The sequence below is a fragment of the Melospiza georgiana genome, chromosome 8, assembly GCF_028018845.1.
Source record: "Melospiza georgiana isolate bMelGeo1 chromosome 8, bMelGeo1.pri, whole genome shotgun sequence".
NCBI lineage: Eukaryota > Metazoa > Chordata > Aves > Passeriformes > Passerellidae > Melospiza > Melospiza georgiana.
In genome coordinates, this window is record NC_080437.1 from 20,966,157 (window position 1) to 21,086,279 (window position 120,123).

The window sequence follows — 120,123 nt, forward strand, 5'->3', positions numbered from 1 at the left end:
ACCGGCCTGTAAGCAGGCTGCGGGTCTGGGAGCCTTTGTGCTCCCTTCAGCTGGCAGCCTGTGTGGGGCGCCCGCCCCGTTAGCGGGGAGCGCCCCGGAACTGGAGAGAAGGAGCCTCCAGAGGCCTTGGGGACCAGAGCCGCCCTGTAAGCGGTGGCCAGTGCTCTGGAGTCCCGGGCACTTTTTAGTCCGGGCAGCGGCTTGAGCCCCCTGTAAGCAGGGGTGCAGCCTCTTGGCCGCTGCCTTGCGTGCCCGGCTTCATTTGCCCAGAGGGCCCGGCTCCCAGCACGGCGTGGGACTGCGCCGGACGTCGCGACGGTGAGTCAAGCTGAAGTTGGAGGTTTTTGGGCAGCTGCGGGGCTGCGTGGGTGGTGGCATGAGGATCTGGCTGTGGGGCTGTTGGGTGGCGGTTCCCTTTGGCAGCGGGAGCTCCTCAGGCCTCATTGTGTCCTCGTCGACGTTTGCAGAAGCCGTGGGACGGCGAGGCAAGAGCGAGCCGCAGGAGCGGCCCCTTCGGGCTCAAGAGTGGAACGGCGAGGCAAGAGCGAGCTTCAGCATCGGTGGCTTCGAGCCCAGGAGTGGAGCCGCAAGGTAAGAGCAGCAGCTTGGAGCTGATGTGTGAGGCTTTTGGGCAGCCAAAAGGATCTGTGGGTGGCTGGTTGGGGATGTCCCTGTGGGGCTGTTGGGTGGCGGTTCCCCGCAGGCACAGGGTCTGGAGCTTCTCAGGCCTGAGTGTTTCGTCGTGCGTTGGCAGAAGCCGTGGGACGACGAGGCCAGAGCGGCAGGGTCTTCGAGCTCAAGAGTGGAACGGCGAGGCAAGAGCAAGCTTGGAGCTGAAGAGGGACACGAGGGGCCCTCTGGGCAAAGGGCTTTTCCAGGCCAGGGCACCTTCAGGGTGCCGCGGCTGTCTTTGCGCTGGGCGACCTCCCTGTGTGCAGGGCTGGTCTTTGCTGTGGTTGGGCCTTTTGCCCTTGTGCTCCTTTGGCTGCCCGGAGAGAGGGGCAACCCTGTAAAGGAGGGTGAGAGCCCCTGTCTCCGCACCGCAGGGGGGAAACGGAGCTCTCCCGGCCCCCAGCCCAGCTACCCTGTAAGCAGGGCAGGGCTTTTCCCCAGCCCCGGCAGCTTTCTGCCTGCGGCTGACCCCTGGCCAGCGTGACCCCCTGTACTTAAACAGCACTTAAGACTTTTCCATTAGGTAGAAACACATATTCAACAGAGAAACATATCATTATTGATTGAATTTGCTGTGATGCTTTTTACATCTTCAAAAATTTTTTACTTATTTCTTGGAGAACACGGAACACGAAGTGCTCCTCTGAGGTTAGTGGGATATTTCCATTATTGACCCCTCCTCTCAAAATATCTGGAACATATGTTCATAGTTGTTTGTAAAGGATTCTCTTCAAAATCCAAAAGTGTCTTAAAAATACATCAGTACTACTTTACATAAAGCCACACATCTCTGGAAATCTAGCTGCAGAGTGAACCATCACAGTAGTACAAAGCCAAATAGCTTTAAATACAAAATGCTGAATTTCCAAAAGCTGCTCGCAGTAGCCTCTCTGTTTTATGCACTATTAAGCTGGTGTGCAACAGGCTGTCACTGAACATTTGTTCCACATTCTGCTGAATGAAGAATGAATGCAAGGCAGCTGAGGTACCTTCCCTGCAGAGAGCAAAGATGAACAAATCGGAAGCTGCTGCAGGGGTGGAAAAGGAGAGGTGTGGGCTACCAGCAGTGATTCCTATTCAGAGATTGTGAGAGAAGGAAGATGCTGCAGTTTACCAAAATTGCTGGAGCTATTATATAAGCCATTAAAACAAAAACGGGAAAAAAAACCCACAACCAAAAAAAAGCCCTGAAAAACACAATGCAAAAAAAACCCCAAACCACCAACCCTCGAAAAACAACTCTAAGCTATATGGCATTTTACAGCTAAATGAAAAAAAAGTCCTTATTTGGTGCCTCACAACTGGAAAATCTTTGGCAGTGGATAAATGTTCTCAGCAGACAAATCTGTAACAACTACTAGGAGTTACTACTGGCTCAAGTCTGGCTAAGCATTATGAACACGTGAACTGCATTACCTAATTCTGAAGCTGAGTAATTTAACTTTAATAATTTAACCTTTAATCTAGGGCTTGCATAAAATCTATTGGGTAAAGGAATGTGACCTCTTGCTAACAATTCCTCACCCTTCACACCCTTAGGAACCCTGTGGTAAAAGTTCTTGGGAAAAGATGGGTGAAATTTTCTGAAAAGAAAGATGGCATTAAAGTAGGCATGCTGTCAGCAGGATTAAACTTGGGCTGATGAACTGTGTCTAGAATCTGTTCTGAAGACAGAAGTTTTCTATCTATCAGGCAGGTTTAGCACAGCTAATGCCAGTGTAAGTGGCTCCTGTCCCACCAGCGTGCTTCTTCCTCCAGCTCAGTGAGTGAGGCACATCTGATAATGCACAGGGACACTCCAGCTCCACTTGGCCCTCTTCAGTGGCTTTGCTGTCCAGCCAACCTCCTGAGTCCAAGTGATGATAAACAGAAGTCAGCACTTGTTTTTTATAAAGGAGAAGGTGTATTTTGCATTGAAAGTCTCCCAGGTTCTCCCAGCCCCTCTTGTGGCGGGGCTGGGGCCACACTGGAGGGGTCTGTGTATCACCGAGTGGCTCGTCCTTGCTGAGAGAAGAGAGACTCCATCTGATGGCTTAGGAACTCTTGTTCCAAATGAAATAAGTAACAGGGGCCTTGGGCTAGCCTTACTCAGGTTTCTGAGGCTTAAGGGACATTGAAACACTGAAGATTATCACTGCCAGGGTGAGCTGTCGTTTAGACAGATAATATTTCACTATTTGTTTCACTGTCTCACAAATACTGTGACTCATTTTTGAACCTGGTACTTGACAACTGAAAGAATTAATCTCCAACAGAAACTAAAATTTACCTGCATCACACAGGATTTTCATTTAGAATGCCCAGCTAGTTATATCTGGTCTTTTAAGACCCAAAGTTCAAAGTCCTGCCGTCACAGCAAAATTAAATATAATCAGCTCTATCTGTCAAAGCGTGTCTTAAAATATTTGTAAAACTATGTGAAAGTGAAAATCGTTCACTATTTAATAGAAACACTCAAATATCCATGTTTTGACATTTATTTTTAAAAAGATGGGTTTTATTGTTTTTATTTTTGCATTTGCATAGATGGAGTTGATAAAACTTTTATTGTGTGTCAGTTACTAAAGTAGGTCTGACCAGCTTATTTTATGTGGTGGAACAGGATTATTAAAATTATTTCATTCCAAGTAGGAAATAAATTCCATCAGGAACCAGACACTTCTCTTAGACCTAATGTGTGAGGACTTTTAAAATAAGTTTCAAGGGTATTTACTAACTTCTCTTTGATTTTAAGAAAATACCTAGATGTAACATAGTGTTTTAAAGAAGGAATGCCTTTTGTGAATTATGATTTATACTTGACTGGTGCCACTGGTGCCCTTCCTTCTTGCCTTTCCTAAATGCATCCTTGAATCACAGCATCACAACAGTGATATGAGATTGTAAATGAGGACATCATCCCAGGTAGACAAAATCCATCCATATTTGTGTGATTCACCAGCTGGTTGTGCATCCATGTTTTTATTTGCTCTTCCACTATAATATCTATATCTAAGCAATTGTGGGATCTTGTCTTCCCCTTTGGTTGGCCTACACAAGTCTCTAATGCATTTACTTAGTACATTTAAAATTAGTGACTTCTATCAGTAGCTAAGGATATGTGGGGCTGAGCAGGTTGTAGCTGAGAAAATATAAGCTGAACACTGAGGTAGGAAGGACAAAATTGCAGTGGTTTCAGCCATCCAGCCTGGTAAGCCTTTAACATCATTGGCATATTTCAGTCACCTGATCCTGTGGGCAATGAGATGGGGAAAAGTGGCATTGCCTCTTTACTTCCCCTGCAGATTGTGTGAATGAAAACCCCAATGGGGGTGCAAAAGCCTGACACTGCCATGGTCCCTGCAGTTAACCCTCTGGTGTGCAGAGCAGCTTACACAGACACCTGAGTGAAACCTCTTTCTGTGGCTTTTATTTTTCCAGTCTGTTTCCTCATGTTCTGCTGTTCTTCCTCATTTCATCTCTTCAACTATAAATCAGTCTTTATCAAATATGCTATATGCCAGTAAAGAAGTAACACCTTAAATTCAAAATTCAAATTAACTCTATAGCAGTGCATATGGATCCTGAATTTGGCAAGAATTTAGATGAGATATTGAAAGTTTCATTACATAAAATTTGGGGGCGTAAATTTTTTTTTAGTATCACCAATTCATCGTGTAGATTTTTCCTATTTACATCTTTAGCTGTGTGAAAACAGATTAAATGTTAAGCTTAGATGTCCACTTGCTTCTACTTATTTGTCACTAAGGATGTCTGTAAATTTGGTTGCTTAAAGCTCTTCCTCACAACCTTGACTTTCAACTATATCCACCACTATGTTTACCATCAGCTTACCGAAAACATAGTTTGGACTTTTAACCAGTGTTATAGGAAACTAATTAGTATTAAGTTTCTGAAGTCCAGATCTAACTGGAGTTCAGCTGGGTTTTGGAAGGAAGGATGATCCGGAGTCCTACAGTTTGTCCATCTTGTGGCTTCCCTTCCCAAATGATGCTCAGCTTACTGACAAGTCCCAGCTGGATTTTAAGAGAGATACTTGGAGCTCCTGGAAGAGTACAGTGTAATGTACAGTGAGGCATTAAACCTGCCTGTTCTATCTGTGGGTGCTGGGTATTTTTGATCAGGATCAGGGGTGGTAGATGCTTCAAAGCAAATCCTCATGTGTGCAGATTTGGGTAAAACACATCTTCCACATGGGGTGGTTTTAGGGCTGTATTAGGACCTCCAAATACACATATCTGTCCACACACTTGGTACAAAGCCATGTGTCACAAGCTTCCATTTGTACCCTAGAAGGTGAATTGTTTGTGTTTTGGTCTTTGTTTACTACCAGCCCTTCTGGGACATAAGCAAATGGATTTCTGCTTTCTGTTTCATCCTTCTTTGTGTTCAGCACAAGGGTTTGTCCCACTAGAGTTCTACTGCCTGAAGAATTGGAACATCATGCAGGATCATTGTGTTATCATCTGTTATTCTCCCTGGCCTTAGTCATGGCTGCACATACCTAAGATAAAATCCAGAGTCAGTGTGTTTTCCTCTAAGATTTGGACACCATAAAAATTGAGGAGAGAGGGGATTTTCAGTGATTTGCTCATTAACAAATGGGCAACCTGAAGAGAGGGAGGAGCCAGAAAGGAATAATCAGGCCCTGTGACCAGAATCAGTGGGAGCACGGTTGGCACATGGACAGACACAGGAAGGGGTCACAGGCAGTATTGGCATACCTATGCATAAAATTAGCACTATGAAAAATCAAATTATAAAAGCACTATATTTCTTCTGCATGGATTTGCAGCTATAGACTTTTGATGTTTTATTAAAAAATTCTCACATTGTTAGAGAATTTTCATGCATTGGATAAACAAAAATATCTTGGTAACTGTTCTGATTAGAAGTATAAAGAACAGTCTGTCAAATTCTCTGTTCTTATCCCTTGGTTCAAAATCTTTTCTGTTTGCCAAGAAAATATACTACTACACAAACATCTGATAAGTAAATCATTCACTGGCTCAATTTCAAAATAAATATCTATGTATATGTATTGCCTGATGATAATTTAAGGTCTCAATAGCCATTCAGACTGCTCACGTGTGCTTTTACAGTAGTTTTACAAATAATCCAGCATTAAAAACTGCTAGATCACTGCTGTCTGCAAGGAAGTTTATAAGGAGGATTACTGTGTTCTCAGGGATGGTACCATCAGGTACAGGCAGAGGGGATAAAAAATGTATAAAACATGTTAATGCTATGGGGCAGGAAAATACCCTGAATTTATACTGTGCATTTTATGATGTGCTAAAAATAGAATTTTTGTAAATACATGTATGCTGTGTCATCCTAAGTATTTGGTAGTGGACAGGCTGATCTTTGAAGACTAGAAAAGATCCCTCTTACATAGGAACACTTCAATCCATCAGTGCTCTATTGTGTCTTCCTTGAATTTTAAAGAAATTCAAGGAAGATCTCTGAACTGTGGAATGGATTTGCCACACAAATCTTTCTCTTCCCTCTTCTCTGTGTACTGTTGCATCCCATTGTAAAGATAAATATCCAGTATCCATAGCTCTATTATCTACATCCAGACCTCAGCCACGTTGCCCCAAATGTATAAACCCCTTAAAAATTTTGTTTTCAACAACTAGAGACTAGACTGAAAAGAAATACTATGTAAGAGGTAAGAGGAACTTTTTTTTCCTTTCCGCCTTTTGAAAATCTTTACTTGTACGTTCTAGTTGACATGCAAATAAAAACCTAGAAAAAAACTTTAAAACACCTTTAAGTACAAAAGTGTTCAGGTGGCCCAGCAAGGACTATGATAAAGTACCAGATGAAACCCTTGTCACCTAAAGGACTCTGAATTCTAATTTAGAAATTGGTGTAATACAAGAACTCGACAGGTTTATAATTTTTTCTATTTGTTCAAGTTGCCAGCAAGAACTACTGCAGGTGTTTTAGTTGAAACACTAGAAACTTGTAAAACCCCTGATTTCTAGGGATCTTTAAAAAAAGAGGTGTCATTCTACTTTCTTTCACTTAAAAAGTGGCTCAAATCAACATTAACAAAAGGAAATAGATTCAGTTCAGGAAATATTTTCCTTTAGGATGACCTAAAAATGCTTACATGGCAGGGTATACATAGAATCTAAATTTAGATATCTAGGTTCACCTCTTCCTCATGAGCAGCTACTTTTCTCAATTGCCTAGTGAGCTGTTTTGCACACCACAGGCAGGGGCAGTTCAGAAGACTAGTCATGTCCTCATCTATAAACAAAGAGCAAAAGTCTCCCTGGAGACTTTGCTATTCCATCCTGCTTTCCTGCATTCATTCCATTTGGCAGTGTAAAAGTGATTGTCTAGTGTGTTCTCTGGGCTGTGAAAAGACACCATTCAGTAATGATGCTCTCAATTCCTTGGTAAGGGATTGTTTCCTCACTGGCAGGAGGGAGACTTTCTCAGAAAGAGCTGCTGTGATTACTGAGCCCAGGTATCAGCCTTGTCCTGCCATTCCTCTCAAATGGTGTTAATGGTTAGTCTGTTAAAATGGACTTGCAATTCTCTATGAGCAGAACTCCCCAATGTGAAATAGAGCTCATTGCTATGAGACCACCTCTCTGTGCCCTTCTCCATTTTGGAGGAAAACTCCCCATAGTCATTGACAGATATTTTAGCCTGCCTGTGAAATGATATCTTGTAATGGTTTCTTATGTAGTGTAATTATACCCTAGTTCATATTCCATAAAAGGATGAAAATCAAACTGGGAAACACCTTTCTCTGATATAATCAAAATGCTTCACAATAATACTGCAATATAGAGTGTGGTTGAGTTAAAAAGTAGTGAAATGGAAGGAAGTAGAGAAATTTTCTGGAATAGCACAAGTGGAGATGAGGTATGACCTACCTTAAAGCATCGGAGCAGATCTGTGGAAACTCCTGATGCCTTTGCAGGACTAGAGAATTCCCTGCTGAGGGTCTAACCGTGATGTTGCTGTAGCTGTGCTCCAACACAGAAGTTATTTTTCTTTTACGTGCATATTTATAATGCACCAATAAAGGATTAAATGTGCTGTTTACCCAAGGAGCTCAACAGCCTCTGTCATGAGGAGAAAGTAAACTCTTAAATTTTCTTGTGGTAGGCTCTACACCAAATTTGTAAATTGGTAAATTTACTGGAATAGCTTTGTAAAACTATTGCAGCTGACAGTAGATATTTGACAATTCTTACTCCTGCTGGAGCTGAAGCCAGGCTGAGCAGGTGTTTTACAGCTCTTCCCCTCTGCAACTGAAAGAAAACTTCCAGTCCAAAGGCAAGAGAGCACTCTCTTCTGCTTTGTAATTCATATGTCAGGGTGTTTCAGTATTTATAGAACAGAAATAAAACAATGCTCAAGTTGAAAATACCTACCAAAAAGCAGAATTCAGAATTTAGTCTCACTGTTGGTATGAGATACTCTGTAATTATAGCAATACTAAGCTGTGCTCAGTAAAACCCAAGAGCGCCTTTTGCTTACCAGTAAACAATTGATAACCTTGCTTGGAGACCAAGTTAATTAGTAACACAAACAGAATGAAAAATCATAGTGTAAAATAGTGTTTAAAATAGCATCATGATTCTAAATAAGGAGTTAGGAGGGATTTTTCGAATCAAACTTCCTCTTTTCAAATGGAAGTAGTTTTAGAGTGCCCTAGTACTCTGCTAAAGTAGTCAAATTCTGGATGAAAGGGAGAGAGGAATTTATCACTGACTGGCAAGAAGTAATAAGAAAGCTGCATAATTTATGCTAGATATTTTAAAGCCATAATTTTCAATTTCTATGTAATCTTTGGAAAAGGAAAAATGTACCTTGGCAATATTTCTGAGAAGGTAGGGAGGGCACCCACTGAGACTTATTAGGTCAGAAATCAAGAGCCAGGGATCCTAAAGATCCCTGATATACCAAAAGGTTGTGGCTTGCCCTTCACTGGAAATTTTGTGAGCTTATTTGACAGGCAAAATCTACTAATGAATTGAAAGTTAACCCACAACCTACATGTGGCAACTGCTGAAAACCAATTAAACAAATATAATTTTGCTTATTTTTAGTTTTAGAAAATATTTCTCAACCACATATTTTACACTTGGGTACAATTTTCATGCCAGTTCTCCAAAGATGCATTAGCAGAAGAGGAATTCCAGATGTGGCTGTTGCTCTAATCACAATTAACTGACAGCTTATGAAAGCCATCATCTTAAGGGAACATGCACATTTTACAAAGCTTGGGATCAAGGAGGAAGCCCCAGGGAGCAGTTTAAGGCTTCTCACTCTACTAGAAATAAAATCAGCAGAGGAAGTGAAAGAAAGGTAATTAGAGAACTGAGTCTTGAACCAGGCAAACCATTTTCTCCTGTATGCAAAATCTACCATGAAACTGCAAAATCTGTTTACACTAAAAATTCAGTATTGTGTAAGATATAAAATAAAAAGAGAATCTATAGTTCAGGTTTTGCTACATACAAAATGAATAGTGCCAACTCTTGTGCTTCAATTATTAGTCTGTTGCTATTTGGTGTCAAGAAAACAAGTGAGAAGTTGATAAACTTTCATCTAAAGTTACAGTTACATATTTATGTACTTATATTTAAATAGATGGCCCTCTTGGCTGTGAAGAAACCCTTGAAAAGGGAAATCTGTATCTATAATTTAGGTAGACTCAGAGCATTTGGTGAGAGTACTGTCAGTACTGAAGTATGTTTTGCATTGGGGGCTTTATGTGCCTTCTTGCTCTCTTAGTAAACAAAGTTAATCTGCTCTGAGCTCTGTCCTGCCATGTCTAGACCATCACTGGTAGCTGCATTTCCACCTGGTAATAATACCTTGAATTATTTTATCTTCTGGTATGTTTTTTTCTGTGACTTTAGTGTCAGCATCAGTTGTTCCAGTAAAATCAATGAGTGCTCAAGTACTTTGATGTGCGGGAAGGAATTTGTGCTCTGACCTTTCTTTTCAGATAAAGAACTACTGTCTCTCTCTAAAACTGTTCTTTCATGATTCAGAATTTCTCTTCTTTTTCAATTTTTTGTTTGTTGTTTTTTTGGGGGTTTTTTTGGGTTTTTTTTAGAAATAAAAACTTATAATTGAACCACCCAAAACAAAACCCTAAAAAAGTCCCCAAAACTTTTAATGATAGGACCCAGGTCTCAGTTTTCAGTGAGCTTGATATGATTGTCTGAAGTATAGGCAGTCTAGTTTATTTTCAGTGAAGATTCTTTTAATCTCTAAAAATACTCTACATTGTGTGACACCCATTGACTATAAACTCTATGGAGTTAAATACATTGCTCTGATAAAACCAATCTGGCTTATTATCAAAAATACAATTATAATCAACAGCTGACATGACAGTCAAGATCGACACTAGTCTGATCAGGAAAGTCTCAGAATATATACTTACTGACAGGGTTCACTACTGTCTAAATGAATGTGGTAACGTGACCTGATTCAGATGATGTTAAAGCATCTTTAATTCAGATCTCTTAATAATTTGTCCCAGGAAGCGACTAAAAGGGAGAAGTTCTAAATAACCAGGCACAAGAGAACTCTTCTCTAGATTTTTTTTTTTTTTTTAATGCAATACTGCTTGGAAAGCATCATGGATATATTAAAATTAGTCTTTCGAAACTGCACTCCTACTTTTCATCTAAGAATGAAAGTTGAAGTCAGGAAAGCTGCTAACTTGCAGGTTTAGCTCTAACTTGCAGGTTTAGCGCTAAGTTAGTAGCAGCAGCCCTGACTGCTGGCTGACCACTCTAGTGCTTGCAAGGAAATGGTTCTAGCCAGGGCCCTTATCCCAAACTTTGTGCAAGAGGCAACACAGAACAGGTTACAGGGACTATTGATTCTGTTCTCAGGATGAGGAAGTTGAAAACTTTGCCATCAAATGCCTGGAAAACTTGATTGAGAAGCTTACTCATCTGAAAATGAGTCAGGGAAGTTCCCGTGGTGTGTACTGAGATGCATAGTGGGGATTCCTATTGCAAAGAGCTCTCATGGCTTATATTTTCCTATTACATTTATTGTCATTTGCTGACTGTGGGATGGGAGTAAAAGGAGCATTAAGGAGCTGCTTATTTATAGATAAGGAGTATATGAGTAATGTCGTACAATTGTGTTATGTTCTGATTATTTCCTTGGTTTAAAACTGTTTATTTCAATGGAATTTACCAAGGATATGACTCGTGCCCACCCCAGCAGAAATAAATCACGGAGAAAATACCCATTGCTGGGTGGCCTTTTGCCTACACCGAGGGAAGAGCGCGGTGTTTCTGAGCAGCGCTGCCCACACACAGCAGCTCTCGCTGCCTGCGGCTCTTCGCTCCGCACCGACGCGCGGACACCGCGTACTGCCCAAACTTTGAAGTTTTCGGGATGGAATGCGCTAAGAGCGGGCGAAGGAGAAGGGTCTGACTGTAGATGTGCTCTTGCTTGTCCCCGGCCCCGGGATGGGGCCGCACTTGTCCGGGTAAGAGGCAGAAAAGGACAGCGGCCGCTGGCGCTACTCGGCGGGGGCCCGTCCCTGGGGCGGAGGGAGCACATCCAGCTCCCCGCTCGGGAAACGCAGCCACGGGAACACAGAGCGGCAGCCCCTCCTCCCGGGGCGCTACCGCTGACAGGGGCGGTGGCGCGGGGTCGCCAGAGACAGCCCCCGGTTACATAACCAGCGCCTCCGGGGGCGGCTCCGCCGGTCCCGCCCCCGCCCCGCCGAGGACAACGCGAAGCGCCCCGGCCGCGCTCCCGCTGGCACCGGCCGGGCAGCGGCTCCGCGCCGGCCCCTCCGCCTCAGCGGGCACGCGCAGGACGCATGCGCGTCCCGGGCCCGCCGGCGCGCCGGGCATGCGCGGGGGCGGCGGCCGGGTAGCGTCCGAGGGCGGGCGGGCGGCGGGAGCCGGCGGAGCCCGCGGGGCACCGGCGGCCCCGAGCCCCGCAGCCCGGCGGGGGCTCCACCGGCGGGCGAGCGGCGCCGGGGGCCCCCGGGGCGGCAGCGCCCGAGCCGGGCTGTGCCCCAGTTTGTGTCCAATCAGAGAGTGCAGCGCCTGCACCGGGCGGGCGGCAATGCGTAAACAAGCCCCGGGAACTCCTCCGCCCCCCGCGCTCCCCTCCGCGCCGCTCCCCGCGCCGCCCCGCAGCCGCCCCCGCCCGCTGACAAGTCCGGCGAGGCGCGTTCCCGCCGCTCCGCCGCCCTCCCCTCCCCCGCCCGCCCGCCCGCCCAGCCGGCGCCGCCCGCGCTGCCACACGCACCCACTCCCGCACACGCCCGCGGGTGCCCGTGGCCTCTACAGGGGAAGGTAAGGGGGCCGCCGGGCAGGCGGCGGCGAGGTGCGGATGCGTGCGGGGGGGATCATGTGTCATAACAAGTTGTTGAACGTGACATTGCTCTTGAACTGCGGCGGACGCCGGGCCGCCGCCGAGTAACTTTCTCCTCCAATTCGGCGCTGAGGAGGGAGCCGGCGGCGGCCGGGCAGGGCGGCGGGGCTGGAGCCGGCGGGGCTGGGAGCGCTCGGCAGGGGCTGATGCCGCTCGCGGTGCTGGCGGCTTCCTGGGGAGACGGCGCGCGGCGCGGCGGGGGACGAGCGAGGGCTCCGCGTCTGGCGCCTGCTGCGGGAGCCGCTGCCGCCCCGGCGAGGATTTTTCTAGCAAGGCGCCGGGGCGGGCGGTGAGCGAGGAGCGGGTGCCGGTCCGAGCATCTCCTCTCGCGGGTAGCTATCCCCGCTGATGCTCCGTGGCGGTTTGGCTCGCTTCCGGCGTGATTAGCTCGGCTTATTATGTAAGATGTCACCGGAGGAGGAGAGGCACAAGCCGTCGGTGTGGCGGAGGGGGGAACGCACCGGTCCGCCGCGCCTTGCCCGCTCCAGGTACCGGAGCAGAGCGAGCAGCCCCAGCCCGAAGGGGACGGGAGCTCCCCTCCGCTCGCAGTCCGCCGCTGGAATACGGCTGCTCGCTTTACACGTGGGTTGGGTGTGTTCCCCAAACCTTGCCTTTGAGCAGAAACGTAACCTGTCCTGCTTCGTCTCCCATGTTTAATTGCCTCTATTCTCTCTCAAAGAAAAAAATAAACATGCGAGCATAAAAAAAGTTTAAGAACTTGATTTTTGCTTCCTTTATGTGCATATTTAGTAGATTAATATGATCTGGAGACGATTGAATGAATCATCAGTTCCCTGAAATAAAAGCAAGTGAATCATCTCGCATACACAACTGAGGGAGCATGGTTGGTACCGTAGATAGTGAAAGGTTGGTGTCAGTTTCTGACGCTCGATGGGATGTCAGAAGTACAGACAATGCTCAATAACCCAGCAGTTTCCTGCGGCTGGTTTGTGAACTGTGAAAGTTTTGCACCATTCAAGTGCAGTTTTTCTGGCTCAGTGGTTAAATGGTAACCTTTTTCTGTTAGCAACTTGTTATCCATCATTTTAGCCAATAGTTAAAAGGGGGGTGTAAATGGTAAGAAGTAAGTTACAAAGTGTATTAATTTAAAATAAAATTTAAACAATAATACCTAAAAGTAGCATCACACTATGTCTGTACCCTGAAGCCAGAGACAGATCCCAGATGCTTTTAATCTGGGTTTTGTTTTCCTTAGGTTTTTTTTTAAGCAAAAATAATCTCTGTTGAAGTAAAAAAACACATAAATATGTATTTTTAAAAGCTAAGCCAGTTGATTTAATAAACATGTTGGAGTTGTACCTAGATAGACTTCTGTTCCTGGTCCTCTTGCCTGTTGGTGTTTAAAATGGGATAGAGTCTGGATCCTATATATAGTTGTCCTTTCAACTGCAGCTTGCTTCCGAAGTGGATTTTTCATCCTCTAGTTTTGGGACACATTCTTCTCTTCTTGTACAGAGGCAGAACTATGAATTTTACAAGATTAATTTTTCTTTTTTACTCAGCATACCTGCCACTGTGAAGAAGCAAAGTCACTGTTTCTGGTGGGGAGGTAGTGCTTCACACATCCAACCACCTGGATTTACAGTATAACTGTGTGAAAGTCTTTGTATGTCCTGCTAGTGAACGATTCTGTTTCCTGTGGCATCAGGTGTCCCTTATCACACTGCCTGTGTTTTGTACCTCCTGCCATTCTCCACGTGGGAACAGAAAGGATTGCTCTGGTGTTTGTCACTGCTGGGGCAAAAGGACATGTTATCATTTTTGTTTGTCTAGAACTATGCACTGGCACCTCATAGTATTAATTAGAGGATTAGAGCAGTAAAGTGTGGGAAAATTGTATTACTTCAGGGTTCGTTGTGTGGATTTTAATATCTCCCTATCAGAAATTCCAAAGTGTTAACCAAGTTAAGACTGCACATGACAGTGAAAGCAGTGTAATAGCGAATCTCTTAGGTATGCTGGGTGGTCAAGTTAACAAACAGGAAAAATACTGCTTTAGTTGTGCATTTCATTCAATGATCGAATAGCATTCATCTTTATTTATTCAATTTTCCTTAAAAAGAAGATAAAAACATACAATGTGTGGGGCATTCTTTGTGCCCAGACCTCAGCTGAAAGCAGTAAAGGAGATAATACTGAAAGTGGACTTAACACTCTGCTCAGCTGGTTTTCCTTGCTCTATGGACACTCTAGGATTTAAAGTGGAAATGAAAAACTCTAGGTTTCACCTGTAAGCCTGCATAATATGCAAAATAAAGTGAGATAAAATGTATTGGTTTAAAGTTGCTCCTGTGCAACTCCATTTTTAGGACTGATAAGCAAGTTACTGTGGGATGCACAGAAGGGAAAAGTGGAGGGCAGTGCAGATAAAAGTGAAGTGTCTGAACTTTGTATCTTGATTTTTGCCAAGTTGGCGATACATAGGAATTGTTCTTATCATGACCTTTTGAAAGAGTGGTGCCAACAGCATCTTTATATGTTCTTCCTGCTATCTGAATTAGAACATCCCAGTGAGAAAAAAAAAAAAAAAAAAAAAAAAACAACCAAAATTATTAGTTCCTTTTTGCAGTTTTGGCTGTAAAGACCCTTTTTAAACAAGTACAATAGTCCCAGGCAAAGTTTTGATCATTTTCCGTAGAAGGACATACTGCTGGTGTTGAAAAGGGGAATCCTTTCTTCAACTATTGAACACTTTGCACCAAGTACGCCTTAGCTTGGGGTTGTTTAACAAATCCTCAGTTAGAAAACATTTGTTGCAGTTGTCTGGGAAAAAGTTTTATTTCTATTATTAGACTAAATATTTGAAAGATGAAGAAAACGAAGTTGATTCTGTATCAGTGTTGTAGCTATCTCTTTTGAGTGATGGTGGGTAGTGCATTTCTTACAATGAAGCATATTTTCCTGATTATTGTGGTTTTATCTTTAAACTTTTCCAATAGATGTAGTGCCATGAAAAGTAACAGCTTGACAGTCTCAAAGCCTGAAGCCTGTAATAAGCAGGGCAGGTGTAGCACTGGCAGCCAGCTCCATCAGGCTGTGACAAATCAGTGTCTGTGTCAATGTGTGTCCATGGGAAATAGAAGTGTTGCTGTCCTTATCAGGATTCCTGCTTATAAACCAGAAATTGCTCATTGTCAAGTGTGGGCCACTTCTGGAATGAAAGTGTTACTTGAGCACTATGCTCTCAATAGCTGTCACTATTAGTTCTTACTTGTGAAACAAGTAATTTTGACTGCTTACCTAAAACTGAAACCATTTATTCAATTATTAATAGTGAAATTCATGCATATGTCAGTAGCTTTCCTAACAGCTAACCAAACTCTTGATTTACTGCTGTGCATTGGTCAATTTTTTCCTGTAATAGACTAATTTTGTTTGCCATTGGTTTATGTATGTTTTGAGATTTGAAAGGAATTAAGAAAGTAGCCTGCTGATTTGCCATAATATTCCTGTTTTCATGAAAGATCTCACCAGGAAAAGACAAATAAACTTACTTTCTCAGAAGAGGTCAAAGATGAGAATAACAGTTACTGGGAGGATCTTCACTTCCTTGAGATGCTGTTGTGTCAGTGACTGGTGCATCACAGAGAACTTCAAGTTGCTGCAGTCTGTAGTGGTTCAAGATTTGCCTTCCCACACCGAGTCTTCACTGGCACTTGAGTCGGTGCTCATTGTTTTAGAGAGGCACATGTGGAGATGGAGCAGAGTGCTGGACAACAGGTATCCACCCTGCAAACAGGGGATGCCTTTCCTGGCTCCTTTGCTCAGCTTCAGCGTAGGTTCTTCCACAAGAAGAAGAATGTTTTTATGTTCCACAGCAATTCTTATCAGAAAGAACCTTTCCCACACACAGCATACCAGTGGAGATGTAGCAAGAATAGCAGTGAGACCTAAATGGTGAGCAGTGATATTTTCCTGATTCATGGCTGTGATTCTCATTACATGCATGATATTGATGGCAGTGTTACAGAATTACTGTCTGTCAGCTGAAGCTGTGAGTACAATCTGATAGCAGCAGGGAGAGCCCCAGTTTGTAATTGTGTAAAATCGCTCACATCTGATTTGTTATTCCCATCTTTCAAACTCCACCCTACACACTTGTTTTGCTCACCTGTTGTTGCAGCTTAGTTTTTGAAATACAAGCTCTTGGGGAACCCCTTGTAATTCAGTCTGACTTTTTGCATTGTGTTACATCTATTAAAGTCTTTGTGTACAAACAAAATACCCCTAAGTAAGGGAATCCACATTTTAAGTATTCTCTAGATAGATTTCAGTGCTGGTTACCACTAATCAGATCAGACAGAGTGAGAAATTCTCTCTGCCACAAAAAAAAGTAGTAGATCTTGAGATAAAAGTCTTGAATGATTCTTAGAGAAGTGTCACCACTGATTAAAGCAAATGTAATTATATTTATTTCCTTCCTTAAGAAGAAGAATGGAATATGTAAGAAACCAGACTCTTGATTAATTTCGTAGTGAAAACACAGTTCTTTCAGATGAAAGATCATCTCTTAAATAGCCAATATGTGTATTGAATGAAGTTAATGATGTTTCTTTCTTTCATAGTTTTATAAAATTGTTGTTTACTTTTTTTAAGAATCATCAGTACTAGCGGCAGAGACAAAAGATCCTTTATATGATATAAATGATATTTTGAGTAAGTATTCTTGATTGATTCTGGCTGTAGAATTTCCCTGCATACAAAGTGATTTTTAAGAGCTGCTTAATCAAACCAATATTTTTCAGCTTTCCATCTTAACTCCTTTGATATATCATAGATAAAGTAAATTTTAATGCTTTCATCCCAAATACATATTTACTAAAAGTACAAGTGGGGGTTTTTTTTTGTGTGGATAGTGATCAGAGAATGCAAATAGATTTACTTGTAATTATGTACTCAGTGACAGTTGGTGCCTTACACAGGCTAGTGTTTAAAATCTACTATTGATGTGTAACTCTTATGTATTTATTGCTGAAAACTTAAAATGGAAATTTACATGGGATTAATCTCCAATTCAAAATTGCCATTAATTGCAGAGAAGCTCTTTCAGTTTATTTATTGTGAAGCTGGGTGAAACCAGTTAGACTTGTAACAGAGGAGCTTTACTTCAACATCTGGCTTCTCCAGGTGTAGAAGCTTTAGGTACATCCACTAGTACAATAGGGAAAAGCACAAAAACTGTTGGGCATACAAACTCTTCTTTAGGTTTTGAGCAAAAGCAGCAAGCAATGAACCAGGGCTGCAGTTCCAGAAGACATCTATAGCCACTGCTCAGAACAAGGGAAGTGCTGCTGCTATGGCTTATGCTCTCTGAGCCCTGGCATTCATTAAACCCCCAAATTAGACTTAACTAAACCACCAAGAAACTAGGGAGAAGTTTTCTGCTGCTTTAGAATATTAAATGGACTTAGAGATGGATCAACAAGCTCCAGAGTGGTGCTTCCCTTCTTTCTGGTACAGCTGGTTAGTTAGATCAGCTCTGCTGTTCATCTAACCATAGGTTTAGGCCAAATTTGGAACAGTTGCTGTAAGTTTGTTTCAGTTATGGTAATGAAATAGCTCATTGGATGAAAAGTGTGGTTATCACCTATATAAAAATGGAGACATTAGTATGGTTAGAAATTCTGAGGTAGTGCTCTGTCCTGGGCAGAAAGAAAACGGATCATTCCTACCCAGAACACTGAAGCCTTAGCTGGAGTGTCACCACTCACTAAAGACAGTATCTCCAGTTAAGTCTTTTTTTTGATATCCAGAAGATCTGTGAACCCTCATTTCCACATTTGACTTGGTGACCAGGACTAAGAAGTGGGGGTTTCATTCTGGCCCTGGAAGTCTTTGCTAATATGTGTGTAACATTGAGAGAGTAGCATAAATAGAACAGCATACATGAAGAAAACAGTTCTCTAATATTTACTGAGGGTGATCTCTTGTCTTCCTTTCTTGGATGCTTGCTAGGCTGCTGCACTGGCAGTGTGTTTGGGTCACATGGACAAGAGCTGCTGGAGCAAGTTTGGTGTTCTGTGGTTCTGGACTATGAGATACAAACTCTGCATCTGACTTCTTTCTTGGTAGAGGAGAACCCTCCCAACTCCTCCCATCCAGCTGTTTTACACCTAGATTTCTCAAGCGTGTCTGATAAATAAAGAACATTTGCAAACATCTGCCAAACATTGGACTTTTGGATTTATAGCTTCCATCTATTGGAGTGGGTGGGTAATATGAAAGAACACTAACAGGTAATATACTGATTGAAATTTCTTACAAGGGATGGTAGCTACTTACCATGTAATTTTTACTGGATGTTTTCAATGGAAGTGTCTCGACTCTCATGAATCAAAGGAGGAATCCATAAAAATACAAATAGTTTGACACATTATCTTTAGTTGATGGAAACTGCTGTAACTCTAGCTTCAGTTTATCCACTTGACTTTATGCCAGTACTGAATATGCCTGTAGACAAAGTAACCACAAGTACTGCTTGTGCTTACTTTAGTTAAGTTACCATAGACCTTGCCTCAAATTGCTTATAAATTTGTCAGTTATTAAATAATTCCAAGAACAAGATTAGGGAGTAGTTGTCATTTTGCCGAGTGTAAAAACGGTTTTGGTAACCTTTTCATTAAGCCAGGACCTCAAATTTTATTTCATTATTGCCCTTGTATTATAAATGTATTTTTTCCTCTTCTTGTGAAAATAGAAGTGTTTGATCTAAGTATAAGCCTTTGAAAAAAATAATCTATGTTTATAAAAGTTCTTAGGTGAGGTTGGTGGGAGTTTGCCCATGACATTTTCCAAAGACAGTATCTGCAGCCAAGTCCTTGAGTAGAACTTTCCTGTTCTTTGTTCCTCCTTGAACAGCAGAGAGAACAAGCAAAGAACCTCTCTTCACTTCAGTGCTTTCTGGCTTGCTATTGATTCTGTTTATTCACAAAGGTGAAGTCTGTTTGACAGGTGCAGAAGTCAAACTGCTGGCAGCTTAGACTGCATGGAGCCATAGTAACTCAGCAGGAGAATTCCTGTATTTTAGGAATGATTAAGTATGAAAATTAAACTGTTCTAATATAGCTGAAGGGCCAAAATATTAGGACATTTCTTATTTTAGTTTGTTGGTGTGATTGTAATTTATCCATTGTAGTGCTTCTCACTTCTGTTCTTAAAAGGCTTTCTCCCCAGCATCCCCTTATCACCTGCAGGCAAATGTAGAATGGGCGCAAGAGGAATGTTGCAGGACGACACAGGATAGTCAGCTCAGGGAAGCGAATACTGCCTTGGAGGACTAGTATCTGCCTGTCTTGGGTACTAAATTACTATTTTTTGCCAGGTAGGTAATATAGGTCAGGGGTTCACAGATGGCTTTTCATTTTTAACAGATGTGAGACACATGCAGCCAAATTTGCCCTTGTTTTGACATCACCAGTGCAATCAAAATGGTGTGAAACAGAGCTATTTACTCAGTCCTGAGTGTCCTGATAAGTTGAACCTTTAAACATCAGGTGTATGGAAATAAAGAGTACTTGAAACAGTTTGGACTTAGACTTCTCTGTCTCCCTTTTCTGTATCTGTAAATTATGGCTTACAGAGTTGTCTTGTTGAATAGATTGTGGAGAATATTCTTTTATTGCTATTTGGGGAGCACTACTGAAATACTGGAGGAATGAGTGAGTACAACTGTGTGTGATCTCAATCACCTAGGAGTACAATGCTAAAAAAGGGTGTAACTGTCTCTTATGCCATTTTTTTTTTTGGTAGTAAATATAATATTAGAACCAATGCTGCAGTTCACATATGTGCAAAGGTGCAGATTTTTTTCTCTGCAATTCTTTTGAAGTCTGTAATTTTTACTGAAGTTATAATGATCTTAGCAGGGCCCATTTAGGTACGGAATTCTGTTGAGTTTGGCCTCATGGATATATATATGAGATTGGATTTGTCTAAAGGTTGAGTATTTAAACAAAGTAATATAATGGACAAATTGAGATCAAGGAGAGACATTAGTCGTTCAGATATATTTTTCCATAACATGCTTGGGTGTGCTGCTTGGAAGTACAAAGGTGCTATTTTATTTCTTAAAGGAATTATTCATTGAGGTGCATCTGTGTAATTTTTAAACGTATGTAAGCTCCTGCTGCCCAAGCTTGAAGAAACTGAGAAGGTATCTGCTTATGTTTAGTGCAATATAAAGACAGAATGTATTAGCTGTGGCTCAGTGCCATGGTAACACCATTAGGTTTTACCCTGAGCAGAACCTGACTAGAATCTGGTTTCTAGACAGCTTCCAACACAGACATCTTGCTACTAGTAGAACCATCTTGCAACTTTTCTTGTCTTTAAAACAAAGAAGATTCATCAAAGATACTTTATTAAAGAAAGTGGTTTTTTAGGAAGCTGTGGTAGTGATCCTGTGGATAAGTTCTGAATGGAATTTGCATGAAGAAAGGCAGAGTTTAGGGAAGAACTAGTGTAAGTTTAGGACAATAGAAAGAAGCCCACAATACTTGAACCTGGGCAATGCAGAGCCTTCTCTTATGCATCAGTGGGTGTGATGTTATTGATTGTGCTTATTGGAGTAGGTGAAATTTATATTGTTCACAGCAATAAACCCTCACATTCCTCGAAAGTTGCAACTGACACTTAAGTGTTGATTCCTGTACTATAAGAAAAGCATAAACATTGCTGAGCATCCTGCTTTGAGTGAAGCCTCAGAAGTTTTTTTTGCAGGAGCTCTTTGTAGGTTAGAGTAGATCTGACAGCTCAGTGTGGTGTTGCTGTAAGAGTGGTAGAACATTGGCATTAATGATTGTGATCATTCATTCAGATACTGGACAGTGGTGTTGCATAAAGTGTTACTTTGCATCTCACAAGATAATTGAACTGCTAAACTACAATTTGCATCTCACAAGATAATTAAACTGCTAAACTAAATCACAAACTGCTAAACTACAATGACTGCTAAACTACAAAAACCACCTTTTTTTCTAAGTATTTTGTGGGCTGCACAGGTTTTAAATAGTGATGAGAAAAACTGATGTTCCATTGTTGTTCATTTTATCATGGTACCATGAGCAACGAACCCTTGGAAGTCACCAGCTCTGCAAGCCTCAGTCTCTGGCCCTACACCAAATACAAGGAAAGCAGTGATTCCATTTAAGTTAAACAGGGCATGGAAATCCAACTGCTGACTGTGCAGTTGCTGCTCTTGTCCTATGTACCAAAATTAATCAGTGTAACATGACCAGGAACTCCAGAACTTTTTTGAGTGATACTAACACAGGAAAAAACCTTTTAAAATAATCTCTTTCACAACTTGTGCTTTTATTTGCTCAGAACATGCATAGGTGCAGGAGGAGATGTTTAGGCTGTATTCCCTCTCTAGAGGAAAGGCAGGAGATCAGTACCTTCATAGTTAGCATGTCCCTGCAGGAGTGGACTGCATTGCAATTACTTGCACCAGACATTACTGGACTTATTAAGCGTCTTCTTCAGAGTTGTATTCCTGTAAGCAAACAGGTGCTAAACACTTTCATTTGAGGGGAGGAAAGGGGAGTGGGGGCTGGAGTTGCTGTCTCTGTAAGCATATGCATACATTATTTGTTTTTTGGGTCTCATGCCTGTGCTTTTCTCTGCAACACTTCTGAGTTAGCAAGGCTTCCTGTTCAGAGGTGTGTTTTTTCATTGTCTTTTTTTCTTTTCTTTGCATGTTACTTCTTGTTTCACAAACACAAGGAAGAAGTAGAAGATAAATTTTGGAATAAGAAGAAACCAGTGTATGCTGAAAAGAAATCACAGAAGGATTGTTGAGAAGAATCTAGAGTTCAAGTTCTGGTATGAAATTCTAAATATTTTCCTTGGAATTCAGGTCACTGTCTGCTCTGCAAGACAAACCTAGCTTAGCATAGATTATAGCATGTAAAATAGTTCATTGAGCTAGCAAAGATCACTTTTTAATAGAAAAGCTATGGATAAGTGTGTTCTGACTAGCATAGCTCCTACTCTGTTGTACATGGTATCTACTAAGATATGTTTCATCCTTTAACCAAATGAAGTATCTTATATGTAAGAAAACTTTTTTTATATGGAAACTAGCCAAAAAGTCAGGTCAACTTTCTAGTGCTAGATTTTTTGCCACTATTGAAAATGTTTTGAGTATGATTTTTTTTCTTCCTTAAGATGTAGAAAGGAAAACCATTTTTAAATACTACTTGAGATGCATTCTTCAGTCTCCACAATATAAAACAAAAGACAGTTCATTTTTTAAAACTGAAAATGTTGAAATATTGCACACATTTAAAGAAAGCTGTATCATTATTCACCTAGAAAATACCTTGGTCTATTTCTGCCTCTGTTTTCACTGAAGGCACTAGCAAGCATTCCCGCTAATTTAAGGGCCCACAATTTTAATCTGTTATATTAATTGCAGAAGTGCTAAATTTTAATCTGTGAATTTGCACAAAGCAAGAAAAAGGGTTTTTCATTTAAAATCAGATGGTTAAAACACAATACATTTTATTAAATTTAGAAAACCTTAATTGCTCTTTTTTTTCACCTTCACTAAAATGACATAATTTTTTTACTTTTAATTACTTCCAGAATTGTGCTGTGTAAAGACTCATCAGACTAAAAGTTTACTGAGTGGAATCAGTCACCTAATCCCAGAGAAATGGCTTGATTATTTTTAATCTTATGTAGATGAGCTTTCTGGTACAATTTCAAAGCCTTTGAAATTGCAAGACAGAAGACTGGAAGGTGTCTGTGTATGTTTTCCAGGCCTATGTCCTAGGTGTACTTTCATAAAAACACCTGTTCAGTGTCCAATGCACTGCAATTCAAGCCATGATCTCACTGTTTCTAAGTGCCAACTTCAGCTGGTGTAAAGTGCTACTACCAGAAGTTTGTTAGTTCTGTTTTCAGTGCAGCCAGAAAATGAACAGGGAGCAGGGAGAGGAGAAACTCATGAGAAAATTAGTTTATGAACATGACACAGACCCTTGAGTAATAAGCAGTGCTTCGGTAAAAATGAAATGGAAACATAATGTGGCACTTTTCTTACAATAATATAATCATGATTTCTCTACAACAGACATTTGATTCAAATGTTAGAGTCAGCTTAATTATGAATCAAAAAAGCATCATAAAGGAGGTGGAAGCAAAACAATGAAAATGGGGAAGGCTAAGCTTTCATGTCCTTCCACACTTAAAACTGCAGAAATAAGTCTGCAGTGTTCGGTTGTTCATGAGGGAAACAGCAGAAAATATCACAAGGGAGTAATTCTAAAATTGATATATTCCATGTAAATGTAATTAAGCTCCCTGACATCAGATGAGTTCAATTAGAAGTCTGATACACTTCCATGTGCATATTCCAGAGCTAAGATCTAAGATAATAAAATAGAAGAATACGAAAGATAGCAAAAGAGAAATCACTGTGTAGAAACTATTTGTAGGTTCTGTTTACAGAGTGCCTCATTCTTCCCTCACAAAGCACAGACTTCTAAAGGCGTTTTGAAGGGTCATGGTATAATCAACTGCCTGTGTCAAGGAGACACAAAAGAATGAAGGTAGTCTTAGATGAATGGGCAAGGAGAAAATCAAACAGCTGTTGAATTAAATTGATTCAGTGGTTTTTAATGCTGTGATCGTCACTCATTCTGAACTTGATTCTGGCAATTGCACATCAAGAAGGATGCAGAAATCTTGAAAGTTCTATATAGAAAACCCAAAAGAAAGATAGAGTTCTTGGCACACATGATTTTTCATGGATGGCTGGGGGCACAGCTTAGTTAAAGTAAAGCTAAATCAAGACAGACAGTAATCAAGCCATCTCTTGATATTATCTTTCATTAACTAAATGGAAAAATTTGAGATAAAGTAAGTAGTATTCAAAACCAGATTATTCAGTCTAGTTGATTAAAAGAAAGTAAAATTGCTGTATATTAGCAAATTATATAATAAAAACCAGAGTAATTCAGACTACTGTTAAGTATTTTTAATTTTTTTTAACATTTGAAACTAGTGATGATTTTTGTAGATCACTCTTTACAATAGAAAATTAAGAAGGATGCTTTAATCAAAATAATCTGTTGAACTACAGGAGAAAATATTTTTAGTGCAACTCAGATTAGATGATTGGCCTTTTTTTACTTGATATGTATTACAGTAAAGGTTCTGCAGTCTTTGCTGTAACTTTTGGAAGTTTAATTGCACGCAGTCCTGGCAGAGAGTTCTTTGCACAATTACCTGAAATTCTCCAGAATTCAGATTGCTATTTCAGATAAAGCAGAACAGAGTCATCTGTAACAAAAAGACAGCAGGGTTACATTAATCAGGTGAGACATTTTCAAAGCACAACACATCTAGTGTGGTTTGTCAGCACTTTATAGAGGCATGATAGGGTCCCTTGTAAAATACCTGACTGCTTAAGTTTTAAATGGTCTTCTATGTTCTTTTTTGATGAGTAGTATTCAAAAAGTATGTGGAAAGTAAAGCAACAGCTGCTCTGCAAAAGATAGCCCTGGGATACAAGGGAGAGCTGTGTACTGTATTTGCATAACATGCTGGTCTCAAAGTAGGTTAGACATCTGCTTAGCCATGAAGTTTTCTGTAAAAATACTGTTCCTTGTTTGTTCTGTATTAAACCCTTCTCCATTTATATTTTTATGTTATTTAAAAATAAACCTAGAAAAGATGTGTTGTTTTAACCATTAATAAAAACAAACCAGCTAAGGTGCAGAATGGTCCAAGATCAGCATTCCAAAATTCTTTCAGAAAGAAGAAAATCAGACTCGATTGAATGGCTCATATTTATTTTTTAAATAAGGTTAGAGGAAATAAATATTGTGTGGAATTGTATGCCCAGCTTCCCTAAAGTAACACAGGGGTGTATGTTGTGTAAATAAAACTAGCATATGCTTAGGAGCCATAAGAAGTCAGGACTCCTATCTTTAAGGCTCCTGCTCTTCGTTTTGGCAATTTTTTTCAGACCACTGACACAAAATAAATGTTTTGTTATGATCAATAAATATCCCTGTTACTAACCACATTCTTTAAGCCATCTTTTTACAATATTTCAGTGGTATGCAAGACAGAGCTTTACTTCAGATGTGCAGTAATCTTTAAGCCCCTTTAGGAGATTCTCTGTGTGCTCCAAGAAGTAGATTAAACTAGTTCTTCTCTATTCATAATATTTTTCATATGTGACAGTAAGGCAGTGTTTATTTTAAGAGTCAAAAGCCACAGGTCCAAATCCCCTTAAAGTCAGTAGGGAAAATGGCATGCAATGACTTCTGACTTATACTCTACATTGGATTTCTATTTTACCCATAAAATTTATGTATGAAAATTTAATGCAAAGTGGTTTTTATTTTTGATGTAGTACAGCATTTTAGTGCTCAGTGAGAGGACATTAAGAATATTCAGTAATACAAATGGTACCTTTCTATGAATTGCAGCAAAAGCAACAAGTATTTAGTGGGATGACACCCAAGAATACTATAACTTTTATCTAGTATATTCTCAGTCTTAAAAATATTTAATAACTTGATATCAATATCTGTCTGAGATTATGCCATAAATCTGTATGGCTTCTTGTAAAGCATTTATTACCACAGACATGAAACATCTTCCTGCAATGTAAACAATGTCCCTAACATCTGTCACAATCTTTTCACACCTCTTCCCTGGGTGAGAAACATGTGCAGTTCATGGCTATGTTTTGGTAGAATTTTTGTGTTTAGTTTGGGGCAAGTCCACTGACAGCATTTATGTTGATAACTCATAATCAATGTATAGCATTACACAAAATTATTCTCATTATGCTAATTGACCTATAGGTAAACTAGAAACTGAGCTGGATGCTGCCTAGGTAAGGACTTCATCTGGCACCCAGCCCACTCCTGCATTCTTTGCATCCCTCAGTGATGTTGGTCATGTCATACCATGCCCATCTGCATCTGGCCATGGAGAAATGGGACAGCCCGTATCTTCTTGTAACACAAATACAGGCTTAGTCACAAGTGTGCATAAACACCCAGTTCCTACTCATACATCACTGGGCAGCACAACAGAAAGCTGGGAAATCATTCCTTTTGTTTATTATGTTGTTTTTGTGGATTAAGCTCAGTGGGCAGCTAAGCACCACAAATTGCTCACTCATTCACCCCAAGCCCCTGTGAGATGAGGGAAGAGAAAAACTAAGAAAAGTCTGGGATTGAGGTAAAAAAAAAGTTTTAAAGTTTATGAAGTGAAGGATAGATGAAAGATGAGAGGAAGGAAAGAAAGCAAGTGGGGCAAAAAGTTACTGTCCACATTCTGCAAGAGGACTGATGAACATTCAGTTCCAAGGAAATGACAGCTAACATCCCTAAGGCCCCTGTTATTCCTTATCATGACTGAATGTGGTGTTACATAGCATGAAATATCTCCTTGCTTAGTTCAGATCATCTGGTTGTATCCTCTACCAGTGTATTGCACCTTCACTGTGGCAGGAGTGAGAAAGAGAGAAGGGCTGTGTGCTGGCCAGGCACTGCTCAGGAATAGGCAGAACCTTAGTGTGCTGTCAGCTCTGTTTTGGGCAGGTAACTAAAAGACCATATGAGCTGCTGGGAAGAAAGTTAATTCTGTCCTAGCCAGGCCCAGTACAGTTATTTAGCAGGAGGACTTAGGAAGCCTTTGAGACTTAAGCTATAAAAAGCCATAGAGAATGTCTGAATAACAAAACATTTTTCAGGAAGGAGGAACACAGTATTTTATAGATAACCTTAGTGCTTTTGAACACATTTCATAGGTCACATGGTGCAGGAGATGAATATTTCTAACTCAGACTGAGAAGGAAATCTGCACATAAAAGATATTCAAGGTACGTATTTGTGTGTCCCATTGAAGTTACTCAAGAATTGAAAAATAAGAATTTATGTTTGTCTTGGACAAAAGTTGTATTAAGGTCAGTAGGTACTCTGTTTCATTCCTCTCACTGCAGAAAACAGACTACTTATACAGTTGTGTGCATTACATAATCCTCAGCTTTCTCTACTAGAGTATCAATTTTCTTGTGCAGGAGACTTTTGGATGTTTTGACTGAATATCTTATGTTTGTGCCTACTCCTGTCTAACACAATGCATTCCTTTTTTAGAGAAATGAGATATGAAAGATCATATTGGGCATTAGTCTGGTGGAACTGAATTTTTTGCTGGAATCTACCGAGTTTTGCAGGTTTACTCTGAGTGCTGTTTTGGGAATAGAGAGAAAAAAAGGTGCTGTTATTTTTGTTGACACAGAGTCCATAGGGATGTAAGCAGTCTAGTGTGCCTCATGTGAGTAGTTTTCTTTACATAACAATGTTTGAATATTGTGTGAAAACTTTATTCTTTATTCTTTCTTGACCTCTGCTCACGTGCTAGTGAAGTGAGTCCCTGACTCCATTGTGAAGTAGAGAGTTTGCTTGAGAGCTTATGAAGTATTGGAAGTACTTTAGACAGAATAGAAGATACTTAGTGTCTAACCATCCGGATTTGGGAGGTCTGAGGAAGGGACTAGAAAAAGAACACAAATTTGGCAGTCTCAAATCAGCAATTTCTGCTTGTGCAGTGATCACAACCTAAGCAAACATAACAAAATACCCTTGGGATTATAATGGCATGATTTTGGTTTTAGGACTGAGAAGTGCAGTAGAGCAGTGGACCAGAGGACCACTTTGATTCTGAATAGTCCATGGGCTTCCAGCACACTTGTGTTAGATAATGCACTGGAATTTTCTCACATAAGAATGACAGGAATTAGGAGTGACACTTTGTTCTCCCAGTTATCAATGCACTGAGGGCACTGGTGGTATCCTTTATTTGATGTCTTCAGCCCTGGTTATTGGGAGACTGTGGTACTTGTGCGTGTGTGGAATGAGAGTAGTTTACAAGCACACTTCTAACCACACTGCAAACAGTGCAATGATGGACATATTGTATTTAAACTTCACTGTAGAGTGAATCTGTAACAGTGAATCTGTAAAGGTAACAGAAATTCTTCTATTTCCAACCAAAAATACTTTCAGTTAATTACAAACATAAAACAGTATTTCTGTTTCAGTGATTATTAATATTAACTGCTGCTTTGTAAATGAGCATAACTGTGCATTTCTATTTCCTTTTTAGTAAGTCATGTATAGCTGTAAAACACTATATCAGCTCTAGATGTATATTAACAATCAATCTCTTCATCACAGCAGAGGTAAAAGTACTTTTAAATAAATCATAGAGACATAAAAATAACTTGTTTCAGGAAGTCATGATGGTATTGTGTGGGATTAGGCTGTGTAAACAGCAATATTCATGTTCATGAGATGTTTCTTAATATGAAAAAGATGAGTTGATGGGTCTGAATCTTAACCATCTTAAGTGATCATTTGCTCTTGCTTAAAACCAAATTCAAAAATGCAATTAAAACAAAAAGTTCTGTTTCAGTCGCAAACGTTTAAAATTTTGTATCTATAAATACACAGACACACACTATATAAAGGCATGAGATTCTGAAGAATCCAGCTTTTTATCTTCAAATATTGCATCTTGGAAAATGTTTTTCTTGCCTCCATATGCTGAGAATTTGAGACTTAATTTTTTACCAATCCTGTTCTAAAACTATCTGCCAATATCTTGACTATTTTCAGGAGCTGATATCAAAAGAAGTATGAGCCAAAATGTAGGCTAAATGTTCAGTATGGCTATTTTTTTAAAATAAAATATATCACCTCAGAGATTAGCTGTCTGGTTTAAATGCATGTCAAATTAACATTCAGATGAAGACTAATGTTGTGATTAACACATTGTATTGGAATTTGAGAGTTGGAGGTTTAATTCCTAGGCAGTCATGTCTTCCTGTGTTGCTGACATCAAAAATTATTAGGAAACAGCTAGAAATATTTTAGTCTTTATGTAAAACAGGCTCAGTAATGCATCTTTTTCTTAACACAGTTTATATTGTAGACTTTTTAGAGCAGATGGACTCTCAAAAGGGTATATTTCCACTGCAGCTGAAGGTATTAGCTAAATGGATATATTTGGATATATTTGCCCTAAATGTAATCTAGCCAGTTTTGTTAAATACCAATAAAATACTGTCAGGTGTTTGAGTAAATGGGACCCAGCTTGCCCTGGAGCTTGTGTGACTAGATTATGCTGATATATCTGCTCACTTCTGCTATTAATGGGGTTAGCTAGTTCAAAGAGTGGATCTGCTTTTCCCTTTCAAAAAACAAATTGTTTTCTTTTTAACAGCTTTTGTTTTACTCCTTTACTAAATACTGCAGTCAACCTTTAGATTTTCTTCTGATTTATTTTCTTGTAGAGGCAGCAATTTTCCATCCTCTCTCTTCCCTTGGCCCTCTCTGCCCCAAAATACACAGGCTGTTCCTTTGTGCACAGAAGACCAAAAGGCACACACCTCTGTGGCTGTTTTGCTCAACAGAGCTCTTTTACTGGGCAGTACTAGTTGCCCCAGAATTCCCAAGGTGTATGATTTCCTTGGTGCTTTCAGAAAAGCAGAAAACAGACCTAATTAAAGCTTGAGTCCATGGAGTTGTGCCCAGATCTCCCTAGAGCTGGATTGTGATAATACATAGCCTGGACCCTAAATTTGGCTACCCTCATTCTCATCCTGAACCATGCCCAACAGATAGCCCATTTCCAGCCTGAATTATCCACTTCTGGAATGGCAGTCCCCTCTAGGACAGTTGGGTTGTAGGTGTTCTAAAGTCAGGCAGTGACCTGAATATAAAACTTAGTTGATTGAGTAGAATTCTGTACTGTGAGAGGACATCTTCTGCAATTTGAGATTATTGAGTTTTCCTCTTTGAGAAGAATTCAGACTCCTGTTACATAAATAATATGGAATAACATCTCTACCCCAAAGCTATACTACTTTGAAAACACAATTATTTCTCAGGAAGCTACATTTGTCCATCAGATTTTAGTTAAAATTTAGTGCCTCTAAGAAGTGGTGCAGGGGGGTGCAGAAGGGACATAAGAAATAGAATAAAATTGAATGAAGGGAGAAAAGGGGGACGTTGGGCCATGCAAAGCAGCCATTAACCCTGTTTAACAGAACTGTGTATTTTGCTGTTATGCACTATTCCAGGAAGCTTACTATAATGGTAGTTTTGTCCTTAAATTAGTAGCTTTTTCATCATTTAAATATTTAGACATGTTATGGAGCAAATGGGAATGGACACAAAGCTTCAGTGCAATCTGATACCAATCTCTACTGATCTTTAGGAGAAGCCAGTGGATTTCTTTAGCTGACATTATGGTGCTCAGCACAGTGGATGCCAATGGGTAATGCAGACATGGAGGTGGCAGAGGCAGTGCAGGCTTGGGTGTGTCCCAGGTAGCCACTGGTCTCAGGAGAGACCAAAGTTGTGGTGTGAGAGCAGAGCCCAGCACTCACCATGGTATTCACCTCTGCTACAGCTCAGACCCAGCTGGGGTGACCAACACCTTATACACTTGCTGTTTGCAGGCAGCCTAAAACTGCATGAAATGAACATATTCCTGACCTGTTGAGTAATTCTGGTTGGTATTTCACAGCATCCCTGAATCACTGAGGTTGGAAAGGATCTCTGGAGCTCATCTATTCCATGTCCCCTTCTGAAAGTGGAATCAACAGATGAGATTACTCATGACCTTATCCAGTTTGGTTTTGAAAGTTTCCAGTGATGGAGGCTCCACTTACTTTTACTATTTCCCACAGTTACGAGTTTATTGTTCTTTGGCCACTAAGTGCCATTTAAATTGGCTCCTGTGTACGTACATCAGTGACAGTGGTTTGGAAAATAACACCATTGAGACGTCATGTTCATAGCAAGGATGTTTGCTTTAACAAGCATAGTAAAATTGACTTTTTACTGAGTAAAAATTGTATGTAAAGATTTGGCCAGGTGTTCCTAAAATCCAGACAAACTATGGAGTTACTTTTTCCTTCTTTAAAAAAGTGACTGGATGCAATCTATCTTCAACAAACCAGTACACTTTCCATTTCTCTTTGTTATGGCTGTCTTTGTTAGGTGGTTTTGTTAGCACCATATTAATTGCACTAAAAGCATTACTTCTCAGGAGTATTTTTGAGTCTCTACTGAAATTAATTTGCATTTCCTTATTGACTGAGGGACATTAACAAAAAATAGGATTATAAGAAACCAGTTTCAGTACCTCATCTTATGTTTTCAACTGTTCTTGAGTTTTTTATACTATTAACTGATATATAAAGAAAAAGGCAGGGTAAAGGTATTGCTTCACTGGTACAAATGTTAAGAAAAACAGATGCAATTAAGAAAATTGTACAATAGATTTTAAATATATCAGGTGAAACTGTGAATTGCTATTTATTATTGAAATTATCTGTTTTAGACATATTTTGTAGCAATGGTTTCTGTCAGGAATTGGATAAGTTGATGCATAATGGAAGACACAGCCCCCAAATACATATTTTAGTTCCTGACTGATAGAGGGTTATGTTGGCACCAGTGTTTCTGACAAGTTTAAAAGACACAGGATAAAACATTAGACAGAATTCCATATTTCTCAGCAGGAAAAATGTAAATCTCCTTAATTTTATTCCTACTGAGCTGAGGCAACTGAGGTCTTGTATTTAACTGTGAATTATTAAATAGACAGCATGATGATGATAGGAGCAGACTGTGTGTTACATGTATCAACAAGTTCTCATAAGCCAAATTCCTTGCCAAAATTTCATATTCCCATCTATGCATTTGTGATAAAGGGAAATAATTTTAAGAGTATTATGCCTTTTACTCTTAAAAGCTTCCCAAGGATATTAGATTATGGAATGGAGTGAGATTAGCCATATAAATTGATAGGTAATACCTTCTAGCTTCATGCCTCTAGAACCTAAAGTTATTACAGCACTGAAGAAAATAGTCACATCTAAAAAAACTCAGTAAAATGCACACAGATTGCAGTAATGTAGAAAGGTCAGAAATTGGATATCTTTACCATAGTTTGTCATTTCCTTTGGAAAACCATTCTTGAAATGTATTTAACATTTATGGGAGCTCAGTTCATTACAAAATGTGAAAAATTTTGCAAGTAAAAATGTTTGGGGTATGTTTGTGCTTTTTCAAGTGTGTTGATACAGTGAAAAGTCAGCTGGAAATCTGAAGATGAGCTGTTATATCTGTGATAAATCTCATCTCATAGAATGTCTTAGTGTTTGACAGTCGCTATAGAATTTGGAACTCTTGCAACACAGCTTAGAAATAGCAGTGAGGTATGAAACAAAAGTAAAGAATGATGCATTCTCTCTACTGACTTACACACCTTTTTACTATATAAGGAAGTGACTGTTACATATATCTGTACATTCCTGCATGAATTTCCAGATTAAAGCTCGATGAAAACTGATAGTCACAATTTTAATAAGCTCTGTAGGCTTGCATGAACTCTGGGCATGCATAGTGAAGCAAGATAGTAATGTTTGTACAATCCAGGCCTAAAGATGTAACATAAATATAGTTAACCTGCCATGTAAGTATAGATATCCCTGCAGGGCAATTTAGTGATTTTAGTAAGACTGTGATTCCTTGTGAGGAGGAAATTAAGATCTGTTTCTCTGTATACAGAACAGGATTCTTAATACAGTGATCCAATTTGTACATTTGTTAGATGTTTTCATTAAGTGCTATTATATATTTAAGGAACAAAACAGGTATTATTTTGTTGTATTCAAGCATCTTGATTTCTAGAAGGGCTTTGCCTGTACTGGTATGCATTTTAGACTCAAAAGCATGTAATTTCCTGAAGTATTAGCTACATTTCTCACCAACGTTTTTTTCCTTCAGAATTTTGTAGCCAAGTAGTCCACAATCATGTCCAGATGAGACTGGACAAGTTCAAAATGTGAGAATGAGCTTCAGCAGGCAGTACAATTTTGTAAAAGTAGGATCATATATATTCATTGTATTCTGCTCTGCTCTGTCGAGAACCCTAAAAACAGGGAGTCCAAACTGCCACAGCCTAGTCAGCTAAAAGCCACATGATCTCATTAGCACTGCACTAAATCCAGACTTCCAAGTACTACAAGAGGAAGTTCAAGATGCAGGGATGGTAAACATGGTCTCTCAGTTTCTCATTGATTTTGTTTTCATTCAGTTAAATGCACATAAACCAAGAATATGCTGCTTACATGCAGGCAGAGTCTGAAGGCCAGGATTCTATAATTGCAAAAACAATATCAAGCTTATTTTGCATACTCGAGAGTTGTTTTATACATCTTTTCTTTAGAAAACTCCATTATGATAATGTCACATGCTGACACCATTTATACAAACTTCTTTGGTTGCACGCAGTCATGGAACTAAGGCTGGGCAAACCAGCAGTCAACTTCCTAAGCTAATGTCACTGCAGAACTGGCAGATGATGCCAAGTTATGGGCTGATTGCTCACTTGAGAATAGGTTCTGGCTAGAATCCTGAATTTGTCTCTCCTCAAAACTAGCACATTATTCACATGAAGAATCAACTAAATGTATCAGTTTTGCTTAATTGTTACCATTAGTATAGTGGATAAAAATCGTTAGAATTTCAAGATGATGCTTTCTGTGAAATATTACATGCAGTGACTCTCATTTATTAATGTGAACTGTTAAAAACATCTAAAATACCTAAAGGGCTTTTATTTTTCCTTTTTCTTATGGAAGGTTTTTTATCTAACTCAGTAGGCCAAATTCCACAGTGACTTTAGTCATATGATTAGATGGACAGGATCACATGGAACATGTTGCTGCACAGACCTCTATATACATATATATGTTAAATTGATGTCAAAAAAGATCATAGGGAGGATGTGAAGCTTGGTATCTTGGTATGCCCCCTATTTTCTCTTAGTTTATCCAGAAGAAGCATTCTCTGTTTTACCATTTAAATGCACAGGTGTCTGTGTTAAGTTTTTTCAGGCAAAGCTGACTGTTTCAATGGGCTGACAAAGTGGCAGTTCCCATGAATGAGTCCCATGCAGTTCAAATGAAATGGAGTCCACCAAACATTGTGTTACTAATTTAAAGGTTTTATTCTTGAGAGAGCTGCAAAGAGAACTCCTGTTGAAAATCGATTGAAATAGAGTAGTTAGCTCCCTAAGACATTGTGAATATCCTTAATTTGTCTTGTAAAAGATGAGGCAATTTGGTTGCTACTTTTCTATCTCCCTTCAAGCTTGTTTGTTTTCTGGTTCTGCCATCTTAACAGTCATGAGTAGATTTTATTGAGGATTGCTTTTGCTGAGCTTATTGACGTTTTAAATTTGTTTTGACTTAAGAGCTAGTAGCAAGTCTTGTTTTTAATTTGCAGTGCAAGTTGATTGCATAATTGTGAAGCTGTTTGACATGTGTGATACAATTTGATTTGCATTCCTGCCAGTTTTCAACTGTAAGAAACAAAATCTGTTGGTAACAGTTTTAGTAGGAGTCACTGGAGGCTTCTTACAGTTTGTTTTCATTGTTTTCATTTGTCTTTTAATTTCATGGAAATTGAGAAATGAAACTCTATAAAACTATTTGAAGACTTGAGGTTATTGTTTAGCTGAGCTGTATATGTTGATGCAAGTGGCTTTGATAATTTGAGGGGAAAAATATTATCTGTAGTTGGTATTTTTATATAATATATGTGTACAATGCAGTATAGAATGGAAGAAAATATATATTACTTACAGAAACAAGGATTTTTTAAAAAGTAATACAATTATAGCAAGTATCCATTAGGATGTCTTGTGAAAAAGCATAAACTATGTTGTGACTTCATTAGCAAACTTGAAACCTATGTTCATACTGTTATAGAAATACATTTCCCCTGGAAGGAGTCATACATCAAATTGGCAAAGTGTTTGCTCTGTGACCTACAGATCCTGGAAGTCTGTGGAGCAGACATAGTCTTTCCCATGCAGACAACAGCTGTATCAGGCTGCTCTGTGCATGAGTACACCACTGGAATTTTTCTGATAATGTAGCTCTGAGTATCACTGATTGGTTTATTTTTTTCCATTGTGGAGTAGCAGGGAGACTTGAAGTAGCATTAATTGCAGAGCAGATTTCCTCTGGAGAAGCCTCAGAATAAGCAGGTGATACTATTGTAGAGAGCAGTGTAAAAGGAAACTGAACTGGCAGAAGCATATAATCAGATAGCAACAGGTAAAGTAGTTAAGTATTGGAGATTATATAATAACAAAAATCTCACAAGTGAGATTTCCATTAATTCAGAGAGAGTCTAATAAACTCTTTATTAGAAGTGAAGTAAATGACTGGAAACCAAAAATGTAATTCTGATGTTGCAAGATGTTCGTGGTGCAAGGACAACACCTGATTAAGAACCAGGGTAATTGTTTCAAATTATGTATCTTCTTTAAGATGTTACCAGAGCACACCACCATTACTTGCTCCAATTACGCAGACTTGCTAGATTCTGTGCTTATACAGAACTGCTAGAAATTTATTTAAAGCACAGGACTGTAAAAGACTTCTTTGATCATGCCCTGTGAGTCTCCACAATCAGGCAACTCTGAAATAATGCCTGCTCCCTTGCAGCGTACAGAACATGCTAAGAACCACAAAATATTTGTTTCCAATACCCTGTGAAGGAGATGTAGCACAGCGGAGTGAAGTGCTTGGAAGTCAGCATGCCATGAGATAAATCCAGGAGAGGTTGAGAATACCACCAGTATTTCAGTTGCCCAGAGATCCTAACTCCACCACAGATCACTGGTTTTTAACCAAGCACACAGACAAATGGAGGCATCTTGGTTTTTTATCTTGTAAACCACCTGAAACTGTATCACCCCTTGTGAGCAGTCTCTGATGCTTCAAAGGCTAACCCCACTTCACCAAAAATCAATTACCTATGGGGAAAAAAACCAAACCAATGTACAACTTGTGTTGTGGCACAATACAAAGTTTATACTATAACAAAGTTTTTGCCTTTAAAGCCAAACTAATGTCAATTAGGTTATTTGCACATGAAGAATCAGCTTGGCTACATGGCCATCTATACCTGCACTGTGCTTTAAAAAACCCAAACAAACCAGAAACCAACAGCTGATCACAGTTCACGCATTGGACACTGGGGTAACTGAACAGACCATTTGGTCTGTAAAATTTTCTAAGTTTGTCTCACTCCCTCTGGGAAGCTTCTGAATATGTTTGTGTCTGAGGTATGTAATTATGCCTATTCCAAATATTCTTCAAAATAAAAATCCAGAATAGTGACAAAATAATCAAGGAAACAGAAGGAAAATAAATACCTTTTTAAAATATGCCCATCACACTTAAATCTACAGCTGCTTTTAGCTGAAAAGTTTGGATTCTGCTGAGATAGATTGTTGTTTTTATACTTGCAATACCTCTGAAGCCTATAATCACAGTTCTTGAATTTGCTGTTTCCAGGGAGGTATGTCAAACTGGTCACAAGATCTTCCCTCAATATGTTTAATGGTTAGCTAATAATATGTTCTAAACCAGATATTTTTTCCCTTCAACCTCTGCATACAAGTGACTGAAGTTAAATTGTCTCCTTCATGCTTGTGACAATTTCTAGTCAATTTTTGTTTCAGAGGTTTTTTTCCCTTGCATGGCAATCTCCCTCTCCCACTGCTATGACCTTGTTTCTTGTTTTCTGGTTCCCTAGCTGGGAAGAGACAGTGTGTGCTATGGCTGACCAGTGTTTCAGGGTGCTAAGGAAATGTTTAACAATACAGATCTGCTCATCTTTCCCTTGCTGGAGTCACTTGTTTGAGTCTCTCTTCTTTACTAGCAGCCAATTATTATAAAGTCTGTAGGAACTTACTTTATGATTTCTCTTACTTGTAAAAAGTTCCTGGAATTTAGTTCAACACAGTTGGAACACTGTGTGACACAATTTTACCTTTCACTTGAAGTACTTCTTGAATGCATTTTTCTTGTTTATGTATTTGTCAATGGCCTAATAATACAGATGTTGGCATTTTGCAACCTGCTTTGCTACTTTACTTTAGGCTATAAAAGAAGAGTAAGCATTAAGAAATGCTGTATATGTCCCAGAAGTGCTATTATGTGCTAATATATGGCTTCTTATAGAGAGCTTAGTGAGGAGGAAGAAAAACCCTATTGGTGGAAATGTAAAACCTCATTGCTGATCATTTTCATGAGTAACTGATGGAGATAAGAGTAGCCTGATTCCTATTGTTTCCTATCAAATCAAAGGCAGTTTTCACTCTGAGCATGCTACTATTTTTATATGATAAACAATGTTAGTACTCTTTGCCTAAAAAGCAAAGAAATATGTCACATCATCCCAAGATTATGGCAAAGACTTGGATAATGGCAGTAAGAGTTAAGTTTACTTGCTGCTAGTAAATTAGTCATATATATGAGAAAGTATACAAGGTGGAGCAAGGAAAATTCCAACTGGACCCAAATAAATTAATTCACAATGAGGATAGTCAGGGGTTGAGACAAATTGCCTAGACAGTTTGTATAATTGCCATCCTTACATATACTCAGACTTTCTTTGGATGAAGCTGTGAGCAGTCTGAATTAACTTTAACATTAGACCTGCTTTGAGCAAAGGCATTAGGCCAGGTGATGTCCAAAGGTCCTGCCAACCCAGTTAGTGTTCTATTCTAGATAATGTTCTGCTTGATTGGGAATTCAACACTGGAAATGAGAGATCCCAGGTGGTTATATGTGAACTCTTCTTCCTACCTGAGTAAGTATGCAGTAATTTTATCTAGGTTGCCTGGAGTTTGAGGGAGGTTGATTTTCCTGTCTGTGGTGCAGCACTGATGAAGTGACATGTGGATTGCTGTGTCCAGTTCTTAGAACAAGAAGGACATGAAGCAAGTCTCAGAGCCCCACAGGGCCCCAAAGGTCTTTAAGGTATTGGAGCACTGTTCATATAAGGAGAGGTGGAGAGTTCGGCGACTGCTCAGCTGTGGAAAAAAAGTCTCAGTGGATCTTTTCAGCATATGTAATTCCTTGATGGGAAGAAATGAAGATAAAGAAATCAAACTGTTCTCAGTAGTGCCCACTGACAGGAAAAGAGGTAATAGGTACAAGTTGAAACACATTAAATTCTATCTGATAACAAGAAAACTTTTTTTTCCACTATCAAGTTGATCAAAACTGGGACAGATTGCCCAGAGAGTGTGTACAGCTCCATCTATGGACACAGTCAAAACCCAGCTGGAATCAGTCCTGGACAACCTGCTTTAGCTGGCCCTGCTTGAGCAGACAGGTTGGATTAGATGATCTCAAGAGATGTCTTCCAACCTAAGGAATTTTGTGGACATTTCAAGTTTTTTAAAGCTATAGAATGGCATCTATAGCTTTAAAATGACATATCAGATGTCGAGAATCAGTATCCAGTGAAGGTGAATGCTGTGATTCTCTCTAAATGCCATTCAGATTGCCTCACAATTTCTATCAAGAAAACTAAGGATTTTTTTTTTTATTAGTTTCCTAGTTCAGATGGATTTCAGTAATTCTTTCATCTACAAAATACAAGTAACTCTTTGGATAACTGGAGGGTAGTTGGAGACTTGGCTAGAAAGAGACTCTAGAGTAGCTTGATAAGGATGTAACATTGTACCAATGTGGATCTTCTTGCAAAGTTAGTATTATTCACTCATTTAAAATTTTGCAGAGAATTTGGCTCTATTGATCAATGTTTATTTTGTCTCTCAAATTTACTTGGGAGCTGACAATGAGCATTGGTATATTTCAAAAAGTAATATAACTGCTTTAATGAAATGCTTGGAGTTCACAAGTTTTTGTTTGTCCTGGGTGTTCCTTTCAAAAGATACATTTTATTGATATTAAATGTAAGTAATTACTCTGTTTCACATCAGGATGATACAGTAGTTATTTAGGGATTTCAAGGATGGTAATGCTTAGAAAGCAGCATTTCTATGTGTTAGGAAAGTCATATATGTGAAAAAGGACTTGGCTTTTTAAAAAAAGTAAGCACTGTGTTAGAGAACACTGAGGAATTCTGAGGGAAAGTCACTTGATGAGAGAGTCAAAAGTTGAAGAAACAGAAAAATGAGAGCAGCTGTATTTTCACCCCTCATTTGAGGGCTGTAGTCACCAGCTCTGTCATACCATGTGTCCTAGGGTGACTTTATGATACTGTATTGTATCCCCCACCATCTGCTGGTGCTGGATGTTGAGTTCTGTGCCTTAACACTAGATCCAAGAGCCAAGGGAGGGAGAAGCAGTGGTGTGCAGTTTTGTCTGCAGAAGCTTCACTTTCTCCCCAGATTCCTTTCACTTGGTGTGCTGTCTGCAGCATGGATAGAGGCAGGGCAGCTTTTCTTTGCTGGTTTCTCATCTGTGACCTGAGTCAAGAAAGTTTTTCCTGGGACAGTGTCTTTTTTTTGGAACTGCTCAGCTTTTCCCTGGTCTGGAACACCAGGACAATTGCTCAGGCCCCCCCCCCCACAAGTAGCACTGCAGCCTGGACAGGCCTGAGCTCTGGAGAGACTGAGTGAGAGCCAAGCCAAACCCACGGAGAACCCTCTGAACCACAGAAGAACTCTCTGAATTTGCCATCTTTTCAGAATAGTGAGACGTTTTATTGTTTAATATTATCCATTTTCCAGGTTTGTGAATACTTTGCTTGTTAAAGAAACAGCTTTTTTCCATTTTCTTCAAGGAGATTTTCTCCTGAACTGGTTGGGGGAAGGGCTGCTGGAATCTGCCTTTTCAGAGGAGACACCTTTTGGGTGTTTTCTGCCAAATTTGTCTCAAACCAGAACAAATATTTTGGTACCTAATGTGGGGCTTGAGGAAGTAGAAAAAAACTTGTTCTGATTGCATTTTGGTTTTACTTACCCTGTATTGGGATAAAGCAGTCAGTAGCCATGCTGCCTGAATTTATAACATCTCTCCGGCTTGAGGCACTGATGTCTTTCTGGTCCCTATACTTAGCCTTGTTTTCTTACCCACAGATAGCTCCAGTACTGTCCCTAACATGTAGCTTTTACAGAAGAAGGCCACTGATTAGGATTGCTGTTTTGCTGGATATGATGATTATGATTTATAGAGGGTTAACAAAGGTACTGGGGTTTGTTCAAAATGTGCATGGTCTGTTGTTTATTCATCTTAGCTTCAATAGCCTGTTTTGGGGATTTATTGGTAACTGCACCCAGTTTGTTAGAGGAGGAGTAGAGGATGGGGTTTCCCAGCCCTTCCTCTCCTTCTTCTTTAAATCTGTTATGTCACCTTTTGAGAATATTTTGTTTCCCCTGAATGTTAAAGAGACTACTTTCCTGGCATTTTATCTGGTAAGCTTCCTCTATACAGTCTGCATCTTGTCTAGAGTGAGGGCTGAGATGTCCAGTGGGGTTGAGGACATGCCTGACCCAGGCATGGAAAATCCTGAGTGCTGTGGGGAATGGGAGAAAATGGGCCAGACCCTGAAGGAATTTTCTGACCCAGTAGCCTGGGACTTCCTCTGTGAACAAATTCAGAACCCAGATGAGCTGAGGAAATATTTGCAAGAGAACCAGGACACCATGTTTCCTGTTACTAATGGTACTTATCTACTCTGATGTTCATTTCTTAATTCTGTTTCATTTCTTAATTCTGTTTCTTTCATAATATGAAATGAATGCCTTGTTTGATTCAAACACTATTCTTGTTACCTTTGAACTGCTATAAGTAGATCAAAATGCTCACATCACATATATGGACCTGTATGTTTAAATAAACCTGTTGCATGCAGTGCTAGGAGTTAACTATCTTTGAATTTGTAATTAATTCATAGGCATTTATTAACATAATTTGCTTCCTGATCGTATAAAGCAAAAGTACTTAAGGATCTACTTTCCTCTGATAATGAAATGAGAGCTTCTTCTGTGCTGCTTCACATTTGCTCTTTATGTTGTGGTCTGGAAAGGTGCTAAAAGCCTCAGCTTTCATCACCTTCAGTCAGCATCACCTTGGTACCAGCAGGACTGAGTTCCTGCACTGTGGAGAGATGAGGCAAGAATTTGTCATGTATGCTATCACTTACCTGGCATGGGACTGCTTGTCCTTAAAAGAGGGACTTCAGCCTGACTTACAGGGATCAATACCACTTGTGTAGTCTGCAAGTATCCCAACTGCTGTGTGAGCATTACTGCATGGCCTACACAGTATAATGAATGACATAACTGAGTTTTTAATGTACTTGAATAGAATACTGTGCATCCATTACCGTGTAAACATGAGCCCAGCTGAATTAATTCATTTAGAAAATGTTGGGTTCTTTATTTTCTCAAATGGGACACTTGATAAACTATGCTATGAAATCCCACTTAGAATATAATTTAGTTTAAAAAAAAGTCTTATCAGATGCAGTGGTTTGGAAACAGCCAGGAGAGCATCAGCAGCTGCCTGTTTTAAATGTATGTATATAAGTTTAATAATGCTGTATCAAACTACATTTGAGCAGGGCCACTCTTATGCACATTCTGAAATACGTCAGATTCTACTAAACCAACTGAATGTGACTAATGAAAATATTCCCATGATATGTATATAGTTTTTGTTGTCTCTTTCTCTATTTAGTGTTTAGCCTGTGACTTGTCAGTGTGTGTTTTGTGGTATAAATCTGCAAATAACAGGTAACAGTAGAAGGTTTAAACCATCAAAACACAACTCCGTTAAGCTATACTGAATCCTGGGGTGCATCAGGCACAGCATCCCCTGCCAGTCTGGGCAGGGGGCTGACCCCTTCTCCTCTGCTCTGGTGCAGCCTCACCCTGAGTGCTGAGGCACTTTGGGCCCCCTCAATGTAAGAAAGATCTAAAGCTGCTAGTGATTGTCCAGGGAGGGCTCTGAAGATGGTGGGGGGTCTAGAGGGGAAGCCTTGTGAGGAGCAGGTGGCTCAGGGGGAGACTTCATAGAGTCTGCAGCTTCCTCTTGAGGGGAGCAGGGGGGCAGGCACTGATCTCTTCTCTGTGGTGGCCAGTGACAGGACCTGAGGAAATGGCCTGAAGCCAAGTCAGGGGAGGTTTAGGAAAAGGTTCTTCACCCAAGAGGGTGGTTGGGCACTGCAACAGGGTCCCCAGGGAAGAGGTCACAGCACCAAGCCTGAGTTGGTTAAGCAGTTAGACAATGCTTCCTGGCACGTGGTGTGACTCAGGGATGCTCCTGTGCAGGAAGGGAGCTGGACTTCAATGATCCTTGTGGGTTCTTTCCAGCTCAGGATACTCTATGATTCTGTGCTGCTTCAAAAGATTTTTAGCTATATAAACTTTTGTTCATGTTGTGGAGAAATAACCTCATACAAGATGAACATTTTATCGGGAAAAATCATTCAGATTCTGTTGAATTGCTCTGTCTGGGTTATCATGCATTCATCATTGCACTGTAACTTTAATTGTAACAGTTTTTGATGCACCTGATTCAGACATTGAAATTATGTTAATGGAGATCTATTGCCTGGTAAATATTTCAGCAGTAGGACTGGATGGCAGAAACAGGCCAAAGTTATTAAAGCCTTCAGCTGTTGCAGTACTTACACAAGGATGAAAGGGAAGAGTGCACTGGAGGGCCACTGCAAAATGACCATTTATCTCAAAATGCAGAACAGAAGAGCAAAGATCTAAAACATTTGCAGGTAATGTGGTGGCATTGCAGCTGATATAGGAAATGTCTCCTTATGTTTATGTCATTACTGTTAAATGCAGTATTAAAGAAATTTTCTAGAAACAGCACAATTGGAAAATTAAGGCAGCATTAGTTTTATGGGTAATTACCTGGTAATATGATGGATTTCTGTGACTAGGAAGGGCAAAAGCAGATGCACTGAACCACGGGGACAGCTTTTACTCGTGCTAAGCCGTTGGCTAGTTGGTCCCGGTTCGAGGAAAGCGCACATATTTTCACGGGATTCGGGCTAACGTAGTGCACTGTTTAGTGTTTGCGGGCTGGAGAAAGGGGTTTAACTTCCACCCTTCCACGGGCAGAAGCTGAAGTTATTTTCAAGAAACGGCGCCGGTGTCCCGGCGGGTGTGTGCCGAGCGGAGGGCGCCGCCGCCGCGCTCACCTGGGGCGGGCAGCGCCGCCCGGAGCCCCGCTGCCGTCCGGCCGCCGTGCGCGGGCAGCCCGCGCTGCTCCGGCCGCCGCCGCCCCGAGCGGCGCTGCGGGCTGTGGCGCAGCGGGCTCGGCCGGGAGCAGCGCCTGCGCGCCCGTCCCGCCCGCCCCGGGACCGGCCGCGGCAGCCCGGCGGGGAGGAGGGAGCGCTCCGAGCGGGGGAGGCGCGCGGCGTTTCCCTTTCTCTTTCGCCGGGCGCCCGCCCGAGGCCGCGGGGCTGCGCCAGGTACGGCCGGGGCCGCGGCGGGAGCGGGAGGCGCCGCAGGTGCGGGAGGGGAGGGACGGGAGTCGGGCGAGCGGGGGCAGAGCCGGGCGGCCGCCGCCCTCTCCGGCCGCGGTCCCGCGGGGCCGGGGCGGCGGGGGGGCTGCTCCCCGCGGGCCCGGCGCGGCCTGCGGGCCCGGCCCGGCGGGGCGGAGCGGGGCGGGCTGTGCCGTGCCCGGCGGGCTGTGGCCGCGGCCCCTGCACCTGTCACCGCGGGCCCCGGCCCGTCCCGGCGGCCGCCGGAGCCCGGCGCGGCGGGGGCACGGCCTCGGAGCGCGGCTGCCGGCGCACGGCGGCTGCTGTTATGTAAATTACAGCCCCGAACGCTGCCAAGTTCATGGCGACGTTGGCCCTCCGGGGCATCGCCGCTGGCCGGCCAGGTTCACAGAGCTCTCGTTTTCCACGTGTGTTACAGGTAGGAAAATGACTCGCCCGGCACAGGAGCAGGAGTTACGAGCCGTGTCTCACTGAGACCTGTGGAATTAGGATCAAATGCCTGGAGAAGTCCAGCTGCACAGTGCAGCGCCGCAGCTCTCGTGAACTGTGGACATCGGCCCCTCTCAGACTTGCTTTTCTGGCCCCAAGCACTCTGCCAGCGTTTCCTGCTCCACGAATGGCTACTCAGAGGAAGCACTTGGTGAAAGATTTCAATCCTCATATCACCTGCTATATCTGTAAAGGCTATCTCATCAAGCCAACTACAGTAACGGAGTGCCTCCATACCTGTAAGTAATACTTTGCAAAATAGTCCCTCCTTCATAAGTTTTTTTGTTTATTTCTGGTTTTAAGTGTTAATGTGTTTCATCTGGCCACTCTGCTTGTTTTGGTTTACTGAATTTTTATATTAAATATTTTTAATTAATCCAGTCTCTTCTGAAGTTTCCTAAACACTGGTCTGCAGTCTGGGTTATCTTGAACTGTGTGCAGTTCTGTGCTCCGCAGTACAAGAGAGATATGGAGCTCCTGGAGCAGGTCCAGCAGAGTAGTAAGTTGACTTGATCAAGGATCTGGAGTACCTTTCTTACAAGGAAAGGCTGAGGGAGCTGGGCCTGTTCAGGCTCAGGAAGAGGTGGCTGAAAAGGGACCTCATTAAGGTGTGTAAATATCTAGGGTGGATATCAAGAGGATGGAGCCAGGCTCTGCAACAGTAGAACAAGAGGCAATGGGCAGAAAGTGATGCACAGGAAGTTCCACCTGAACATGAGGAAGAACTTCTTTACTATACAGTGGCCAAGCACTGGAACAGATTGCCCAGAGAGGGTGTGGAGGCTCCCTCATTGGAGATATTCAAGAGTAGTGTGGATGCAACTCCGTGCCATGTGCTCTGGGATGACCCTGCTTGAGCAGAGAGGTTGGACCAGATGACCCAGTCTGCTCCCTTCCAACCTGACCCATTCTGTGAGGGTATGTCAGCTCTGCTGGACTTGGCAGAGTACAGAGACCCTTTTGTTTGCCCTAGGCTAGTGGTGATAGTGCTGGCTCTAACACCTAACATATCACTGTGGCCTGTCTGTCTCAGGTGAGATCATTAGGTCAGGTGTGCTCTTTTGATGATATAACCATGCTTGAAGCTTAAACTGATGTATCTGTTGGCAGTATGTGTGATGGATACACTAGTCTGGTCAATAGTGGCCCACATCTCTCTAATGTGTTCCATGGCACACTGCAGAGAAGTATTTGAAGGTGGCAAAATATTTAATTAGGAAATAGATCTCTTTCAATGAAACTGTCTCAGGAAAAGTTGTTTAGGTTGTCTTCTGCTCCTACTACATCATCATACATTGTCATGTATGAAGTATATTAAACATATGAAGGGTCCTGTCAAACTCTCTCATCTTAATTTCACAAGCTTATTTACATGCTTGTTTTTTTTACATTTTTTTCTGACTAGCCAGTAGTTTCACTGGACCTCCATTAGAATTTGATATCTTTCCAAATAACATTTGAAGTCTTCTAAAAGAAGAGTAAGAGGAAGCGTATGTCTTTTGGTAGATTTCCCATTTTTAAACCTTTAATAAATATCAGTTAAAATCCTTGCCTTGGCATTTCCTGTAGTTGCTATACAGTGTTGTTCTTGCAGTTGTTAATGTCTTCACTGTTAATTTTTACAATTTGGTGTTGCATCCCTACTACATGAAACACACAGAGAATTAAAACAATGGAAGCCACAGTGCAGCAGGAAAATTACAGCACAGTGGCCATCACAGAAACTGGCAGGATAACTCACACAATTGGAAGGATGCAGTGGATGGCTATAAAACTCTCCAGAAGGGAGAGGCAAGGAAGGAGACCTGGTAGGGTAGCACCAGGGAGTGTGTTAGGGAGTGTTTTGAGTGTCTAGAATTCAGTGATGGTGATGATGGAGTTGAATGTTCATGGGTAAGAACTGGGGGAATGGCCAACAAGGCAGGTACCATGGTGGAGTCTGTTAGGAATGACCTAACCAGAATGAAGAGGTAGATGAAACATTTGAGAAGCAGCTGAGGGAAGTCTCGCAGTCACTAGCACTTGTTCAGTTTAACAGATGCCTACTGGAAATAGCAGAGAGAAGACAGTCTAGGAGGTTCCTGGAGTGGGTGGAGGATAACTTCTTGACATAGTTGGTGAGGGAGGCCCTGCTGGACCTGCTGTTTGTGAACAGAGACGGACTGGTGGGTGCTGTGAAAGTTGGAGGATGTCTTTATGCACAGCAATCACAAAAACATAGTTTTCAATTCTTGGAAAAGTAGGGAGGGCATTTAGCAGAACCACTTCCCTGAACGTCTGGAGGGCAGATTTTATAGCCTGGTTGATGGGGTCCCTTGGGAGGCAGTCCTGAAGGGCAGAAGTGTCCAGGAAGGCTGTATGTGCTTTGAGAAGGAAATCCTAAAGGCACCAGGAGCAGGTTGTCCCCATGTGCAGAAAGATGAGCTGACAGGGAAGGTGACCAGCCTGGCTGTACAGAAAGCCTCTCTGGATCTTAGTAAGAAAACTAGAGTTTCTGAGTTTGGAAGAAGGGGCAGTCAACCCAGAAGGACTGCAGGGACACCGTGAAGTTATGAAGAGAGAAAATTAAAAGGACCAAAGCCCAACCAGAACTTTATCTGGCTACTGCCATAAAAGACAATTAAAATGTTTATATAAATACATTATCAAGAAAAGGAGTGCTAAGGAAGATTTTCATCCTTTATTGGATAGAGGGGGAAAATAGTGACAAAGAATCAGGAAAAGACTGAGGTACTTAACAGAGGTAAATTTATTAGAGACAGATAAATATATTATTAAATTCTCTCTCTCTTTTAAGAAACTGGGAAAATTCCCGTATTAGCTATATTTTTATGGTTGAAGTTTAATGAACATTGACAACTTTTAAAAGTTGGGGTTAGGGGAAAATAGTTACATCGGAAATCAGATTTAAGAAAAAAGTGTTTTTATTGTGGTATCTTTTTGTTTATATATATTTTTTTTTTACTTTTGGTCCTATTATAAAACATTAATGGCATAAGGAGCATTCTCTTCTCAGCAGCATCTGCTTCTTTTGTTGTTTTGTGGTTTGTGAGCTCTTCACTGAGTCAGCTCTGTCACTGCCTAGTTCCCAGGTCAGAGCACATGAATTTTACTGAGCTGCCATATAGTTACACAGGTCTTCTCACCAAAAATCTGTCACATATTTGGGTCCTTAAGTAGAAATGCAGGAAAGATGGTGGTGTTTCTTTAAAGCAAAGTCTAGTTTCAGTTACCAAGATACAAAGATTACAGTGATGGAAAGGAAAATTTAAAACTTGAAAACAGTAGTGTTATGCAAATCTTATGTCTGCAAAGGAGAAGGTGATGGAAGAATTTAGGGAGGTACTCTGCTAAGTTATCTTGTAGAAAATATTTTTTATTTTTTATTTTTTTTCAAATGCAGCTGTGGTATCATACAGGTATGATTCTTCAGTATTGCCCAAATAGATACACAGTATACAATGATTTTAACTGTCCTTTGGTATTTTTTTTGTACTTACTAATTGCCATGACTGAAAGCAGTATTGTACAAATGACCAAAATCTGCAGGTATTAATGGTTGAAGAAGCAGTGTAAATTCATTAGATACTGGGAGTGCAATGTATGACTTTGGACAAGATGAAAAGCATGTATTGACATAGATGTTCTCCAGTGGTCATAGGGGAACTAATGTGATCAGTGGTAACCACTGCAGGGAATAAGCAGTTGATTTGCATATTCTGTATTTCTGGAAAATATTAAGTCCTGCTCTGAGAAATTAGTGTCTTTTCAAAAAGAGATGTTTCTGCTGGGGCTTCTGAAAATGTTGGGCTGAAAACTCCACTATTCACTGGGTGAATAATACCTAAGTGCAACTTGGGTACCAGAACTGCAAACTTTCCTATCTCTGTTGGAAAGGAAAGAGTTGTGCTAGTGCAGAATTACTTATTCTGCAAATGCAGTACTTCAATTCTTTTTTGCTACTTTCAACAGAATGGTTTTGTCTTATGGACTGAAATCTTTTTTTCTGGTCTGTTACACAGTTGTCAAGGATGTTTTAAGAACCACTGATGGAAGCAGTCTGGATGTGAGCTAAAGGGCATGTCCCATCATCTGTCTCCTGAGTCACTCCATTGTTTAGTACAGTGTGCACTTACAACATTTGCAAAATAAACTTTCCTCAAGAACATTCTTTAGTATCTTAAAAAATAACAGACTGTTTACACTATTGTAGAAATGTTGGTTGAAAGCATCAGCAAACATCTGGAGGTTGTCTAGGCTAACTTCATGCAGGAGGCAGGTTAGTTGCCACTACTCTACCAGGTCAAGCCATGTCTCTGTGTAGCTGACATTTGAATTTCTAGGCATGGAGTCTCCACAGCTTCTCTTAATAATCATTTCCAGTGCTACAGTCTTTATCTAGTTTTTCTGAATGTCCTGCCAAATGTCAACGTGTGACCATTGCTCCTTGTGATACTGTTTGCCACTCCCCAGAAGATGGGCTCTGTCATTCCTGTAACTGCTGTTCAAATGGTACAAGCTATTATTACATCACCTGCCAGCCTATAGCATGATTTGCTTTTGGCAAATTGCTGTTTCAACTTTCTGATTACATTTTTGTCCCTCACATAGCTGGAAATTGACTCCAAGGGACATGATGTAATCTGCCATCTTCCCAGTGAGCTAGAGGAGGCTGTTTAGCTGTACTTCCCTGGGCCATCCTTCCTCTCTTTATTACAGGTGGCCATAATACACCACTCTTATCTAGTCATCAGGTACCCCTCATAATCACCCTGATCATGGTGATAAGATTTCATCTTAGTGAATCCTACCTGGCCTGTAGATTTAAGTACATCCAGTCTTTCTCAGTAGGCTTTAACCTGCTGCTCCTTGGCTGTTGATCATCCCCCTCCTTCCCAAATCAAGCTAGTATGCAGGAAGGATCAAGCACTGCCTTTGAAGACCAAGGCAAAAAGATACTGAGGACTTCAAACCTCTCTGTATAAGCTATTCCTGAGTTGTTTCCCTCATTCATTAACAGGCATATTTCGTCTAAGCTTCCTTCAGCTACTAGCATACTTACACAATTCCCTTATGTGTCTCATCAGTTTTAGCTATGGCTGAGCCTTGGCTTTCCTACCTTTGTCTTTAAGTGCCAGAGTAGTGATTTTATATCCTTTTGTTTCCCATTCTTGTTTCCACTTCTAATATGATCTACTTTTGCATGTTAATTAGGAACCATGTGCACTAAGCAATTCTTGTGCACTAAGCAGTTCTTCTGACATAATTCCCTATACAGTGGACTGTATAGCTCAGCCAGCTCTCTTAAGTCTCTTTCCAAGGATAGTCTCCTTGGGAAATCTGATGAGCTTAAACAAGCTAAAGTCCTATCTCCTGAAGTTCAGAGTCCTAACTGTGCTTTGAGTGCGTACCCTTTCTCAAGATCCTCAGCTCACCTCAAGGCAAGCTGCTCTCTGTGGCTGTATTCATCACCAACTTTGCCCTGTTGGTGAACGGGAGATCAAAAGGTGCATTACTCCTAGTTGGTCTCTAATATTTGTGTTAAGAAGTTGCCAACCAAGGCAGACTAGGAACTTTCAGAAATATCCTTCCCTGCAGGAAATTTACCGGAGAAATAATTTTCAATATCAAATAATCTTTCAACCAGAGTGGTTTTCAGATTTTGCTAAAAACCTATGCTGTCAACACAAGATCCCAAAAAAACTTCACTGCAGCAAAATTTCTCACCCTCAGACAAGCGAGCTGAGCTGCCTTCAGACTCCTTCTCCTGCAAAAACTTTAGTCAGTGCCATGTAGCAGGGCCTAAATGTTATTTTTAAATAGTTTTCAACACAAAAAGTCTTTCTTGGTAATCACATGCTGAAATTCTCTCTCCCTTTTAACAAAAGAAAATCTAGTGTGACAGTCTCTGGTAGAAGTAATTAAGAGAGGAGGAGTCCCACTTGTATAGTTTCTGAAAAGAATGGTTAAGTGAAGTTTTCTGTCCTGTTTTTAAGCAAACACTTTGCCTAAAAGTAAGTGTTTTTAAAGCAGGCTTAAGGTAGATAATTAAATACTTCAGTAAATACACCAAATGCCTTGTTGCACCTCTGTGCCGTCAGTGAGATGGGTTTGATGTTCCACTAGATGGGTTTGATGTTCCACTAGCTGTGCATATCCTGTGCCCTTCCTTTGCTCACTGAATCAGAGTGATTAACTTTGAGAGAGGAAATCTTTGGAAGAATTCAAAGGATGAGTTCTGACAAAGAATTTGTACCACAATTACCTAATTAAACGTTATCTTGTAGAATACTTTATTTTAAAAATGCAATATGAAGTTTTATTTAGGTTCCTCATTAATCAACATTTAAACAGTAACCTGGATGGATACATATGTATGTAGATATTCACAAGAGATGTCCTTTTTTTGTTTGTTTGTGACATACAGCACAGTCTTGGCACTTGTATCTATGTTTTTCATCTGATTATGAAGATCTGAAAGAATGTGTGAACCAGATATCTGTGTATTGGAAAACAGCATTGTTATGCAGCCAGCCAATTAGCATATGTCACACAAGTACTTTTATCAGCCATAGAAAGTCATCTTACATGAGTTTAACTTTTATTGTGTCTCATCTGAAATGTCATTGAACGACAATGAAATTCAAGTTCTTATTTCACTGGCATGTGTAGTATATACCTCAAAATTCTGCAGACTGTGCATTTAGGTTAAGCAGTTTTCTTTTGCCTGTTTGCGGCCCTACCATGACCTACAGCAAAGCTAATGAAACCATGTTATTTTATTAATCTGTACTGGAAGCATTGAGGGGTTTTGATTTGGAGTTTGGTTTTTTCCCTAATGTGGTGAATTAATGATATTTATAATTTAATTGTGTTTAAGGATTCCCTTTTTGCCTACCTTTTTCACCCAATGTTTAGATTTCATCCTGTTTTCTGAAACTGCAAAGAGATAGGCTTTGAAAAATGTTCAGTGTTTTACATTGAGAGTAACAGAGGACGATTATACCTATCATATAGGAAAATATTTGGTTGATGATCCCACTAGGAGTATCATGTATCAGTTTGTTATTCTTCCATGCTAGAATTTATATGTATTTTTACCCTTATATTCTTGTTGGTAAATCACATTTAGTTGTGGTCAGCAAATCCTCACAGCACCATAACTCTACACAAGAAAAAGCAAAAGTTGGTTGGATTACTTCAATATTGATTTACAGTTTCAAGGGGGTTTTATGGTATTGAGCTGGTTGTACAAGCACATGATCCAGATCTGTGTGTTTATTGGCTTAGAGAAACATCTATATAGGACTGGAATAAGGTTCCTTATGATGTCTTCTCATCATATGTTATGTTCTACTCAAAGACCTTTCCTATGCTGGAAATGAAGCTCTTTGTTAATTATTGGGTCCTTTCTTGGACCATGCATGCCTTCCAACAGTGTTGTCTCCTCTGAGAAACAAAAGGTATAAAGAGAGCACAAAAATATATTCAGACTGAGGAATTTAGTTCCTTTCCATAAATTAGTTTCTATTATAAAAATTTCTTCCATTTACATTATTGTTGATATTAGCATGCTTTATGTTTAGCAGTGTTTAATGTTTGGGAGATTTTATAGAGTCAATTATCTGACTTAAATAAGTGTATTAGTTATTGATCCCATGGCATGGAGTTCTTCTGAATAGGGATAATTTCAGATTTCTTCTGGATGTAAATGAAAGCTATAGCTCAGATAGGGCCTATTTGTCTTTAGTTTGGAAAACAAACAAAAAACCTAGGAAGGTCAAATGTAAAATATCTTTACAAGACAACTCAATGTAGTAAGAACAGTGTCATCTCATCACAGACTTCAAGAACTTCTCTGACACAAGTGGAGCAGAAATCCTGGGAACAAGTGAAGGGAATTAAATTCTCTTAAGAATTTCAGAAAGTTTTTCTAGAATGCAAGGAAATCCTTTCAGAAGGAGGCTAATTCTATTGCTTACAGAAAAGAAACCGAATCACTCTGGTATTGAAACAAAGCCCGTTCTCCTTTTGAAGAATTTTTGTGCTAATTCTCTGAGTCTCTGTTGCAAAAAAAAATGCATAGAATGGTTTGGGCTGGAACAGACCCTTAATTAGTTCTGACCCTCCTCTCATGGGCAAGGAGACCCTCCACTAGTTCAAGTTGCTCATTGCCTCTTCCAGCCTGGACATTTTCCAAACAAGAGAAGCTTAGGGGTTGTGTTTATCAATTCTGAAATTAATATTGAACAGTTGTACAAATTTTCCCACTTTGTTTATTCTTGATCATTTTAACTCAGGCTAGAAAGACTCCATAGAGATGCTGCTGTTTATACCAGACAGAAGATTTACCAAAAACATAAAGACTAACTCCTTCCTTTGTTACAGGAGTTAGCAGATGAAACTCCATTGAAAAAGAGTTATCTTTAAGGTCAGCTTCTATGAAGTCAAGTTAGAAGAGCTCTAGAGTAAGCCAAACTCTTCTGTTGCTTCCCTCAGTGACTTTTACGTGAATTTCCAGATGACAGTAATTTACATCTGCTAGACTCCATGATTTCATCATCATACTTGCTCCTTAGCCCTTTTCTCCCCCACACTCTTTGAACTGAGGTTTCCAACTAATGGCACTTCTGAGACAGCCTGTAACTCTCAACTTGGTGGTTCATTGGTGTTGTCCTCACCACCACTAACCCATGCACCTTCTCCTGACAGAAGCAGTGAATTCAGGTAGATATAGACACTGGGATTAGGAGCTATCAGGTGCTGCAGCTGAAATGCTTAACTGACAGAAGAGTTATTTTACAGTTCCTTGACAATCTTGGGCTGTAAAGTTAATGTCTTTAAGTTAGTGTTTTAAAGCAGATGGAAGAAACACCTACATGGAGGTTTAATATGTGTGCGTTATCAGCATCAGCTGATTTGATATAACCCTTCTGAGCAAATATAGGCTTTGTTTGTTAAAGGAAGTTCAAGATTCCTAGAGTCTTATAATTAGGATTTACCAACTTGTTTAGAGATGTTCATACTTCTTTAAGTAATTGATGAAAAAATTTACAGTGTTTCAGCAGAAAGCATATTGCAGTCACAGCAGTCCATTTATTTTTTCAGTCCATTTACTGATGAATTTGCAGTTCTTATTTCAGTGTAGGTGAATTAATAAGAAGAAGAGGGTAGAGTTTATCTCCATCCAGAACATTGTTGTGCAGTAATATTAGCAGGCATATTTGTTCTCATCAGCTTGGCTTCCATAATTAATAACATTAAAATCTACAGTCTGTAATTGATCATTTGGAAGCAACAGTAGTGTAGCACCTTGTTTAGTTTACTTTCAGTTGATTGGTTTTTAAATTGACATTGTTGTTGGTTTGGGTTTATTGATACTTACCATGGTCCTAATCCTGATTTTTCATTATGAGGTTCAAATATTAAATGTTGAGTGTACATTCTGTCATTGCTTTGGAAAGCACCATGTCAAAAAGGAAACACTTTGAACCTGTGTGCAATTTCTGTGACCTTTTTTCTTACATTAAGTATTTAAACCAGTATTTTCAGCTGCAAGCAACACCATTGAACTGATGTAAGTTATTTCAGATCAGCTGAGGTGATGGTGGAAGTTCCCCAGCGCCCACCTGAGAACCTGCCCTTTAAGGTGGGACAGGCTTTAAGGTGTTCTTTAACCTGCTCTTTAAGGTGGTGGGCTTCATGTGTTGTGATGCTGGGAGAATTCTAAGTAGCTGAAATATCTCATAATTTAAAGTGCTTGTCCAGCCTGTGCTGCTGAGCTTGGTGTCCCAGTGGAGGAGAACTAACGATGGTTTTGGGGAACAAGAAAGGGATAAGATACATTGTAATTATTTACTTCACAATAATACTCTTTTATTTCTGATGTATGAGGTAGCTACCATGTATCATTAGGTCATACTCAAGCAATATTATTTGGTTATTGTCTAAGGGGTTTTTTTCTTTATATTTTCTCCTTCTCTGTCTTAGTTTGTAAGACTTGTATTGTTCAACACTTTGAAGACAGCAATGACTGTCCCAGGTGTGGCAACCAAGTGCATGAGACCAATCCACTAGAAATGTTAAGGTAAGAATCTATTTCACAGCATTTGCTGAAATGCAAGAACAACAACAAAAAAAATCTTAATGTTTTTATCCTAAAAGGGCAATAATTGTTTTGCTTATTTTTGTAATGCATATATGAACTCTTCTAAGCCATATAGGTTGTCATTTTCTCAGCTCCCACTACAGTCTAAATTGAATTTTTCAGATATAATACAAGGAGGAAACAAAAGGGAAAGAGACAGAAATAGTGCTTCTATTGTACAAGTTAAAAAAATAATATCGCTATTAAACAAATAAATGAACCAGATACCTTTTATTCTTTATGTGAAATTAAATTCTGGAGGGTTGTTTTTTGAAATTATTTAGGGCATTCCAAACCTCATGGCAAATTTTTATTTTTAGAGCAGCATATAGAAAATGAGTCATGTTAAAAGCTATGTTTTTCAAGGCATAAGTCCACCAATCTGAATTGAAATCTGCTGTAAGATTAATGAAAAGACACTCATGAAAATAAGTTTTTACATTAAAAATACCCTTTTTTGAGTTTTTAATATTGTATTAACACACCTTTTAAAATTTTTTTAAATTAAATTCTGGATTCACTTTTAGTGGTGCTATGTTGAAACAAAGATGATAGACATCCAATAAGATAGAAAAGTTTGCAAATGTAATCATAACTGGAAGAACTTCATGTTTTCTTAGAGTGATGAAGGCTCTCTGTGCCTTCTCTTCCAACGCTACCTCCACCCCATTCCCCAGTATTATTGTTTTGTAATACTGTTGTGAACTTAGAAGGACTTATTCTTACATTAATGTAAAAATATAAATTTCCATCTGGAATTTACTAGGCTTGGTATAATTTTCTGATGTCATTGGTTTTGTTACAATTTGTCATATATTGCATTGATTTTTGCTGATCCATGTGTGCACATCCATTCCCAATTACGTACCAAGAGCATAACTGAAAGAGATTCAATTCAGCAACTGTAAAGGGTGTTATTGGCCTAAGACTTTGTCATCTGAATATTTTTGGAAGGGTGGGGCTGAGCAGGTTCATGTAGATTATTTTTCTGATTTCCTGTCAGTTTCTGAGGTGCTGTGTGAGTCATAACAGAATATGCTGTAGGCTAATAATAAGCTGAAAACAAAAGCATTTAGAAATATTTCTTTTATTCTCATAGGACCACTTCATATGAGATGAAAAATGCATTTTCTGAAACATAAAATAGTTGTTTAGTAAACAAATATTGTCCTTTGAGCAGGAAATTATAGATGAGTGAGGAAAGTTGAGAGCACAAGCCAGAAATGTGAGAAGAGCTATTTTCTCTGCAATTATTTCCTGCAATTCCTTTTAGAGTCATTTGGTCTCTTTGCCAAGAAACTGCATATAGTTAGTAGTTTCCTGGTTGTATTTTATGAACCAGCTTTAAGCATTTGCTAAACTAATAATGAGAAGTGCACATGAGCCATGCAATGGAATTATCTTTCCTGGATGCTGCCTGCATAACTTAATACAAGAGTTACACTCTGACCATGGAGATCAGCCCCATCATTGCTAAAGAATGCAGTCATTTTCTGAGAAATTGTGTTGAACACCACTTAGGAGTTTTAACTAAGATCTCTCAGATAAGCTTTATAAACTTCTTCTAAACTCAGTTCTGAGTAACTTCATAACTATGTGGGCTTTTTAGATGTATCTCTTAGTTGGCAGCACTTAGGGTCTCTTGTAACTAGAAGACTAAGTCTGAAATTCAACATTGAGCTCTAAAATGAAAATGTAAAATGTAGGAAGAGTGTTAAATTTTAAGAATTCCTTTTACTAATTTAGCAGAATTCTGCATCATCAGTACTCAATAGGGTCTGTGTTGATAATGCCATAAGGGCAGACTTCTTTTTTCTCTTGCTAGCATACCCCTGTGCATGCAAGTTTTCCTGAGCAATAGTCTTAGTTTGGTTCACATTTGCTGGTAATTATCAGAGTGTTGATCTTGTAACTCATTCAGTATTATAGAAGGGTTGGAAAAATGAGCTATACTAAGCTGGCAGAAATGCTTGATTCTTTTTTCTATATGGTCTGGTTTTGAGACTTGGAAGATGGTTGGAAGATGTGGGAATGGAAAGAGGTATCTCTGAAATATCAATGTTCATTTTTCAGCATTAACAGGAAGTATCATAGTAAATGACTGAGACCACCTTTTTCAAGTAGTTTCATTTTGGAATGAGTTTGTGAGACACAAAAATACAAATATTTATGTGAGACTGCTTACATGTGTGGATTATGGGAACACTGAAAGATGCATCTGAAACTGAGAATCTTGTAATAATTTCATGTTTCCCTGCATTTAAAGATCAGATTGGCCTTTTTTTTCCTGCTCCCTGTCAGAGTATTTATTACTATTTATCCTCTGTAAAGAAAGAAGTTTTTTTTGTTTAGTTTTTGGAGAAAAATTAGGTATTGACTAGAGTGGGAAGCCACTTCTTGTTTCTACCATGGTAAATTTGCAAAGTATACTGGATTTTTTTTGCTATCTTAGCATTACCAGTGACTTTTGTTTTGAGCCATTGAAAGTAAATTAGAATGTGCTAAATGGGAAATTTCAAAAATAAATGAAAGAAAACCAGCATGTATTATACCATCCTCAAGAACAGAGGGATTTTTAATTAAGGTAGTAGTGTTCTCTTTTGAAGTCCTTATTTCATTTCATTTCTTTTAATGAGTAAATTATGAAGGTTGGAGCTTTCTTACAGTGTGAAATGAATTCCATTTCTAAGGCATGTTCCCAAGTTCCCAGTGCTCTGCTGTGGGAACCTCACAGAAAGCAGCACCATGTAGTTCCCTCAGATACTGACAGAGAAGGCTGCAAGTTACACCACCTGGGAAGGTTGACCTACCTTGTATCTATCAGAAAGCCAGCACTCAGACATCCTACAATTTTAATTTCCTTCTTATCTGTGAGAAAGTGCTCTCTCTTTTTTATGGGAGGGATGTTTCACTTGCTGAATTTTTGTTGTTGTTGTCCCCTTAAGAAGCAGCAGTAAAAATGGGTTGTGTTTGTAGCTGTTTGTACCATTTCTATGGTATGACTGAATCTACTGATGGATGCCACAGGGATCTGGTCTCAGAACTTGATGGTTGGGTAATGGGTCTAGTTGTAAAGTGCAAGTACAAATTCTCTAAGGAGAACCTTGAATACTCATGTATTTATTTTAAGATGATTGTTATCAATTTATATTGATTGTAGACATTCTTCAACATTAAAAACATTCATTCTTACTCCTGCTTTGCAACTGTTGGTGAACAAATGACAGAACAGCTATGTTTTTTTAGCAGGCCTATAGTGTATTATTAATACCACGTACACACATGTATTTGCAAATATGTATATAAAGAAATATATTGTTATTGAGATGAAAAATAAGGCAATTTAAAATATGTCAGATTCTGACTGAATGTCAAGATACTTAATTTCTCTGTATTACTTAGTATTTTATTTTGTCATGACTTTTTGTTCAGGCTGTGGGCAATGGGAGTTTCTGTTGAGGAGAACATAAAGGGCAAAGGAGAGGAAGGAAAAGGAAACAGAGTGAAAGCCAGAGGAAACTGAAGGATGAGAGACCAGGAGAGGAAGTAGAACTAGAAAGCAGATGATAAACTAAATGGATAGAATAGTTGGTTAAATTAAGAGAAAAGGAAAGAAAAGTATTTTAGCTTCAGCAACAAGAGTAACTGCAGTGTGTACACTGGAAGGGACTGTGATAACTAGTTTTGGCACTAATATCAGGGTATCAGAGGACATGCCTGTGCAGTGTACTCTCTTCTGGTGTACAACACATGGCAGATTTAAATAGTTCAAATTAACTGTGCTGAGTGCTGAGAACTATCAAGTCAGAGCAGCATGGGTGCTCTGTGGTCTTCTCTATCCTGCCAAAACTGCTTTGCTGTGGTATGGTAAGTAGGAAGTAGTCTATTCAGGTTTTGTAACAGGCTTATTACCAAAGCACTTCAACACCTAGTATGATAATGGAGTTTATCATTTTCATGCTTACTACTCATGAGCTGGACCTTAAAATTGAATACTACTTTTCCAGTTTGTTCCTTCTAGTAACACTGCTGTTTGTGTGTAATACAAATTCAGAAATAAAAATTTTATAGTATAATGTTTTTATCTTTTGCTTCATTCTTATCTTTATATGTTAAAAAAGTAATTCCTTTGTTATTTCTATGATAAATCCATTTAGGATATGGTTGAGATGAGCTTTAATGCTTGTTGTCTCTCAAATTAAAATCAGTTGACTTTGACAGGATAGGATCATTATTTACCAGAAAAATGCAACTTGTTACTCAAAAGCTTTTGTTATTTAAACACTAAAAAGACTTAAAATGCTAGTATCCATTAATGTCAAATGTATTTTTTCCCTCTGAAAGGCTGGATAACACCTTAGAGGAAATTATATTTAAGTTGGTGCCTGGACTTCGAGAACGTAAGTTTCTCATTTGGTTTTGGGAACTGTTTGGGTTGGTGGGGGGAATATAGCTCTTTCTAATTTCATACCTGGTATCGATTTGAAAATTCACATTACTGTTCTTTGATGTTAACTAGAGGAACTGCAGCGAGAGATTGAATTTTGGAAGAAAAACAAACCTCAAGAAAATGGACAAGGTGATGATTTTTTCCCTTTCATCTGTGTGTTAAGTAACACTGATTATTAAGACCAGTTTCTTCACTGACCCAAGTACATTTTGTTTTTCCTGAATTCAAAGATACTACAGAAACTTGTAGTGAATCTGTGCAGATATATGGGCCTTCACATACTACTGCTTATCTATCAACCAGTATGTTAACAAACTGTAGCTGTTTTACTATTATTTCATTTGCATTATCCTAGGCTCTCACTTGCAACACTCTCACAATTGTCCAGCTGAATTCTTAATTTTCTTAATAGAGCAAGGCAGGATTTTTTACAGAGTTTTTACAAATTACTTTCTGTTACCAAATTTCACCATCTGTTAAGTAGGAGGTTGTCAAGAATTAGTTATGACAAGCAGTAAAACAGTTTTCCACACATGCCAAATAATTGTTTTCTATAGATCCCATAATGCTTTTTTGGTTGGGCTTTTTGGTTTGTTTTTTTGCTTTGTTTTGTTTCATTTTTTGTAGTTGACCCATGAACTTTGAAACTCAGTACCGAGGTGCTAAGCGAGGACTAGACCAGCTGGTTTTATGCCCCTTTAATTTGACATCAAGTTTTTAATACCATAGCCTATTTGATTTGATTTTAAAGAACTTGTGAAAGACTCTGCTAAGTTAAAAAATAGCTATTTTCAGTAAAGGGTAACTGTCAAGTAAACATCTTATATTCTTCTGCATTCATTTCATTATAATATCTTCTTTTCAACTTCGTAACATTTAATTTTCTTTTTCACAAGTTTTATTGACTTGGACTAGGCATCCATTGTGAGGGACAATGTTATTTTCTCTATTATATAAATAAATTATGAATTGCAGAACAGTTTAGATGAAATTATATTAATTTACTACAGTATGCTATGTAGTTTATACCTGTTCAGTTTTAAAAAATACTCAGAAAATATTTTTGTGAGATAGAGACATATCTTGACTGTTTAGAAAATGATCTGCTATATACGTAGAAAGAATCAACAGATAATTTGCAAATTTGTATAATGTGACTTAGTTTTGACCTATTTACTCTTCTGGTTCTTACCTTCCTCTACTAATTTAATGATAAATCCAATAGAGATGAGTTAGTAAGTGTAGTGAGAGCTTTGATTGTTTTTGTGAATGAGAGGAAAGCACTAACTCACAGATTATAGTTCTGAGTAGCTACAGATGTATCCAACTCCGTTAGAGACTGTAGCCTGGGGTTACCGAACTTTGTGTCTGCAAAGTATTTGAAAGTCATTACAACGCATTGATACAAATTATGTGCACTTAAGCTATTTTCTGCCACAAACAAGCATTTAGAATCTTGCCTGGGAAGAAATTATTTGCTGAGGATAATTTCATTTAGAAGAGACTGTTTCAGTTGTCAATACCATGCCCTGCAATCAGATTGTCACTGTAGTTTGAGTCTGTCGTTTATGTCCTGTGCCACAGGTTGCAGCACAGTTCCTAACCTAAGAATCTAAGAGCTGTTAAAAAATCCCAGGACTTAAAGTTTTCACGTATCAGAAGGAAAAAAACCCAAACAATAAAGCAGATCTCAGCCATTGGTGACTCCTGTAGGAGAGTGGTTGCCAGAAAGAATTGATGAATGACAAAATGCTATGGTACAGAGAGAAAATATTCAGTGGTACTGTCCAGCCTGAAGTAAACAAATGCTTGTGACAGGTAGACTGCACCTGCTCAATTGATAAAGTTTGCTTCCTGGACTTTCAGAAAAAAAGAAAAAATATCTGCAGTTTGATACTGTAAATTCTGCTCATGGAAGATGATAGGAATAAAATGTGTATATGATACACATTCAACTAAATGTGTCAATAGCTAATAGGAACTTGGGGATAAATCTTGCATAATTAGTGAAAGCTTAAAAATTCTAAGAGAGAAAAGTAATGAATACAGCTTAAAACTCATCTTGAATATGGAAATTGAACAAAGGCAACTAATTACTCTGTCAAGAAACTTGGTCATGGCTTGGTGTTTATTAAAGTTTACATTCCATTTTCTCATCTGAACTCTTCTAAATTCCTTTAGAATCTGGTAAGTAGGAAACTAGTAGAACTTGATCTGAAAGGTTTTTTAAAAAACATGAAGGCAGCTTATTCAAGTTAATTGTGATAATGTTTTATTCCAATAGAGAGCAGCCTTTGTTTTAAATCAAAATAAGTAAGTTTGGGATACAGAAAAGAAAGCTAAATGTGTACAATAAGATTATTATATACTGTACACTAAATCTGTAAACCTTACTCCATGTTATAGTTATTATTTACATACATTGCAGCCTTATCTAAATGTACTTGCCAGTCTTAGTATTTGAGTGCTCAACTTTGCTAAACCTTTCTAAACCATACAAGATGGTACTTTTCCAAAGAGTTAGAATTTTAACCAGGAACCAATAGAACATGTTAACAGCAGAGTGAAAGGGGATAACATTTTCTATGTGATTATGTAGTTTGTATAAGCTCTGCTAAAAAATACACAGACCTTTCCTCTTTTCTTATATTTTTTTCTTTTTAAAAGGGAGTAAGTAAATATATGGCTATTTAGTTGTAAAATCCTTCTGGAGTTCTTACAGTGACCTGTTTAGATCTGGTCAAAAGTGGATGAAGTCTAAGGTTTAGTTTGCCTTGTGATTGCATTACAGGCATTTGTCTTCACTGGATTATTGTGACAGTTAATATGAGTTGATTGGCTGTGTTACTTCGATATATAAGTGTTGGTATTAGTAATTCTATTTTTTTTTAAAAAACATTATTTTTGTCACTGAACTGCCACACTATACAGTAGGTTTACATGTCTGAGTGATTGTGATGCATGAAGAGTTGCAGGGTTTTAATTATTGAACTAAATTATAATATATATATATAATATATACGTATAATATATATTATAAATATAATTATAATTATATTATATCTATATAATTATATTATATATATATAATTAAATTATTAATTATATCAGAAGTAGACAGCCATACCCAATATAGTCCATCAACTAATTATTTTCTGTTCCATAGAAATCTGTTGTTTGCATATTGCATTAAAATTTCAGCCGTGAAAATTTGTTTCCAGAGATGTTTAAGTTGGTCAGTTTAAGAATGCACTGAGTTAAACTGTGTGAAGTTAATGTGAAGAAAAATTATGGCTCATAAAAATGCCTTACTTCCTTATATACATGATTCTTAATTACTTTATACTTAAATAATACAATCTTCATATTTTACAGATGAAAGTCCAAAAGCTGATAAACCCAAAGTAGATGAGGAGTGTGATGAGAATGAAGAAGACAAAGACTATCACAGGAGTGACCCACAGATTGCAATCTGCCTTGACTGTTTGCGCAACAATGGGCAGTCAGGAGATAATGTTGTCAAAGTGAGTAGCAAACAAGCTGTGCTGTACTTATTGATGACAAAATAGCATCTTATAAGAACCAAATCATTCTATAACCATTAAAAATAAACCTGATTGTAGTGACCTGTTCCCACTTCACGCTTTTTTAGTCCTTTCCTTTGAGGCATTTCAGTGCATCTTTGGAATTTTATGAAAAATACAGTTCTATACAGAAAGCCATCTGTGACAGTGGAATTTTTGTTTGTGTGTGGATTATAGTTTTGTAGCCTACAGCCTTTATGGTATACAACTGCACTACACAACAGATTACAGCACACCACAGAGGTATTTATAAAGCTAGCTGAAGATGAGCTGCCTTGTACCTTGAGGATTACTGTTTTAACATGCCAGAATGAACCTGCTTATCAAATATGTGGTGCGCTGAATGACTGGGATCCAGATCTTCTGAGCTGTAAACCTGATTCTGACCCTGATGTGTTGTCTGTAGCCATGGGGAGATCACTTCAGTCTGCAAAATGTGTGGAGTAATACCTGCCAATTAGTGTTTTAAGAATTAGGGATATTTGGTTTCTGTTCCTGAGGGGGATTACCTAGCATACTTAGTCTACAAGAAAGTTTTTAGGAATCACCTTAGGTTTTTACAATGTTTTATTAAATTAAAAATAGAAGGATAAAATGAAAAATATATTTAAGAACTTTTCTAATAAAGCTACTTGTATTTTTTAAATGTTATGTTACATGTATAACTTTGGAGGTTCTTAACACTTTTAAGAAATGCAAGATTTTCTTTGACCCCCAGTGTTACTAACACAAACACACTGATTATTTAAGTTCTTCTGGGGGTTTTGATGGGTTTGGTGGTAGCTGGGCTTTGGTTTTTTTCTTTCCTCCCTTCTGTATCTTTTAGAAATATCTCAAGAACCAGGGTCAAATGAAGTTGTTTGTCATCTTTTAAATTTTGAAAACAAGTGAACAAAAATGAACCTATGGTGTCATTACCAATTAGAAGAGAATTCGTTACTGATTGAAAAGACTATCAGTTATAGGTGCTCCTGCACTAAAGATTGCTCACATGTTTTTTAAATTTTGAAATTTCTAACATGTTTTTCCTGATTTGTTGCTGTTGCTTTAGGGCTTAATGAAGAAATTTATCCGCTGTTCTACTCGAGTGACCGTGGGAACTATCAAAAAGTTTCTCAGCTTAAAATTAAAACTTCCAAGTTCTTATGAGGTACATTTGAAAGAAAGATGTTTTTATTTTTATTTCCCTGCAACATAATATATTTCTGTGAAATTTAATCATGTTTGAACCTGCTTTCCCTCTTTCCAGGGATACAGGAATTTAGACTGAAGCACAGACTATTTCTTCAGCCTGTTCTTGTACAGGAGCCAAAGGCTCCACGCAGGGCAGGCTGTCTTTAGCACCAGCAGCAGCCTCCCAGCTTTGGTCAGGAGTAGGGCAGAGTTAGGTTTGGTGCACAGGTTATAACGATGCAGAGGAGTTTGTCACGGTGTCATGACATGCTGATCAGCCTTTTTGGTGTCATTTGGTTTTTAATCTGTCCTTAATGCCTTGTGTTACAAAGATTCTGCTTACTTTGAAATTTTACCTTTTTTTTTTTTCTGAAACACAGAAAATATTATAGGTCTAGTAATGAAAATACTGTCAAACATTTGCAGTGGCAGGCAGCAGTAAGATGCTATAATACAGTTTAATGTAGGCATTTTTCATGCTGAGATCATTGCTTTTCTCTGTATTTTGCTTTCAGTTAAGGAATGTCTGTGTACTTTGAAGTGCATTTTCCTTGTAATTTCTTAGTTATTTTTAAATTAATTTTTTAAAGTTTCTTTACAATCTATTTTTTAAATGAAAATTACTATACTTCTGGTTTATATCTTTGGGTTTGAAAGAGTACTGGCATAGCAAGGTGGCCTTCAAAATACTGCACAAGGCTTTCTCTTCAAATGGATACTGTGTAGTGTAGCTAAATATAGGGAATGTTTGTCTGCTGGTGATTTCATACCTTGGTAGCAGACTTCCTTCTGTCCACACTTCAAATAAAAACACAAAAGTGAATACCAGGGTACAAAAAACCATATTGTCAGCATGCTGTCTTCATCCAGCTCTGATATACATGTCTGATGGTATCATTATATAATGATAGGAGTGGAAGGATTAACTCTGGAGATTCACTTAGCAGTTCCTTTAGACATTAAATTTCTGCATCCCTTTGTCTTACTGTTTGTTCTGTTGTATTTTAAGCTGGATGTACTATGCAACGGAGAAATCATGGGGAAGGATCACACTATGGAATTCATCTATATGACAAGATGGAGACTAAGAGGCGAAAATGTAAATGCTGTTACATTATTGATAAATGATATTTTGGTGTATTTATTATAGACACTATACATGCTTTCACATCTTAGGCCCAAATATAATCTATGACCCTTCAAAAAACCCCTATTTAAAATGCCTTCTACGTGTTTTCTGAATTTCTTATGTAAAACCCTATGGGTGAAACCCTTCAGCACATATATTGTGTAGATTCTGAAAGTTCAGAATAGTGGATGTATGATGTGTACATGCAAGTTGTGCTCAGAGTTTTAAGTCAAGTAAGTGGAAACCCAAGCCCTTGTTCTTCACCAAATTTGTTTTTGGTGACCTTTGGAGTTATAATAGTTGGGGAATCTGCATCCAACAGTTCTTCAGTAAGAACCTGTTTTGTTCAGTCAGTAAACTGAAAGTGACACTGAAAAAATTACTGGTGAAATCTAATTGTTTTATTAATGTTTCTGTTAATACTGCATCTATTCTTTTTGGATATGCTGTATAACAATAACATTCAGATAACAGCCAGATGGGTTTTCCTTGCTGCATGTGTATAAGTTAGAATTGCAGTATTTAACTTTTTTAAAAGACTTTTTTTTTCAGAAATTATATTCAGTTTGGTTTTGTATTGCCTTGTATATTATTTTATTAGAAGTCCTATCCCCTTTTCTTCTCTTTCTTTTATGCATTTGTTTGTGTGTGCCTGTTGATTGGTCTTTGTAGCACATGCAAGTTTGTCTGTCATTACTAGTGGAGGCTAAATTGGAGTGCAGCTGAGGTTAAGCATTTAATATACCTTAATGTACTGATCTGGAGAAAATTCCAAACTTCTTCTATTCTTTTTTTGTTTAAAGCTTCCTAGTGCTTAGAATAATAAGTGCTGGGGCACGGACAGAAAACACGGAGAATTAACACATTGTAAAGTTAACAATTCACGAGTCTCCTGAAGTTTTACCTTAATCTGAAGCTGGAGGGGGAAGGATAGATTTTGATAGGAATTAGGGAGATCATTGTATATAGGCAAGTATTTGATAAATTTGAAAGTAATGTTGCATTGAAATTTGGTGATTGCTGAAACCCCCAAGAGAGCTTTAACTAGAGTTTTTTCCAATACTGCCTTGAAACCAGTGGATGTCTGTTTGGTTTGCCATGTTGTATTTCTGTTAGCATTGGCTGTCCTCTTAGGAAGTGTTGAGGCAACAATTTCAGTGATAATGGAATTTTTTCATGGCATTTCATCCTGCAGCCCTTGCCTACTGCATGAAATTAGAGGCAACAGTAACTATAATCTTGCTAAAAAAAATTTGCACTAAAAATTTTCAAAAATCTCAGAACTATAGTTTTTAACATTTAGTGAATGCAAGAGTTCACAACTCCTGCTTAAGTTTGTAAGCGTATTTATATACATACAGCATAGCCAGGTATGTGTTCATCTTCTCTTTCATGTAGCTTTAAATCACTCCCCTGAAGTCAAAGATGATTAACACCTCTAAAAATTTAATTTTGCTCGTAATAAATCCAGTAATATCTAGGCTTCTATGATTTTGTTCTCCTCAATGAAGTTGCAATGGTAATTAATTAACAATATCCTTCTGAATGAAGATCGAGTGAATCCATTGTCTTCATCTCTGAGCTTTTACTGCATAGCTGTGGACCTTACATGAGATAGACAAGAAAAGGGAAAAATATCCATTTATTCATTAAACAATTCCTTCCTGTTTTAAAATTAGTAAATTGATTGTAACCTTTACATTTAAACTTTTTTTAAAAAATCAATAAATGGTAAATGTGTATGTCCAGCTGTGGATGCCTCTTATCTGATCAGAAAATCATCTCCTCCGCAGTTTCGGTGTCAGAACTGCTCATCTTCGCAAGTCTGCTCACAGGATGGCACTTTCTATCAGGTAAGAGGCACTCACAACTGTGCATACTGCAGTCACTAAGGTCCTGTCAGCACTCCATTGTAGTTCAGCTTGTGGAGCTTTTATAATTCCTCACTATAAAGTGCTAAAACTCTGTGAGCAAGGTCTGAGCATTTTTATTCCTGCAGCACAAACTTTATTCAAAGGATTTAGGAATTTGTCTTCTGTGCCATAGGCCAGTTTTTGTTTGTGTTTTTTTTTTTTTTGAAAGATACTGTTCTATAGGTTGATATGCCTATCAGCCTCAAACGATTATCTGCTCTTGCTCTCTCATTACTCTAACTAAGCAGTATTGGGCAGTCACTGGCAAGGGATCAAAAATTAAGAGTGTGAATTAAGAGACTACGCTGGTTTCATCTCTTTGTGGGAATTCATATGTCCTTTTTGATGGAGTAAAAAAATGTTAGATTTCTCTAAACTCCTTTTCATATTTTTAAAATTAGAAACTGAATAATCTCTAGAAGCAAAACCTCCAGAACCTGCAAACTGAAGCTGATAGCTGATGTCTAAATTTCAGTGACCGATCTGCTTCCTTGAAACAGTATTTCAGTTTCCTCATTGAGAATTTTGATTTTAACTTATTTCTAAAAGTTACTTTGCAACTTTGGAATACTATTTTTGTCTTGAGGAAAGTTAGAGCTAGTGATAGAGGGTCACTCCTCACTAGTGGTGGAAGTGAACTACTGCACTCATGCCTCCTTCAATAATTAGAATTGTCCCAGCATAGTGCATTTGATTTGTACGGTTTTGTGATTTTGTTTGCTAAAACACTGAGCCTCACTGGTTTACTTGGCAATTTCAGTGTGGTGATTGCTCTGTCTCTGCCTGTGTTCACTTCCAATTAGATCTGCACATGTTTAGACAATTTATATACTCAAAGTCAAAATGTGAAACAGTATTTAAATGAAATGGTATTCATGTCCTGTGCAAAGAAAAAATTAATCAGAGACCAAGTAATTTGTGATACCACAGATACAGTTTTGTTAATTGCACATGCAGATTACATGTGGTGCTTCCTGTCTTCTCTCCTAAATACTCCTGGTACTGTTAATACCTCTGGGTTTACCTTGTGATTTCTCTGAACTCCAGTTTGTAAATCTCCTGCAAGTGTTATCACATTTAGTTCTGGTGATATTTTACTATCATGGCATGGAAAATTTATTAACCCTGTAGGTCTCTGGGGCTATATCTTTGTTTCTTCATCTCTGTTGCATTTGAAGAATGAAGCAAAATGTTTCTGGTTTTAATGATAGCTTCTGTAATAATTCTTTGTATTTCCAAATTTGGAATTTAGAAAAACTTATATTAGCTTTGCCTCTGTTGTATGGTGGGTAGGTATTTAAGGCCATACAGCTGCTGAGACAATGAGATTTGCCAGAGTTTTATGCTATAGAAAATACCCAGTATGCTAATGAAGAAGAAGATTTGAGACAAATGAAATGCTGACAGACGGAAAAATAAGAGGTTTGAGCAACAAGTGCCCAGATATTCTACAGCCCTTTTGGGAAACCCATCCATTCTTCCCTGCCATTCCACAAGTTCTGTCCAATTTAGAGACCCAAGAGGTTGATTTGCTTTTTTTTTTTTTTTTTTGTTTGCTTTGTTGTTGTTGTTTTTTTTTTTCAGTAGGAATCAATAAAAACTTATCACTAGATCTGAGGTTAAGGAGTTTGGATCTGGGGAGAAGGTCATCTCTCAGAAAAACAGCTGACAGCAATTTGACCTTTTTTTATAGTCTAGCTATGGAACCTCTGTATATATAAATTTCCAAGTACATCACCTGTAAATATACTTTGGTTTAGAAAGTATAAAATGTCAAGATTGCTTTTTATCAAACACAGCAACACAGAAAACAGACTTGTTTGAGCACTCCCAAGTATAAATATAATAAAACATAAATATTGAAATATATAAAAGATACAGAAACTGTATATCAGTGACAAATAGCTAATAGATTTGAAGTACAGGGATGAATTTAACATTGTCATATACATCTGTCTTAGAGATAAGATTTGGCTATTCTAAAGGCAGTCTTTAATTGCATTTTCTTTGTATTGTTTATGAATCACGTCTTCATGCTTTCTTGTCTGTTTTTGTTGTTGTTTTTCCCTTGCTTGTTTTCAGTCTTACCCTATGGTACTTCAGTATCGACCTAGAATTGACTTCGGTTAGACCAAAGGGCCAGATCCCACTGAGATGAATCCTGCACTATTTGTTTACCCATCGACAGATTGCACAATGAATGGATGTGCCTGGATTGGGGGGACACAGCCAGAATTTCAGCATGCAAATAAGGACATTGTCTTTCTTAAAATTGTCAGTTGCATCTCTGTTGTTTCTATTAGAGCAAGCCAAGTGCCATTCTGCTACTGAAATGTGCATAAGATATTTGTGTATCTTAAGAGTGTGCTGCAAATCATAGCCAAAATCATGAAGTGTACAGTCAAGACTCAAAACCTATGGAATATTTTTGCTTGCGTGTTAGAAAACTTTTCTGGTCCTACTATTGATTACACTAGCAAAATGGCAGAGTGCTCATTCATGTGGTGTTGCAGTTTCACACACTTGCTACTTTACTGAATATTGTTGTTTAAATCATAGAGTACTGTAAAAATAACTAAGGATTATACCTTGACAATATTTTGTACAGAAAATATATTTAGAAAAGTGGTGATTAGGCCACTACCTTTTCCTTGATAAGGTTCTCATGGGTCCAGGTATAGCTCACTCATGAGTGTGCAACAGTCCTTTTGCAGTGAATGAAGACTAATTACACTGAACAAGAGGTGTAGAACATGGTAATTCAAAATACTAATTTTAAATCTTAAAATTGCTAATATTGCTTGAAAGCATTGTAGCCTTTGTGATTGCACTTTCCATGGTTTCCCTGAAGTTTGGAATTTGGGATATTAGCTATTTTTGGAAAAATGGCTTCTGGTCAGATTACATTTCTTCTAATAAAACCTCCATAAAATGAAGGTAAAATAATACAAATGTCTATGGAACAACTAAATTCCTCTACAAAATTATGGCCAAGGCAAAATTTTTCATAATTACTACTTTTCATAATAAATATTTTCTTTTAAGATTGAATAGATGTCTATAATATACTAAGACAAAAAATATATAGCTTTAATGACATTACTGTATCTCTTGTGACTATCTGGAGTTTAGAATTCATTACAGAAATTTTCATTAGTTAAGTCACATCATAAAACTATTTCCATAAAATTAGAGGTAATGCAATACTGAAGATTAGCAGTCTGACCAAAATAATTCTTCAGGTCATCTTTTTTTCCTAAGACCTGGTTGTGCTGGATAAAAAGTGATTGTTGCCTTAGGTATTACAAGCATATTGGTTCTAGTATGGGATGTTCCTTGGGGTTTTTGGTAATGTTGCAGGGAGCGTAGCAATGTTTATGTTTTCTGTCTTCTGTTGTCTTTGCTTAAAAGTCAGTTGAGTTTTTCTGATCAGATTCTCTGGAGATACTTATAGTTCAGTCATGTTATGTAATTTCTACTTAGTACATGCCTGCTAGTGTTGTAGATAGCTATTTACTTTCCTTATGCCTTTTGCATACAGCAAAAAGGAACCAAATCAATTTTTCACAAGCTACTGTAGAGTGAACTGATCATTCTTAGATAGACAAAGTGAAAAATCTTTCTTGGGATCAAATGCAAAAGATAGATGTGAGGCTTTGTAAGTTTATGTTCATGTACAGTAGTATGTTCTGTAGGAGAAATAAGCAGGTTGTGGATTAGGTCTGTCCCCTTTCATGTTGTTAAGCATTCTAACATTGGTGACTTTAGGAATCCCATGAAGTTGGGTTGAATCCTACCACTGCACTCCAAAGCCCATATGACATGCAGAAATCAAGATGCTGTAAATAGCAGTCTGCTAAGGAACCCTGCCATTACAGGTCAAGGTTGCACATATTGTGGAATGCCAGTGGAACTGGGGAAGGAAGATGTTTAGGAAGAAGCTGCTGCCCCTTTCTGCAGTGTGCTGGCCAGCACAGGCCCTGCTTTGCCCAGAAACAGGCAGGGGGGACGTGCTGGCTGCAGGGAGCAGACATCCTGCTGCCCACCCAGCCTGTGATGCACTACCTGACAGAAAGAAGGTGCTCCTTGTAGGGAGGGCCCTTCTCTGCAGAGTCTCTCGGAAAAAATAGATTCTTCTTGTATAAAGAAGTCCACCTCATGGAGCAGCTTGGAAGAGCAGAGCATGCTTTCTGATTGAAAATCATTCTTCTCTTTAATATATACAGTTGTTTTGTACAGTAGAAATAGGATATGATTTGTAAATATTTACATGCACATACCAATTACACCTTACAATTTTTATATATTTCATGTGTTTTTATACCAGAATTTTCACTGTAAATTTGCTTGACATAAAACACCTGTTTCAGTTTCCCAAAACTAATGCTAGGATGCTTAAGCATAATTTCTGCTTGGTTCGCAGCACAATTTTTTTCTCAACAATTGTGTTTGCTGTTTTGAAAAAATTTGAACAGACTTGTTGTTAAAAGACGGGAACATACAAGTTTTAATCCATCCACCTAACAGGACCCTTGGAATTAGCACTATTTTACCTTGGCGGTGGAATGGCAACTAATAGAAGCTTTTTTGACTGTTTGATAACTTCCTATATTCATAATTCAGAGAATCATGAATTTTCTCAATCAGAGATGGACATTGGTTTTAATTCCTGGTATTTTCTTGATGCAAGTTAAAGCTAGATTACAGAAGGCAAATCTTCATTTTGAGCATGGAAAATACTGACAGATCTGAACCGACGTTCCCAGCTGCGAATGGCGGCATTAAATGCATGAACTAACCACCTACACTTTCTGCATTTCTGATTTGATGGCATGGTGCCTGAGTGCTGCTATAGTTTAATCATTTTTTTAAAAGTAAAGTGCCAGTGAAATACATATCTTAAGTGGGCAGCTTGTTCAACACAGGCACTGCCTTCTTTACAGCAAATTTTCACTCATATAGTACATATGTGCCATGCCTCTACAGATACACAGATTTATTTGTGCCAATTAAGAGTATCTGAGCACTATAGGAATATGAGAATGCATGTGCAGATTCCTGTGTGCCAAAGATGGGGTAAATTGAAATGAGTACCTAGGCATTCCCTTCAGACTGCACCATATGCCATGCTAGAACTGATGCCTGGCTAAAGTCACACATTCTGAGCATTTCCATGACAAGGTGTCACCACTGCATCCTTGTAAAACATAGGAATATAAAATAAGTGTTGCTGCCACTGTGTTTCTATGACTTTTCCATATTAGCAGTATCTAACTGCAGATGGACCTAAAAAATTCTGCATTACTACCTAACCTTTCTGTCCCTTATTTAGCACATTTGGTGCTGCTTGGATTTTTTTCCCCTAGAAGTGAAAAGCTCATTAATGAAAATCATAAACAACTTTTTTTTGAGCATAGCTGGTTGCTGCATTTATTAAGTAACAAGCCATCAGCTAGAATTTAGAAACAAGATCTGTAATATCTCAAACAATATGGAATTAGATGATTAATCAGTAAATATATCTTCCATGATGCATTACTACATTCCTGGTAGCTAAGGACCTAGTCCTGTGAAGGAATTTTTTCATGAAATACCAGATAATATTGCTGCAATAACTGAAGTGACTCATCTCTATAGTTGGTATTGTTCACATGAAAGCTTTGGGGATTTGGGTCCTAGGAGTGTGCAGTGCAAGAAAAATATTGTGCATACTCAGCCAGCTTGCAGTTATGCAAAAAAAAGTTACACAAGTATTATCTTGACTTTACTGAAAATGTTACACAAAGTGAAGTGCCTGATTATTAATATAGAATACCTTTTAAGCCCATTATTTTCATTTGACAGGGTAATATTTGCTTCTGAATTTTATCTATGGTCTTAATATTTTCAGCAAGAATATATCATAAGCATACTGTATTGAGAAGCTTTCATGGGAAAAGAGGATAAAAATAAATGTGTTCTTTTAGATAGTTTAAAACCAGCCTTTCTCAGTAGAAATTATATTAAAATAAGTACTTTTATGTTGAAAATATTTCGTTTTCTGCATGAGGAACCCTTTAATTCTGGATCTTCGTCTTTTTGTCTCCATAGGTTCCAACAACTTGACTTGACTTTTCTGCTCTTATCACAAACAGTTCTAGTGTGTCTGCAGGAGAAAAGAGACTGATCCTATCCCATTCCATTTAGATATAAGCTAGGCTCTTACTGCAGACAAAATAATGGTCCAGAGTTCCATCTCATCTCTCTCATGAATAACTGGTGTACATGACTTAGTGAGAGAAGTAAACAATTTTTCTTCCCTGCTGTTTAAAAAAAAATAGGCCATGGCTTAGTCCTTTAATTGAACTAATCACTGAGTTGAATTCTTTGTTGGTTTTTTACTTTTTCATATAACTGCAGACAAGAGGTATTTATTCACTGACCAGAAAAAAATTATTCTTGATTCACTGATCAAACTCATTTTTGTTCTGGAAAAGTGCAAAGGCAATTAAGGCTTACATCCTTATCCAAGAGTTTGGTCCAGTTACTTCTCTTAATCTGGCAGATTGAAAGCATCTCTTAGCTTCCTCTAAAAATGCATATATCATGCTGCATATTCCTTTCTCATTTTACTTGAGGCTCTGTTGACTTCTTATTTTTCTCAGTTAAAATGTCTAAACAGGCACCCTCTCTCCAGTAATTAATTCTACGTTCTTAGACATCTTTTGACCATTCCCATACTGCATCCCATTTCCTACCCAAAAGTCAAAACATTAAGGACTTATAAAGGTGAAATTGCGCATGAGGTGTCAGTCAGGTTGCATTTATCAGACAGTTCTCATGGATTTCAGCAGTTTTCACAGCTCTGCATTTTCAATCCTTCACAGTCAATTTGAGCAAGGTTATGCTTCTATACAGGTTTCAGCTAAAAACACTTCTTTGAGGAGGGATTGTAGCCTACTGGAGTGTGTTCCAGGATGAGTTCCAAAACATGAGGGAATTGATTCACCTGAAGGAAATGTGAAAACTTCCAACTGCACATTTACCTCTAATTTTGTCACATAGGGGTTGTCTGACCTTCAGACCTGAGCTGAAACATCCCTTGCAGGAATGTCCTTCAAAAGATGATCCTGCAAGATTTAATTTTTTTTTTCATAAGGAGATGTACCTATTGATCTTTTCTACCTTCTGTCTGCACTGTCTGTAGGTCAGATTAAAACCTTAGGTTGCAGAATAGTAAATTATTTAATTAATTAATTAATTCCCAAAAGATCCTTCTATCCAAGGTATGTGCAATAAATCTTTTGCATTTGGGTAGCTTTTTTTTAACTTAGGTCTCTGTGGTCCTGGAGGGGAGTGAAGCAGAGGAGCTCTTTACATGGGTAGAAATGTCCAGGCTATCTTTTGGATTTGCAGAAGGAGACAAAGTTTGGTAAGATCAGGATGGAGGAGAAATTCTGGAATGAGAGATGTCTGTAGAGCAGTAGATTTTGCTGTTACATTCATTTTAACCAAAGATAGGCATTGGTTTGACTTTGCTTGCTTTTCTGAACCATTAGGTCCTGTTCTTTGAAGTAACTTCTACATGTATTTTTAGGACATGCTTCTAACACGGCTGACAGTTGACAGGATGAGGTGAACAGAAGTAGCTACTGTGCATTTTCCTTTTTCCTTATGACAGTGTAAAGCAAAGAGTTGAGAGAAGGTTACTCTACAATATACAAAATAGCTGCACAGTAAAATGGTTTTGCTGCTAGTTAACATACTGAGGGTTTTATTACAAATGAAGTTGTAATGAAGATGGTTATTGTCAAAGTGCAAGGCACATATTTTATAATGGTATTCTACTCTTAAAATTCAGTTTTGTATTATATTGAGTATGGTAGATATTGTTCTTGTTGCCTCCTGAATTTTGTTGTGGTAAAATGAAACATGCTCCATTTTTACTGAAAAAATATCACACACTTATTGATTTAAAATTACTCTTTGTTGTCAGATGCTTAGTTTGTTCTTAAAAACTAGGGTTTTTTAAAAATAAACTATTTTTATGGATAATCTGATTGCCTGATAGTTTTAAGGGACCTATTTAATACCAAAGGTAATGCCACCCAGAAATGAACTTGGAATATGACATTGACACTTTCCTGGAGTGCCTAAAATGTCAAGAGGTACCTGGAGTCAGTCAAGCAGAGCTGAACCAGTGGTAATTGTCTGTGTCACCAAGCTGAAGGATTAGGCACACCTAGCAGTTTCCAAAACAAATTAGAAATGAAAGAAACACCAGGAATAGCATTGAGGTTTAGTCAACAGACATAGAGTAGCTCTGAGTCCCAGCTCATGCTCCTGAGGAAAAGCACAAAGGCTTGCATTTACTGATGTGTCTGCTATACCTGGCCTGTGAACTAACAAAAAACTCAGTGTGCTGTCAATCCTGTAAACCTTCCAAAGCACAAAATAGTCACCAAGCTACTTTTGGGGTTTCTAGTTGTAGTTCAGTGATATTTTGGAGGGTGGAAAGGACTGATTTGGAGGATAATGAGAAGATATTAAGTATGTTTTACAGATTTTTATAGCTATTTTTTTAGCAAATGGCATTGCTGTCCTTGATGTGAGACCATTGATTAGTAAGAAGTGATTATTTTACTTGTGAAGTATAAAACAGAGAGAATAAAAAAATCCAAATTATCTTGATTTCCCTTTCCAGGATAGTGGGTAACTAAACTGGAAAGTAATAGGTCAATATAATTATTTAGCTGGCTGAAAGATTTCATTCTAATACTTACTGATCATATTTTTTTCTCAAATAGAAGCTTCTTAGCACAAACATGAAGCAATGCATCATTTTTTCCCTTATTGCAGACTTAACTATCAAAAGGAAAATATTTTGCATTTTTTTAAATTAATGCAAAGCCTGAATTGTTGGATGTTCCAGGCTACTGAATAGATGATATAGAGTTACTCTCAATGGATTTTTTGGGGGTGGGGGCCTAAGTGTCCTTATATAAGCTGTGATCCAAGTAAAAAGAAAGGAGCCTATGGTGAGCAGTAATAATGTTCTAATGCTTCCTTGCATTTGATCAGTAGTTACCAGTTTTTAATAAAGCAGCCCTCACAGTACTTAGGAGCTCATAGAACATATTGTGATCTTACGTTGCTAATTTGTTTTAAAATATGAAATGTTTTAAGCTTTTTGTCAAAAGTGATAACATCCTATTACAAATAAACCTTTTTGTGGTTGTAAAATTTAGCTTATAAATCATTCAAATTGAAGTGAAAAAAACACAGGTCATTGTTAATGACAGTCTATCCTACTCTTACGAATATATGTATTTTTGTAAAGGAAAAGCACTTGTAGATATTTAATCAGTCCAATATCTATCTATGTTAATGTTTTGGAAAAAAAAGAAGAAAACAAAATGCTGCTTAGAGAATCACTTACTTATTTTTTATTTTTTGTGCTCAAATGCAATTTCTTTTGATTTATGGAATGTTTATTCTGTGTGAAGCTGTATAGTTAGTACAGCTGGGCTAAATGCATTTCTCACATTAATCAGTTGTATCTGACTATGATAATACATTGTGTCCAACCAGAAAGAAATTGCAAAACACAGGCTTGTGGTGCTGTTTTTTCATCTTTGATATTAGCTTCATCCTGCCTTATAACTTTTCTACTTCATAATAAGTATAAAAAATGCTAATCATTTTTTGTGCTGCATGTGTTTCAATGGACATTTCAGGGTATATCTGGCTGTTTAGTTGAATCTTACTGTGTTACTAACATTTTTTATAAGATGACAGAATTTTACATACAGTGTTTCATGAAGAGTCCCCTCGATGAAAAAGTGTGCAAGATTAGTCAAGTTTAATACTCACCTTCCTTGAAAGGAAACTGCTGCTGGGTACATGCATGGAATGTGAGGGCATCACTAAAGATGCTGAGAATTTGGGCTAATACTATTTTTTAAAATTCAGAATAATTCACTTCTGATAATATTTTGCAGCTATTTGAAACCTCACTTTCAACTGTGTTTTGATTCATCATAATGCATTAACACAGTTTCAGGGAAGAAAAAATACGTAAAGAATTCTATTAAAGTATAGTAAAGAGTGACAACCATATTTGTTTGTGTACATATTAGTGTACAATCCAAAATCTCTTTACTTATTTCAGTGGGATTCTACAGAGATATACTTCATGGGCCTGATGCTCAGTTAAGTTCTCCAGCTTGACCTTAGTGGAGTGACTTTCTATAATTATCCTTGTAGCTGAGACTTGAAATGAGCCAGGCTTCCCACTTCCTCACTTAATTTCCTTTCATGGGTGACTAATATTGCTTAAATTTACTCTTATTATACTAACCTTCTCATGAGTAAGTTTTGCAATAATGTGTACACTAGCAGTAGAATTCATTGGTAGGAACTCAACTGAGTAAATACTTGTGTCTTTGACAAACTGGGGGAGAATTTGACTCAGATTATAAACATTTGGAATGGCATTCTCTCATTTATGTTCATGCTTTGCAAAGATCTGCAGTTGATCAGGATTTGATATGTTTTATTACATGAACATTGCCCATTTTTATAATTTTTGTTAAGAGCTGATTTCTGTAGTAATTCATTAGGGTGAACATCTCAGGGTCCACAAAGTAGCAGTTTAAAATCCATGTGATCTGAGTGCAGTACCAGTGCTGCATGCTTGTATCTTTTGAAGAACCAAATATGTTGTGTTTTGAAGTACGTTTAAAAAGCACTGTAAATTTCACCCAGTTCTACCAAAGGAATGTGAGGAGTTTTTTAATCTGGAATCTGAGTGTGGCCCTAGAAAAAGTGAGACACTTATAACTGAGTCAGCCCTAGTGATCAATTTTCCATTTAGGGACAGCAAGTGCTGTACTTGGGGTTTTTTGGCAAAACCTCGTGGTTGTGCCTCTTGATGTAGAGTGAAGCCTGTTCAAATCTGCATCCACATTTGTAAGCAAGATTTATTTTGAAACAACAGCTCATGCAAAGCCTGTGAGTGGGCCTCTAGGACTTGTGTATAAATGTATCAGATATGTAATGATGTTTCTAACAGTGATCTACCTGTATGGCTCACTACTGGTGATGCTAAATTGGTGTTCCATGCTAATGTCAAGAGGGTTTACAGCACCTTTATAATGGATGATAACAAACAACAATTTGGCCTGACCTGTATGCTGCAAGATGCCTCTAGCCCAGTTGGATTAATTTTATGAAAAATCTAGATGAGCAAGAAGTATAACTAATCTGCTTACTAGCACTGAATTGCTCCTTTCTCAAAGCAATAAATATATTCATGTTGTAACATCTGTTGTGCAGCCTACAATACGAGTTGTTTTGTTGCATTGTTTCTATATAATTTATTTTGTGCAATAAAAAAATCTCTGGTTTTATCTGACTTCTTTGTCATTTGTAATAATATTTGAATTAAAACATTTGCTAGCTTTATATCTTAATCATGCAAGCATACTGTCAACTCACAGAAGTGTGAGTAGAAAACAGAATGCAGTAATATAATCATTATAGAAAAAACAGAAGCTTTTTCATGGCCTGATTTTATTCTAGTTAATGTCATAGAGGGCTACTGTTCATTTTCACAGGTGCAAAGTTCTGCCTAACATTAAAGTTGTCTGGAATTGGGACCCCATTTGTAAAATATAACCAGGTAAGTTACAGTGTGACTGTGTGCTTGAGGCTTTTTTAAAAAAAGAAAAAAAGAAAGAGCAATCCCATAGAGATTCTGCAACTTTTTTTAAACCTAATTTCAGTGCTTTTTGTTCTCTCCCTTTTTGATGTTTTTCTGAGTTAATATGGTTTCAGTAGTATTTATTATTCTGTGCACTTAGCTTTATTATGTCGTTGAGTTGTTTTAACTCTAAGGTAGTGTAAAATAAATGTGCATGCAAATTGGAAGATAGAGGATATCCTTACAAGTGAGCCCTTGGTATGAAGTAGCATTATTCACACTATATATGGAATTACTGCAAAGAAAAACAATGTAGGGAACCCTGTTTTCAAGACAACTGGGACCTTTTGTCTGCAACACCACCTCTGAGTTGTGAGATGTGGCTCAGATTTGGAAATAATAGAAAGGAACGCTGATTGGAGTAAAATGATCTGGGACAAAGTACATCCTGTATCTTCTTGTAAAATCCTTCTACATGTTAGCAGGAAAAAAACAATTGCTCATGAGCACAAAATGTGAAATGCAGCACATTGCAATACATGCATATGATTAAATAGGATTTGTTAGTTGCAATTTGTTAATTGTCTGTTAACAGGCTGAGAGCAGCTGTGGTGCCACTGGCTGCTCTGTACCCTGTGCAGGTGAAGCAGTGCAGCCTCAGTGGCTTTCTTTGGACCTTTTTCACATGGGATATTTGACCTCCAGATTTGTCAAAGGTCATAAATTAATACTTTCCCTTCTTCTAAAAGTGTTCCTGAGATTTAAGGTCACTCAGTGAAAAGAAAAAGCCAAACTCTACATAATGCTTCTACATAATGTCATATCATTATTTATTAAACAGAAATTGAATTGCATAGAAGTGCAAAATTCTACTCCTAAATAGCAAACTTTTCCTCAAGGAAGATTTCCATTTAAAATGCAGTGATTAAATTATTCTAAATAATTACTTTGTTTCAGGTAGCTAAAAAGAGAACCATTGTGGGGGGGGGGGAACCTCATTCATAAGAATAGTAACAAATGCCTGATAAGTCATAAGGCTGTATTATGTTTTATAGAAGGAGGAAGTTAGGTGAAATACAAACAGCTGTTTACATCAAGGGTGCAGCACATGAATATCCCTGTTGGAACTATGATTCACACTGCTTTCTACCCTAATTATTTTTCCCTCTCTTATTCTGGAGGAGGATATGCAATGCAATGTCATTATAGGTAAGAGTAATGTTTTTCAGAAGAAAAGTGATTTCATAATTTAGGTTTCATTAGAGCAACAGAAATGTGCTGGCGGTATGTAATATGAGCACCTTGTTCCAGTGGCACACTTCCAACATCTTCATTTGGGAAGAATGAATTTGCTGCATCCACAATTCATAAAAGGTTGAGGTTTTTTCAATTGCATTTCATTTGATCCTATCTCCTTTCCAGAGTGTTTGTAAGCCTTTTTTTCAAATTCTCAAGATTCCTTTTCCCTTCCCGAAAGGAAAAGAAATTTCCTTTTGGGAAGGGAAAAGGAATCTTGTGATTTCAGTGGGAACCAATAGAGGAATCTTTGGTGCATGTCCCTGCCCTGGATGGCATGCCATGCCTTTGCATGGCTTTGACTTAGGGAAAGATTTTTTTCTTTTTTTTTTTTTTAAGCACCCATGCCATGTCCCTCATATCTTGCCCTCCAAGTTTTTTCTTCCTCCTTGACTTTTTCCCCTGCTTTTTCCCCTCAAACAAGAGAAGAAAATGGCATGGGTCTGTACTGCTGAATAGCTCTGTAACTTTCAGCAGTCAGCCTACCCCTGTTTCTGTGTTCTGCTGATTGCCGGAATTTTTCTTCTTAGACTGAAAGATTTTTCCAGAGTACCATATAAATAAGCAAAAAAATTACTGCAGGGCTTGAGGTAAGCAATATGCAACTTGGTTTTAAATTATTTGGAAAAATTACTATAAAAGAGCTCTCTGGCTAATACTTTGAGTGGATGAATGCATGTTCAAAGCATAGCCCATGTAATTTAACTTTTTTTAAAAAATTTATTCAGAGACATAAAAAATCATAAATGTTTGCTAATCAAAATTTTTGTTCATATAAAAATAAATGCATAAATTACGCTAGTATAGCTTATTTAAAGAAGTGATACTATGAAGGAAAAAAATCTGCTCTGTTGATTTTGACCTAGGGGTGTTATAGTTTAATTTTCTGTACTTGCTATAAAAACAAGGTGTTGTGTCACATCATAATGACAGCATGAAACCAAACATGTGTTATGTAGATTCCTGATCCTATAAAGGCTTGTGCTGAAAGAATACTCACATGTGTAACATGCAAGACACGTCCATAGGTTTGTGGTGTTGTGAAAATACAAACTGGCCTGCTGGTTGCATGCTCTCCATTTGTTTTACAGGTTGTATTTAAAACAAGAAAATCACTTGGAAAATAGATGCCTAGCCTTTCAAAGGAACCCAAAGGGCCTTGTAGGTTATGTATTTAAAACATACACATGAGGAGTGACTTTGCTATGGCAACGTGGCCATAGGTAAAAGTAGAATAGAGCAGCTCGTCCCAATAAAGTAATTTAAGTGCAAGAGAAGTGTTCAAGGTAACAGCAATGTGAAATCAGAATTCACACCTAAATCTATTCAGGTCTGTTCCCTGACTTTGGAGAAAAGTGCCATTAAACCTTTTCAGTGACTGCACAGTGAGCTGCCCACCATCTACATTCAGCCTTAAAACACTGATTTCTGCCTGCAGCTCCTTCTCTATGGCAAGACTATTCTATGGCAAACAAATTCTCAGGTAAAACAATTAGAGTAAAATGCTTTATGATCCTTAATATAGTCTCAATTCCCATCATGGGGAAACAACAATAATCACTGCTTAAAGAAGCCAACAAAAAGCTAAATTGTTCTGAGTTCCTTCTCATATCTTCTAGATTTTGAGAAAGAGGTGGATGTGATAGGAGAACCTACTTGTCTTCCTAAGGGAGAGGGCTGTACACTAATTTTCATCCTGATGTCATCTGCTGCTAGTCACGAGAGGAGGCTGGCTAAAACCAGATTTGAATAGCCCTAAGAAATTCAGTCTTCAGCTCCAGTAATTCTTATCTCTCCCAACTGCACAACAGAAGGTGATGACAAGAACTGCCAGGGATGTAACATCCCAGAGAGCACCATGTGGAGGAAATTGCCCAGCACACCAACACAAGGGTGTGCCAGCCAGCTGGACACGAGCTCCACAGCTGCAGTGGTGCAGGATTGTCTGAGCTATGTGCAGCTCTGTGCAAGGAAACTGGCAGCACAGAGGCAGTGGCTGTGGGCTTTGGATCCTTATAGAGCTCAAGGCACTGCCAGCAAGGCTGCCTTCAGTTCACTGTAGACAAGGTGTCTGTCCATGGGTTATATGGAATATACTGTAGGGGACCTTTCACCAATAAACATTTGTAATACCACCCAGATTCTTAACTGCTGCCAGGTTAAAGTACACAGCCAGCAGATAAACTGTGTTTTCTAAACGTCCTCACATTTTGCTACTCGGAAGTGTAGACTTAGCTTCAGCTACTGTTTGCAGTCTAACATTAAGAGCTGGAAATCAGTAGAAGAGCACCCCTGAACCTTCCTATAGGACTGCAGACAGAAATTCTGATAGAAAACAGACTTGTTGGTCTTGTGGCCATCAGCTTGAGACTGAGGCTGTGGATTCAGAGATTTCTTGTTGCTAAACTCTTTGGGAACACAGGTCATGGGGAAGGAAAACCACCTATGGTGCAGCAGCTGTATCATCTGCTCTGCTTTTGTTTGCCCACAAGGAACCACTGGAATAAGAATAGTGGTAAGGAGTGCACATTTGTGAATGTAAATCAAATGTTTCTGCAGGAAAGTAAGCACTAGACAGTGCTTCATACTATTAATAGCTTCTAAGAAAAGATAGAATGTCCCAAAAGCAAAAGCATCATCATGGGTTGTCACCTGCTTCTCAGAGAACTCATCCAAATGTAGTCCTCAGAGATGATTATTTCCATTGACTCTGTAAGTCAAATGTGTTTTCTTCCACTTCAGCACAGGATCAATTATAATCATCTCTAAAAGCCTATAGATACAAGCCCCTCTAGTGCAGCAGACCACAAGGCACATAAACATTTTTAATTTGATGACCCAAAGCTGAACTGAATCCCTCTCTCCTCATGCATCAGTAAAATTTAGAATTATGATCAATGAATGCTGCATTAAGATTGCTTAAAATGTCACTGATCCCTTCCAAGCGACAAGTTAGGAGGCTCCACTTGTGTCTCTGCAAAACTCACAAAGGGAGGTGGTTATATTTTTCTGACTTCCATAAACACCTGAGCAAGACAGCAACACCCAGGTGCTGAAGCAATTCTGAATAAGAATGGGGAGCAGCAGCCCAGCACACAGCTGATTGCCCTCAGCAAAGCCCTGTGGATGTATGCCAGACCCAGGTTCCAGGTGGGACACAAAGCCCTGACAGGTGTCCGTCCCAAGGAATGGGAGGAAAAGTTCCTCAGGTGTTCTTCAGAATCAGATGGATCAAGGCTTGTTTAGCTTTCACCCACACCCTGATCTTTCATCAAGGGTGGAATCCATGTAGAGTTTGTGCTTTGCATTCAAAGAAAAAATACCTTTTGACAATTTTCCAAAAGCCCCATTAGGCATTTTATTTTTCTAAATTTAATGATTAAAGCCCAGTTCTGGAAGACCAAAAGGCAAAGCTTCCCCCTTACACTGGGAGAACTTCAGTGGCGTGGAGAGACTACAAATATGACAAATACAACTACAGCAAAAGAAAGAGGGTTCTGTGAATGGAAAATGTCTTATTAAATAGAAAAAAATTACTTTTTTTTAATAGCTGAAGTATATAAAAGTAAAAGCCAAGGAAAAAGGGAAAAAACCAAAAGCTTGTTAATGTTTTTATAGATGCTCTCCATGTTCATTAGTACTTAGCAATTTTCCTGTTGAGCCCTAAGCAGTTGGCATCTAATATACTGCTGTTAATTATCAGTGCAGAGCAGCCTTTCCCTGGGCTCAGTTGTGTCCAAGTCAAGATTTTGAATTGTAAAGGTAACCACCTTTACAGGGTTGGGTGAAAACTGAGCTTAAATGCATGAGACAGCTGCTGCAGATCAGATGTGATTGCTGGGGAGGAGGTGTAGAGAGTTATCTGAAGGTCTGGAAACTCCATCTGTGTGCAGTCTGTCATCAGCCCTGATCTTTAGGAGCTTGGTGTTAGTAAAACAGAGAGTCCATGCCCAGGCAGGATGACACACCAAACACTGCTCTGCAGCTGTAGTCTCTTATGTGCTAAATATTTCTAGCAATATACTTAATCTTTGTTCTTTTCAATATGTGACACAGCTGGACTCTTCTGATTTTTATATATATAGCATTTATAATATGTGAGAATATTTTGGCATTTATAGCAGGTAGATATGTAGAAAAACAAAGGTAAATTGACCTGGTGCTTTGCTGCCCAGCAATAAGCAGAAGAGTTACTCATATTCTTGAGCTGTAGGTATGAATGTGCTGGACCTCCGCATTTTATGTTCATGGTATATGACACATGTCACAGATATCTGTTTAAATCACAGAAAGATTCTGACCACCATCTTTTATTATCAATTCAGTTGAAGCAGCCCATGGGTTGCTGAAGGCAGAAGCTTTTGCCATTGACTTCCCAGCAGCAGTGAGTGCTGTTCTTGCTCTCTACAAAAGTCCCATGTAAGGAGCCAGCTGCATTGTGTTAAACTGCTTCCATCCTTCCAGCTTGGATCTCCCATCAAATCAGGTACTGACTTATAAGATTTTCTTAGAGAAGATTTCCCTCTCTTTGTCATTAACCTGCCTTTGACCTTTTAACAGCAACAGCTCTTCTTGAAATTACAGTGGTTCATTTCTTTGCAAGCAGCTCTCCCAGTGCCCATTGTGCCAGCAGGATAGAAACTGCTGCCGAACCAGCAGCCACAGATACGAATGCAAAGTCCTCTTAGTACTCAACCCCTTCCTTATTAACACAACATCAAAGCATGGGACATCGTCCCCCAGTAGCCCATACTCCGGAAAATCCCCATCCCACCTGCTTGGGGTGCCACAAACTCACAGGAAGGTTCCTGGGACATCTGCAGCATCCCCACCCAGCCCTAGCTGGATCATGGGGCAAGTCGATTTGCTGCCCCCTCAAGGATTCCTCAGAGATAAATTCTGGGTAATGGGCTCATTTTGTCTCTTAACTTGTGCCACCTGTAACATAAACAGGCCATGCTGGGCCCGTGGTAGTGAGAGCCTGGATGCTGCAGAGACAGGAGGATTGTTCTGGGTATATGAGCTGAGCTGTTCTGTAAGTGCCCTCAGTGGCAGTACTCAGTTAAGAATGCATTATATTAATCTAAAATCCTGCTAAACAGTAGGTAATTAAATCAGTTTCTCCTTTCATTCTCTCTCCAATTTACAGTGTTTCTCTCAGTTTTAGTTCACATCATAGACTTAGACTTGATGGTCCCAGTTCCTTCCCACCTTTCATCCATTACAATCTGCATACTGCAAGGAGAAATGCTCCACATTAATATTGCATTTCTGACTAATTTCTGATGCATGTTTCTCCTATGAAATCCTCTTCTCCTTAACTGGGTGCTTTTTTTTTTCTTTGCCTCCCTGAGCCTTCTGCCTCTGTGGAGATTTGCTTCAGCTGTTACCAAATTGTCTTGATATTGTTCCTGAGAACACCTGCATTTTTTGGTTTTTTCTTAAACATTAAGTTGAAGCCTTAATTTTTCTATTTTCTTCCAAACTTTATGTAAGACCAGCTAATGCACTCGCTAAATCTGTGCCCCTTCTACCCAAGTGTGATTCACACAGAAATTTAAACTGGGGCCAATTTCTGCACTGCCTTTGCCAACATGTTCAAATCAGGGAGATTGCACATCCTTGTGTACAAGCACCTAATTCTGAACTTTCTCAGTTGAATTCTACACTTTCTCTGTGAACATCAAGTTAATGTAAATCAGAGTAGATTAGATGCCAAGGTCCCCTTTTTAGTATATACAATGCTGACTTTAATTTCTCTTATCCAAAACAGAAGAGAAGGAGAGCAGGTGTTTTGTGTATTTCATTCCTGTCATCAATGCTATTATTACTTCCCACAGGTTTGCAAAAACAGACCCCACTCAAGTGGCTTTGAGAGTCTCCCCAGGAATATCCATAGGCTGCAGGGTCTCCCCAAGCTCTCCAGGTGAGTCTCTTTGTTTCCAGTGCAGAATTCCTCCTGGGATGAAAGCAGGCATGGGACTGGTTCCTTCTGTCCCGCTGGGGCAGTTTTAGAATGGTGGTGATCTTTGCTGTGCACATCATTGGGCTTTATCATTAATTGAACTTTATGTCAACTTTGCATTTGTTTCAACATGAAAAACAGTATTTATCATGGAAGTGGGTTGGGTCTAAACACAGTGAGAATGGACCAGAGCTCATCACTGCTCTTTATTAATCTTTCAGCCAGCTAATTAAAGAAGCAGAACACGTTCTTTCCTTGCAGTGCTTCCTAGTGTAGACAAAGTATTAATTTCAACCTTAGCTGCAGGAGGATATTGGCAAGAGATGTTTGGATCCGAGTAGGTTTCCAGTTTTGTTTTAGTCTGTTTCTTAACATCTGCTGAGGTGGGTGGCTCCTTCAGGGGGGAGGGAAAATTAACTTTATTGATTGAGTAATTTCCTTTATGAAGGCTCTGAAGGGGATAGCTGCCTGCAGAAATAATATTTGTTAAATGGCCATATTTGGAAAATGAGTCAGTGAGAAAATAGCATGCAAATCCACCAGCTTTTCTCCAGCAGGGAAAGAACAGAAATGTGCTAAGAAAGGAAGATAGATGCTGACTTGGAGATGACAAGATAAAATTACCCTAATAGAAATTTTTTTGTTATTAACTAAAAAAATACATTAAGAAAGAGTTGGAACTGGCCATTCCAAATGCTAAAACATTTTAAATGAGAAAATTTGCACAGAAATAATTACCCACCTGCAAAATATTTTAAGTTCACATTAATGCTGCATGTGCAGGGTTTTGCTGCTCTATCCTTTACCTACCTTCATCTGTTTTTTCTAAAAAAAAACTGAAAGAGGATACAATGATGTGTTCAAGACATTAACAATAAAAGAAAGGGAAACATCTTTTTGTTGTATGAACTACTTCAGCTTACTAAGGAAGGATGACAAGACCCTGAAAAGTTAAAATACCTTCCAGACAAATCCTTAGGTATCAGACCCAGGCAGCAGCCCATCTAACTAGCTACAGTTACTGTCTCTTTAGCAGCTTTGTCACTGCTGACCTCTCTCATTTACTGTGAGTCTTATGAGAGAACATTTTCCACAGCCTTTTGTCCTGGCAGCTTACTCTTTAAACCCAGGAGCAGGCTGAAATAGTTTCTACAGTCTACCAGTTCGTGGGTGTCTTGGGTCTCATTTCCTCTTGAGTTCCTGAAGAGATGCCATGGCCTCACTTGGCCTTTATGATGCTGTGGGCTTGGAGTGCCTGCTGGGGAAATGGTAATGCTTGTTATTTGGAAATCTTGGGGAAGGGGAAAGGGGACCAGCAGCAAATTGATGTAAAGTAAAATTATTGCTTTTGTCCTTAGCCTTGAGACTGGGGTGGGAAGCGGTAGATGAAACAACATGAAATCTGATATTTGCTAAGTAAGCTTTTGAAACTCACACATTAGCCTGGGAGGCTGCCTGTGGAACAGAATAACTCTGCACTGATGCAACTGAAACGCTCCGAGCCAGAGCTGAGCCCAAAGCAGCCCAGCCCCAGAGGGGAGTGCAGGGAAACGCAGGGGCTGAGCAGCCCTGGGGGAGACACTGGGCTCAGGGTGGCACGGCCCTGCAGCCCCCAGGGCCCCCCTGCAGCCCCCAGGGCCCCCCTGCAGCCCCCAGGGCACCCCTGCAGCTGGGAAATGCTCTGGGGCCTGGTTGGAAGGTACAAAAGGTTCACAGCAGTGGGACTTGTTCTCACTGCAAATCCCTCCCCAGCGCTTCTGTAACCCGGGTAATGAAGTGTGCAGCAAGGAAAGCCAGCACTGGGAGTGTCTGGGGCTTTGCAAAGCAGATCCACAGCCCCAGCAGGGACTGACTGCAGGGTCTGGCAGTGCCTGGTGGCAGCACCTGCCCTGCCCTTCCCTCTTGGTGGGCACTGCCTCGTGCCTGGGCTCCTTTCCATGAAATTCCCAAGTCTCATCCGTGACGATGAGTGTTTCCTAGCCCACCTGAAAACTCTTCTCTCTGGAGTGGTTTTGCTGTATGGTTTTTCAGAGACATAAGGTCCTGTACTCGGCGCTGGTGACTCTGCACCTCGAATCCTGTATTCAGTTTTGGGCCCCTCACTGCAAGAAAGGCTTTGAGGTGCTGGAGTGTGTCCAAAGAAGTGCAACAAAGCTGGTGAAGGGTCTGAAAAGCAGCTGAGAGAGCTGGGCGTGTTTAGCCTGGAGAAAAGGAGGCTCAGGGGAAACCTTACTGCTCTCTACAGCTGCTTGAAAGGAGATTATGGCAAGGTATGGATCAGCCTCTTCTCCCAGACAGCTGGTGATAGGAGTCAAGTTACCCCAGCGGATGCTTAGATTGGATGTAAGGAAACTTTTCTCCATGGAAAGCGTTGGCAGGCATTGGAACAGACTGACCAGGGAAGCATTTGAGTCACTGTCCCTGGAGGTATTTGAGAAGTGTAGATGTGGCACTTGGGGACATAGTTTAGTGGTAGACTTGGCAGTGATAGGATAACTCTGGATTTGATGCTCTTAAAGATCTTTTCCAACCAAAACAATTCCATTATTCTGATTCCAAATGTTCTTAGAGGGAATTAGTTCATCAGAGCAGTACTGAAATACAGTGCTGTAAATACAACCAACAAATGGAAGAGTACTAGGTGTGAAACAGGCACAGAATGAGGGGTGTGATGGCCCTTCCTAAGGTTATCACAAAGACAAAACATTTTAAAGAAATACAATTTCCTACAAGTCAGAAGGCACCAATTCTAGCCAATGAACATTTCAGCAATTCTTTAAAAGATAATCCTTCTAAGAATAATATTTAAACCCTCTGTTTACATTGAGAGTTGTTTTCCTGCCCTGGATTGCAGAGTGGTTTTATCCTTATTCTGTTTGCTTTAATAAAGATGGATGCATCATTCTCATGTCCCAGAGAAATATGGATTAGGTTATTTCCCTCTAACTGAAGTGTCTTCTATATCTTAATTGGATGTACTCTAATTTGCCCTGTGAGACTGGGGAAGTGGAACATTCTATGCAGAAAATCCTGCCCTTTTCAGGTGATACAGGCGGTCTAATGAATGGGCTGCTGAGGTTGTTCCATCAGCTCCCTCTATCTGCCCCAAAGCCTCCATCAGCTTGCAGAAGAGAAAATTATTAAGCATTGCAATAAAAGTTCTCATAGTATTTCCAGGCAGATGAGGATCTGCTCTACTGAATGTAGTGTAACTCAGTTGTTTAAATGGGGCAAAGCTCCTAGTCTTGCACTGACTTTTTTCCAGAGGCAGTACATTCAGAAAGAAGTGTTGTTAATGCCCCTTTTCATGCCAGCCACGTTACCTTGAGCTGCACCTTTTCCATAGACTCCAGCTGTATGTCAGGAAGCTCTTCCACTGGGAGTGTGTCAGGGAAGCCCAACAAGTGTCAGTTCTGCTCTCCACACCAAAATGGCAAACACTGATCTGCTTTGTGTTGGATTTGGTGTGAAGGATAGGGTCAGCTATCCCTGTTTGGGGTACAACATAAACACTGCTGGAATGGCTGCATTTTCTGTAGGATTTACTCAGCTCTGTCTGGTCTTCAAAAGGGGCACAAATGACCCTTGTAGAGTGGACCACAACTGATTCCATAGGTGAGAAGCAAAATCCCATCTTTTTTGAAAAAAACACAAGGCTTTAATGTCTTTCATCTGCATTCTGGTGTATTTGGGCTTACTCCCAGTAGGAAGACTATTAATATATATTTCTTCTTAATCAAGTGCTGTTATTGAACACTATATTAATTCAATGGCAATCGATTAAAATGGGGGTCTGAGCATATGACAGAAGAGAAGAGAGGCAAAGGAGGGTGGGTGTGTTTGTGGATGTGTTTGTCCTGAGACAGAAGGGATTGGGATGGACCAGCTGCATTCTTCTGCTATCAAAAGGGATGTTAGAGAATTAAAAGGTAATTTAAGTAAACAGAAACTTTGTTAAATAGTAAAATGCTTTGTAGGCAGAAAAACAGGGACTGGCCCTGAGGTTACACAGTACTGAGAATTAGGATATAGCTCTGTACTGGTAATACCTGTTCACTGCTAGAAGCAAGCCAGATTAAGCAATGTTCCTCATATATTCACTTCTCAGAATTTAGGGGGATTTAAATGTTTTTGTGATTTCTGAACATGCACTGTGCCCTTGGAGCTGCTGTCCTGACAGTGGTGGGGAGAAATAAAAAGCCTCAAGTTAGAAGCCTGAGTTTCATGGGAATTGTAAATGTCTCAATGAATTTCAGTGGTTCTTTAAGCAAGCAAAATGAGAGACTGCTCCAATGCCTCTGTGTAATCAATTTCAACATTTATGACTCAGACTATGAAACATGCAGTGCTGAATTATTCACTTTGGGCCAAGAAGAAAAATAAGACATCTCTTACTACACTGTGAAATATTATTACAGGACAGCAGTGGTATGTTGAACTCCTAAAAATCCTCTTAGTGTAAACTAACTGAAAGTAGCAAAACATAACAGTCTTGGCTTTTGGATATATACAGTTTAATTTCATAGTCTTTTGGTGTTTGTTTTTAAAACTGCACTTTTCTCGAAGCACAGGAAAAGCTGAAGTGAAAAGACACACATTTGTTTATTGGAACAGCACCATGTAACATGATAGTTGTTATTTATGTTGCCTTTGAGCCTGGGCACATGAGACAGTATGGCTTAAAGGTTGGGCAGGGTCACAGTCTCTCTGGCTCCTGGGCCTTTGCTGTGGATGCCTCAAGTGGTCTTCATTCGACGCCTTCACAGCAGCCTATAAACTCAGCAAGTCATCTGTGTCCAGCTTGTGAATCTCCTGGCATTTTTTCAGAGAGATCATCCCCTGAGACAACCTTTTTGCACTTTGACTAGCTGAAAGCAACCCAGACCTAATGTTAACGTTGCTTGAAAAGCTATGGGGGAAAGAACTTTTCAGGAAAAAAAACAAAAAACAACAAACCAACTAAATCAGATATGAGATCATTTTACTTGTACTTATACCTACTGGCTGAACCCAGAAAGCCTCATTATTACCATACCAATTTTTAGGCAAAATCACTGGGTTTTTTCTTTCCTCCATGACATATTATATCAGCAGTCAGAAAGCTTGAGGAAAGAATCATGCTCATGCTCAGCAAGAAGTTGCTTGGATGATTGCATGAGTAAAATGCTCTACTACAGCTTCAGGGAAAAGCTTTCCTGCAGGGGCCTGGTCCTGGCTCTGCCCTGAGGACACTTCCATGGCCCATTTCTGCATCTTGCTGTAAGTCTCAGGTGTGCACCTTTCCCATGGCAGTGGGTGGGTTCTGCCCTTGCAGGTAAAGCAGGGGCTTTACATTTGGTTCTCTTCTCTACTAAAGAGAATTCAAATCCACATGTCCTATTTCCAAGGCAACCACTTATCCAGGAAGAAAACCCTTCTCTCCTGTTGAGTGTGTTCTTCCAAACCACAAATAAATTGAGAGAAAGCATGGATACAAAGAAATAAAAAGGCTGTGGGCTACTGCTTAGGGCACTCCTGAGGAAGGGGAGGGTTCTGAGCCGTGGTTGCTGCCCCCTAGGATGAGCTGTGTTTGGCCCTTGAGCAGCAATGCCAGAGAGAAACCAGAGCCCCCGTTGCATGGTGAGTGCCTCCCTGAGCAGCACCGTGCCTGCAGCCGGCGACATGAGCAGTGTTGGCTCATGGAGGATGAAGGTGTCACCAATGGCAGAGGCATCCTGCTCAGAATCATGGCTTTCTTGCCCACAGGCAGAAGCAGGCAAGCATCAGATTAAGTCATTGAGAGCACCCCAGCTCATTCTCTGTTCTGCAGGAAGCCAGGAGGTGCCATGACATCCACCTGCGCCTCTGAGACTTGGGAACCCACTGCCCAATGGCTGTGTTTGCTGGCCCTGGGCTGAACTAGAGCCCTGCTTCTGGGTGTGGAGAGGGTTAAAGCAGAGCAGGATGCTGAGCATCTTTGCTAACCCTCAGGTGAGGCACTTCTGGCCATATAAAGTGGTGCAGCTCAGGGCACCTGGATGGGGAAGTGCAAACAGGAGATATAAGTTAAATTGAGTTTTCTCTAGTGCTAGGAGGCAATCAGGCAAAGAGAGTCTGGAATGGGATATTTTGGGATATTTGAGTCCTGCACAACTCTTTTTTGATGGCCTCGTATGTCTTTTTTTATCTCACTCCCTCTCTCTCTCGTTTTTGGTTGTCTTTTTTTTTTTTTTTTTGATTTTGGGTTTTTTTAAATTATTCCAGGTCTCTTGGTCTGATTTCCCTAATTTCAAGAACCCTAACAGATCTCTGAAAGGGTAAGAATTTAAAGGGATTAGGTACTTCTAGTTCAACTAAACCTAAGAAGCGTCCTCTAGTACATGGAAAAGACAGTCTAAAACCTGCTTCAAGCTCCTCCATTTAATCTAAGGGTTGTCTGTTCAAGAAGCTTGTGAGGAGTCCTGTTCATACTAGTACTTAGTGCTACAAAGCAATACTGCTTTTGGGTATGTGCAAATTTGGCTGCAATGATGTTTTAGCCAGGACATGTTAGAGGAAGGGGGATCAGCACTGGCTCCCTTCTGCTGCCCTGGCAGGAATTCCCTGTCACTGATGGCTCTGTGCTGCTGGGGCCAGGGAGAGGAGGCTGAAAGGAGAGTTAGGATAGGCAAGGAAAGAGTGACATGTAAAATCATGAATCTCAGCATTCTAATCACAACCATGGTTATAATTAGGGATATGGCAAAGATAAAATATGCAACATGCCTGAGGGATCTATATATCTGCTGCTCCTGGATTGCTATCTGACAAGCTTATTAACCACAGCAATGTTGAAATACACACTCAGAATGGTTGCTTGGGACTGGGCTGACTATTCTTTCATTATAACAACATGGAGAGAGCAAAGTGAAACTTAAGAGTTAAGGAAGTAGTGAAATGAAGGATCTATTTTCTCAATCAGAAGGAAGGAGTTCAGGCTAGCAAACCTGCATTAAAACTGATGTGGGAGATGAGTGATCTCCCTCCCTTGGAGAGACTGCTTTTCTTGTGCTTACATTATGGAGTGTCTTCCACTTTCTTTTGCCCAAGTGTGGGCATTTCTGAGCCACCAGGCTTTCTGTGGATGCAGAACAAGAGCACGTGCAGTGTGCTGGATGTCGATGTTGGAGCATTTCTTCAGGGTAGGCAGAATGAGGCTCCAAATTTGGCATACTAAATGAACAGCTTTCTCAGCTGTAGGTGCTTGGTGCATAGTGCTGAGTAACTACACTTAAATACGTCACTATTCTTTGGTGTGTGCTGACAGGTTCTGGTGCAGAGGGAAGAAATCCTTTATCTAAAGGAGAAAAACGCAGAGGTGGTCATAAACTACTATTTCTCTCTCCTGTGCAGTGCTGATGTGTCAGTATGTGTTCTTGTCCTGCCTGCTTGGGACAGAGAGGTGAGATAATGAACATTTTTTGGTTTTGACCTGTAGAAGAAGTCAGTCATGTGGAAGGTGTTCTCTGGAAAATTTCAGATCTGTTTCTATACTGACAACACCTACAATGGCTTGGCAGGGCACCCTGACAATGCTTTTGTGGCACTGCCTCACACTTGCTCACACTTCTGGTCTCTTATCTGGGTGTACTTCAATCCCCTTCTCTGCTGCCCCAACAGAATGGACTGGTCCAAGGTCTGTGAATTCAATCACTTGTTCTGTCCACTTAGTCAAATGTGGCAATTTGAAGTGGAAGCCATAGCTCACGCAGGGGAGTTGCACACTGTTGAAACCCATATGTCTAGAAACTTGGAACTATTAAAGAATTGCAAGTGAAATAGGAACCTTGTGAGTGAATTGCAGCTCTGAGACCCAGTTTCACTACTGCCCCTGACAGGGCAGAGAACAGAGGTGTCTGTAGGAGATGCATGTCACAGGAGTCTGTCACTGTTTTCATTGGTGATGTGTATGTACATGAGTTAGAAGGGCTTTTGGGAGTGCCTTTCAAACTTTCAACTTCTTTTCTGCATTATTAGTAGAAAATGATAGAAGTGTATTTATGCTTGGTCTGATGCACCCGTTGAGTACCTTATGCTTTTGCAGAAACTGACAATTAAAGGAGCTGCTTACAGTGACTGGGAGGTTTGTGGTGGAAGCACATTCCCCTCTCTGTATGGGAATGTTAGGGTTACCTTCATGTCCTGAGTAATTGATGAGCAAGGAGAGCACCTCCCTCAAACTGAAAATTAATTGTAGTTGAAGTTTAGGGAGCCTCAATGATGATTAAACAAACCCAAACTACCTCATAAATTGAGAGTTGAATAAGTTCATACTTTGTTCTGCTCAAACATCTGTGTTTAAACAAAATCTTTTCAATTGCACCATTTATTCACCCAAGAGCACCTCAGCCCATTCTCTGTCCCTCACCACAATTTCTCACTCTCTTTTTAGCCACTAATGCCCCATTGTAGTACAAAGCTGGAAGGAGGATGTGGAGGGGGATTAAGAGGCCAGTAGAGCCATACTTGATTATTGTGGGTGGTAAGGAAAGATCGCCACTTGCTTTAATTTTCCTGCTTTGCAAAAGTATGAAATGCCAACATGCCACCATATTTTGGGTCAATATTTAAAATTATTGAAAGAAAAGAATAAGATGTAATAGTGGCAGCTCAGTGTTGATTTTCATTTTAATGCATTGGATATTTATGACTGAATGACAAAGGTCCACAATGCCACTAGACCAAAAGGAGATTTGGCCCCAAAGGCACACCTTGCAGCACTTAATCAAGCAAATACCCTAAAAATTCAGATGGAAATCTTGCTGCAGGATAATTTTTTGGCTATGAAGTACAAGAACAGCAACTACATTAATAATTTTCAACACGATATACTTACTCTCTTCTTTGGAAATTACTTGTTTCATATTTGTGCTTATAATGCTAAATCTCCATCTTCCTGCACAACCACAGAGCTTGCTTTAAAGTACAGAAATTGTTATTGGCCTGTTTTCAGCTGATTCTCTTGACATCAGTAGGGAGATCTGCCTCTCCCTGGAATGCATTAGTGAATATGAATGTTATAAATACATCAAGAAAAAAAGACGTTTCTTCAAAATAAGTGAGCAGCAGCTCCTACCTCAGCAAACACCTTGCCATCTCCACTCAGCAACAGGCAGATACATGGCTGTTTGCAAAGATGCCCATCTTCTTAGCTGTTGCCTTCCATTTTAAATCCATTATTTCTAAAGGATTCAGTCATATTAAATCTAAACAAAGGAAGGTCTTGACAAGTCAAGCAATGAAGCAGTATCATTTTACTACAGAGTCAAAAAAAAAAAAAAAAGATACTTGCTATAATTTTATATCCCCTGGGCAGAAAAGAATGCTTGCTAGTCAGTCATGATGACTGTTTTCTTTTCCCTGGGCTTTCATGTTGGAGGAGGTGCAGAGGGCAACCTGGGACATTAGTAAGTGGCTTTTCTTGTAACACCAGATTTTCCTGCAGCACACAAGCGAGCCCAGCATCTGTGTGCAACTCAGCACAAGTCATCCTGCAGAGGTGATCACACTCGGCTATTGATGGAAGGGTGACAGGGCCCCTGAGCCATGCAGAAGTGGCTCCTCCATGGCTTGCACTAGTTCATAGAGAAGGCATCCAGACTATGTCACTGCCAGACAGCTCTGCCTTATTAGGATGAGGCAGCTTTCTTGTGAGCCTGCGCCTCCTGCCTTGCTCAGAGCTGATGAATGGGTGGGTACCAATCTGACTCTCATATTTTTCATGCCAAGCTGGTTATCCTGTTTTAACATAAACTAGAGCCCTTCTCTTTAAGCTGTATGTTGGCATTTCTTTTAGCCTAAATCTGTGATCTTCTATCTTGGGAAGGCACAGACTGTATTCATTGCTGTCTGTGGGTGAAAGCTAAATTCCTCACATGGTTAGGTTCACAGCAAATCCTGTAGTGCTGGTGCAGAAGGGAGAATTTCTACCTGAACCTCTTCCCTTCTCAATCTGTCAGCAGTGTTTTTTTCATGTGGGAGCTTCCTGAGGAACTACTTTAGTATTAACAAGCAATCATTATTAAGATTACTTTGACCAGGGCTTGCATGGTGCTGTGGAGTAAACACAGAAATAAAACATGGGCACTGGCATTTGGCATTATTCGGCAATTAAGAACATGACTGGCTTTTTACACTGATAAATTCTTTACCTTAAAAAGCTGCTGCAGCAGAAAAAAAATAGTTTCAAGGAGGTTAATTCTATTCACCCATTTCCCTAAAGAATCACAGCAGGCTAAACATTCATTTTTTCAACACTGAGCAGAGCCTGTGCATTCTGTAAGTGAAGGTATTGGTCTCCATTTGAAGACACTGAAGCTACAATTTAACACGTGTATCTGCAGGCCAGCTGGGCACCTGTGCAGGTCTGTGGCTGAAAGTGCTGCAGTCTGGCAGTGGGACAGCTCAGCAAGGAGTCAGTTTGTTACTGGGAATGGGCAAGATACCATTGCTGAACTTGACTCTGATTTCCACCATTTGATGTAGTCTGGGCCAAAATGTTCAGGCAGCAAGGTATCCTGATATTTGCCTCCAGCTTCAAATAGATGGTTTTGCTGAAGCTGACAACTTACTCTTGTTTGTTCTCTGCTCTAATTTTGAAAGCAAAACAGGACTTTCTGAATACTCAGAAAAAAACTGACAGTATTGTTCCAGAATAGACTTAATGAGGGTAACTTCTGCTTTTAGGAATCTCATGACTCCTTCAAACATTTTCTGAGATACTATTAGTCAGTAATGGCTTTTTCCAATATTAAGTGTAGGCTTCTACAGCACCACCACCTCAGAGCAGCTCTGAGCTCAGTGGTGAAGAGGACAAGATTTGGAGTCCCACTGCATTGAGTCCCACTTATTTTGTATGAATCACAAAATGTTAACGAGTTCCCCAAGTGGTTTGGAATCTTTTTCTGTTGTCTAAATTCCTGTTACAGCCATAACTAACAAAATAGCAGAATAAAAAAAGAAAATTCCTCTCATTTCTTCTCCAAGTGAGAAGTCCCAGTGACCACTCTGGGGTAATGTCTTTTTGCTATAGCATTTCATTCATTTTTCTGCAATAAACTGTGAATTGCAGGAGGAAGATACTACTCTTCTAGACTCTGAGTCCAACAGGAGATTGATTTGTCCTGAGGATTTCTATCAGTTCTCTTATCTAAGTTTCCCAGTTACTTTAGAGCTGTTGTTCCTGTAAGTTTTGCCAGGGCCATCCCAGAACACTTCCTGCTCTAGACTTTCACCAAAGCCAAAGAGCGCAGCAGCTACACCCATAACTTCCTTAGACAGATTCCTGAGAGAATGCATCATCTCTCCTTTCTTGGCTTGCTGTAACATGCTTAACTTTTATAGGCACTAGACCTTTTAACACTTTCTAAATTTATGCTAGCAAAGGCATGAGCGGTGTAGAACCCTGAACTGCATCCATCACATTGCTGTGTGTTAAATATACCAGAGAGTGCAATGCCTCTGGCCTCTCAGAGATTCTACTTTGTATCAAAGACACATTCTCTTAATTAAAAAAGCTGAAAGAAGGCCTCAAGCAGAGGTGTTCTGTAAATCATTAAGTTCTCAGGTCTCAATCTGCAGAAAAAAAGCAACGTGTTTAGACTATTACACTTGTGCAGAGCGTGATTGCCTCCTCTTCAAGGATTATCAGTTTTGGTGAAGAAGAAGTATGCAGGGGGTATGAAAAAAAGGAAATCAGAGGTGAAATATAATGCTGACCATTTCTTTAAATATATATTAATTCTTATTAGCCACAAAAAGCTTATTTCTCCATTGTAAAATATTTGCAGTAGCTGCTTTACTACTCTAACAGAATTCTGCTTCTAGTTACACTTGTAACACCAACAAAAGCTCTTTGTGGCTGCTTTTACAATGATACCTGCTTAGGATAAGCTTGAAAACTCTCTAATATTTCATCCTTCTTACGGACCATTCCTTGGCTATTCATTATACTTGCTTCCCCATTACTGTTTTCTTGGAAATTCTGTATAAAATCAGCATATTGGTTTCCAGTAAATTGTTGTGAGCTTTCCCTTAACTCTGTAGGGGAGAAAGGGCTTTGAGGTTTTTTTAATCCTTTTCGATGTTGATTAGAAAAACATTTTGACTTCAGAATTCTCATGCTTGCTCTGTAAAGAACAGACTATAGTCAGAGAACAAGAAGATCTCTCAAACAGCTGCTGAAGTTTGAATGACTTAGAGCAGATCCACTATGAAGTGTCTTCCATCTGATACTTGCCTTCTTTGGCCTCACAGAGGAATTAATATACTCCTCTGTGGTTCCCATAGAGCTGGGCATGAGCTGCATCAGAGGAAGTGCTTTATAAGTTACAAGTTCTGAGGTTTGTTTGGGTTAGTTGGCTTTGCTGTAAATGGGTTTGCATGTAATTTTGTTTCCATTGGGTTTATTCAAAGTAATGGCTGTTAGCTGATTGAATTTCAGTAGTATAATTCCTGCCAGAATGGAAGTCAATCATTAGAAAATATAAAAATTAAAATCCAAGGGTCCCTGAATAATACAGAGAGGCATGTAGCATAAGATAGATTTATGATCCTATCTGTTCATTTTTGTACTAAGTATCCAAACTCTAAATTTTATTTTAGGTAACCTTATTGTCACCTGAAAACTTTGCTGTTTTCCCTAAACAATCACTTTACAATTTGGAAGCACATCCAAGATGGCAATTAAAAACAGTTTTGGTGGTGTTCATCCCTGATGTGATTTCCACATTATCAGACGCCTGGCTTCATAGCTTTGCAGATTTTATGTCTTAGAGAAAGGGGCAGATTTGCTGGTGATAATAACTTTCTTACTGCATGAAGCACAGACTAAATACCACCTAGGTAGTGAGAAAAATGTTTCTGTCCTTCCATTGCTGCAGCTCTTGGCATGGGCATTGCTATGATGGAGGGTGTGCCTCAGGAGCAGCTCCCCAGGTCTCCATCACTGACTTGTAACACTGGTTACTGTCTGGTCCCATCTCGACTGTGCAGTACATGGGGGCTGGATCCAGCTGCCAAAGCCCCTCTAGGTGCCCTGTGGCTGCACAGTGACAGATGGCTGCTCTGCAAGGCCTGGGTGTGCAAATGCTGATCTCTGATCCCTGCTGGGGCTGTGCGACACCGCGCTTCAGCTGCCACGTGCCAGAGCCACTGCCTGGGCTTGCCATGAAACCTTAGTCCAGGGCTGTCCACCTAATCCTCTGCAGGTGGCTGGTAAAGCCCTGAGCTGGCTTGTGCCTTAGCTTGGCATGCAGCAAAGATGGGAACACGAAAGCAAAGACAGCCAGGTCAGCCCTTTGGGGCTGCAGGAGTACGAGCTGCAAGGCTGATGGATCTCTGCTGCAGCACAGTCCTGGGCAGGAATAAAGGCATGGCAGCAACAGTGCAACTGCAGGAATAAAGGCATGGCAGCAACAGTGCTCCTGCAGGAATAAAGGCATGGCAGCAGTAGTGCTCCTGCAGGAATAAAGGCATGGCAGCAATAGTGCTAGTGCAGGAACAAAGGCATGGCAGCAATAGTGCTCCTGCAGGAATAAAGGCATGGCAGCAGTAGTGCTTCTGCAGGAATAAAGGCATGGCAGCAGTAGTGCTTCTGCTGGCTGCCAGCACCAGGAACCCACTGACTGAGGCTCTGCTCATCTCCGACTGCCTCCAACACGGGAGCTGGGCTGGGAATGGAAGAAAAATTACAAGGCAGTAATTTCAGTTAAAAAAAATAAAAGAGAACCTGTTGAAAGGATTTATCTGAAATTTTCTGCTTCTCTGAACAGGTATCTCGTATAAAAAGATCAATACTGTCTAACAAAACAGGGCAGGGCTGGCTTTCATTTTATAATTTCAAGAAAACAAGCCTTGTAGAATGAAATGAAACACTGAGAGAGACGGGGATGCCAGCTTTGCTGAGTCCTTTTCCCCATGCATTCTGATCCCTCCTTAACCGATTGTTTTGCTATTTATTGTGGTGATTTTGGTGTGGGTAGAACTAGAGGAGTAATTGCATGGTATCTTTCTCCCGCTACTGCATTTTTAAGACCCTTTGGAGAGTTTTCAGAAACTGAAAATACTTTCAGTTCTATACTTTCATTTAATGTAATTCAAACAGATTTTTTTCCTAATGAGATTTATGAAGTTCTTGGTTTTAACTACCTTTTTTCATGGTTTTTAAAAGTGACATTAGAATCAGCACCAAACCCAAAAATAATCTGAGGTTTTCTGTAAGATAGGATAGGGATAAAAGGTTTCCCATGTTACTGGCCTTCTCAAGGCAGCTGAAGATTTGTGTGACATTCTGATATAATCTTATCCCAGGCTTTGTTTGCAAAATGAGACCTTGCAACACTCTCAATGAAGCCTGAAGTGCAGCACATGAAGTTAACCCATCACCTGGCCTTCTTTTTCTCTGATGTGCTGGAAGGAGGGACAGGACTGACATTGCTCCTTCACTGGGGGAATCCTTCATACTGTAAAGGTGCAAAGTTTTGGTTGAAGTAAATAAAGTTCGAACTGAGGCACTTCTGTACCTGGGGAGTTGCTGTCTGAGAATCTCAGCCGAGGCCAGGGTTCCTTTGTCTTCTACACTTGACATTTCAAGTTCACCTCTTTCTAAGTCGTATTACTGTGAGCTACCAATACTAGAGTCAATTAGATAAGGAGATTACTTTGTGCTGTTGTTCATATCTATTACAATACTTCATTGGTTTTCTAGGCTGCAAGACAGGAAGGAGAGGTTAGGTCTGTCTTTTTCAGGCTTGTGTGTTATCTATGCCAGGATGGGACTAACAGCACCTGCATCTAATAATGTCTGCAAAATACTTGTCATCATTTCTTGGACATGTTGGAAATCACAGTGGGCTTGAAGCGAAGATTTTGGTCCTGGGTTTCCTCTTCTTTTCCCTACAGCTGTTGCACAGAGTTCTTGTATTGTGAGAGTGAAGATTCATCTCTAATCTCTGCAGACATGTTCCTACTTGCTGTGTATGTTCTTCTTATGTCAGAGCCCAGCATTGGATTAGTGCCAGGGATAACATTACCATGCATTTCCTCAGCATGGAGAAGTGGGACAGCACATGAATATTACCTTTGAAATGGCCCTGGCAGGTTTTGCCAGCCATCTGTCCAAACTGTACAACATTTAGACTGAGTATGGTGCTCTGGGTAAGATCTGCATCACTTTCCAGGTGATCAAACTTGCCCCTCTCCACTGTAACCAGTGCATCCCAGCACAGAGCTCTCTCAAAACAAGTCCAGTGCTTAAATCATGTTTTGTGGTCTCACTCTGAGAGACTTGCTACAGAATGGCCAGCAGCCCAGTGCTCAGGGCTTAATGCACCAGCCAGGCAGCAGAGCCAGGGCAAAACAAGGACTCTACCTGATAGGGAACAAGAACCTGGCCTGGACATGCCATGAGTGCCTTGAATGCCAGGCTGCTGTTATTCAAGAGGTTTCTATCTTTATCAAACTGAGAAGCTTTTTCTTTCAAAGCTACAAAACCAAACCAAAACAAAAAAAAAAAAAAAAAAAAAAAAAAACAAAACCAAAAAAACCCAAGAAAAATATAATCTATCTTTATTTGGCAACTACTACCTAAGATTCTAGCAGCTTAAGTCCCCCTAATAACATCAATACGAAGTAGAGAAGGTCTGTTTTGCCACATTTTACAAACCAGGACATAAGAACAACCATCCTGCAATGTAAAATAACCCAAACAAAACAGAGCACTGACACAGTTGTTCTCCTAGTTGAGCCAGGCAATGCCTCTCTTGGTCTCAAACCCTGAGTTGCACAGGATACAGGCAAACACAGCAGCCTCTGAAACATTTACACCTAGTCCCCCTCTGTGTTGTGTCCCAGCTGGCTGGAAGACCTTTCTAACTTCCACCTCAGCCCAGAGGAATCTGGATCTGCCCTTTCCTGTCTGAGCATGGATTCAGAAATCAGGCTGGTATATGCATTTTGAAAAGATACTTCTCAAAATGTTCTAGTAAGGCAAGCTAAAAAAGCTACAATTTTCACAAGAAAAAACACATGATGTGTGTCTTTCAAAGGCATGACTATAGTGAAGTGTGATAATTGCCAACATGTGTATCTTATTTTCAAAATGTAATCCAGCCAATCTCAGTTAATAAACTGGATCATGTATTTGTTTACAGTGTTCTTTGTTGAAAAGAGAAGTCCCATTTATAATAATCTCATGCACATGGAAGTAATTTTATTGATGTCTTATCAGTTGGTCATGCTTTTAGAATTGTCTTTATTCCAGTTGCACTAAGGCAAGGAACATTTTAGTTACAAATCTGATTAAAGAAAAATTAGTGAAATTTGTTTGCTAAGCACTGCAGACAAAATGAGAATTATTTCTGCATTGTCTGTTGTTGCACAATATACTCTGAGCCTGCAACTCTATATATGTTGTTGTATACTCTGAGCCTGCCCAAAAACTCTGCCACATGCCAGCTTAGGCCAATATCACCTTATTTTCCTCTTTTATTCCAGTCTTTCCCGCACTGAACACACATTTCAGGCTTTTGCCAGATGGAAATGCTGCTGTCACCCAGCACAACCTTGCAAACAATGTCTTTCAAATGCTGCTTTCCATATTGTCCAGATTGCATAATTCCCAGGCAAATGAAGCCAAGTTAATGACTTTTAAAATTCCTCACTCCAAAAGAGTAGAAAGCCTGTACATAGGAGTTTAAAGGAGCAAGGACTTCCTGAAAAAACCTGTGGTGAACTTAACATCACATTCAATTGTTTTTATAGTTGCAGAATAGACTAATAACATTCCCAGTTCAGGTTTATGTCAGATATTGACTAAGCTATGATTGTATTAATAGAGAGAAGTAAATAGTGATGGAGTTTTTACTGGAATGTATACTTTTCCATCATTGTGCTTCAGCTTTTATGTGCAGTATTTTCTCATTGCTCTAGTTTTTGTTGGATTAAAATATTTATGTTCCCTATTTTCCTGTATTTTGCAATCCCAAAACAAGTATTAAACCATACAAAAGGGCTTTTTTAATATTTCTGCCTGGTTTTGCTCCCCTTACTTTCATATTGCTAGCAAGCAGATCAACTGTGAGATACCCATATTCCCTCTGAGCAGTCTTGCTTCCCAAATAGCTTCCTGGACATCAGTGGATGTCCTTGTTATGTCTGGCAGCAGCTACCAAACTGTGATTTACCAGCCCAGTGAGATTCTGGCAGCTCCAACACGGCGACTAGCCTGACAGAAATACAATTGTTCCTTTAATTTATATGGTTACAAGCCAAACAGCAGCAGGATAAAATGAAGGAAAATTTGGGAAGGGAATCTAGGGTAAAAGCTAAATAGCTGTGAACACAAATATCACAATCTGGCTCTTGATCATAAACAGTGTTGTTGAATGCTGTAGGACTGTTGCAGATGTTTTGTGATGCAAAAGAGAGAGGAAATCCTTGGCATTTGAAGATCACCTGCACGTGCCAGGATGCTTAATGCATAAAAACATTAACTTTGCACCCCAATCACCATCTGCAGATACCATTTCAGCTTTGTTGCAGAAATTGTGCCAGTAGCTTGTCTGGACAAATGGAAATTATTATGCCTTGGCTTAATTCAGCTCCAATGTTATGAAGGATTTTTCTTTATAAGACTTCATCCTACTTACACCATGTGTCCCCACATCATCTTACTTGTTTGGCTGTTTCAAAAGAAACACCTTACAAATTTATCCTTTTGGTTGCTAAATTATACCATAAAAGTGCAATTCAAATGCAGAGCTAATTCCACAACATTTAATTTAATCTAGTTTATTGTTTCATGACGTTTATTAAATGTTTAAGAGGCCAAAGTCTTGTAATACCCAAAGAATGGAAGTTAGTTGAGATCCACATCCAACACGAATAAACTTGTCAAAACCTATAGGGTCTGACAATAAACATCAGGTTCTTTTATGCTAATAACTCCTTTACAGAAATCTGCACTTCATAAAACTGGAATTTCTTTGTTAGATTCATGCATCTGATTACTGTGAATGAGGATGCTGGGTACTCAGGAGACTGGCTGTGGGAATGGGTAAGGGCATGCAAAGCCACCCAGCCCTCCTCAGAAAGCGTAGTGTGGCTGACAAAAGGCCATATGGAGGTGTTGAGGAAAAAGCTGCCCAGAGTATTTAGAGCAGTGAAGTGCCACACTTGTGAATGCCAATTTTAGAAAGTCAAATTTTCTAGGTCATTCAGTTCAGAAGTTGGAGGATGAGAAGTGGAAGTCTGAGACTTTAGTTCTTTACTCCTTTGGGCTGCTCAAAGACACAGAGTAGGCTGGAGAAATTATTGCCACATGCTCAAAAGCATTCACTCTCTTTGGCTGCACTGGTGTTGCTTTCTGCTGCTCTGGCATCACAGAGCAGCTCTCAGTGCCCTCACCTGGGAGATTTCACCAGCAAGGGACAGGCAGAAGCCAGCCATGAGCCCCCGTGCTCATCTCTTGTAGTCCATTCCCATGGCTTTTGTTATTTCAGCTCCAGTGTGAGGGTCCACCTGGATGCTCAGCCAGACTTCAAGAGTCAGGCAGAAACCAGAACAGAGAAACCATCATTGCAAATTGCACCTTATGAGAGATGGGCTGCTGAAGGTGGGGTATGAGTTAAGGAACGGGAGGGAACTTCAAAGGGTGAAGAGCCTGGACTGGCAGGTTGTTTTTCTCAGTGTGGATGTTGCATGAAAGAACTGTGGCAAGAGCCTCTGAAAGCACATCTGAAATGCTGACACCCCAGGCAACAGGTTGTACACAGAGGTGTCCTGACCTTGGCTAAGGTACATGGAAAAGATTTCCAGTTTTGTACTGCATGTCCTCCCATTTGTCAAATGACATAAGTTTGTGGTTTTGGAGGTTATTTTGTTTCATTTGTGCCCATCAGAATGTGAAAGGAATGCAGATGGAAGGTTGATTTATTTTGGGTTTTGGTTTTGCGTTTTTTTTACCACAAGAGGAGTGAGATCTAGTGGAAACTATTTACTCCAAAGTGGAAACTTCCTTAGCTCCAAACATGCAGGTGCCTAAGTAGACCTTGCTTCCTTGTTTAGGCAATGGATACTATATCAAACTGGCCTGGAGGATCAAACAGTACTTTGTTTAGGGGTACTGCTATGAGAATTTCCTTATGGAAATCAAAGGTGGCTTTGGCTTGAAGAGAAAGAAAAACTACAGATTAAGTGCTGCAGTCTTGCAGCTTTTTTACTAATGAGGACATAATTGGTTGACTGCAGGGTTAACCCCATGGCACTTCAAACTGTGTCACTTTCTGTGGGAGACACTAAAAAGTAAAAATGAGGATATACAGCAATGAGAACTTTAACTGTCAAATCAAGATAGCTTTATGGTGTTAATGCAGACAATATAGAGAAGTGGCCTTTGCCTTTCATATAGGTTCTGTTGAAATAATTAGTGCTAAAGAGATGAAGCTTTGGAGAGTCCTGTAATGTCATGAAATATTCATTTCTAGTAAGCCATTTAAATTAGAAGCATTGAAGAGAGAAATCATTCTGAGACTTCTCACAGTCTGTTGAACTGTTAGATGGGAATAAGGAGTGGGAGTGGGGAAGGAAAAGTGGTTTTGTTTTCTTTAACTCAAAGCCTGAGCTGTAGTTTACCACTATTATTGATGAATCCCTTGCTATTTCACTCATGTAGTCACATGATGCTGACCAAAACTAGGAAGGAAATGTTTGAAATGTGTACCTAAGGCCCTTCTCCTGTTTCAGCAATTTGTAATGCAGGATCTAGAGTAGTATCAACCAGAAAACCTGCCCAAGGTGCTGGTTAACACTTTGTTGAAGATTTATTACCATCCAAAACATGAAAAATTGTTCTCAGTTGGCTGGCATTATAGCAAGGAGATCTCAATAGAAAAGAAAGCATATACCGAGGCAATGTTTGAAAAAATTCCCATTGTACTACTCTGTTGCCAACCAATGTCATCCATATTTGCTTTGTAGCAAAAAGATTTTCAGCATTTCTTCTTACTAAAATGAAACATTATATATATGTTTCATTTTAAATTAAATCACATACATTTAGTTCTACTTTGAAAAGGAAAACAAGGTTCACACCACTTACAGTTCGGCTTCACTTCCTATCACTCAGTTCTCTGTTTTTTCAATCATCTTTAGGCAGAAACTCCACTGCCAACCAGTTTTAAGCATGACGCCTTTGATTAAATGGGCCCAAGCTTATGCAGCAGAGAATAAAGGGCACAGTGCTACAGCTTTAAAGGAAATGCCATCAGAGGAGTTCCACCCACAGTCAGGGAGTCTGGAGTCTGATTTACCATGTGAGCTGAGCTCACATGAACCCGAGTGCATCGCAGTTAGTGCTTTGCCCGCGAGACTACAACTAGCCAGGAGAGCAGTCAGGTGGCCACTTTGCATCATGAGCAAATGGAAAACTACTGAGGCAGGGACATCTTCTGTCCTTGACCTGTGTTTCCAGCTGTCTGTTACCATTAATAATTCTTGTTTGGGTTGGGACTGTGTTATCCTTGGTGCAGTACAATGAGTTAAGTGATTTATTTTTCCACTTGAAATGTGTTTGCCATGACCTGTGGACACTGACAGCATCCTGGTCTCCATTTTATTCTCTTGATAAATCTACACAAGAGCCAGAGGTGCTGGATTTCTGTCTGCAGAGCATCACTGAAATGCTGAACTCTGGTGGGACCACTTTCGACCACAGGACAGATTGCCTAAGGTTAAGGGGACACTCCTTAACCCAGAGATCACAATTTTGTAGTCATCCAACAGGGTTCCACAATCATTCATCAAAAACACTAAAAGTTTAAGAGGAAATACTTCAAACTCACTAGATACCCATCAATGTTAAGATGAATCTTCAAATAGAATGGAAAAAGACACTGAGCAGTTCTTCTATTTGGAAACAGTATCTTTTTCTAGAAAACAGTGAATTTTTACCCTCTCTCACCTTCCCTATATACCAATTCTTCAAAAGGCTGAGCAACCCATAACAGACTTATTTCCCTATTTCCATCTATTAGCTCTTATTGATCTGCTGTATCACACACAGATTGCCAGCTGTCTTTGGGCCTGTCCTTCTATTCCAGTTCTGAACAACACTGAGCATGACAGATTCAGGGGCTTCAGAAACAAGGATGAATAATGCCTGTACAGAACTCCACTAGCTTCTGAAGTGTAACTCTTGGAAGTGTGGACAAAAATCCAAATTCATAATTTTTTACCTCCGTTTTCCCCATTCACAGGGGCAGTGGAGTGAGATCTCTCCCTCCAGAGCTGTGGCAGTGCCGAGCCAGTTGCACTCTCACTAATGCTCCTGAGAAGAATGGGCACAGGGAGCCTCTTGCAGTATCACTTCTCATGGGCGGAATAAAAAACTGCCAACAAATGTACCATTGCTCAGGAAAGAGATGCTAGCAACAGCTCCATGCAAAAGGCTGCCAACTTGTTTTTGCAGACTAAGTATTGCTCACGTGCATATTAAACATCATGATTCTCCTGAATAGCCTTAAGTACTTCCTGAATAGTATGAAAGAACAAACAATGCTTTTAAAGCAATCTTGGTGCTCTATCTCCCCTTTTTCCTCATAGTATACAGTCATTATAAACATTAAAATGTGACAAAGTAAAAAATATTTTAAAACCCATAACTTAGATGTCGCTCGGTACGTTATCAAAATAGGTACTTATAGCATAAGAAAATGGAGAACAACTTTTTCAAATAAATTATAAAGGTGATGAAACCTTTGCCTTCATACAGGTTTTGGATTGTTAATTTTGGTAGTGCACTTTTTAGATGCAATTACAGGGCACATCTGTTTTTATAGAGAATAAATTATTACTGTGTGCAAATCTAACCCCAGTGGTGTTTGCATGGTGTTATGTTCTGCTGGACAGGCAGTTCTGTGCACTCAGTGGCCCTCTTGCACATATCAGATGTTGTCAACATTTTGGCATGGAATTCACTTAGTGCCACTTTCTGGCTCCATGCTCATGGCCCTGAGGTGCCACTTTGCTTCTGTGGGCAGAGTGAGCAGACAGTTGCATCATCCTGCCCTTGCACCTGTTCTGGAGGTTTTTATTTTACTCTGCCTCTTCTGTAGCTATATGGATGCTCAGACAGAAAAGGGAGGTGGAGTGGTTTAACAGTAATGCAAGAGTGTTTTACAACATTTGAGTATAAAAGCACCAGTTTTAATGAGTACTTCTGGAATTATTAAAATGCATAGCAGCGGAGAAACAAAAGAACAAGTTATTTGTTTTTATTATAACTGGCAATTTACTAAGAGCAGATTGTTGTTAATGAAACTACTCATATGGCTATAATGGGCAGGATTTGTCTCTACAGCTCTCTAAGGCTGAAATTCAATCACTTTGGTTAATTTGTTATTTATTCAGAATGTTTTGTTTATTATCTTATTGTCCTTCACAAGTAAATTAGTGTATCAATTTCTCTGCTCCCCACCTTTCTGATTGTATTGTTCTAGAACCTGAAGGTATCAATTAAAATAATTCAGCAGATGCTGCTTGTCTGTAACCATAATTTCAGACAGGATCTTGGATACTTTTTCTGAAAAGATTGTCAGAACAAGCCTTCTTTCCTGGATGCTCTCTTAAACCACAGTCATGGTGTGCCACCCAGAGTTGGGATAGTAGAGCCTGGGCACAAAGTGGCTTTGGAGAGAGAATGAGGTCCTTTCCTGTGAAGTATCCCCTCCATGTTTCTGTAGAGATGAGTGACTTTAAATACAGCTTAAAAATAAATGCATCTTCCCATGAACAAACACAGGGAAGAAAACAACGTCTCCAGTAGCTACACAGATACAATGTGTGATGGAAAATTGATGCCTAATATGGTGCAAATGATTACCTATGCTGGTTTTATTTAGCTATGACTCACTTCTAAACAGATCATTCCTCATCCTGCAAGGGACAGAGTGGAGAGAGGGATAAAGAATATCAACCCAGTCCCAGCTTATCTTGCTGGCAACACAAGAAGGCTTCCTTAAAATGTCCACTTTCCCTCTTCTATGGTGACTTCTACTGGGATTGACATTCCATGTCCCACTCTGCACGAGATAACAGTCTGCATTTCCTTGTGCCAAACAGTATTTTTAGCACATATTGCAATTCCCTAGATGGAAAGCAAAACCACAATGTTTTATCTCAGTCCAATGGTATCACTTCAGGCTACAGCTGGTACTTAAGTCATACATCCTTAATTATATCAGATACAGAGTGGGATCACATTCTGTGCCCAGGAAGGTTGCTGTGGCATGTCATGTGTCAAATCACACCACAAGCGAAAAATATTCACTGTACCTTTTTTGGGCAGTTCTTGCAAAATATAACCTACGTACACATTCCCCTTCTGTGCATGTGTAGGCAGACAGGCACCAGAAGTGAACTTGGGCTCTGAATCCCAGGGGTGCCCTGTTTGAGTCTTTCCCAGGGGTTGATTGAGTCACCCTTTCGTGCACAGCACCTACATCAGTGTGGTGAGTTCCAGCCTTGGGGCTGGTGCCTGACCTTCAGGCACTGCACTGAGCCACTGCTGAGCCCAGCCCCTGTTCCTGGCCCTCGCCGTCCTTTCAAGAATGGTGTACCAACCTTTCTGGGTTTATCCCTGGCTTAGGCACAACCAGAGCTCCACATGACCACACAAAATGTTCCTGCAAACACAGCGGAAGGGAGGATGACAGCACATAGCTGTAGGGTGGGAGAGGGTGGACAGATTCTTTCTTACAAAAAGAGAAGTGAACACACCAGAACGGAAAGCATTCATAAAACTACAGGCACTGCTGACTATCAACAGCATGAGCAACCTACCAAAAATACCCACCTTGTACTTGTCTTGCATGAAGACAGGTACAGATGAAACTCTTGTGAGATAGAAATCTCTGGCATAAACCATGATGTTTCCTGAGGGGAAACGTTGCAATGAGACCTGGTGTTCATGGAGGCTTAAGAGACACAAAAAGCATCTAGACAAGGTGTATTCCATGTTTATTTCTGGGCTGTCTCATTTTTATTCTCACTAGGGAAAAATACAATCTCTTAATTTTTGTATATATTTTTTCAAAACCAAAGGATTGAGCAAGAAGAATCCCTTGTGGGTTTGGGGAATTTTCATTTTTTCATCTGTAAAATTATTTTAACATCTTGAAATTATTTTACAAATTCAGAATTTGTAAAATACTGAGAATTTGTACAAATTCAGAATTTGTACTACACTGAGAGTTATAGGATTTTTAACAAACAAGATTTGGTTCAACCTCCATGTTTTTAGAGTTAAGAAAATGAACTCTGACTTTTCTGTAAATAACCTTTTAGAGAAATGATTCACAGAGCACACAATGAGCAGAAAACATGTTTCACAGGGACAGCTGTAGCAGGAAGGGAAGAGACTTCTGACCAGGTACCCATCAAATGATGACATGAGATATGTGACCCTCCTTATAAAATTCTGGGGCATCTGTTTAAGAGTAAGCTCCTGCTGGCACGATTTCAAATCCTGGCCAGAAATTAGTTCTCATCCACAGCTGTCCAAAGGCCAAATAAATTAGCTCAGGTGTTTCACATTGCTTCATTCTGATAGGAAAGACTAAAATGTTTGCATGCCATGAGCATTGTAGATGTGTAAATCTTGGCCACTAAATAGAGCTTGATGTGGTCTCATCTATTGTTTTGATAGAGCTGAACATTTTATGGAGTAGATTATAGGAGAGAAATTACTGCTGAAGACCCCAAAAAGAGGTATAGCCAGTAAGTGCTGAAATTCTACCATTCCTCAGAGAATATAAAATTACTGAGCATTGAATATGTATTATATGTGAGCAATGCTTCAAGCTTATAATCTTGTTATTTGTCTTTATTTGTATTTGGATCTAGTTTGGTTCAGTAGAATGACAGGATCTTAACTTAAAAATATTTTTCTGCTACCATTGTGACAACTTCTCTTTGTTTCTTAAACAGATGGGGGATGCCTCCCCAAGAAGAGTACAATAAAGAAGTCATGCACGCTGACTTGTACTGGCACAAGTGCTTTTATGAAGAGTCAATTTCTCACTGGAAAAAATTACAGCTATGAATTGGAAGGTTGTGTTAAATGACTAAGTTCAGTTGAAACATGATCACAGTCCTTGCAACCTGTAAGTATTCTTAAAACTGACAAAATTAACAAAAACCTACATATTTATTTATATATCAACATTATTGCAAATTTGATAGTGCCTCCACTTGTTACAGACGGAAACTCAAGCTGCAGACAGATCTCTGACTAGGCAGGCCCTCCCTGGCTTTACCTTCCTCCTCCTGTCTTTCAGGGTTCTTAGAAAGGAAAGAGGACAGGGTGTATGTCATGTTTACATTGACCTGCCCTCTCCTGCAGCTGTCGGCAGGACACTCTGCAAGGAAGCTCATGTCTTTTACAATCTCCTAGTTTTGTTTTCTAATCTACCAGAGCTTAGGTTATGGCAGAGGGCATTTCTTTGGCTGCACAAAATAGAGCAAAGGAACCCACTTGTGGTTATATATATTTAGGTTTATTTATTCTATGAGGGGCAGTTTGTTACCCTCAAACTGTGCTGTAGATCACTGAACATAAGTGATCCACACTACGACAAATTTTCTGAGTCATTATGCCTTGGACCTCAATACACATACTCAATAAATACCATGGTGGAGGTAGAGCTGTACCCAGCAATGATTCCTGGAGGAGGAGGTTTCAGTGACCACTGAAAGAAGGTCCTTCCTTGTCTAAATGGGAGTGTTAGGAAACCTTCCCAGTGCTGGCGATTTTGCCTGTCCTTTCACTGTGCTATCAAGCAGTATGTCAGCATTTTGGGCAGCATTTCAGATGTTTTCTCAGTTACTTTTGTTTATGGTGACTTTGTGAAGGTAGTTCTGTTTCACCAAAATATACCATTATTTACACCTGTTTCCAGGGCACACCATCCTTGGATTATCACTCTAGTGTGATCACTTATCTTCTTATTCCTCACTGCTCAGAACTGTAATGCTGGAGAACACAGTAATGCTGGAAGAAGGTTACAGAGTAAGCTTCTGTATAGTTGAAAGAGACAGAAAACTAAAGGATCTGCAACCACTGCATAAATAAGCCACTTGACACCTTTAAAAGCTTCAACTTACTCTATTTTTGGAATAAAACTAGCATCTGTGCTGACAGCTTACATGCCAAGTTTCAGCTTGATGCAAATTTGAGAAATCCTGAATAAAAACTGCTAAATCTCAAGAGCACATAAACTCTACCTGATCCTAACTGACATTCAAAACAGACAGTAGCTAAGCTGCAGAATTTATATAGTACACTACTTCATACTCTGAAAGATAGAAACTAATCTTCTTTAGACATGCTTTACCAAGTGTACAATTGGGTCACCTGAAAAGTTATTATAAATAGAACTATTTGGATAAATACAAATGACGTTATAATTTGGTATCACTGTCTTGGGAAGGAGCCTGTACTCCTGCAATGCTCTCCAGCAAATCAGGCACCTTTATACCTGTAAACAGTAAATCCTGCAATATCAGCTGAAAATGTGGGAGACTGTGTGCATTGAATTGAACCTGGCTGGATGCCAGACACCCACCAAAGCCTCTCCATCAACCTCCCCTCCAAGGCTGGACAGGGGAGAGAAAATATTAGAAAGGGGTCATGGGCTGAGGATAAGGACAGAGAGAGATCACTCATCAAATGCCATCATGGACAAAACAGATGCAAATTAGAGATATTAATTGAATTTATTACTAACAGAATCAGGATAATGAGAAATAAAATAAGATCTTCCAAACACCCTCCCCCACCCATCCCTCCATCCCAGCTCCACCCCCTCCCCAGCAGTGAAGCAGGGGAGTCAGGGTATGGGAGTTATGGTCAGTTCATCACACATTGTTTCTGCTGCTTCTCAGAGAGAGGAGTCCTTCTGCTCCAGTGTATTTTCAACAAGTATTATAATTTATACAGAGAACTGGTACAGCTGTTTATTATCTCTTGTTTATATATATTATTTTGTAACTCCAGGATTCTCTACTGCCCTACTGTGTGTGCTCAGGAACTCCACTGAAGGTGAAGGTTTTGCAAGAAATATCAAAATATTTATGTTTTAAGGAGAATAAGTGCAGAGAAATTTTAAGGGAAAAGATTTCTTGAAAGATTTAAGGAGAAAGTCAGATATATTAACCCCATTATCTAGACTAATTCTTTGCTTTTATGTTTCTGCCCCTACAGTCAAGAACTGTGGTAGAGTTTTCTTAATACAGGGATACTTTGTGGGGCAAGGACCGAGGATGGATTATGAACCACTTGGTGCACATTTCCTCTAAAGGTGAGAGAAGCAAAACAATGTTATTTGTTCATTCATTAGGTAAATTTAGTCACCATTACATTAGTAGTGTTTGCATTGCTCCTTTTATCCCACACAAACCATGGAGAATTTTTTGTGCTTTTTGGCAGACCAAGGAGGTTTTGCTAGAATAGATGCTGTTTAAGAAGGAACAAGTTTTGAGTGAGTACAAGTGTTTATGTAAAATAAGCCATAAAACACATCTTGATCTTATTTACTTACATTTGTGCTTTTTTTTTAAGGCCCTTGGTGAATGCACTCATGCAACACGCACTGAGCACTGCCTGTAGCCATGTGCCAGTGGTGCAGGGTGTTTGAGTGGCATCCACATCGCACAGCACCCACCTGTGAGCACTTCTGGTGCTTCTGGAAAATCATGAGTTGTGTCACTTGCTGCCTCTTGCTGGCACACAGGGAGCTTCTGGTGTCTGAACCCACACTGCCTGAAGAAATGTCCTAAACCTGCAGCTTCTGCCCAAACCTGCTGTGAAAGCTCAGGTGTGCTCGTCAGAGGTATGAACATTTCAGTCCGTGTGTGTGATGGGCCTGTAGTGACACCACAGAACAGTGAGGGGTCTTGTTGGGAGTTTTTCTCTCCCTTCTGTGATTTTGATCTGTGGCTATGGCAAAGCACTGCAGGGTGTTCCTTGTCTCTAATCTCTATTCCAGGAAAATTGCTGGAAAGCAGCCACTGGGTCTATGGGAGCGCCTAATGGGAAATTTGCAACTAATGGCAGTAGGGGAAAGTTAAGAAAATCTTGGGAAGATGAAGGAGTTGGGTTTGAAACTGATGGTGTTTACAGGAGACAGGGGAGAAAGCCCTCTTACACTTAGAAAAAAAACTGGCTTTCTCAAGCAACTTGCCCTGAGCAGGGAAGATGGAAAAGTGAAGCAGTCCTGAAAGAGGGAAGGCTGAGCCTAGGAAAGCCAGGCTGGCACAGCACCCAACAGGCTCTGCTTGGCCAGGTCCTGAGCTGGGGCACATCAGTGCCTGTGCTACAATTCTGCAGCTGGATCCAAACCAGGCTCCTGCTGTACATGAGGAACCAGATTTTGGGACAGCTGTCCTCAGGGCTTGCTCTGCTGCAGGAACAGCACCACTAACACTTGTAGAGGCTCACCCTCTGCTTTGGATTTCCATGGGGTTGTAGCCACAGATGAAAAGCAGAGGTGATTTCTCTTACAGACCAGCCTGAGAAGTGTGGCAGGAAGGTTGCAGATTCATCACCAAGGACTGCACCATTCAGTGGCAGGGCAGCATCTTCCCCAGCCCTCTGATTCCGGCTACCATCATCATATGTGTGCCAGAGGCCTTTCTTCCTTGGGAGACTCAAGACCTCCACAAATTCAGACATCCCTCCTATTTGTAGAAGTTAGCCATTAATAGGAAAGGCAATTAGTTAGCTAACCAAGACACTGGAAGAAGCAGGCACTGTACCCATCCCATTCAGACGTTGCAAAGGACATACCACAGGTTGCATTAAAAATGTGAAAGTCTTGACAGTCTGCAAGCATGCAGCTCTCAATCCTGCCCAAACCAGCATATGGGGTTAATACTGTCTATGCCATTTGCCCTAACAATTTCAAGGACACTCACGCAAATCACTGTATGCATGATCTTATCCCATATTTATTACCTTTAAAGCTCGAAATCTAGGTAACTCCACCCTGTCAGACATGTCTGCGAGCGAATAAGTGATTTCCATGCTCTCTCAGCGAGGCCCCTGGCCCGGAGAAGCCGCCGAGCGGGCGCTGGAGGGAGCTGCAGCCCCGGCTACCGCCGCCTCTGCCGCAGCTCCGCTCGCTCCCCAGCGCCCTCCGCTCCTCCGGCTCCTCCCCGGCTAAGAGGATGAGCAATTGGAATTATTTAAATTGTATCTCTCGCTGTCAATTCAGTTCAAGAACGCTGTCTTTTTAAAGAAATCAGACTCGTTTGTTAACCGCTAAGTAAGAGGAGATTTACAAAGCCATGCTAAACAAACGTTAATTCAAACAGTGGTTTACAATTTTATAGGTCACATGACAAAAGTACAGAAGCTACTTTCTCAATTAAACATTATTACTGCCACCTAATTTGAACGTTCTTTAGCATGGCATATTTGTTTCTTATTTCCAGTTTGAATAGAAATTGGATAAAATTCTGTGCCTAGCATCTGCCTCTATCTCATTTAGAAATAAATTCCAGATCAGATGTGACAAAAGTAGTGGGCTACCTCTCAGCCTTAACAGCTGTCCCTTGCTATACCTTGGGGAGGACCATGCTACCGCTACATTCTGTACAATTGAAATTAACTGAAATTTAGATTGAATAACCAACACCAGCTTTCTGGAGAGAAGAAATGGAAACCTTAGTAAAGCTGAGAGGTCGCTAAGTGAATGCTCTTCACTTGGTGAGTTTTTCTCTTGCCATATCTTTCTTCCAATGTTTGCATAAACTGCATTATCACAGATAAGCTCCCTCTGAAAAAGCCACTGCATTTCTAAAAGAGAGGCTAATGATTTCTTTCAACCCAAAGGCCCTGTCCCATTGCAAGAGGTAATATAATATTCACCTTATTCAGGCAGACAAAAGTGAGTTAATCACTTACCTAGAATATATAGCTTAGGCACCAGAGTCCATAAGCCTTTTTCATCTGGCTGGAACAGCTGTTATACTCCACCAGTCAGTGATGACAAGGAACTCAAAGTGAAAATGTAATGATGCAATAAGATGGAATTTCTGATTACCTCTTCCTTCTCTGTACTAGGAATGTCCAAGCTGGATGCATCCCAGCTGGTGATGTCCCTGCAATCAAACGTTTACCATTTGCCAAAGAAATATAATTGTCTGCCAAGACAACCCAACTTGCATGTAAGTGCTCAGATGATTATCCAAGTTCTTTGCACAATTTTTTAAATAAACATTTATAATTTTATTTTTTTAAATGAGACTTTTCAAGTACCTGGGGACAGCCAAAGGGTAAGTGAGAGTAATAGATTCATCTAATGTTAGTCATAAGGAAAATAACATGGGCTTAGCTTAGGAGGGTTTGAGTGAACCTTGCATGTGTGCTTCTGGAATAAAAGGAGCTTTTCTCTCTTGCAAATGAAGACATGTGATACAGGGACTAAAACAGTAAGCCAAGCTCAAGGTTGACATATTTTCAAATTTGCAGCAAGAATAACAAATATAAATGGACTAGCTTGTTAGCAATGGCAGGTGGATTCACAATCATTTGGACTCATTTGGGCAAAATTCTTCAAATCTCTTCAAATTCTTCAAATTTCTCTAGAAGTCCAACTTCCAGAGAAACAGGTGGCTGCAAAAAGGGGAGGCTGGACAAGACTGGGGTCATCCCTTACAAGCTCTGAGATTGTGCAGTCTCAGAACAGTCATGACTTGTGAGCAGACGTGCGCTTCCACCTCCCCTAAAGGATGATGTGGACATGTGGCACAGGAGGGTACCACAGCCTGGGAGTTAGCAGGCCAGGGAGTCCAGAAGCTACAGTGTCTCTAATTTTTGTGATTCACATGGCAAGTGTGGTGAGCTCTCTAACTGTAGTTGGCAGAGTAACAGGTGGATTTCAGTGGCATCTTGCCTGAGTTCCACCAACAGGTCACTGAGAAAGATGCTTCTGTGTAAAACATTTCCATTTCGATGAATCAGATCTTTCTGTTGAAACAGAATGTTTTGCTGAAAACCTGTTGTGTTGGAAAACTCCCAGCCATGTCCTTCTCTCCTACTCCCACGGAGAGGAAATGCGCTGTCTCCAGCCTTTGCTTCCTCTTTTGATGTTTCAGCCACCCTGTGCTTCCCCTTGTGCCCACTCAGGGTCCATCTCACAAAGGACACATCTCTTAATTTGCCCAAATATTTTGTACTGGGAAGTGCATGAGATCTTCAAAAGGTATAAAGAGAAGGAAACAGTACTACTCCAGAAGAGAGACACAGTACAGATGTGTGATGGGAGTACATCAGCAACTGAATAGGAAAATCCAGCCTTTTCTGAAGGACACGTGTCATTTCAATTCCTGAAATACCAGTTTGCACAGAGATGTTTGACAGCATTTGATGGCAAACACTTGTAAACCATTTGAGAAACAGGGGAAATCCTGTAACAGCCCAAACCTATCCCCTAGTGTTCCTGAATTAACCCAGGGGCTATTTTGGCTATAGGTGAATTTGACTTCTGACTGCAGAGAAAAATGTGAGATCCCATCAGTATTTGTCATGACGATACTAGGCAATTTAGGGAATTTAGCCCATTTTATTTTTTATATTTGTGTCTCACTCCCAAATGCCAGTCTCTGTGAGTGTATCTATTACTTGTAAGCATTTAGTAATCATTTGTGAACAAATGTTAGCATTTGGTCTGGTTCCATCTGTCATTCCTAGTGGCGGTCTGCCTGGCCACGTCATTGCACAGAGACGTGCCAGTGGCTTTTCCCCCCTCCTGACAACTCAAACTCATTGGATAGAAGAGATATATTTGTGAAGTATTTTAAAGTAAGTTGTCAAGAAGGTCTTATTCCAGTTTAAAAGGTCAACATCCTGCTAAGGCAGGACTGTTCTTCCCTAAGTACAAGAAAATCTGTTCAGGGTCACATGCTGCCTGTGTCCCCCCACAGGGTGATACTGCAGTGTGCATATGTTTATCTGAGCCAGCAGCATGGTGTGCCAGCATGGGGTCGAGTGAGGCTGCAAACTCCTCCGGGAACAGAAAGAACTGTAGACACAGCCAACGTGTACTTGGGCATGAGCAATAGTTTTCAGTTGAACTTTACCTTGGCCCCTTTCACCAAAAATCCAGGGAAGTAGCCGGCACCATGTGATTTAAGATTTTTAAGCAGCTTACAAAAGATGTAAAAAATCAAGGAAAGTGTCCTTTGAAATATAGGCATTGAGTGTGTTTGGCCCTTTGTCAAGGCTCCCAGGCCACCTGGCCAACAAATTCATGGAGTCTGTAGAATGGCAGCTGCATACTTCTGTTTAGTTTTGAAAATTGTGTATGTGGTATATCCCACAAATCTTACTGCTAGAATGTCTTTATCATGTTTTCTTACTGATCTATTGCCCACTACCCCAGTTCATCATTTTGCCAACAAATTACTGCAGGGTCTACATGCATCACCTCATTACATGCAGCACTGCTGCTCCCAGCTAGCATCCATCCAAGCTAGAAAACTGAAAGCCTGCTTAGATATGTCTTTCCCAGCTCTGGTTATATCTTTGACTCCCTTGTAGATCTATGAATGATATTGAAATACTTTTAGTTTCAAACTCTGGGCACCAGATGTATGCTACATTAGTTAAAAGTAAGAAAATGTGTTTGCTAGTTCAGTATATGGTGATTTCGCTCTTTACAAAAATAGGAAAAATTTTTATGCCAATTTTCATAATTGTCATGAGTCAAAATATTCATCTGAATTAGTTTAGTGCAATAGAGCACTTGAGCTTCAAATAGCACAGGAGAGCATGGACAGCAGAAGTTGATGTCTTTGATGTTGCATTAGCTTTTTTGTGAGATAATCTTGGTAGAAAACTATTTCAGTGGTTTTGATACTGACAAAAATCAGGCTTTTATAGCTCAATGGAACTTAAAGAAATATGAATTTGTTTCTATACTTGCCTTTCTACATATTTTTTTCTTTATTTCACTCTCTTTGTAGGCTCAATGGAGCAAATCCTTCCATGTTTCAAGCTGGCATAGCTCCACAAAACAGTTGTGCCATTTATTTCTAGCTGGGGACTGCCACTGGGTGCAAAGCTGCTTGTACTGAAGCTGTTGAAATTACTATCATTATGTTGTTTCTTGGCATGGAAAGGAAAAAGATGAGTGAGTGTTTGGGGGGCTTTGTTTTAAGTGCAAGAGGCCACTTATTCATGCAAACTGCTGAAAGCCACTGGGAAGTAACACAGTGAGGAGACCAAACTTCTTGGAAAACTAGATCTCATATTTAACTTGGTAAGGAGACAAAGCCATTTCTTAATGAAACCTAAAAAAAACTCCAGGTCTGTCAGTTCCTTCAGAAAGGAAAAGCCTTTTTCAATGTGTTAAATTAACACTGCAGTACCTATTGTGCCATTGCTTTTATGAGTCTTACAGAAATATTTCCCACAGCTCCTGCAGGAGCTACTTATGTAGTGCCAATGCTCAGAAAAACCATCACATGGTTTTCCTCCACCTGAAAAACAATTTTGAAGATTTGTCTCACGTGGTCTGTAATGCTATTCACACTGTTCCTGAAGCTGGAAGAAAAATTCTTCTTCAGACACAAAATTAGAGTGGTCTGAAGGAAACTTGTTTCGTCTGGCAGCTAGTGGTTTGAAGAGCTTAAACTGGATGTAGGTTGGTGTACAAAACATTGTCCCCTTCTCATGCAGCAGGGCTCCTGCAGCTTCACATACCAAGCCAAGTGGCAGGTCAGTACCAAGCCAGTGCGTGTGACATCTGGTCTAGATGTTGTCTTGCAACCAGTTCAACACGGCACCTCTTCTGAAGATGCTATTTCTTCACACACTTACAGCAAGGCTCTAGCACAGCCAGGGAGCTGCCCTGGGCCTCTGACAGCCGTACCGCCTCCAGCTGCCCGGGTCCTGCCCAGGACCCAGCACTGCACAGCCCTGGCGCCGCTCTGGCTTTGCCAGCAGGGATAGGATCGCTTACACGTTCATTCCCCATGATGCGGTGCAGTCCTTCGCAATAAGGCTTCGACTCCACGATACGCCATGGTGGGCACGGTGTTATTTGGTCGAAGGTTGGACTTGATCATCTCGAAGGGCTATTTCAACTTTAATGATTGGACGATTTGTATGTTTTCTCGCTGGAGCGTGACCCACAGCGGCGAGGAACGTGCCGTAGGGTGAGAGCGCCCTGTGAGAGGTGCCACTGCAGCACGGCCCCAGGACAGTGTGAGAGGTGCCACTGCAGCACGGCCCCAGGACAGTGTGAGAGGTGCCACTGCAGCACGGCCCCAGGACAGTGTGAGAGGCGCCACCGCCAGCACGGCCCCAGGACAGTGTGAGAGGTGGCACTGCCAGCACGGCCTCAGGGGGGTGTGAGAGAAGGCACTGCCAGCACGGCCCCAGCACGGTGTGAGAGAAGGCACTGCCAGCACGGCCTCAGGGGGGTGTGAGAGGTGCCACTGCCAGCACGGCCTGTGCCGGCAGAGCAGCACTGGGCATCACCCGGCGTGACGGACTCGCGGCCGTGCCTAGCGGTATCCGCCCCGAAGGCCCTTCACCCAGCTGTATATTTATATATTTTTATATTTATGTTTATATTTATTACTCGTCTATTTCCTCGTCGCCACTCCCGGGTCCCGTCAGTTCCCCACACCCAGCCCGGCACCCCTTGCCAGAGCGGCTGCGCCGGGGCCAGCCGCAGCCCCGCGCCGGTTCCTGCGCCGCGGAGTTTCCGCCGCCGTGTCCTCCGCTCCCCCCGCGCCGCGCCCCGGCCGCCAGGCGCGTTTC

At 39.9% G+C, this 120,123-nt stretch overlaps 1 protein-coding gene across 4 annotated transcripts; it reads left to right on the forward strand.

Moving 5' to 3' along the window:
* Positions 1 to 11,917: 11,917 nt before the first annotated feature.
* PCGF5 (polycomb group ring finger 5) lies at positions 11,918 to 77,728 on the forward strand. 4 transcript variants are annotated; one of them, XM_058028808.1, is made up of 12 exons: positions 11,918 to 11,993; positions 21,817 to 21,915; positions 26,873 to 26,944; positions 43,867 to 44,176; positions 53,928 to 54,024; positions 58,429 to 58,484; positions 58,604 to 58,663; positions 61,910 to 62,058; positions 63,170 to 63,268; positions 64,301 to 64,390; positions 66,214 to 66,273; positions 68,416 to 77,728. In XM_058028808.1, exons 4-12 carry the CDS (start codon positions 44,065 to 44,067, stop codon positions 68,461 to 68,463), a joined length of 771 nt encoding a protein of 256 aa, XP_057884791.1. In that variant the 5' UTR covers positions 11,918 to 11,993; positions 21,817 to 21,915; positions 26,873 to 26,944; positions 43,867 to 44,064; the 3' UTR covers positions 68,464 to 77,728. The 4 variants fall into 4 exon arrangements, with proteins under 4 accessions (XP_057884791.1, XP_057884794.1, XP_057884792.1 ...); XM_058028811.1 differs by lacking the exon at positions 66,214 to 66,273; XM_058028809.1 differs by lacking the exon at positions 26,873 to 26,944.
* The last annotated feature ends 42,395 nt before the right edge of the window (positions 77,729 to 120,123 follow it).

What these genes read in the sequence shown, in the direction of transcription:
- PCGF5 (XM_058028808.1), top strand. Translation starts at nt 44,065, where the DNA reads ATGGCTACTCAGAGGAAGCACTTGGTGAAAGATTTCAATCCTCATATC. An exon ending in AACTTCCAAGTTCTTATGAG is followed by an intron (nt 63,269 to 64,300) that starts GTACATTTGAAA and finishes TTGTATTTTAAG; the next exon opens with CTGGATGTACTATGCAACGG. An exon ending in AGGATGGCACTTTCTATCAG is followed by an intron (nt 66,274 to 68,415) that starts GTAAGAGGCACT and finishes GCTTGTTTTCAG; the next exon opens with TCTTACCCTATGGTACTTCA.